The sequence below is a fragment of the Bicyclus anynana genome, chromosome 11 (assembly GCF_947172395.1).
Source record: "Bicyclus anynana chromosome 11, ilBicAnyn1.1, whole genome shotgun sequence".
Lineage (NCBI taxonomy): Eukaryota > Metazoa > Arthropoda > Insecta > Lepidoptera > Nymphalidae > Bicyclus > Bicyclus anynana.
The window spans coordinates 3411704-3555882 of NC_069093.1; the positions used below are offsets into that span (position 1 = coordinate 3411704).

Below are 144179 nucleotides of genomic sequence, written 5' to 3' on the forward strand. Positions count from 1 at the left end.
CAATACCGTCAAATTGCATTCGGCTCATTAAGAAATATCACCGCTATCATGTTTCATGGAAGCGTGACTGGAACGCGGTGAAGATATCTACTTGTATTTTAAGTAAACTACAGAGCGGATAAATCTCGGTTTAAATAGGTGAATAGGCTTTTCCATGAGAGTGAATATAGAGCTGGATCCGCGAACTCAGTCGTCGTATAACTCGGTACTTTTTTAATTCATTATATTTTTTACATAATTTATGTTCTCATTCATTTAACTTGTGCCGTAATTTTACGGATAACCCATAAACCTAGGAAGATAACGTTATTTTTTCATAGTACGAAAAAAATAAACAAACGCATAAGAGGTCTGAACTTCAACGAATTGTTTGACTTTTATAAAACACAAACTAAATAATATTAATTAGGTAGGTAGGTATGTATGTTTTTCTGACAAATAAATTACAAATAAATCAAGTCCAAAACAAGTAAAAAATCAAATGCCATAGAATCAAAACTGGGGTATTTAACGAATTGCAGAAGTAGTTGTCTTTGTTAGTGATGAACGAAGACGGTGTTGATTTGGATATACAAGTTTGTAAAAACATTTATATCATTCATCTCAGAAGCGCCCGCGAAGCGCTTCGTTATAAGTTATGTTTCTAGGATTATTGAAGTGACAACTTTCTACAGGAGTGTAAACCGCTTGGTAACGTAACGCGTTACAGTACCACACTGCCTGGCTTACGCTCGCGACAAAACAACTTAGTTTAGTTATCACTTAAGTCGAGCGTCCCAAGACGCGTATGTTTTTTTTATATTTAGTATTGAGGTATTTTGTCCCTTATTCTTAATGTCCTTTCTATCCAATTGTAACGTGTGAATATATCTGATGTCGTAATTCCGGCACTCGGTAATTTATTCTGTATTTATTGGTGTTCATTGAAAAGTGACACGTCATCTTCCTCGGAAGGTCTTAATTGTTGTCAATTTCCACATCCATCCATCGAGATAATGTTATAGCTAGCATAGGGTGACAAAAATAGCTTGTAGTAGGGGAGCCCATCTGCCGCGTTCAAATGAATTCCAAAATACCCTCGATTTTGAAATTTACTGAGGGATTATTTTAGGGGTCCAATAAGGGTTGGCGGGCATAGGGGGTTAGTGTTTGGATTGAATTATAGCAATAGCTGTCTATAACTATTATAATGATTGTAATCAGGATCGAGACAGGGCTATGATAGCCCAGTGGATACGACCTCTGCATCCGATTCTAAAATTCTAAAGGCGTAGGTTCGAATCCGCTTCGAGTCATGCACTTTCAGTACTGTGCATTTAAAAAAACTAAATCCTCACACAGTTTGAGATACGTGATGTATCTCAAACTGTGAAGGATCATCATGAGGAAACCTGCATAGCTGAGAAATTTCTTAATACCTAATTTACTCGTCTGAAGTCTGCCAATTCGCATAGGACTTGCCTTACCTCATTCTGAGAAGCCTCATGCTTAACAGTGAACCGAATATGATCGGGATTATTGATGATGAATAGTCATCAAGCCAATAATCCAGTTTATTGGCTCTGTGAAGAGTCACTGACTTCGCAACTATTGAACATTTCATTATATATTTCATATCCTTACTCAGGCATCGAACCTACGAACCTCATGATTCACAACCGCACAGGCTATGGATGATCTATGTGTGATACCCCATTTCTTAGACCAATTAATGTACATGACCTGTCTCTCTAGACGTTACTTTTCTGTCAAAGTATATGATCAACGATCTAATGCAATTATAAATACTGTCTCTATAGTATCGATGTTTCGTAGTTGTAATCGTATTCGTCGGTTAAAGAGCAACATAAATATGATATTTTTTTGGTGTTGAATGGTGTAAAAAACGCTCGACAATTTCTGGTTTAAGTAAGCTCGTTTTCCTCAGAAAATGACAGACAATTTTGTTCGTGCGATACTGGTCCTTCTAAAATTGGTCTGAGTATCACTTTATACATACAAACGCACTTGCTCTGTTATCGTACCACTACATCCAAACCCAAAGAGTCTTCCCAGAATAGATTTACTATACCGAATCTACCAACAAGTTAGCTGAAGTCTTTAACATAGATCAAATTCGCTAGACTCAATTGAAGCGAGTTAATAGCGAATTTTTGCTTGTATAACTGTTAAGGTGTTTCGTCGAAGCACATTCGAGTGTTGTAATTAGCAATTACGGGCACACAGGCGAGCCGCTCTGTACCGCGAACCGTCATAATTACAAGTACGCAGAAATATGATGTATCTACCCGCGTCACACAAAAAAACTGGCCAAGCGTGAGTCGAACTCGTCCGCCGGTGGTTCCGCGAGAATAGATTATATTTTTTACGATTTCATTACAAATAATACATTTGTAATAAAATCATGTTTTGTGATGATTCCCTTTTATTTAAGGGCAGTACTGCTTCTGAAATTCCATAGTTCTAGATCAATAAGTACCCTATAAAAATTCCAATAAGTAATGCTGGCTACTCATGCTCAAGTACGCAGCGTTGTCTGCAACCCGCATAGGGATGTAAAAAATATATCGAAATATGGTTTTTGAGGTGGTTTTGATTGTATTTTTCGTGTGCTTGGAGTAAGAGTGATGAAATATACTTACTTTATTTGAGACACAAACTTAGAAGTTTTTATAAACTTAAAAGTTTATTTTTTTACAGCATCAAGGGACTGTAGACCTGAGTAATTTTTATTTAAATTTGATTCCTCCACGCGTTTTCGAGATAAAGGATCTTGACTAGACACACAAACGGACAGATGGTTAACAAAGCAATTCTACTAGGTTCCAATTTTCCCTTTTGATGTACAGAACCCTAAAAACGGTTTTACAACATGTTTAATGTTTTATACGTACCTGTAAATTTCCTTTTATGTCTGCGAGTACGCCGAACGGCAACAATTTATAAATCGTAATTGTTTTTGCGTTGTGTTATAGCATTGTTTGTGGTTGTTTTATGTAATTTAGAAACTTAATGTCGTTATTATGTGTTCGGATAATCTGACAAATGTTGTATTGTTTGAGCTGTTCTGCGAAGACCCAAATACGTAAAAACTAAATACATCTTTATCTAATAGCGAGGGCATTATTTCGCGTGGAATTTCTATTCTAATTCTAAAAAAAAACACATACAGCCGAACGTAGAACCTCCTCCTTTTTGGAAGTCGGGTAAAAACTGACAACAATCTTCTGGCAACATAAACAACCTCTGCAAAGCAGTGCCGGATTAAGATACCTAACTATATGCTCTAACAGCGGCGTAGCGTGCATTGGATTGGTGCCCTGTATGAAAATTAGTTACACCCCCAAATAAACACACATAAGGGGCCCCTATAGTCCGGGGGGCCCGTATCATTGACACAGCTGATACGGCAGAGCTTCTACACTTACCCTAATCGCCAAGTAACGCTTTTTGAGCTCCATATCAGTCCATAGGAGCCTAAGAAAAATCTTAGGCTTAGTTCCAACAACAAACTCAGCCAGGGTTTATACTTTGGTAAACCTTAGGTAAGGTAAGGTTCGATAAGGTCTCGCATTTGCCTTGCACATGCACATTACTTTTTAGTAGGTATCCTAATACTTATTTAAGGTCTGTTCACTCTTGCTTTAAAGGTGACATCGTCACACGTGACAGAAAGCACGCATACCGGAAGGCATTCCACCTTAGCTATTCGGATCTTAACTTTTATGCAGTAGATACGTTTCGGTCAAATTATGGTTAACCACATAGGGAAATGTACTTATTATGTACCTAGCTGCTTTTATCGTAATATGTATGCAGAACGCTTCGTGAGGGTCGAATTAATGTTAACCACATAGGGAAATGTATAATGTAGTCGAAAGCTACTGTCCTTAACTTGCTGCCTTCAGAAAATTATTGTTTTATTTAAAAAAAAATATTGTTGAAAAATTAAATTTATTTTTTAAAAGTGTTCCTATACATTTACAAAATAATAAACTATTTAAGTGTGACTGTTTACAAAAATATTCGCCTGTAGAAGGTATGTATGCGCCATCTAATTTGTCATCCCTTTTTTTTTTTTGCTATTTACCACCCTACCGACTAAGACGTATCGGCAAGCGATTTAGCGTTCCGGTACGATGTCGTGTAAAAACTGAAAGGGGTGTGGATTTTCATCCTCCTCCTAACAAGTTAGCCCTTCTTATTATCTTATATTGTATCATCACTGACCATCAGGTTAGATTATAGTCAAGGGTTAACTTGTACAGAATTAAAAATAAAAAAAAGATGGGTGGGAGTCCCAATGTGCTGCAATAGCGACTCCTAGAAAGCGCGGTGTTCGGTACGGTTACACTTACCGGTACGGAGTCGCCATTCCAGCACCTTGAGATCCATACGCACTTCAGCTCTTCTAACTATGAACCACTTTAGCTTCGCGACTCGTTGCGCTATGACTTTGGTTCTTCTGCGGATCTTCTCATTATTTTTTTTTTAATTATTTAGTACCAATATTAGTCACACACCAAAGTAAAAAGAAATTTTTGATGCTAACACGCAAGGAAACTCCAATCATAAACTCGCTCCATCACCCGCTGAGTGACATTGAGCCTTCCAACATTAGTTTGGATGAATTTCTTTCGTTCGCGTCACTGTTCGCTTCCAAAATCTCACCCCGTGTGTATGATGCTTCGATTTTTATAATAACCTATCATTATTTACAATTGAGCCGAAGCTGGTTAGCTGGTTGGAGGAGGGATAATTTTGTTTAATGCACTTTTAATCACCGGGTAATTACCGTGATTGGGGACAGGCGCTGAGTGGCGACTGCGGGAAACGGTGGAACCATTTCACAGAACACTTGTAATGTAATGTAATGATACCTCGTTGTAATAAAAGTGGGTATGTTGTGGCGCAAGCGGTTTCTAGAAAACATTAGAAATATTGCGTATTTTGTTTACTTAAGTGATATTCTTTGGTCCAGTGATGAGCGAGTGGGTTGGATCACGAGGTCCTTGGTTTGGCTTTGAGATACTTTCATTTTTCTTTCTTATAAGAAACTGGCTGACATCGCGCGGTTTTACCCGCGTGGTTCCCGTTCCCGTAAGAATATGGGGATAATATATAGGCCTATAGCCTTCCTCGATAAATGGGCTATCTAACACAAAGAATTTTTCAAATCGGACCAGTAGTTCCTGAGATTAGCGCGTTCAATGAATCAAAGAAACAAACTCTTCAGCTTTATAATATTAGTATTGATTTTTTTTACCTAAATGATACTCTTTGGTCCAGTGATTAGCGAGTGAGTTGGATCACGAAGTCCTGGGATGGGTTTTGAGATATTATATCTTTTCTTTCTTATAAGAAATTTTCAGTGCAAATTTCAGCCCAGATTTTTGAAGTTGGTGGTGTTACACCCCATGTCTCGTAGAAGCACGTCAGGCCTGGTCATTACTTAATAACATAGATAGTGACCGTTAAAGATTTAAACATTATCATTAACTATTGGAGCAGGTAGTTTCCATTAAGACCATGAGTCTATTACATCATCTAAATATATATAACTCAAAGGTGGCTGACTGACTGACATAGCGATCTATCAACACACAGCCCAAACCACTGGACGGATCGGTAGATGTTATGACGTAGGCATCCGCTAATAAAGGAATTTGATCAATTATACCCCCAAGGGGATAAAATAGGGAATGAAAGTTTGTATGAAACTTTGTCAATTTAAAACCGATCGAGCTGAGACTTTGCCCACATAAAGCTTCTATGACGTAGGAATCATTCTGGAAAGGATTTTGATAAATTCTACTCCCAAGGGGATGAAATAGGGGATGAAAGTATATTGTATAAATCTAATTAGATTTTCGACTGATTGAAGTGAAATTAAAGATTGGAGCTACTATGATGAAGATGTACCTTGTACTTGTACGTACCTTGGAACAAAACATAGGGTACTTTTGACCATAAAATAAAAATAGAAGTGTGTGTAGATGAAATAGGGGTTGAAAGTTTGTTTAGATAATCCTTCATTTTTTGAGTTACAGTTTTAAAAATTTGTTCATAAATCATGAAAAAAATACGAAATATAATTTAATTCAAGAATTTTTAAAAATCAACCAATCATAAAATTAATGGTGAAATAGGGGTTGAAAGTATACACAGATTTTCACGCGGACGAAATCGCGGGCTTCCGCTAGTTATATACGTATAAAACCTTCATCGCATCGCAGAACGAGTAAGTTGCATTCAACGCGCAACAAGATTACAGATAAGATAAAATTAATGTTTTTTGTGATAATTAACAATCAGTTTGTATGCTAGTCGCGAAACGTTCACAGATAAATACGAGTTATAATATGATAGATAGGACAAAAGTAAATTTATTAACAGTATTGTTTCATCACTAAATTCCAGTTTAATGGTACTTGGTTATGACTCAATGAAAAAATTGGATAGAAGCAGGCGTTACTTTGCGGAAGTTCATCATGATTATATAATGATTTATTTATTTTGCTATCATCCGCGAAAATTCGGCGAACCCATGCGACAACGTCACCCAGGTCCGACAAAATACTCTCTACGTACGTTTCACCCCGAAACCGGAGCATCCTCAGGAGATGTTGACTCTACAACGTGCAATTGCAAAATTTTTTGCAATTGCACGTTGTAGAGTCAACATTTCAGTCAACATTGACTCTACAACGTGCAATTGCAAAATTTTTTGCAATTGCACGTTGTAGAGTCAACATCTCCTGAGGATGCTCCGGTTTCGGGGTGAAACGTACGTAGAGAGTATTTTGTCGGACCTGGGTGACGTTGTCGCATGGGTTCGCCGAATTTTCGCGGATGATAGCAAAATAAATAAATCATTATATAATCAATGAAAAAATGTATTTTGTGATTTTACAGGCATTTACATTTTTATTTTTAATACTACCAGATGCAACGTGGTCTCATTCGTTAGTTATCGTAGGAATATGGAGATAAATTATAACTTATAGTACCCAGGGATAGAGTACCTTCCCAACAGTGATAGAATGTTTGAAATCGGTTCAGTAGTTTCGGAGCCTATTCAATGCAAACAAAGTAGCAAACAATGTAATCTTTTCTCTTTATACGAACAATATTAGTAGGTATACATAGATCAGGGGTCACCAAATGGCGGACCGCGGTCCTCATCCGGATCGTCGACCCATCGTGTGCGGACCGAAAAAATATATCCCTCGCAGTATAAATTTCGATCTCGAATGAACATCTCTAAGATTTAATGTTAATAGCTTGCACCAATTCCAAACTTCGGACAGATTATCTGTCAACAACAAAAAAATAACACTTTTCTCATTGATACGTAAATAAAAACCTTTTTGATTTCAGTAATTATCTTTGTTTAATAAACATTTTTTATTAAACAAAGATAATTATGTGGACGCCGACGGTCATTTTAAAATGGACTTCTTAAAATGGACCCCGAGCGAAACTAATTGATGACCCCTGGTATATGATTATTTGTTTACGTACACAAATGTATCTCTTTCTATTTTTTGCATTAGCCATCGAATGACCCGCAAATATTGACCTCTTATTTATTGTAAGAGTATCAGTCAGTCGGCTTTTCCATATAGATTAAACTAAGATTTGAAAAGGCCTACTACTCCTTATTTCTTTAAAATCTGACGGAAGGAAAAAGGTGATCTAAAAAACCAAAATATCAGGATGTAATTCAATTTTTTGTTTAACTGATAACTTTTTATGGGAGGGTAAACCGCTTGGTAACGTAACGCGTTACGGCTAAATTTGGCACGTTTGACACTTGCACTTGACAGAGCGAATTTCAGACTGATTTTTCAACCAGAGACTATTTTAAAATTTCTATGTTGTTGCTGTCAAAATGTTCTTTACACCTCTCCGACAATAGAGGATTATTAATTAAATTCAATAATTAATTAAATTAAATTAATTAAAGCAACTAGTTTAAGTTATAATTTTTGTCGAGCGTCCCAAAACGCACACGTTTTTTTTATTATTTTAATACTAATGCTTCGAGATGTACAAGTATTCAGAGTGTAGAAACGCCAACTATCAACTGCGTTGCACTCTGAAGTTATCGCGCATTCATTTTGAATGTTAGGAGTCAGCAATTAGCCGTTCTACGTTTCAGTTAAATGTCTTCAGCCTCGTGCAATAAACTTAATAGGGCATTTCTGGGAAACGCGGAGACAACGTTTACGGTGAATAGAAGCAAATCTTGGAAATGTAACAAACAAATTACTTTATGGAGGTCAGCTTACATTGCAACAAAACAAACCTATCAAGTATCAGGGACAATTTAAACCTGCAAATAACGATTTGTTTACGTACTACGAAGTGCAATTGATATTGTTTTTGTATTTGAAAGATTAATTCATTGACGACCTATTGGTACAGTGGGTAGTGATTGACTACTAAATACAAGCACGCGGGTTCGATTACAATAACTGCAGAATATGACGGCCGCGTGGCGCAGTGGGTAGTGAACCTGCTTTCTGCATCCACGGCCGTGGGTTCGATTCCCACAACTGGAAAATATTTATGTGATGAGCATGAGTGTTTTCCAGTGTCTGTGTGTATTTATACATTATATAAGTATTTATGTGTAGTATATAATTGTATATTAATATTATAATATCAACTATCTTAGCACCCATAACACCAGCTACTCTGTATGCTTATTTTGGGGCTAGATAGTGATGTGTATTGTTTAAGTATATATTTATTTATTTATTTGTGTGATGACCAAAGATGTTTTCCCGTGGTTGGGTGGTTTATACATCATCATTATTAATTCTCGCTCACTGTTGACCACGATTCTTCTCTCAAAATGAGATGGGTTAGACTTAGGCGATGTTTTCCTTCATCGTTTCAGACATGATATTTATTTTCAAAATTCAAACTTCATTTATTTCAAGTAGGCTCAGTTTACAAGCACTTTTGAAACGTCAGTTGACTATTTGTAAAGATTCTACCACCGGTTTGAAAGGCAGATTCTGCTGAGAAGAACCGGCAAGAAATTCAACAGTTGCTCTTTAAAAACAAAACCTACAGTATTATAATTTACAATTATTACATTACAATTTCTTATAGTTTTCACTTCCTGCGTGAAGGTGGAAGCTGATCCAATGGCCTCCAAGCACCTCTATCATTAAGGAACTCAATGGTTTAGTAACCACGACTAAGTAAATGTTTTTTAACTCTTCTCTCAGAATGAGATCTCAGAATGATGTTTATCTTAGGCGATGTTTTCCTTCATCGTTTCAGACACGTGATATTTATTTTATTTCATTTAATGCATCCCCTGTTAGCTCAATGGATATGACCTCTGTCTCCAATTTGGAGAGGCGAATCTAGTTTTTCCATAAAACATCTCAATTCTGGAATCAGGAAGTTAATGGTATTCCCGTGTGATAATTATAGCATGTAGGTATCAAACGCTCAGATTCGTTTCATCGGTGTAACAAAATTAGATTTTTCCTAGTAGTGGTGTATTCAAGGAGCGGATTATTTGAGGATTAGTACGTCGGTGACACGTGTAGCCGAGTCGTTGGAAGGTGTCCAGGTGAACTGGGTCAGGGTCAAGAGTATAGTACTTTCCAGTAAAACAAGTTTTAGTAGCAGGTAGTTTTATGTGCAACAGGTATACCTAAGGGACGTAAAAAACCAATAAAATCTAGACTTAATTATGATACAGAGAAACCAAGTGTATGTACCTACTATCTGAAAACCAGGTATGATCAAGACTAAGAAGACAAGAAATTAAAACCAACCTATTTTTTATTATTTACAAGTTAGCTCTTGACTAAAATCTCACCTGATGGTAAGTGATGATGCAATCTAGAAGATGGAAGCGGGCTAACTTGTTAGGAGGAGGATAAAATCCCTATCGGATTCTACATGCCATCGTATCGGAACGCTAAATCGCTTGGCGGTACGTCTTTATCGGCAGGGTGGAAATTAACCACTGCCGAAGCCTCCCACCAGTTAGACCTGGACCAATTAACGAACACAGGACCTCAATCTTGTAAATCCACCACGCATACCACTGCGCCATTCAACCAACAATAATTTTCAAAATATCTTCATTGTACAAAATGTACAGAAGTCGTATTATAAGTATAGATTATAGATGGCGCTGGCTTCCTTTATGCCACGCTAACGTTTGTTGTTACAAATGGTATAGGTAAGTAAAATCTCAAATTGCGAACAAATTTATAGAAATCGAATGTATAGAAATCGACCAGTTTTATTATAATTATGTATGTATTATGTATAGATAGACAGAAGATAGACAGATGTAGATAAAAGTACCCTACGTTTTATCAAACTCGGTTCAGTAGTTTACCCGAAAAAAGTTAATTTTACACATTTAGAATAACTCCGTTACCCATGCGAAGCCAGGTCGTGTTGCTAACTTGCTAGTAAAACATAAATTATAATAAATGATGATTGGTTCGGTCAGATACTTGAATAATTTTCCACGAATAACATGAAATCAGGTTTCTTTATGCGATATTCAAGTCCCATTAGCTAGTTTAATCAAGTTATTGAAGCAGGTTACGATATCAGGATGTACGAGTATATGTATGCCTATAAAATGAGATATCTTTTGTTTTTTTTTTTATTAAAATACCTTGTGTAGGAAATTTCTAATCCGAGATGGATATAACGTCGCTCGATTTCGTGTTGGCTCGTGCCAACGCTAGGTGGCGCGACTTGTTTCCGTAAAGAGTAGGGAGTTAGAGAGGGGTAGCGATCGGTTGGCGGGAACGAATTGCGATATAAGGCGCTCGTAGCTTCAGAATGCTCGTGGCGTTCGAGCCGTTCACATTTCTTGTTGTGTAATTCTTTATACTTGGGATAGGCGAGGAGAATGACTTGAGTGGAAAAGGGCAGTGTTTATTAACTGTCAAAGGCGCCTTTGATAGTTAACAAACACTCCTAAAAGTAACTAGCAACGGCCGAAGTCTCCTACCCAGACTTGGATCACTTAAGAAAACCTCAATCAGCCCAGCCTGGGGATTGAACCTAGGACCTTCGTCTTGATAGTCCTCCGCGCATACCACTGGGGCCACGGGGGCCGTCAAAGTAAGCCAAATTTGTTTTTGCATTTTGAATACAGCAGAAAGTGACTTACTCATAAAAATGGCATCTGTAGATGAAAAACAAGATAGTAAAACGTTCTTTCCACTTACTACAGTTTTTATTTGTTTACTTTAAAATTCATTTTAAACGTAAAAAATTGTTTTTCTGCCATTCATCAGATTCCACTAAAATCTAACAAAAGATAAAAACAAATAAAACGAACGTTCACCGAACTAAAATAAAACGGTTTTGCAAATACCGCGGAAGCTGTGCGTAACAGAGATATTGTAATGATATATCTACCAATGATTTTACTATAAAATCATTGAATCGTCAAAAGTTTAAAGAAATAGGTATACTAACAGTAGCCTGTCAATATATATATAACAGTATAGTATATGTAAGACAAAATATTAATTTGTACAAACGAAAAGGAGATTTAAACCCACGTCTTACTAGACACGGGCATAAGTTAGTTATTTCTGCATATCGTCTCCAAAGAGTAAAAAAATCTTTTGTAGGTTTGGGTGTACTCTTCTATAATAAGATCCCCAAGACTGTGATGGACCTGCCAATGCATAGCTTTAAGCAATGTGTTAAAAAACATCTACTTAGTCGAGGGTACTACAACATTGATGAGTTCCTTAATGATAAAGATGCTTGGAGGTCGTTGGATCAGCTTCCACCTTCACACAGAAAGTAAAACTATAAAAAATGTAAACAGTAATTGTTATTAATTGTAAATTATAATACTGTATGACTTTTTCAAAAGAGCAACTGTTGAGTTTCTTGCCGGTATCTTCTCAGCAGAACCTGCCTTCCGAACCGGTGGTAGAATCTTTACAAATAGTCAACTGACGTGTCAAAAGTGCTTGTAAACTGAGCCTACTTGAAATAAATGATTTTTGATTTGATTTGATTTGATTTCTACTGGTACGAATACTTAGGTACTTCGCAATAGAATTCTATTTGTCAGAGCTCGTAGAGGGAACTTTGTTTTTTTGACGTGACAACGTCTTATAATTAGACAGATTCCGGCTGCACACTCGAAAAAAAATGACGTCATGCGTCGTTCCCTTGCTCTAGGGTTGCCAACTTTTTACAAGAAACAAAGTATATTCTGGTCTATGAAGATTATTTAACAGTATTTTAGAAAAAGTAACGTTTTCATTTGAAAAGAAAAGTATTTTCTTATGACGTTGTCACGTTAAACGATCGTCAGTAAACCAACTTTACAGACAACCATTTTTTTTTCTTTAGGTACAAGTTAGCCCTTGATTGCAATCTCACCTGATGGTTAGTGATGATTTAGTCTAAGATGGAAGCGGGCTAACTTGTTTTTCGCAGGATGAAAATCCACACTTATTTCTGTTTATGCACGACATCGTAACGGAACGCTAAATAACTTGGCAGTACGTTTTTTGCCGGTAGGGTGGTAACTAGCCTCGACCAAAGCTTTCCACCAGCCAGACCTGGACCAATTAAGAAAACCTCTATCGGCCTAGCCGGGGATCGAACCCAGGACCTCCGTCTTGTAATTGCACCGCGCATTCCACTGCGCCACGGATGCCGACAACAATACAACGCTAAAAATGTATCATGAAAGAGTACTCCTAAAGCCGCTCTATCCGCCTATATCGTGAATATCATTGACGGTAGCTAACAAAAAGTAGGATAGTCTTGCAGAATTCAAGGAAAAGATACTATTAGCTGTCTAATCCATTACCCCGCGATGGATGCGGGTCGGGGCCAACACTATTTATTATAACTGTACGCAATTCGGCGAAGCGTACGTCTATTGCACGTCAGAGATTCATCAACTTTATCGAGTGCATTCTCCTATTTGTATGATTAGTTTATAGTTCTTTGAATATACTCGTTAGTCATTTGCTAAATTAATGTTCTACTGCCCAGTATAGTCTCATCTATCATGATCATCCACACGGACATTAACGAGTAACTTCATGGACTTCAGGATAAACGACTTAGTCGCCAGTCTGCAGAATATGCATATAGGAAGAAAAGACACCGATACACGCTATGCTTAGATGCAGAATAAGGATTCATTTACACGACCGGCAACGCTACCGACGACCACAGTCGACTGCAGTCAGCGACGTCTCGACGGCAGCCAACGGCAGTCAACTGCAGTCGCTGACTGCACTCGTCGGTAGCAGCTGCAGCTCGTGTAAATGAACACTTAAGTGTATCACTGGCTTCCTAGTAACACTTTAGCGTACGGCGACCACCTGTGTGGTCTGCTAAGATTTTGTAAGCGAGCTTCGCTGACTAGAGGGTCTCCAGCAGGGACCTGCAGTAAGTGACCCATGCGAAACGGTAAACATTGTAGCCAAATGGGGCCTATATAAAATCATCATTACCAGACATCATTAATCATCATTATCGGCCTACTACAGGGCCAGATTTTTCTCCTTATAGGAGAGGGGATATAGGGAGGGGGAGGGGATATGTGGATCACCACGCTGCTCTAATACAAATTGGCGGGATAAGGGCGATAATGATATATAAATGAACGGGACCAACGGCTTACCGTGCTCTCAGAGGCACCCCTTACCACCAAGTCCGGACTGAGTACTTTTGCTAAAAATTTCTTAGAAAAATGAAAAACTCAGTAGGTATTCCATGACCTGACTCTAGATTCAAACCCAGGACCTCATGATGCGAAACTCTGGACCAACGAGGGAGTTACAATGCTTACTGTCATACGCTCTCACACACAATCTGTCAGTTCACTATATGTAACCCGGGCTAGAGACCTTCAGTTCAGTTTTTACTGTCCAGTTTTATCTAATCGAAATTTCAATCGAAATCATTAGAAAAAATTGTACAGATAAAACTGACGGATAATACATACAGACGATTTAAGTGAACAGTTCAAATGTACAGTTAAAACGGCACACATAAAACGGCATAGTTAAAACTGCACAGTGAAAACTGCATAGTAAAAACTGTAGGTTTGAGCCGCAAAAACTTCGTTTCAATATTTTTTTTGGGCCGTTGTACAAAACAATGAGTAATGTGTATATTTATTTCAACATCAGCAAGTTCCGTGGGCCGGTGAAGCTCGTGGAAGTCTAAAGATAAACTGGATTCTTCAGCGAAAAGTTCCGCTTGTTTACGCGATGCGATCCGATTCATACTAACGATTTTCTTTTAGATTCTTCTCGCAGTTCTGAATAATTTACAACAAAAATAGTTGCTTTGTTTTTTTTTTGCGCATTCTTGTTAACTCATCATTTTTTTCAGTAATAGTTTAGTTTTATCTTTAAACATGACAAATGTTTAAAGATACAGTCGTATCGTAGTCGTCTTTAAAATACCAAATGATGTAGATAAATAGGTTTTTTTCATAATTTCATAAAAGTATCTAATTGTCTTTCTTTTTGATAAACTTAAAGAATTTTTTTTTTAAAGCCAAGTAGGTATAGACCTCGCCCTGTAACTTGAGGCGGTCATTTGCGAGGGTAAAAATTATAAAACAAGTGGTTGCTCCGTGGTTTCCCAGTACATTACGCTAGCCACTCACCATCAGATAAGCCCACATGCTTGCAGCGCTAACGACTCGGTATCTTGGACTAGCACGATCGCGATCAAAATACGATCAGTTTAATCGGCTGTTAGCTTCCTTGATCGTCAGTGGCTGACATTAAATATATCAAAAAAAAATTAAATTTCGTACGCTATTGTAATGTCGTCAAGGTGTTGTTATCTATGGTTTCTACTCGGTATTTTTTTTGTATGTCGCTTACATCCGAAATATATTTATGCGCGCCAACTTATAGGCCGTGTACTATACCCAGTGCCAGTAGATACCCACTCACGGTCGGAAAATATTTAATAAAAATATAAAAAAACATATTTGTTTCAATATTTAAAAAAAAAGAAATAAAATAAGTATCTTAAAAGTAATTGCCATTATTTTATAATTAAAAAAAGAAAATATCATTTAAAAAGCCAAGTACCCAGTCACGAACGGAAACTGGTTAATTAAAAAAAATATATTATTAGTTCAAAGAATCGCTAATGTGTACATGTTTCCAGTAAAACAATCGCGTACTTAGAATCGTCTTGTATAGTATTATTATTGTAATTTTCCAACCGATCACATAACCATAAACAAAATGATTCACGGGGTAATGAAAAACGATGATTTCTCTAAATTTACTTTTCTGGGTCTGGTATTATCACGTACAGTAAAATGCTAGTGTATTTTATTTTGCTATCTAGTGCTATTTGTAGATTATAACTAAGGCTGTTCTCAATCAAAAAGATATTCAAAAGTAACGTGACTGAGACGAGACCTCCAATTCTATACTGCAGTGGCAGTTTGATACTGTTACTATCGCGTTGACGTACACGCGAATTTCTAAGGAATTGAAACAGCGCCATCTAGTGGCACTACTGCACAACTGTTTCAATTTCATATAAATTCGCGTTTACGTCAACGCGATAGTCACAGTATGAAAATATTGAAAATTCCCACTAGGCACACAGAAAACATTATGTACAAGTACCTATACCATCGACAATGCACGAGTTAAGGGGCCTCGAAACCTTGCCAGAAAATCGCAAACGAACTGAACTTCAAAAATTTCGAAAACGAAAAAGAGCTATATAGATAAAGTAGCATTTTTATGTATTTGTATACGTATATTTAATACTAGCTGACGCCACGCGATTTTACCCGCGTGGTTCCCGTTCCCGTAGGAAAACGGGGATAATTCATAGCCTTCCTCGATAAAAGGGCTATCTAACACTGAAAGAATTTTTCAAATCAGACAAGTAGTTCCTGAGATTAGCGCGTTCAATCAAACAAACAAACAAACAAACAAACGAACTCTTCAGCTTTATATTAGGTATTAGTATAGATTTTTACTTGCTAAAACCAGTTTAGATAGTAGTGAGGCCCATTTTTTATTTGCACCAGAGCCCTTGGTTACATAACTACGTCACTGACCACCGCCACATGACCACAGAACATAAAGCATTTCAGCTAGTGGGTATGACTCTACTCATAGATTTGCAAAGACAAAGGTTGCAACCCCACAAACTTGGATTTAGCTTTACAGTTTACACCCCCTCTCCATAAGCGTCCTGTAAAGTAACAATTGAAAAAAAGACATCATTATTTTGAGTGTTTTGACGTACAAAGTATATAATGAATTTATTGTTTATTATTTTAACATACCCTTTGTCTTTGTTCTAGATATAACGACGTTGAACTATCCACAAACAACAGTGTTTATTTTTTTTTTCAAAGAGAAAAGGTCCGACGGTTACGTAACATGGCGCCAAATCATAACGAGCGCTGGGCAACAGCCGACGACTCTACTTTATTATTGGAGAGTCATTATTGTCGAAATATGGCGTCGTACACATGTGGACGCCATCTGTCCCTGTGGACCTTCGCACACTAAAGTGCTAACCTCGATATTTTAACACGTTCGCTGCGGTACGAGGTCAATTGACCTCGTAAGTCTAGCCCCTTCAAGAGTTACGAGGTCGACGGACCTCGTACCACACCACATAAAGTTTTAGTATGAGGTCAAAAAACCTCGTAACGCACCTGAGTAAAGTACAGAAAAATCAGTGAATCAGAAAGCGAACGTGTTAAGGCTAGTATCACATGGCATTGTCCCGCATATAGATACGTCTTAACGAATAAATAGTGGCAAATACATTATTTATATAACTGTTCACACGACGTTAATACTCCAAAAAACGTATACCCAACCCGTATAATATGTTATACATAATATGTATTAGTAACTTTGTATAGGCCAGCAATATGATGACAATGTGCGATGAACTTAGCTAATCCCTGTATGTACATAACATTTCAACCATATTGGTGAAAGTTTAACTAAAACTGGTTTTAATCGTTTGAAATAACGTTTTTTTCGGATTACCTTTTTTACCTAATAATATAACTTAATTTATAATAACAAAATAGAGTTGAAATCAAAAGTATCATTATATTATTATCTAGAAATTGGACCAAATTTTAAATTTGATAAAGATAGTTTTAGATTCAATAGTTTTAGAATTTATCCCGACAAAATCTCGTTTAAATATTCTCTAAAAAATATAATCTAATATATCTCCAATATTTCGCTCAATATAGAAGAAAGATGTACAAATAAGTAATACGGAAGGCGTTTTCACCGCGTCTGTACGTACTACGTATAAAGAAATACAATTTCGAGGAAGCGTGGCGCATGTCACACGCGTGGTCGTTCGTGGAATCTCGATTATCTGCTCTTATTGATTGTGTCCGCTCCTGGAGATCGCCGCCATTGTTGACGTCTCCCTGAAGATCCATTGTGATATTATTACGTATAACCTTGTACTAAACTATTGCCTCGATAGCTCAACGCTAAGAGCGGTCGGACTCGTCACTGAGGGGTGATGGTTCGATCTCCGCCCCTTTGGTCAGTACCCACTCCTAATACAGTCTTTCCAGACTAGTTGAGGAGGAATGGGAATGTATATTTATTTAGAAAGGAAAACTTACAGCTAAATACAAATATAATAAAAACAACAACATAGAAAACAGATTATAGCCCATAAGAAGCAACGCCCGGTCCGGAGCAACTCCAACTTTTCAGTTATGTGCATGTTAAAAAATTTAATATTATGGATCTCAAACGGTGAAAACACTCGAAAATTGAGCATAACCATAACTACACTATAGACAAATCATCAATTTTGACCCCTCTCATTCTGAGAGGAGACCTCTCAGAATAAGAGGGGTCAAAATAATCCACCACGCACGGCCCAATGCGGATTGGTAGACTTTACACACTCAGCGAATTAAGAAAATTCTCTGGCACGCAGGTTTCCTCTCGATGTTTTTTCTTCACCGTTTAAGACACGTGATATTTAATTTCTTAAAATGTACATAAACTGAGAAGTTGGAGGTGCATGCCCCGGACCGGATCCACAGCCTCCAGAAACGGAGGCAGAGGTCATATCCACTGAGCTATCACGGCTCTAAAATATAACAGCTTAAATATACATACTATTCTAAAGATAGCTCATTAATTTGGTTATTCTAGTAAGGTAAATAACGTGGTGTGGTTTTACAGACCGCAGCATAAAATAGACGAAGTGAATGAACTTGCCGATGCCGGCTCATGCCTCATAACTATCGCGGCATCGGAAGGCGGGTGAGGTACTATGATTGATGTCGGCAATTAATGCCTCATACAGATTGTCTTTTATTTTTGGATTGTGTATCTACTTCATTGATATAGTACATGCGGCTTAAGATTATAAGGGACTAGCTGACGCCGTGCGTTTTCACCCGCGAGGTTCTCGTTCCCGTAGGAGTACGGGGATAATATATATATAGCCTTCCTCGATAAATGAGCTATCTAACACTGAAAGAATTTTTCAAATCGGACCAGTAGTTCCTGAGAATAGCGCGTTCAATCAATCAAACAAACAAAAATCTCTTGTGCTTTATATATTAGTCTTAGATTAGTATAGATTTCTAGACTTGATCGGGCTGTGAGGAGGTCCGCAGAAGAACCAAAGTCATCGAGATGGCTCAACGAATCGCGAAGCTGAAGTGGCAATGGGCGGGGCAGATAGTTCTTTAACCATATTCCTTATATCCGTATCTTTGATTTTAAGTTTTTTGAGTTTAATTTGTCAAGTCATAACTTATCTTGACGATGAAAAGTGCTTCTAACTAAGCCTAATTTAAATAATTGAAATAAATAGTCTTTCTCAATCAAAAAAAAATGATTTGAACACATATGGGGTCCTTAGCCATGAGCTTGTTCATGCAACCCGTTGTACACCAAACAATGTGAAGCCTTTTATGTCGTTCATGATACTCGAAAGAAAATTAATTCTAGTATACTTCGTTAGCGTGAATGTACTAAAGTAATCTATTCTATTCCGCAATAGCCTGCAGCTGTTTGTTTGTTTGTTTCATACTAGCGGACGACCGCGACTTCGTATGTCTAATTGGAATCAGTCCATGCCCGTCCTGTCCTATACCAAAATTCAGAAAATCTTTTTTTAGGTCTCCGTCAATGATATTAAATACTGAGTATGATAGTAGATAGACAGCTGATGAAAAATGCGGCGCCCAAAAGAGGAAATTTATAGTCAATGTTAGCTGTGGTCAACAATGAACGTTATTTAAACAAATAATACCTAAATATCGTCTACAATGTCTTTGTTTTTAGGAAGTGTAATATCTATATTATATACCTACATAAATATTTAATGGAATATAAGACAAAATTGTGCTAGTGTGCACTCAGTGTTGTAGCCTATTATTCGGATCACTAGTTGCGGTGATTTTGTAGGGACGTAACCGATCTCTAGTATAAAATTATCATTGTTCTCAGTAATATAGCTAGTAAATAAATAAATATTAGGTACTTTTGAACATATATTTTGCTACTGCCATTTCGTAATCGACTCATTACCTACCTATAACCTCAACCTTAAATAGTTCTAAGGCATTGGCTATTCAAAATCTAACCACGACAAGCCACGCCAATACCGTAAATATCGTACCGATATCGTAAATATCATTAAAATAATGATAAATTATTGTAAATCATATTAAAATAATGACCTCTATAAAACGAAGCAGGTTTTATTCGTAAATAGAATCATCATAGGTGGGTACGAGTACATACTCGTAATATTATGTAAGGCCCTGAATAATTGCTAAAAATTTGAAATTGGAACGAAATGCACCGTTCTTGTCTGTGGAATGCGTATTTTTTTTGTTTGTTTTTTATTGAGTAGTGAGCTGCGTCTGCAAAAAGAATTTTATCATTCAATACTGTACTGATTTTTTTTTCTCGCAATCGTAGTAAAAAGTATAGTGTAAGGAGGCTAAATCCATTTTAAACTCGGTTTCTATTTCTAAAAAGTACTATACACGGTACCAAAACAAGAAACATACACGATTCGTTAACGATTTTAACCGATCGCGATTTTGTCCGCGTGGAATCCCTTTTACAGATGCTGTCGCGGACTTTTTTTAGAACTTTTGAAGGGGACCAATTCCGTCATACACGGTTTTAGTAAAAACCGTAACGTACGTTTAAAAAGTTGCGTAAAAACTTACGCAACTTTAACCGTTTACGCAGCGCGCGCAACGGAAGCTCTCAAATGGAATGTTTATTTCCGTTTTAGTCAAATTTTTCGTTGATGCTGCGTTTCTATTGGTCGTAGCGTGATGTTGTATAGCCTATAGCGTTCCTCGATAAATGGCCTATCCATTCAACCAAACAAACAAACAAACTTTCCAGCTTTATAATATTGATATACACATTTACTCTAAGGAATATACATTAATGACAATGCCTTGAGTTGGTTCCGAGAAACGCCAAGGTTGGTGGTTCTGGGAAGTGCGGGCGCAGAGTACGTGTGGACGGCGAGCGAGCGTGCGCCCGTATATTTACGACGCGAGTTGCGTGCCACTCGGCCTTATAGAGAGCTAGGGCTGCCCGTGTGTTTACAACATAGATCGCACATCAGTCTGCCTTTCAGAGCTTCTTTAAAACTATCGTTAGACATTCTCAGCCCTAACTTGAGAAGGAGGTAGTGTTATACCCCCGCGCTTCAGAGATCATGTGAAGCTGTCGGCGCTAGACAAGATCTATAGTGGCGTGCACTTCATAGATGCTAAAATACACTGCTTACCCTGATGACTTACAATTTATACGAATAATGCATTATAAACATTGTAAACCTAAACCCGCAAACTCTCATTGGAGTGCACACTATCTTACACACAGTTGGGCTGGCATTTATTTGTCCCGTGTGCTTACATCGCGGGTTACATGGCACTGCATTCGGCCATATCTAATTACAATTAGGGGCAGCATATATTTGTCCCCTGTATTTACAACACGGGTTACATGTCAAAGTCAAAATTCATTTATTTCAAATAGGCTTAGTTTACAAGCTCTTTCGAAACGTCAGGTAATAATATTAAAGTTAAGTCAATGGTGATAATAATTATTCGAAAATTTAAAATTAAAGTTACGAGGGTTCCAACGGGACGCCTTGGTCCGAGAAGAGCCCACAACAAAATCAGCCAGATTTATCCATGGCACTGCATTTGCCCATAATCAGAGTTAGGGGCAGCATACATATATATTTGTCCCGTGTGTTTACAACGCGAGTTGCATGCCAGTCGTCCGTATTCACAGCCAGTGCCGGCATTACATAAATTGTCTCTATATTTCGAGCGACACGAAATTTTATTTTAGTCGGCCTTATTCAGAGTTAATGGTGGCATATATTTGTCCCGTGTGTTTACAACGCTAGTGGCACGCTAGTTGGCTATATTCATAGGGCTGGCAGATATGTGTGACGACGTGAACTTTATGCCAGTCAGTCTTATTCTGAGCAAGGGCTGCCATATATTCATCCCGTGTTTTTACAGTGCGAGTGACTAGGCGTCCGTTTTCAGAGTTTTCGTGCTGTATTATAATTATCCGACTGCCAAGAAGGGTTATGTTTTTGTATGTTAAAACTAATCTAGATTGTTTAATGGGTCCCGACTGTTTTCTAACTGCTTTCAACACTACTGGTTAGAATTTATTTTTTTCTTTTTATTATTGTACTTTATGCAGTCGGGTGGTATTTTTGATTAATTTATTGTCTGTTTGTGTGTTAGTGAATGGCACGAGTTTTACGTTAGGCCATATTTAGAGCCTGTTTTGATTTGTATGAATTTTTGTGTGATAAATGGCTCCTTGGAGTAGTGCATAGGCTTCTTGTTACTACTTTTTATCCCGGAAAAACCCCATGATTCCCGCTGGACTGGTAAAAAACAGAATTCCAAGCGAACGAAATCGCGAGCGTCCGCTACTATATTTAAAAAAATATATCATTGCCTTATTTTTTGTTTTAATATGGCTTCGTTATACATTAAGCCAGACTTGTAAGTAAGATTTGTAAGTAATAATTTTTATCAAATATTTTGGCCTACTAAGGGCGAAAATGGTCAAATATAGTAAATTCGTCGTTGGCTGTCAGTCAGTTGAGTCAAGGCAAAGTTACTAAAACTTGTGATAGTCTACCGAAAAAAGCTACTTAATCACTTGAAACACTCTTGTTCAACCTCCACTTCACTTGTGGACCTATATTACAGCGCTATATTGAAAAAATTGCATTCTTAAATTCGTACTTTAAGCAATAAAGCTAAGCAATGAAAATCAAACGAGAGCTACATATGATTTCTACGATTTTTCCGCTAAATTCTTTTACAATGCTTTGCATTATGTCCCAGGGTTGTCAAATCAAAATATGCTCTTGCTCATACGACATACTGTGTAATGGGGATGATGACAGGTTTTGATATATTGATTTTTACGAAACATTCGGGTAAATAAGGTCAATATTAACCAATTAATACGTAAAAATCAAAGATTAGCTGGATGTTTGCAAACATTTTTAGCTTCCTTACATTAAACGTGACATTTTTCATTACATGAACTATAAACATAAACGCACAAATAACAAAGATATTTGTAATTTTGTTTGAACGTCCATACAAATCTAACGATCATTATGATCAACGACGTCATTAATTCGTGCCATTTTGTATGGAGCGTTTTTAAGGGAGCGTGACTGTGCCGCAAATAATCCCTGTAGCTCTGAAAGTACTTAATGATCGTAGATATCCTGTTACGTTTACAAAATTGCTTTACTATTAACATACTTTTAATTTATATACAACTAGTGACGCGTAGTTCCCATTCCCGTAGAAATACGGGAATAAAATAACACTGAAAGAATTTTTCAAATCGACCATTCTTGAGATTAGCGCGTTCAAACCAAGAAATAAACTCTTCAGCTTTCTAATATTCGTATAGAATGAAAAAACTGTCATAACCCCTGTTGACAACCCTAATTCTTCGCCAACGCTATCGCAGGCGACTGGCGAGAGAGTTGTCGGCGGTCGGTACTCGGTCGCCGGTCGGCCAGTCAGTAATCGTGCATGACACGGAGTCTACGTCGCGACGGGCGATACGCGAACTTTCTCCTTCGCGACATCGCACTCGCAACTGTGATACACGATCCGAACCGGCCAGTGAAATTGAATGTGCGTTTTCTCGGAAGAGGTTTTCTGCCACGGCCGCCGTTTCTGCAAATTAATTTCTTCGCTTCCACGAAACCTGGCCATAAAGAGTTTTACATGGAACCGGCGATAAAGTGGTTTTGAGGAAATTATAACTCCAATTATTTAAACTTGTGCTGTGTTTCTGTGATCGTGCGTGCAGGCGTCTACATTGGATCCCAACCACCCGGGCGCACCTCCAATGGTGGTTAAATTACCAGGTGAGGGGCTTTGTCTTGTACCATCTGCTAATACTAATATTTTATTTCAGTATGATATCTGCCGGGTAGGAAAGGCAAGGATTTTTAGGACCACTTAATAATGCATTTCTAAAACATATTATCTGTTATTAAATAGCGCTTAATACACGCATAATAAATAGGTAGACCTAATAAGAAGGCTTAAATTCGAGGTCACGTGATTGTACGATTTGTTTTCATGGTGACAATAACTATAAATAAAAAAAAAACGTATTTTTTATGAATCTTATTTGATAAGAGCTGAGTTACAGCAATGATGTTGTATTTGGTAGTTTACTCAAATTATGAAAGTAAGATGTAACCTGGAAAATAGTAGACTATAGGTACGAAATTAGGAAATATTTTCGAATCGAAAATAAATCGAAATATTAACGAATCATCTTGCTTTCCGCGAGAGATTATAAAAAGTTACGATCGTGCTTAGCAGTTCGGCTAAGGGCCGGACAATCTAGTTTTTACTAAAATTCAAAAATTTCAAAATTTCAAATTCATTTATTTCAAGTAGGCTCACTTTACAAGCTCCTTGGAGACTATATTTATGTACAGCTCGTGTGGATTAACTTGACACTTGACTCGAAAGATGTTTGTAATGGGTTTGTTTGGTTGTGTGTGGTGTCAAGTTAATGCACACGAGTTGTACCTACCTATTTGACTGATTACCGTAAACTACCACATCAGTTGATTCAGTAAAGCGGTCCTGGGTCAAGCTATGAAATATTGAGCTATTCTTTCTTCGTAATAAAACTTATTTTTTTGGTATTTTGTAATAAATCAACATCAATAAATGCGCGGATTTTGAAATTGCCTGAACTTTTTAATCGACTTCAAAAAGGAAGAGGTTCTCAAGTTGATTGGGATGTTTTTTTTTGGTTGTTTATTTTTTTTCTCGATTGTTTCTGGTGCCTCCTTAGACGGGATGAATCTAGGGCTGTAGCCTGTAGGCAACTGGCTCCCTTATGGACTGCATGGAATAACTCACCCTTACGACGGCCTCCGTGGCGCAGTGGTATGCATGGTGGATTTACAAGACGGAGGTCATGGGTTCGATCCCCCGCTGGGCCAATTGAGGTTTTCTTAATTGGTCCAGGTCTGGCAGGTCTGGATGTCTTCGGCCACCACCTTACCGGCACAGACGTACCGCCAAGCGATTTAGCGTTCCGGTACGATGTCGTGTAGGAACCGAAAGGGGTTTGGATATTCATCGTTCTCCTAACAACTTAGCCCGCTTCTTACATTGCATCATTACTTACCATCAGGTGAAATTGTAGTCAATGATTAACTTGTAAAGAATAAAAAAAACCTTCACAATCAAATATGTGTATAGCAAGGTGCGGGTGACAGTTGCCTTAAGTCGTAATACGTACTGTTATCATTGTAATATTGAGTTTGTTGTGGGCTGTTCTCGGACCAAGGCGCGTTTGGAACCCTCGTAACTTTAATTTTAAGTTTTCGTCTATTATTACCACCATTACATTAAATTAAATTTTGACATATACCTGACCTTTCAAAAGTGCTTGTAAACTAAGCCTAATTGAAATAAAAGAAATTTGAATTTCGAATTTATAAAAATCGCGACAAACTTTCAAGAGTGAGGTACAGGTGACAGTTGCATTATGACTTGAGTAAAATGAACTGTCACCCGCACCATCTTACAGCGCACGATATAGGTATAGATATCGCATATACAGTATCGTACGTATTGCTGTGTGTCATATGAAAGTCACGTATAAAATGGAGCACAAACACAAACACAAGTAAAGGCGGCGCCACACGATATCTGCGAGGTGTAGGGTCAGCTTTTATGTGCATCGTTATCCGCTGTCACTAAGCGCGCATCTTTACTTGCACTTTATATCTTCTTAGCTACGGTTTCAGTCTTGTAGTTCCCGTTCCCGTGGGAATACAGAGATAAAACATAACCTGTGATATTCGCTGATAATGTGGCTTTAAAATGGTGATTTTTTTAAATATTCATTTAGTGGTTTAAGCTTGAAAGCGTAACAAATACTCACTTTTACATTTATAATTAGGATTTTGGTGTATCTTTTAACTTCTCTATTATTTCCTACATTAACATTCCTCATTTAAGACTTGTTTTTCATGTTAAAGTTGCGGGTTACATTCGAAGACATAAAATGAATTAATTAAAGGTAATCATCGATTACGCAGGGGCTCGGCGGCAGGGTATCACCCCACCCAGGGTGCGGGGGACACTCGCATCTTATTTCGTATATACCAGGGTTTCTCAAACTCTCAGCTTTACGAACCCCTGGTAAAATTTCCAAGTGACAACGAACCCCTTACTAATTACTGGGAACCACCCCCCCAAGAAAAAAATAAGGTTTTTTATTTGAATAAAAGGTAACACATAAAGTACCAAAACAAACGTCTTTGTAATATTAATGTGATGTGTATGCTTGTTTCTTGTCGCAAATGGATTCAATGATATGAGTAATTTTGGACAATTTTAACCTTAATTCTGACCCGGTATCAGTTATCAAGCCACAGTTAGTAAATCTTGTCGTGAATGGCGAACCCCTAGGGGTTCGCGTACCCCACATTGAGAAACCCTGGTATATACAATAAAGATTGCATCCGATTTTATGTATATTGTGGACACATACATTGTGTCTTGTGGACACAATGTATGTAGACGATTTCAAATGTTTGCATGCAGTTGGAAGGTGTGAATGTCACGGAAATCGCATGAGAACTCGTCACTAATTATAATGTACGATAAGGTTAGGTAAATATACCTACATTTGTGTACAATTACGTCATAAGTAAATATTGTAGTAGTAGAAATATCTTGTCATGACGACATGATTTTTCAATAATCATTGCTACGACATTTTAAATCATTGTCATATTACAGCTAATTTATTGAAAACTAGCGGACGCTCGCGGCTTCGTCCGCCTTTAGACAGCCAGTCCTTACAGTAGTATCTCCCGTTTTCCCAACATTTCCCTTCTCTGCTCTTCTCCTATTGATCGTAGCGTGATGAAAAGTATACCTACTATAACCTGCCCAGGAGTATGAAGAATAATTGTACCAAATTTTGTTAACATCTGTCGAGTAGTTTTTGTTTCTATAACGAACTTACAGACAGACAGACAAAAAGTTTGCTCATTGCATTTTTGGCATCAGTATCGATTCCTAATCACCCCCTGATAGTTATTTTGGAAATATATTTCATGTACAGAATTGATCTCTCTACAGAGTTATTATAAATACTCGTTTAGATTATCACTATGTAGATAAAATCATCATCATCATTATGAACCAGCTTAATGACGTCAGTCCACCCAGAGGGTTGACCAAGTCTCCGATCCGATCCACAGAAGAATCAAAGTCACTGACATAGCTCAACGAGTCGTAAAGCTAAGTGCTCATTTACACAGCAGCAACTGCTACCGACGACTGCAGTCGACTGCAGTCGTCGACATCTCGGCGGCAGTCGACAGCAGTCGTAGTTAATGAATACTAAAGTGGAAATTGGAGGAGCACAAACTTCTAGGAGCCGATGTACGTTTAGGGGTCTCAAAATCTCGCACCAAATATGGCTTTGTTTTTTATTGACCGATTGAGGTTTTCTTAATTGGTCTGGCTGGTGGGAGGCTTCGGCCGTGGCTAGTTACCACCCTACCGGCAAAGACATACCGCCAAGCGATTTAGAGTTCCGGTACGATGTCGTGTAGAAACGGAAAGGGGTGTGGATTTTCATCCTCCTCCAGACCGTTTCCATCTTAGACTGCATCATAACTTACCATCAGGTGAGATAGTAGTCAAGGGCTACTTGTAAAAGAATAAAAAAAACAAATATAGTTTTATTTAATTTTAATTTTCACTAAGTGCTATACAACATAGATGTTTATTAGTTATGCAGATTTTAAAAAATGCTCTGGCATTGTTTAATCAAATAGCCTTTTGCCTTTTGCATACATCGTGAAATTAAAAAAGAAAAGCTGTTTGAAATTCTCGTCGACTTGTTTAAACGCGGCAAAAAAAGAGGATTTCACTGAAAGCTCGCCGTGTAGCCTGTATTTATATTAAAATATTAAAAGTGCAATATAAAAGCAGTGTAAGTTGCGAGAAAGCTGCCTGTTGCTTTAATTAAATAGAATTGAATTACGAGCTTTATTTATCTTAGTGTTCATTCACACGAGCAGCAAATGCTACCGACGACTGCAGTCGGTGACGTCTCGGCGGCAGTCGACGGCAGTCGCCGACTACAGTCTACGGCAGTCAACTGCAGTCGCCGACGTATCGGCGGCAGTCTACGACAGTCAACGGCAGTCAACTGCAGTCGCCGACGTCTCGGCGGCAGTCGACGACTGTCAACGGCAGTTGCCTGCAGTCGCCAACTCCTCCGACTCCCAAAATGAGTGGTTATAGTCCTAGTCCCAAAATGAGTGGTTATACTCTAGCCCAATATATATATATACGTTATAGTATACTTTTCATCACGCTACGATCAATAGGAGCAGAGCAGTGAAGGGAAATGTTTGGAAAACGGGAGAAGTTACTCCATTTTTACACCGATACTGCTGTAAGGGCTGGATGAATAAGATCTTAGGGCGGACGAAGTCGCGGGCGTCCGCTAGTTATATACTTACTAAGAGCGAAAGGGAACACCAGCCGTATGTTTCACGCAATTATACTTCTTTCAATCTCATTAGCATGCTAATCTAAGGAATGTTTAATGAGATTATACTTACACGCGCCGTAGCTACGTAACCGTTGCGAATCGGTTTAATACAGCGAAATAGTTCACGCTCGAATAATGGCAAACGTTTTTTTTTAATTATCTGAGTGCCTGTGTTAGTCAGACATACTCATTACTCGTAACACATTAGAGAGGCTGAAAGTTTGTCATCTCTCGCTTGTAGTAATAATCTGTGGCTCCTTCCATAGATAATAGAGAGTATTCAGAGTAACTGTCGTTATACACTCCGCGCCACGAAACAAGTGCCGTAGATGCGGCGCTTAATGTTGTTTGGTAATGGCGGTGTTAACTCTTATTGTCATTTTATTTATGTATCCAGCTAATTTGGTGGTAAAAAAAAAAATTATGTGGTGGAAATCACCCGGCATATTACAAGGGATGCAGTGTATATAAACATGCCTGCATCGTGAACTAAAAATTAAAACTATAAAGACAGAAGTTGCACACTCAATGAAAACATACCAAAAGAGTATTCGTAAACATCTAAATCAACTTGCAAGGAACCTAATGATGAAGAAACCTGGTACAACTTTCAAAAGGCTCTAGAGACGAGCACCACAAGATGTCATGAAATAGACACTACATTATTATATTTGGGCAAATCCAAACACGCCTTAATTCAAATACTTAAAATCCCGCTGAATGTTTCACGACAGATTGCAGGAATAATGGGACTAAATAAAAAAAAATATATTTATGTAAGGCCCTGTAAATTTCAAGTTCAGGTTTTAGTTTGTTTTTTATCCAATAAAAGGTGTTCACGAATCGTACGTCACGACAACAATGAGTTAGTCGCATAGATAGCCAGCATTCAGCCTTCCACTACTCCCCACCTAACTCACGGAACACTTCTTACTATCTCGTCTCGTGACGACACAAGCAGACCGATCTAATGACTCACGCAGACAGTTACGATATATTGTATTGTTTTAGTTTAAAACATTTTTTACTACATAAGGATGTTTCTCTCTTAAATGCACAGCATCGTCGCCGTGGCTTTTGGCATGAAAAGCTTTATTGTTATCGTAATCGTATCGCACTCTCATGTGCGAATCTTACTAAGTCTATAGTGTCCACGTCCAAGGGATGTTAGAATTCGGAGATTATTCTCTGGAGCTGAATAATTAAGAGAAATATAAAGGAGTTAGTGTTAAAAAACTTAATACAATTGCCTTACCTTGTTGCTGAGTCAAGAATGTGTGTATTCTATGAAATGCCATCATCCTCGTAATTACAATAAAGATTGTAACAATACCAACTGATTTACATACAAACAAAAGGTTACAACATTCCTTTAATGATGCGAGTACGTTTAAACAGTTAGCTGATTGTTTGTATTATTATTTTGTTTAAATTCAAGGAATATTCTATGGGTTCATATTATCAAACAAAACTCGAAGACGACTGAAAAGATTTTCGTGGGGTTTTCACCATTAGATAGAGTAATTTAGCGTCATACGTACATATCGGTGGTATCGGCACCATATCGTCTCGGTTCGTGAGGCGAAGCGATAACGTTACGATTTGTGTGCTGTACAGTATGGAGTTTCATACAATATTGTTGTTACGGTGACAATCCCTTTACGAGTTAATAAGTGTGACATGACCCTTATGCGGAAGATTTCGGGATCCCTATATGGAAGGTTGCGGTATATAATTTGTCAAGTTTGTGTGTAAACTATTTTACAATACGAATGTAATATGACGTTATCAATTAATTGGAAGTGTCGGAAAAAGTCAAGCCGCCTGGAAGTTTTTACTAAAACCATTTTCTAATTTCATAAAATGGTGTGGTATCCCCTTTGCAAATTTTTAGTCCCTTTGGTTAGATCTGTAAGTCAGATAGTTATCATTTTATATACATAGATCACTCGTACATCTACATATAAATACCCAAGAATCCTGAACTATGCTACAATAAAAAAAAAGTTACCGAAAAAAAAAACAAAAACATTCCATAGACATAGAGCGTTGCCAATAACGCAAACAGCAGATGTGTGTCGTCAAGCGGTCGCAACAAAGCGCTAATAGGCGCTACAAAAAACAACATTCTTAGAATTTTCAACTAATTATCGTATTATACGATCGTTGATCGTGACTATAAACAATTTAAAACGCAATTCCAGTAAAGAAACGAATTGGTAATCGCGAAATGTGCTTGAATTTGTAATACCTACTGAATTTCCTGAGAAACAGAATAAATGAATGTAAATTAGGTTGAATGGAGTAAATAAGTGATAAAAAGATATAGTTTTCCTTTTCGTGATAACGTTAATTAGGTTAGGTATGATAGTCATTAAAAATTGAATTATTATGTATTTTTGTTTATCACGTTATAATTCTTATTGTATATTTGTTATTATATTATTGTTTATAGTTTATTTGTTAGCACTACTATTATTACTACTTTTTACTATTCTTGTACCCTCAAACTGAAATGTACGTACTAGCCTGTAAGTTTCACATAAGTGAATGAGTTAATTCTTAGTGAAATAATAAATATTTTAAACCCAAGTATTCTGTAATATGTAACAAATAAATTGAGAGATTGTTAATTAATATCCAATCACCGTATCGCATGCTTATTAGAATACTAACCTAAGTCAAAAAAGACGATTTTTGGGAAATCGTGAAATAAGATTTTGCTATGAGGACTTATTCTACATATTTACGCTTAAATTAAAACTAATTTATTAATAATATGGCGTACTACCACCCTACGAGTATCCGAATTCCGAATGGCAACTGGTATACGCGGCCTTACCGCGAACAATCGTGCATTGTTACATTTACCGGGAACGAAGGCGAACCGACTACCGGGAACCAGTATTTGTTCCACTACAAGACACAATGGCGTTTTTTTTTTTCATCAGCTATTTTTAAGCTTCTAAGAGCCTCTCGACTCATTCTATTGTTATCCTTTATTACTTCTATGTCTTGGTATAGTACGCGCGTTAACAACTGAGTCTTAGGGCCATAAATCATTTCTCTATATCTATCTCGCTTGCACTTATGGGTCTTATGGAGCCGTCTAGTGAAGGGTGTAACAATGAAAGACATATTATCGATAAGTAAAGTTTATTATCGTATCTTGTTCACAAAATTAAAAAAATTAACAATATTTGATTTAATATAATACATATTTCATATTATATAATTATTAACTAAATAAAATTAATCTTCATCTGAGTCTTCATCATCAGAATCTTCGTCTTCTGCCAAATTTATTATAAGCGGCGCGTGATCTCTAATTAGAGCTTTTTGTAAATCTTTGTTTTGAAGTTCTTCGGCATGCCTAACACATTTGGCCCAGTCTTCTCGTGTGACATTTTCTATGGCTCGGTGGAGGTGATTTTCGACATCTGCTATCTTGAAGGTATTATTATTCTTCGCAACTTCTCCCTTTACTTGTGCCCAAATTAATTCTATTGGGTTATATTGACAGTGATATGGAGGGAGCCTTATTACTTCATGACCTCGTTCATTTGCCAGATGGTCTAAAGCGTAGACCTTCTGCGGGTTACTGGCTTTTACTTTTCTTATTAATTCTTCAATAATTTCGTTGCTGGAATATGGAATCTTTTTCTTTGTCAACCATTCTTGAATTTCAGCTTTCCTCGTGTTTCTTGTGGGTATCTTTTCCAACTGTATCGAATGATAGCTTGCGTTATCGACAATTATAACTGAGGGCTCTTCAAGTAGATTCAGGAATTCGGAAAACCATGCCATATATGTTTCGCCATCCATTTCTGTGTGGTAATCAGCATCCTTTGATTTCACCGCTTTAAATATTAGCTTCGCATCTGGAACGAAGCCAGTCCTTGCAGAACCCGCATGGCAAACTATTAATCTTTGGCCTTTTCCCACAGGCTGATTCTTGAAACCTCCTTCATCGTTGCTTCCAAGCCACATCCTCTTTCTTGCATGGTTTTGATTAATCCATGTTTCGTCTAGATAGAAACGTGGTCGCTGATCGTTAGTTCTTCTAAGTAAATCCAATTTCCTTAAAAAGTCCATTCTAGCACAAACAATATCAGTTCTTTCCATTAAATATTTACGTCCTTCGCTATTTTTCTTATACTGGAACCCAACCTCCTTCAGTAGTATTCTCATTGAAGTGTTGCCGCATTTAAAATCGGGTAATTGTTCACGGAATTTTTCTAAAATTTTCGCCACGGATGGATACTCTCCATTCTCATAAAATGAAGCTACAGTTCGCTTCAACACACTTTTATCAAAATCGTCAATATTAGTGACGGTTTGTGGTTTCTTAAAATTTGTTCTTGGTATACAGGTACTGCCTGATTGTGATACTTCCGTCTTGATTCGGTCCACTGTCGCTCTGCTCACACCACAAACAAATGCGGCCATTTCACGTGGTTTGTTGAAATTTAGAGAAGCCACTTTATTCGGATCACTTTTCAATTCATTGAGAAACAGGAATACGTTGTGAATCAGTGTTCGAGCTTGAGGGCTAATATCGCCATGTAATTTCTTCAGATCAACGTTAGAAAATAAAGTATCCATAGTGCGCAACGAGTAACACATGAATGTATTTATTTAATTGCAGTAAACACATTTATAGCAAAAAAAATACGCAATGCAATTACATTAGAAACCGACCAATCAGAATCGTCCAAATCATTATTGACTCATCATTAGCACGTGCGCAGGTAGCCGTTTATCGATAATTAGGGTGCGCAGGTAGGCGCGCTGCACATTCCTATCTTTTTTGACTTTTATGACCGGACGACTCAGATGATAACGCGCATACTCTAGTATTTGTTTCTGCGAACCAATAATTTTTCTTTTAATTGTGCCGAGGAAATTGGTTCTGAAAATTTTATTACAGTTCAATTATAGGAAGGAAAGTATTTTTTAATAGTATTGAAAAAAAAGATAATAATGAAGTTATGAATTTATGATGAGTAGTAAGTAGAAATGACAGTTATTATACAACGTGTCATAATCATTGTTATGAAGTCATGACAAGCAAAAATACGAATAGATATGGATATAACTGTCATATAATTATAATTACTTTATGATTATTGTTCTTATGATATTTATAATTATTATATAATTTGTGAAATTATGGTTTATGTATTAGTGTGTAGTTATTTGTATGTATGTATATGTACATTATTATTACGTACACACCACCTACAGTTGTCCTAATAAGTTCCTAAGCCTAAGGTTGCCTGGAAGAGATCGCTACTAAGCGATAAGGCCGCCTTTTGTATTCTACTTTTTCTTGTGTTTCTGTTTTGCTTGTTTTCTTTTATTTTTTGTGGTGTACAAATAAAGAGTATTAAATAAAATAAATAAATAAATAAGATTACTAACTATTGTTTCTGTAAAAAAAAACTAAGTGGGTACACATTATATTTAGTTAAAGTAACAAAATAAGTTTTTAAAACTATCATAGACATCTGTTAAATCTTGTTAACAGATTGCTGCAAAACAGAATATTTTATTGGCCAAAGAAAATTCGTTGTGAAATTTTTAATTTACTAAGTAAGTAAACATTTCAGAACGTATCACTTAATTATTTTTTAATTGTCACACCACACACGTGTTGTACACAATTCTAATTATAAATGCTAAACCTGTTTCGTTCTTTTGACGTATTTTTAATTGTGTTTATAATGGGGTCCTTATATTAAGCACCTCGCTCGTAAATTCTTAGGAATGTATTGCATTCAGTGTTAAGTTTGTTTTTATGTGCACATTATAATGGCGACTCATCATTGTCAACCCATATTCGGCTCACTGCTAAGCTCGAGTCTCCTCTCAGAACGAGATGGGTTAGGTTAGTCCACCACGCTGGCCCAATAGGATTGGCAGACCACACACGCAGAGAATTAAAAAAAATCTCTGGTATGCAGGTTTTCTCACGATGTTTTTCCTTCACCGTTTGAGACACGTAATATTTAATTCCTTAAAATGCACACATCTAAAAAGTTGGATGTGCATGCCCCGGACCGGATTCGAACCAACACCCTCCGGAATTGGAGGCAGAGGTCATATTTACTGGGCTATCACGGCTCTAAAATGGCGACTAATAAAGGCCAAAACACACTAATAACACATATACATAAATGTATAAGCCACTCAGACAATGGAAAATGTGTATGGTCACACAAGCATTTTCCAGTTCTGGAAATCGAACCGAAAACCCCTGGATACAGTCGGCAGGGTCAGTAACCACTGCACTGATCGTTTGTCAAATTAATAGTCAACCAGTGCTCTATTTCAAGGTTTCTCAAAGTGGGGTACGCATTTGTCGTTAGTGGGTTCGCGACAAGATTTACGTAATGGCTTGATAACTGATACCAAGTCAGAATTAAGGTTAAAATTGTCCAAAATTACTCCTAACATTGAATCCATTTGCGACAAGAAACAAGCACACCCATCACATTATACTTATGCTATCTTTTATTTAAATAAAAACCTTATTTTCTTCAACAGTCAAATTAGTTTTTTCATTATTTAGGGGAGGAGGGAGGGGGGGATTCATTAGTTAGAAAGGGGTTCGCTGTCAATTGAAAATTTTACCAGTGGTTCGTGGAGGCGAAAGATTCAGAAAACCTGCTGTATTTAAAACGCTCGCGTTGTATTAAATTTAATTTTAAAGCGGTTCAAATTATGGCTTGAATTTTATGAAAAACTAACAAATTGCTGCGGGTTTTCTCGAAGTATGACCACTGAATAGTTGTTATTTTAGGTTCTATTTTCAGTGTAAGTAAAGGAAAAATGTTAAAATGCGGTTTATTCTGCGCTTTTATGAGGTTTTCTCATAAAGCACATAATTATTACAGATCGGCGCGTCTCAAAGAAACTTCAAAGGAAGGAGTTTGCGGTGTAACAAAGGAAACATAAAAGAAACCTAAAAATCATAGCTTTGTTACAAATACAATCTTATAGCTGAGTATTAAGGTATACTTGCATGAGTCTGCTAAGACAGGCGTTCGACTATCGCAACTATATTTGATAATGTTAAAAATATTTTATTTCTCGACTTTGTTTACATTTTAATATACATACTCATGCTAATTTACTAGTAGTAATAGTCTAAACCGCGGACAGACAGACGGACATGGTGAAACTATAAGGGTTTCTTGTGGACCTTAAAACCACTTCCATATTTAAAATCTACCTCTGTTCACCTTTTCATTATGATTTCTTGTAAAACTTTGATCTCAGATAAAGATTCCATTAAAGTTTTTGAGAAAATACACATAACAAGTGATTATTATTATTAATTGGTTAACGGTGAAGAAAACCTAAATGACGTCTGAATATTCGTTAGGGCCTAATTTATCATCCTGAGATAATCGTGGTAAGTTTAAACCAATGAGGTATTAAGTAATCATTTGAAAGCGCCGTTTCTTTTTTTTCTTACATTAAAAGTCGTATAAAAATCGGTATTTCATAATCTTACGTGTTGACCTATTGCTAAGATAAGATAAGACTTTATATTGGTAATGATATCACATTTCCCTGATCTCTTGCATCACCGGACATACGTTGCAACAGCTGGTAACATGATGCATTACTGTGGCACTCATCGCACTAAAATTTCTCGACACCATGTCATCATCATCATCATCATCATATCAGCCGATGGACGTCCACTGCAGGACATAGGCCTTTTGTAGGGACTTCGAAACATACTGAGCTACCTGCATCCAGCGAATCTCTGCAACACGCTTAGTGTCGTCAGTCCACCTGGTGGGGGGTCGACCAACACTGCGTTTACTAGTGCGGGGTTACCATTCCAGCACTTTGTGCTGTTAATGATGATGCACAAGTGCTGGAATTTTCAGCCGAGTCTCAGAGAAGATCTCTTAGAGATGTTTGGTACCTCTCCTTTCTTTGAGCCTTTAGCAGCCCTGCGCAATTCTAGATCTCTGGGTGACTCTACAGCGAAATCAGTTTTACTCTAGAAGAATAGTAGCGGACGCCTCGTTGTTTCACTCTCGTAGTCCTTAGGAATACGGGACCAAAAAAAAAATAATATAACCTATGTTACTCGCTGATAATTTAGCTTTCCATTGGTAATAGAAGCCGCCTAAGCCACCGCCTTCAAAAATTGAAATCTACTTTGTGGTTTAGGCGTAAAAGCTTAATAAACAAACTAACATTAACATTTTAAATTTAAGTCCGGATGTCGCGTCGCAACCACGATATACATCAATGCTCACGACTCACGAAACAGTACCTTAACTGTCGGTGATTCTAATAAAACGCCGTGTATTCGTCATACCTCCATGCCGCCGTGCTTTTATGGCATCCGCGCTTGCATAATGTAGGCAACTCTTCCCAGAACTGTTATCGACATAGCCTCGCTATGAATGCTACTATGGGTTTATCTCGGCACCAGCCAATGGGCGCTTATTGCCTATGCACGAACCACTGAGCATTTCCAGGATTTTGCTTAAGCCACTACATTGTCATACAGATACAGTCACGGACTTGCATTCAACTAGACGCCGATTGTGCATCATTAACAACCCATATTCGGCTCACTGTTGAGCACGAATCTTCTGTCAGAATGAGAAGGATTAGGCTACGTCCAACACGCTGGCCCAATGTGGATTGGCAGACTTCACACGAAGTCAAACTCAAAACTCAATAATATACTTAATGGCAATCCAAAAGGTTAATGAGGAAATTTGCACGGAAGGAAAATATACATATAAATATCAAATGTAATCATTAATTATTAACAAATTACTCACAAATGCATAATTTCCGTGTGTAATCCTAAATTACTTATCATTAAAGGAAACATACAACACACCTACATACTAGACGATTTATAAGGTGTTGAATATTCAACCCTTAAGAGATAAATGGGTTGAAAACTTGAAACTGCGGATGAAGTCGCGGGTTCATACCAATGAGTAGAATAGGTCGGCAAAACTAAATATTTTTCTATTGAATCAGGGTTAGGTACAGAACAGATGAATAACCGTGATGAATATAATATTTTTATTTATTTTGCTATTGTAGAGTTACCAAAGGTGGTACAACCACAAAATTACTGAAAGAAGCAAAGAAAATAAAACAATATTATTCACTTGATCTTTTCACTTTTAACAGCCTATGGCCAATTATGTATGTTTACGTTTAGTCCCATTTAACAAATTATAGTCAATTATTAACCGACTCCAATAAAGGGAGGAGATTCTCAATTCGGAGCGTATGTTTTTTTAATGTTGTTTACCTCATAACTTCGTCATTTACTAACCATAAAAATCGATTTACAGTGGAATTCATAGACGTTGAAGCGTACCCCCAGGAGATCATTCAGCCGCTGAGTGTCAAATTCTCAAACAAATAGAGGTTAAATTCGACACTCAGCGGCTGAATAATCCCCTGGGGGTGTCCCTACAAAGTCTATGAATTCCACTGTTAGTAATCTTGTGTTAAAATCAAAATAACTGAAACACGAGTACGTCTTTGAAGTCGGTTCCATTTTTATGTTAATAAAGATTATTTATATTTCACTTTTACTGTGACGGACATTTCTAAGACATCATGTAAAATGAAAAAAAAATACCGTCTTTCTAAATATGTACGAGCACAACAAAATAAAATCATAGCAAAGAATACGAAAAGACATTCGCTAGAAGTGCAGCCACTAGGAAAATGTGCGTCGGATCGAAACGGAGTTGCGTAGGCTCACCATATCTTGGAAAGTACGAAATGGGACTAAAGAATTTATTAATTTAAACAAAATATATAAAAATATATATCTTTACAATTGAATATTGTGGAGTCGCTTAAAGAGCGAGCAAAATAGCATATGGCTCAGCTGATGTTAAATGATTACCTACCTGTCATTTACCCCAACATAATATGTATTCTGTCCCCCAAAGATTTTATAATAGAAATATGTGACTAGCGCGTCAAAACTGAGGCGAAGTTTACAGTAATAACGTCATATTTCATTTGTACATTAGCGTAAGTACAAGGGGTCCTGATCTACTAAAGTCTAGGGTTTGATGATACAATGTCATCGTAATTTCAACTAGTTAAAATTTATAGAATTTTGATGGCTATTTATGGCCAGTACAGGGGCGCCGATAAAGTGATTGCCTAGGGCGTTCTGGACCTTTAATCCGCCACTGGACAGATTGAAAGATATTTGTCGCAATTCGCTTATGTCAACTATTATTATAAAAAAAGTAGATTGAACATATGGGAAAATCCTGCTAAAAGCGAAAGGTATAGTGGGCTTAGCGAGGCGGGGCGGCTGCGCGGGCGCAGGTACGACTGTTCTGAGAACCCACCGTCGGTTTTTGCTTCTTTTTCGATTCGAGTTTACCAAGAACCGAGTGGCCCGGTGGCGGTGCTACTCGGAACGCGTAATTAATCCTTGGAAACCTTCCGAGGGTTGTTTGTAAGAAATCAGATTTTTTTTTATCCTGTCCCGGGACAAAAGAATTGAATTGTAACGTTCGCCTTTGACCTTTTGTGTTTTGTGATATGGTTTGTTCCTCGCTATTTAGAGATAAGATATCGAAAAGTCTGTGTTAAGGGCCCGCCTAGCGTTAGTTGAACTTTGTAAGCCGACTTCAAAAAAATAGATTGTGTATTCGATATGTTTTGACGGCCTCAGTGGCGCAGTGGTATGTGCGGTGGATTTACAATACGGAGGTCCTGGGTTCAATCCCCAGCTGGGCAGATTGAGATTTTCTAAATTGGTCCAGGTCTGGCTGGTGGGAGGCTTCGGCCGTGGCTAGTTACCACCCTACCGGTAAAGACGTACCGGCGATCGAGCTATTTAGCGTTCCGGTACGATATCGTGTAGAAACTGAAAGGAATGTGGATTCATCACACACACACACACACACACACATTGGCACAGTTATAAATTACAGTCTGGAAGCACATGCGCTACTTTTTTCTTCGAAATTCATACGGGAACTTGACGGGACAAAACAAGCGGGGCACAGCTAATATTTTAAAAGTAAAATATTTTCCTTTTCTAAATTTCCCCGAGGAACTCTGTTTACTTGCTCAATACACTATTTGCAATCCGGGCAATTCAATTTTATTGGTTATATTTACAAGCAGTCGAAGCAGCACGAATAGCGTTTTAATAAAATATTTAGTTTTTAATTTTTCTGTTGAGTTAGATACATTAAGTAAAAAGATCATTAGGTACATTATATAGAATATTAAAATATCTCCGTTTTTTCTTCAACTGTTGAATGAATATAGTTTAGATTCTATTTTTTTTTTATTTCCCGGTGAAATGTGTATACCTACCTTAAATCAATTTGGACTATTTATGAACTCTCTCTTTATATCTATTTAATAACAAAATACTAATTAATTGACCTTACTTATTTAAAGTAAATCAATGTGGCATTTCTTGAATAAAAGTGACCATTGAAATACTTGCGTTTTTTTGATGTTACCCCAAGTTTCAAAGCGGGTGGCTTAGAAACTTGGGGTACCCTACGAAGTCAATTTGTCAAAAAATGTAGGTATTACGCAAATCGATCAAGCCAGTTTTTTTCAGATTCCATAAAGAGATTTTGAAATATGAATAAAGATACCTTCCTTAGTGAAGTGAGGACAGGCCCTTAATTATTTTTTATGTTACAATTTCAGATACAGAATTGACCTTCTCATCCTATCAGCCTGTTCTTGGAATATGCGTGTAACTATTCGGTGGAAACCTTATAGAGATTTGTTTAAGGAAATCAATTTTGTAATTTGATAGGAATGACTAATGATTTTGTTTTTACAAACTCTTGTTTGACTTGCCATGTTGGTGATACCTCTAAAATCTTACAACTAATTTCAAGATAGTTATCCCCAACCTAAGTGATGTCATTCTAAATCCAATCATCATCATCTCCTTGTCCCTTATCCCTGAAGTGGAGTTGAATATTCGTGAACTGATTACTAAACGTCGATTTGTACTGTCAAACAAGATTTGACTAACGCAAACGTGAGCTTAAATAACTATAGCGCCATCTAGCGACAAACTAGTGTAAACGACGCGAACAGAGGTCGGCAAAATATGTCAATCTCTTCCATTTGTATCTATCATTGTGTATATGTCCACTGCAGGACATAGGCCTTTTGTAGGGACTTCCAAACATCACGATACTGAGCCACCTGCATCCAGCAAATCCCTGCGACTCGCTTGATATCGTCAGTCCACCTGATGGGGGGTCTACCAACACTGCGCTTTGTAAATTCCATCGCCATTCCAACACCTTGGGACCCCGACGTCCATGGACTCTTCAAACTATGTGCCCCGCTCATTGCCACTTCAGCTTCGCGACTCGTTGAGCTATGTCGGTGACTTTGAAAAAGAATAAGATAGAGAATAATAAAATAAAAAAAATATTTTTAACTGAGTATTTTACGCTGACTGCCTTTTATAGTCAAATGCAGATGACATAAGCTAAAATAATACGCTATTATTACTCAGTTTCCTGTGACCTACTGGCAACACACTTATGCAACTTTATTGAGAAATCGACGTTGCATGAAGGCTTACTTACTACTTACTACTTACTAGAATATCGCATTAGTGTTATGGAGCCATAATTGCTAGCGGCTTATTCTACTAGGAAGTAGCTGTTGTAACTCAAGATAATTTATTGTAAGCTAAGCATGTCTATATACACGGCTATGCATGATAAAGTAGCTTTTTCTGCGCACTTGGATATTTATTTCCACAGAACATGCGATTTTAGAACTTTTTGCAAATAAAATTAAATTGTTACATTTTTAATACTATCAACAGATATACTCGTTTAAATAGCATTTTAAATAAGCACTGAAGAATTTACGCGCACAATTAGTGTGGAAGATAGTCACCCAGACTTTTTAACACGTTCGGTGCAGTACGAGGTCAATTGACCTCGTACGTCCAGCGTCTTCAAGGGTTACGAGGTCGATGGACCTCGTACCGCACCAGAGAAAAGTACAGAAAAATCAGTGCCACTGCGAACGTGTTAACACATGGCAAGGGACCAAGGGCCAAAACGGTTTCGGCCATGAATATCTATATTTTAATTGTTTCATGACGTCACGATAACACTAAAGTGTTTGACAAAATTAGTTAATAGTTTGACGTTCATTCCATTACCACAAAACGGACGATAATAAATACATGATATTTAAATTAAGTTTTCTATAAAATCCTCCGTCGTCATCAACCCATATTCGGCTCACTGCTGAGCTCGAGTCTCATCTCAGAAAGAGAGGGGTAAGGCCAGTCCACCACGCTGGCCCAATGCGAATTGGCAGACTTCACACACGCAGAGAATTAAGATAATTCTCTGGTATGCAGGTTTCCTCACGATGTTTTCCTTCACCGATTGAGACACGTGATATTTCTTAAAATGCACACAACTGAAAAGTTGGAGGTGCATGCCCCGGACCGGATTCGAACCCACACCCTCCGGAATCGGAGGCAGAGGTCATATCCACTGGGCTATCACGGCTCTTGATATGTAATCTTTAACTTTTATTAATTGTTATCGATATTATATCGGACCCTTATTACATGAACTATAATTAATAATGTATAATTTTTTTATATGAGTCAACTACCCTATTGATCTTTTAAAACCTACTGCCAACGCCTTATTTATAATAGGAATAGCTGACAAACTGACTGGTTTTCGAAATATCCTTAATAGCATCCTGATAGCTATCACTGAAATAAGGTTAATTGGCAATTCTCAAAACTCATCGCAGAGAACTTCCGGCAAAATGTCAAACCTACCAGGCACTAATTAAACAGCCTTCCAACTAGACATTATATGTAACGCTAACGACTCGTTATGTACAGTGTTACGAATATCCGAGCAATTTCCTGTGACACTTCCGCTATTAAGCCTTAATGATGACCAAATTAACTGAAAACATATTCTATTAGTTGCTAATTAAACAATTTCCTTACAAGGTTTTGTTACTCTGAAGCTATTTCAATATAAATACTTACGGCAGTTTTTTTAGATCAAAGTCTGCATTAGCCAGACCTCATTTTTCTTTATCGCAGGCTCTTCACAAGGTTTTGTTCTCTGAAACTATTTCAATAGAAATACTTACGACTGTTTTCTTTGGAACATGTTATAGAAAGAAAGCCTGCAATAGCCAGATAATCTTTATCATCGTAGGCTCCCAATCATTTATTGATGATCATATTAACTGAAAATGTATTCTATTAGTTGTTATTTAAAGAATTTCCTCACAAGGTTTTGTTACTCTGACTATTTCAATATAAATACTTATGTCTGTTTTCTTTGGAACACGCTATAGAAAGAAAGCCTGCATTAGCCAGACCTCATTCTTCATCATCGCAGGCTCCCAATTTTTTAATTTTCACAAAATTAACTGAAAATAATTTTCTTACAAGAAATTTTGTTCTCTGAAACTTTTAATGTAAACACTTAAGACTGTTTTCTTTGGAACAAGGTATAGAACGAAAGCCAGACAGACATTCCTTATTCTTCATTATCGCAGGCTCCCAATCCTTTAATGATGAACATTGAACAAACGAACTGAAAATGCTATTAGATAATAAACAATTTCCTTACAAGATTTTGTTATTCTGAAACTACGTCAATATAAATACGACAGTTTTCTTTGTAACACGGTAATGTCACGAATTGCTCTTTTCGTCAAATTGGCCGATGGGTCATATTTTATCATATAAAATGGAAACATAATTATGGTGGATTTGAAATATATTAAACGTTTTTTAATCAAAAAGCTTATTCCCGTTAAAAAAATAACATTTTAAAAAACAAGAAATATAGTCTGGATAAAACAAAAATAGAAAAAAAAACAAGGAGAGGGCGGGCACGTTTTAAAAAGACTGCAGACTCCAGTAATTACCTATTATAATGATTACCGTTTATGTAATTTTCCATGGAAAAATTCCTTGCAAATTGAGGTACAAAATATAGCAACGATGGTCGATGGGGATATTTTGGTTAATTTTAACCATGCAATTTTTGACAAATATGTTCATCCTGTATTTATAACCGATTTAAAAAAAGATTACTATACCTAGGTATGTAAACTTTTCGCGTTATATAGGTACCGTACCATTTATAACAAGAATAGCTAAACCGATTTTTATGACTTTTGATTAGTCTACGATAAGTACGTGTCAGATTTACTAATGAAATAAAATTTTAAATATAAGTTTAATTTAGAGACGCGATAGCCCAGTGGATATGACCTCTACCTACGATTCCGAGGGCATAGGTTTGAATCCGGTCCGGGGCATGCACCTCCAACTTTTAAGTTAAGTATGTGCATTTTAACAAATTAAATATCACGTGTCTCAAACGGTGAGGGAAATCATTGTCAGGAAACTTGCCTACCTGCGATAATTCTCATAATTCAACGTACGTGAATTCTGCCAATCCGCATTTGGCCAGCGTGGTGGACTAAAGCCTAACCCCTCTCATTCTGAGAAGAGACTCGTGCTCATCAGTGAGCCGAATATGGGTTGATAATGATGAAGTATAATTCTATGGATGATTGCCTTTTTTTAGAAGACTGAACTTTCATTATTTTCTATCAAATCAGCGAACTCGAGAAGAAACAAAAATCGTGTCAACAAAATGTATTTTTTGTCTCCTCATTCAAATATAATTATTACTGTTTATTTGTACAATGAGATAAAAACTGCAAAAAGTTTCCTTTAAAAAATTAATGTCGCTTTCAATGTTACAGAATTTTCGAATCAGTAATATACTCAGAGGCACAATTATCCGCCCATTGTGCCTCTGAGTATAGTTTTAAAGTAACACTACGCTTCGCCAGACGTGCATGAGCCCTTAGTTTCGCAGTGTTGCACTTAGTACATTGCTTCAGCAACAAATGGCCACGGCAGGGTCGTGACCTGAATCCACCGACTATCAGATAAGAATGGCTATAAAAAGTCATGTATAGTGCGCCTCGGTACGAAATCGGCAATAAACGCTCCGTTCCAATGTTACTCGGACTATTGGAAAAGTATAGAAGAAACCGTTGATATTCTATTAAGGATGAGTCGTACCACGTAGATACATTCCTAATAATGCAATGTCCAGCCGTTGAACCTTCGCGCGTTTCCTTTATCTAACCGATCAGTTACTAGTTCGGTATCCATAAATGTTTGTGTTAGATGTGAGCGGTGTGTCAGATACAACACACGCTCTAGATGAGAAAAATACCCAAAGTATTTGAATACCATAGCACCCTCAATAGAAAGCGTAAATTGACCCACCAGGTGGACTGACGACTTCATCAGAGTCACAGGACATCGCTGGAGACAGATCACGATTGTAGTGTTTGGCTTTCGTCCCACTGTTTACATCCATCGGCTGATGTGATTCAACATCATCATGAATCATCATCAACATGATTATGAAATCGGAAATCGATTTTGCATACCTGCGAGTAGTAGACCACGCGGTCCTCAAATCGCATGACAATGCTCCGTCGATGTTTTTTTCATCGTCAGTGTGCGGAGTTCAGCCAAGCAACCTTCGCGCGTTCCCAGAACCCCGCCGACCGGTTGCTAGTTCGACGTTGCCGTGTTTCTCGGAACGCACTCGTGGCCGATTCGATTTTTAAAATAAACGCGTTCCGTTAGGCCAGCGTCGCACTTTCAACGTGTTTTCGCGCGAATTCCACTATTGTGTACGTATTATACTACAAAAAAAAAATGTTTTGTTTGAAATATAAGTTAAATGAAGACTAATATTATAAACTAGCGGATCGCGACTTTGTACTCGTGAAGTCAGTTTTTCACAAATCCCGCGGGAGCCATGTATTTTTCATAGCTCGCCCCGATACTCGCATTCGTAATAAACCTTATCCAAATCTCTCCATCCTACTGGGACGATACCACAGACACAAAGAACAGCACATTTCGGATTCGATTGCGGATTTGTCGCGGAAAACAGCAGATTTCAGATCCGATTCCGGATTAATCGGAAAAAGCGGATTCCGGATTAATCGGAAAAAAGCGGATTCCGGATTTATCAGCGATCGTTCGATCAATTATGAGACTGTAATCTGTAAAACAGTCTATTTTTACCCGACGTTTCCGAGTGAAAGGGATTTCCTGCAGACGACTCGCACAACTGGTTATCGGGTTACCAATTTGCTTCCATTCAAGGGTTTTATTTTACTCGCAATCTACAGTTAATTACTGATAGATCCTTTTATCCATTTAATTGATCCTACTTAAATTTCACGCTGGCTTGCTTTAAGAATGTATAGAGAAGAAAGCAAACTAATATATTTAAACTATTGTTATTAAGAATAAAATAATAAAATTATAATAATAATAAAAACTGACGACTATTTGGCGCAGTGGGTGGACCCTGCCTTGTACATCGAAGGCCGTGAGTTCAATTAATTAATATAAGTATAATATTTAATATTTTTGTAATGATGATAAAATTTTCCAATGTTAGGGTGATTTATACTTTATACACATACCAGCGGACGCCCGCGACTTCGTCTGCGAATAATTAGTGTAAGATTACATCTATCCCTTTCGACCCTTTAGAGGTTGAATTTTGAAAATTCTTGAATCACATAAAATTTCATATTTCGTACATGATATATACACATTTTTTTATAATTGTAACTCCCAAAATAAAGGACTTTCCATACAAACTTTCAAACTTCTTCCCTTTTTATTTTAGGAACAAAAAGTAACCTATGTTCTGCTCCACGATCCCATTTATCATAATACCAAAATTCATCTTGGTCGGTTCAGCCCTTTAGCCGTAAAAAGGTAACAGACAGAAAGGTAAGTATAAATATGTATAGATGAGTATTTATCACTTATCAACATAACCTGACCGAAAAGTGTGTGTAAAATTCAAATAGGCTTGAAATACAGAAATAAATGTTGACTTTGACTTAGGTATAAAACTAAAGAATGTCTTTAAAAGTGACTGCCCCAACGATTACCTACAATCGTCATTCGTTACCGATATGAGATAATGCTTAGTAAATAAATAGATACCGCGAAGGTCAGGTAGGTATTAGATCACCTGGCAGACTGTCTGCCCGGTGGCGTCTGGCCGTGACGTCACTCACTGTCAGAGGTAGCAAACCCACATGATGTCCTCATAACTAAATCATCACTACTAGCTAGTGCAGACAACGGCGTGTACTTTTTTACGAAGCACTTACTTTAGTACGAAGTTTTTAAAATGAAGAGTTCCTTCTTCAACATAGGTTCGTAATGAGTGATAGAGCCGTGATAGTGCTGAGCTGGATTCTCATTTAAGAATACTTAAAGTCCTTTTCATGAAAGTCCCCCAGACGCGGCGCTAATGTCGCTCATTGTCACAAAATATTCTTCCCGCGAATACTGGCTGGGCGCGGCCCGTGTCAGTCAACGTCTGCGCGGCCGCGTTACAGTCGATATAAATACGTTAAAACACTGTACAGAAGAATATTATTTTGTCTGCCACGGCACGTGTCTGGCACGCTAAATGTCTGTAGATATAAACGGACCTTAAATCGTTCGTTTGCGTCGCCGCCACACATATTTGTAGACGCGTCACTTTTGCAATTTTTTACTTGACGGTTTACGGTAAATTTTGATTTCTTTGGAAAATGAAATACAAATAAACCTTTCAGAAAAAAATACGTCTGTCTGTAAAGTCGGTTTACTGACGATAGTTGAACGTGACAACGCCATAAAAGTTTTTCTAAAATACTATTTAATAATCTTCATACACCAGAATATACTTTATTTCTTGTAAAAAAAGTTGGCAACTCTAGAGGGAGGGAACGACGCCTTCATCGAATTACAAGACGTTACGTCAAATTATATTATTTTTATGTATAGCGGTGGTAAATAATTAAAATACAACTATATCAAATTGAATTACCCACTAAAAGACTGTCTACTGGTTACTTTACCCTATCACGAGTATAAAAGAGACACGAGTGACTCGTAATTTTTATAAGAAAGACTTTTGCCCTATTAAAAAGCAAATGCAAACTTAACTGTCCCCGTTTCCTATGCAATCTATAACTCTTGGAAACAACTAACTAACTAAGGGATATTTAAAACGGGTTTCAAGAGGAAAATCGGCGTTGGAACAAAAGAGTTTCAAAAAGATGTCCAACGGTCCGTTGAATAAGGATTATTTTAGCGAAATATTCAGATCAAAGCTGTATTTCAATCAGCTCGTTAGGCGAAACCGAGCGACTTCGCAGTACGACGCTATAGAAATTCAAACTAGACCGGTTTTCTGGGAAGCGGCGTTATCTTGCATCCATCCGTTGTATCCGTCCTAGGGCAATGTGTTTGTTGCCGTGACGGAAATTATCAGGAATTCTTTTTACGTCTTTGATTTACCTGCTCAGTGCTCGGTTAGTTGGGTTGTTGGTGGTTTGGAAGACCACCATGCCAATTGAGTCAAGACTTTTTAAGCCTCCTAAAAAGGAGCTTTCCCTTAACTGTGGGATCAAGGGTCGGATACAGAAGGTAGGGAGACGGCGCGTATTGTGAGGAGGTTCCTCACTCTGGAGCCCTGACCACCGGTTACTTAGGTACTCAAATGACAACGGCAAGACCGGGTCTCTCCTTTAGGAATGACTATTATGTAGGTTCTAAACTGGACATGCACCTCTAACTTTTCAGTTATGTGCATTATAAGAAACACCTGTGTCAAACGGTGAAGGAAAACATCGTGAGGCAACCTGCATACCTGAGAAATTTCTTAATTATCTAGGAGTGTGTAGTCTGCCAATCCGCAGCCGGACGCATTGGCAGCGTGGTGGACTATTTGGCCTAACCCCTCTCATTCTGAGAGGAGACTCGTGCTCAACAGTGAGCCAAATATGGGCTTCTAATGATGATGATGATGATTATTCGTTTATTGTCTTTAATTTATATTAGGTAGCAGAGCTTCAGTTCTACTACTACCGTTAAAAAACAAATGTATGCAATTGGGCAAATTGGCTAATATCTTAACCTACTTTAATTTTTACCTGTACAACAGTTTAATTCAAGACATTTAGATTTTTGAAATGAAAAAATATATATTTCTAATTTTTGTAATATTAAAGTCGCATTAATTGAAAAAATCACGTCAAATTGAGTGACGTCTTTAAAAGGCCCATGCCCATTAATATAAAGAAAAAACGAAGTTCAACCTTCAGACCCACCACGTTGTGTTTAAGTTATCGAAATAATATATTATTTAACTGTAAAAAGTGCCGAAAAGTAAATCAGTATAAATTGAAATAAAAAAGGGACGGGACTATCTTTTGTCCATGGCTACAAAATGGCGTGACCAATTGTTGGAAATAGTGCCGCGATTCAAAAGGCAATTGTTTATTTCGTAAACGATGCCGTAAAGCCGTGCGGAATTGTTAATTAGCTTAATTGCATTGGTGGGTAGAGATTTCGTGAAAGTTATTAAAATAACACTAAAATGTTTTCGTTATTAAGTTAAGCGTTCACCGGAAACGGAAAATAAAAGAATAAAGTGATATTTTTTTTCCTTTATGCTTTTCTCTCGGGAGAAGGTGAATACTATATTATTATTAGCAATAAGGCCGCGTTTGCATTTATTTTTGTGTGCAATAAAGTATTTCTCCATCTAGTATTATTATTAATTAATATCTACCATATTAGTAATACCAACTATTAAATAAGTATTAAAATAACACTAAAATGTTTTCGTTATTAAGTTAAGCGTTTATCGGAAACGGAAAATAAAAAGAATAAAGTGATTTTTTTTCCTTTATGCTTTCCTCTCGGGAGAAGGTGAATACTATATTCTTAGCAATAAGGCCGCCTTTGCATGCAAATTCTTAGTTTAAATTATTCACTTTTAATGTTTTTCATTTATTTTTATGTGCAGTATTTTCAGTATTTATTCATCTAGTATTATTATTACATAAAAAGAATAAAGTAATTTTTTTTTTCTTTATGCTTTCCTCTCGGGAGAAGGTGAATATTACATTATTATTAGCAATAAGGCCGCCTTTGCATGCTAATTCTTAGTTTAAATTATTCATTTTTAATTTTTTTCATTTATTTTTGTGTGCAATAAATTATTTCTTCTTATTCTTCTTATATTATTTAATACCCACCATATTAGTAATAGCAACTATTAATTATGTATTAAGATAACACTAAATTGTTACCTATTTTAATTGATTATGAAACACGGTTAAAACTCACGTTTCGCAATCAATTAATATGAATAGTTTAAATTCTAAATTGATATTTTATAAAAGGATTTTTTTTGCATTATGCTTTCCCTTTGGAAGATAGCGAATACCATTTTATAGCAATAAGGTCACCTTTGCGTGATAATTATTAGTTTAAAGTATTAACTTTTAATGTTTTTTGTTTATTTTTATATTTTTCTTTGTAATATAGTCCTTATTTGTTATTATTACTTAATACCAATTAGTATTACTATCTATTAATTGTATTATGTGGTATTGCATCGTACAGACAATTATTAAACGGCTAAATTATCATTTTCTTAATTTTTCTTTTTTATACAGGTAAAGATCTGTGACCAGTCATCCTATTCGGTACTTACAACCTGCTAACTCAAGTTAGAAGAAATCGTCTGGTAAATATAAATATTATACCTATTTTACTGTTTTTTTTTGCATTTTTCGTCGACGCCAGAAATTATATGCCGTCGGGAAATGGAAGAAATTGCTTTTTTTTCCGCAATAAGGCAGTTTTAAAATACTATACTAATAGCATTAACAACTGAGTCTTAGGGCCATAAATCATTTCTCTATATCTATCTCGCTTGCACTTATGGGTCTTATGGAGCCGTCTAGTGAAGGGTGTAACAATGAAAGACATATTATCGATAAGTAAAGTTTATTATCGTATCTTGTTCACAAAATTAAAAAAATTAACAATATTTGATTTAATATAATACATATTTCATATTATATAATTATTAACTAAATAAAATTAATCTTCATCTGAGTCTTCATCATCAGAATCTTCGTCTTCTGCCAAATTTATTATATATTAGTATCCATAGTGCGCAACGAGTAACACATGAATGTATTTATTTAATTGCAGTAAACACATTTATAGCAAAAAAAATACGCAATGCAATTACATTAGAAACCGACCAATCAGAATCGTCCAAATCATTATTGACTCATCATTAGCACGTGCGCAGGTAGCCGTTTATCGATAATTAGGGTGCGCAGGTAGGCGCGCTGCACATTCCTATCTTTTTTGACTTTTATGACCGGACGACTCAGATGATAATGCGCATACTATACTTACATACGCCTTAGTTTATTTAATCATCATAAATGACTTGTATATAAAGCATTTACTACATTTATTTTTGTATAATTTTCAACGAAAAATATATTTAATCGTTAATACAAATAGCTTATAGACCAGGCGCTGTGAGGTATTGCGTGTACTTACTATTATTTTATACTTATTTTGTATTTTTTTTTATGATTTATAAACAAATTTTTAAAACTGTAACTCTAAAATGAAGGATTTTCCATATAAACTTTCACCCCCTTATTATTTTATTTTCGCAATAAAAAGTATCCTATAACCTTTTCCGTATTATGGTCTTAAACCGTGCCAAGTTTCATTTGAATTTATTCAGTAGTTTCAGCGTGATGCCCGAAAAACAAAAAAACACGTACACACAGACAAACAGTCGAAAAAAAATATTTCTAGCTTCAGTATCGATTATATAATGTACAGAATGTTATTATAATTATAAGTATAGAAGAAACGTTTTGTATTGGAATCCTTAACATGTATAGAACAATTCGATTCCAAGTTTTATTCCAATCGACGTAGTTATCTCGAGAACATGAGCGGGAGATATTGTGCGGTTTCCAGGAAGTTTATGCCCGCTATTTATATGCAGAGTTCAGAGTTATTTTCATTTCTAAGGTGATAGGCATGTGGAACGTGTGTGGCTGAGGTTTTGCTTTGGTGTAGCTATCTGTTTGTTATACTCACAGAGTAAATCATACAGTGGGAGTCTTTACAAGCAGCGTAGTGAAGCCGCTGAAACAAACGTCACGCGTCACATGTACAAACGTATACAAACTTTTTTCATATTTTGTATTTCAAAATTTAACACTAACAACAACTGCGTAAATTAATATAGTTACCAATAAAAAAATACTCCACCTTATTTCTTTAGATTTTGTGAACAATTTTTAAAATATTTAAAACCATAAGACGCCATTTTTCTGCGACGCTTCGTGTCGTACTGACTCGAGAATGTATTCGTTTTTGAAATTTTGTATTTGTGACGGGTACGACACCGAAATTCCCGTTCTCGTGAAACTACGGGGAGAAGATAGCCTAGTGGTATAATAATTTTCGAAATCGGTTCAAAACACTAAGTGCCTTAGGCCACATCTGCACCTGCACTTTTACACTTACTAACTGCAGTGTTATCTATACTAATATTATAAAGCTAAAGAGTTTGTTTGTTTGAACACGTTAATCTCAGGAACTACTGGTCCGATTTGAAAAATTATTTCAGTGTTATATAGCCCATTTATCAAGGAAGGTTTTAACTATATATTATTCCCGTATTCCTACGGGAACAGGAACCACGTGGGTGAAAGAAAGATAAACTCATTATTTGAGTGGTACACCGAAATACATTGTGGAATTCATCCTTCCTTGTGGAATTCGATTTCTGCGTAATATTTTATACCTCTTCATTTTCAATGAAACAAGGCTAAATGATGTCCTTTTACCGGTGAAAACAGCATGAATATCGGTTTAGTAGTTTCAAAAATTAACATTAAATAACGTGATATCAGACAAATAAATAAATAAATAAATGAAAGTTCTTATTAATCATTTTAAATGTTTCCAAACAGGTTAAAAGCTCCAAAAGCAGATTTCAATAAAATTAATCGGATACCATTTCAATTGAATTTCGAATATCCAATTTAATCGTAGGTATGGCCAATTATCTCCAATCAGCTTTCCATGAGTATGATATATGCTTTTGAAATAATTTGTAATTAATCCTTTGCAATAATCGCCCTAATTATTGTCGGAATGGCTCATATTTATTAATTGGCGATTTCACGTGAAATTCGCTGTTTTTAACCGACTGCAAAAAATAGTGGAGGTTTACAATTCAACGCGTATTTTTTTTAATGTTTGTTACCTTCGCTGCGGTACGAGGTCAATTGACCTCGTACGTCTAGCGTATTCAAGAGTTAGGCGGTCAATTGACCTCGTACGTCTAGCGTATTCAGGAGTTAGGAGGTCGAAGGACCTCGTACCGGACCACATAAAGTTCTAGTATGAGGTCAAAAAACCTCGCACCGCACCAGAGGAAAGTACAGAAAAATCAATGCCGCAGCAAACGTGTTAACTGATTTTTTTTGTTTGAAAGAGTATACTTCCATATTGGTCCCATTTAATTTTCATGAAAATCGGTTCAGTAATTTTGTGTTAAAATGAAAATAACGAAATTGCTACACATACTATGCTAGGACATACTAAAAACAAAAAATTTAACCGACTCCAAAATCACAAAATTAAACTAAAAAGCAAAAAATAACATCTTAAGTGCTACCTTCTTTCTTGAGCACTTTGAAGGCTGTGCCAACACAGTGACGCATTAACTAAAGCCGTTTAATCATCGAAAATCATAAAGTTTTAGGTCTTTCAGAAACGGCTAAATTTTTCATGTATTTAATTTACAAATTTAATTACTTAAAACAATTAAAGTGCTGATTTGGCTTCATACGTCTTAATTTTTTTTTTTCATATTAAAGGCAAAGATCGTAACCGCAACTTATTCAGTCACACTACCGCCAATCAAGCATTGAATTTTAAATTAACCTGGTTAATACCGAGGTGCCTATCCACATACCAACATATGTTTATTATTAATTTATTAGTAACATTTATAGAACAATGAACCGGTTCTGAAAATTCTACATTATTAATGTGATAACGGCTGGCGTTATGCAACAAATAACTCAACAATAATAATATCAAACTGGGTTATCAGTGTTTTAAAATAAATTACACACTGCATAATTATAATGACTTGAAGTAAATACCTGATCGTATTATGTATTCCAAGAAATTGTTATTCCAACATCTATATGATAATAAATTAAGTCAGTATGTATTTACTTAATACATATTTCCAATATGTGGATACAAGTGTTTTGTAGTTCGTACTAAACAACAAACAAATGTGACTAACCAATTACCAATACCTTTACACCAACTATATTCATAACACACACACGTTACGTAAATACCTAAATATTCAATGAAGGCATTTGTTTAATTAGTTATTTTTTTTTTAAAGAATATTCGCCATATCTTTAAAATATGACCAATATTCCCATTCCCCTCCAACTAGACGGGAAAGACTGTATTAGGAGTGGGTACGACAATAGTCTAACGGGGCGGGATCGAACCACCACCTCTGCGTGATTAGTTCGGTCGCTCTTACCGTTGAGCTATTGAGGCTATTAGATGGTGTATTTATTTACCATATTTGCGTTTTATCCATTAATTACGGGATACCCTGTATTATGTAAGTAAATACAAAATTGTAGCTAAATTCGGATTCGGATGCGTTGATTTTGTAGGCACGTAACATATCTACAATATAAAATATCATTGACTGTACATAATATTGAGAAAGTTTCTTTGCAACGATCGCTTTACGAACACAGTGACTCGTGAATTTTATAACGTAAAGACTATAAATAATGTGACGAAGAAAGACGAAAAATAACATACTATAAGATTATAAAGAAAGTGTCTCAGGAAGCGAAAGTTCTGTTATATTACGTAATTTTGACTGCAGTCTGCAACTCTCTGTCTAGACGCTAGACGCACGTAATACTAAGGCTGTGTTCATAAGGCAATTCTAACACGCGTGATTTTGTTGTATGAGTTTCCAGTTAGCTCGCTTCCATCTTAGATTACATAATCACTTACCATCAGGTGAGATTGTAGTCAAGGGCTAACTTGTAAAGAAAAACAAGAGTAGAAAAGAAACATTCAACATTGGTTTTACAATCAAGTTATTAAACAAGCGGGTGGCCCAACTGTCACGCAACAGAAATAAGCTTAATAGTAATTTCCCGGATAAGTATTTTACAACATTAATAATATTATGAAGGCGAAAGTTTGTGTGTATTTGTTACTCCTTCCCGCCACAACAACTAAGCCGATTTGGCTGAAATTTGACATGGAGGAGACTATTATTAGTACTGTTGAATTACTTAGACAAAAATAATATACGGGATCTAAATGCTACATTACTTCTGCAACCCTGGTACTTTCTTTTGGCGCTTTGGTATGCTATGCATCAAAGCATCAAATTATCTATTGCATAACTATTTTTCTTAATGCGCATTGCATGCTAATTTTTCCAGGTTTACTGTTTTTTCTTACTAGTGCATCCTTTTTTTTTTTTTGATCATGACCCTGATCGACAACATTGTCACTGCTGCCAGTTCAGTGTACCGTAAATTGCGTAAAAGAACTTCGTTCTCAAATTATTTTTGTGAACCGAGCCTTACAGTATACAGTACATGCCGAGATAAAAGCCGTTCAAACGCGCCTTTCGCGTGTGGTCGTTTCTCTCCCGTTTCCGACACTCTCTTTGAGCCGCGCTCGGCGGGTGTTGAAGTGAAAAACGACTTGTTTTTGTGGCGGGAAACGTCGCTTTCGCTGTTTCGCGCTACGATAATATTACGTTGGACTAGATTTATTGTGTTTAAATTTGGAACCCACATTTTATCTGTAAATAGCGTTGCTTTCTTTTTTTTTTTATTATTGCGTAATTTCCTTTCTTTTAAATTTTTCAAATATAGTATCAAAATCATCATCATTAACCCATAAACGGCTCACTGTTGAGCTCGTGTATCCTCTCAGACTGAGAGGGGTTAGGTTGGGGTTAGGCTAATATTTCACCATAATTGGCAGACTTCACACACTCTATTATAGATAATATAGATAGCCTTGTAGCAGGAGTTGCGATTAGAAAATTTCAAATTAATTGATTATGAAACACGGCTAAAACTCATGTGATATAATAAGGTCGGAGTTTAGAACCCATAGGGCCCTTAGTCATGAGTTGGTTTTTGCAACGCAGCACGATCCAAACTGTTTTGTCGTGTTTCATAATTAATTAATTTAACTTAATAACACTCATGATAGTTTAAATTTTAAAATTCAAATTCAAATTCGTAAATAATTAGTTTACAAGCACTTTAAAAAGGTTAAGTTTGACTATTTGTAAGCTAAGACAACTCATGACGTAGAATAATTGTTTTGTTTTTTGCTTTTGAAACTTCGCGATAAACCGACGTCAATTTCAAAATATATATCTTCAATGTACAGAAAGGGATCTGTATCATTTTATTATACAAATAGCCATCGCACCACCCATGTTGTTCGCGTCCCCGTGAGAATATGAGGAATAAATATACTATATAGCTTAAAACACTCACAATTAACGTTGCTTTCTAGCAGTGAAAGAATTTTTGAAATCGGTTCAGTAGATCCATAGATTGCCCCTAAAACACCACAAACTTTACCTGTTCATAGTATTAGTATCTTTGACAATCTATGTACCTAAGATTATTATAACGTACATATAGACTATAGATAGTTCAAGAAGCCATTATATTCCAACATGTGAACCATAAACAATCACTATCCACCACCTGTCACATGACCTCCCACCACCCACACGTGTCCACCCTTGTCTTTTGACCCATATAGGAAATGGCAGTTATTTTCCGCTCACTGGCTCTAGCAACAGTTACAATATACCTATCTCTATTTATAGAGATAAGTATATTCAAAAACATTCAAATAGTCGAAAAGAGTCTACGACTGATTGGATTAATTTTTGTTTGGTTATCATACTAAAGCCAAAAAATCTTACTCGCAGCGCCGGCCCGAAGTAAATTTTATTAAAATGGAGCGAGATCCAATTATGGCGCCTCTGCTGCTTGCTCCTAATAATATGCAAATACCTATACCAAATGATGAGTATAAAGTAAGAATGGAACGCTAAGATCTTGACCATACTCTGGGATGAGCAAAATTATATTGCTTTTTAAGCAAAGGTGTTCTACTCAGGAGCGTAGCTACCGCTATATTAGCAGTATCATACTTACGTGTGAAAGCGAAAATTAGTAAATAAAAAAAATCACATTCTCACTGATTTTGCTGCTTCACGAAAAAAAATATAAAAAACTACTTACAGACTATTTTCACTTTAGAAATGACAAAAGTAAAAAAAGAGCGATATCATTTTTTCCTGGGTTATGCGTGCGCGGTGCGCTCACTAGTGCAATAGTTGCAAACATCCGACGAGGTACATACGAGGTTGTTAGTTCACTTTCATATTTATTTTAAGCAAACCTAATTATTTGTATCTTTTTGAGAATTTTTTACCCTTCTATTGGGGCCCTCCTGCTAATTTTGATACAGGGCCCCAGGTCATGCTACGCCACTGGTTCTACTGTCAGATATGTTTTTGCCTACTAAATTACCGCAAAAAGTGTTCCAAATTTAGCTACTGAGCACATTTACATACACAATTTTGTGTATACTTATATCCCATAAGCAAAAAGTTATCACTTCAAAAATAATAGTCTCTTTATCTAAAATTAAGTTATCAATGTTATGTCAATGAATTAATCATGCTAGATAATTGCAATAACGAAATATAAAATATCACTGCGACTTAATGGAGCATTTGATTCATCATCATCATTATTATCAACCCATATTCAGCTCACTGCTGAGCTCGAGTCTTGTCTCAGAATGAGTGGGGTTAGGCCAATTGTTCATAACGCTGGCCCAATGCGGATTGGGCCTTTGCATTTGATTATTATTATACTAACTACCCTACAGGACCTAATGATGCGATAGAACAAATCCAGGAAATAGACCACTTACATCGTAAACAACTCGTATAAAACAACTTCCTAACGATATTAACCATACCTAAGAGGACTAAATACTAAACTATCATCAATACTGAACTCTATTATGATAGTGTTGGAGTTCAATTTCAATAAAAACATTATAAAACACACGAGTGAAGTGGATGCAAATATTTGAGAAAGTTATTTCGAGACCTATTAGCATTTAACATCGGTGACCTACAATGTAATGTTTATGTTATTTATAACACGGTATATCATTTGCCTTATAAGTATCTACTCCCTTTAGTAATTTTCTTTCCATGGAAAAAACAACTTTATATTGTAATTTTCTTTTTTTTTAGCGAAATTATGTCTGGGCATCACAGGCTATTTGTTACTTTAAAAAGCTTGAAATATAAAATAACCCTTAGGATTGTGTTCAGTGTGCTTGATTTCCAAGACGTAAGTACTATATCCACAACATGGATACTGTGATGGACTTGCCAATGCACAACTTTAAGCAATGTGTTAAAAAACATTTACTTAGTCGAGGTTACTACACTATTGATGAGTTCCTTAACGACAAAGGTGCTTGGAGGCCATTGGATCAGCTTCCACCTTCACACAGGAAATAAAACTATAAGAAATTGTAATTTAATTGTTATCAAATGTAAATTGTAATACCTTTTCAAAAGAGCAACTGTTGAGTTTCTTGCCGGTATCTTCTCAGCAGAACCTGCCTTCCGAACCGGTGGTAGAATCTTTACAAATAGTCAACTGACGTGTCAAAAGTGCTTGTAAACTGAGCCTACTTGAAATAAATGAATTTTGAACAATAATAATTAATTTATTATTATAGGCTGATTTTCATTTTATTTGTCACTCACACATAATACTCTCACATAAACAGAACGCTTTCCATTGTTGAAGGAATTTTTGAAATCGGTCGTTTAGTCTCAGAGTGTTACGAGTTCCTCGAGTACGGGTGGTATCAACATTCATTATTTATATTATTATAAAAAGGAGAAATTTGTATGAAGTTGTTATAACAATGATGCTATAAATAAGGGGGTATTTGATGATTTTAGTTCAATTCTTTGTTAGGTAGTGTGTACACCGTCACGCTACCAGTCGCGAATTTGTGCAATAATGTAACTATAATATTAATTTAGAATCTTAGTTTAACAAACATTTTAAATTTTGAAAAACCCTCGATGGTCATGAAATTATTAATCACACTTTCGATCAAGTCATCAAAATATTTTCAGACACTCGGTGTGTTTTTGTACGCACTCGAGTATATTTGCAGACATACGGTTATTCTTCCCCACTTTCACATCCCACAACTTTTAAACGGCTCAACCAATTTTCATCAAACATGTATAAAAACACTCGCACAAGTCACCTTTAATACAAAAAAAAAACTAAATTGAAATCGCTTCATCCGTTCGGGAGCTATGGTGCTTACAGAGAGACACGTCAATCTTATACTACCCTCTTTTTGCATCGGGGTTAAAAACCGTCTAGTTATCGACACACGAATTAGTGGCGTCCAATATAAAAATAATTAGTCAGGTATAACATCGTATTTTATGTATCCAATCGATTCCGGCAACTAATTAGGTTTTATTGAGAGACGCTCAAAATTTTATTAGGCGTCCTTCCAAGAAGTATCCTGTACCGGTCAATATAAAAACGCCTTTTTATAACGCAACCAGTTGCAAGATGGCTCCGATGTGATTATTCGCGGAACATCTGAATTTGCTTCTACGAATAATCGATGTTGTTTCGAAACCGTACTCCGAAACCCGATTACTGGTCTGATTCTTGATAATTCTAATAAGGATTTCATTATTCAAAATGGCTCTTCGCCAAATTTCATAATTTGTTTATGAAATAAAGAAGGCTTTAGTTTACAACAGTGGCGTAGACACAGGGGCTAGACGGTTCGAAACCTTAAAAGAAAATCTCAATCGAAATGAACTTTCGAAAATTTCTGCCATTATCAAAATAAATACGTTGCAATCCAACTTTAATCATGGCAACTCTGTTGAGATAAATTTGAAAGTTGTACTTTCTAATTCCCATGGGAAGTATTTGTACAAATGTTATTTTTGATGGATAAAACCTAACTTGTTTTAAGCTCAGAGGCCCTCGAAACCTTAACAAAAAGTCAAAATCGAAGTGAACTTTGAAATTATCAAAATAAATAGGTATGACAGGTTACAATCCGACTTTAAACATGGCGATTCTGTTGATACATTCTAATTTTCTATGGGAAGTATTTGTATATATATTATTTTAATGGATAAAACCTAACCAGATTTAATAGTACATAGTGGGGCCAATTTTTGTTTTGCACCAGGGCCCTTGGTTACCTAACTACGCTACTGGTTATCAAGCACTTAAAATGACAAGTTTGACTATTTGTATAGTATGTCGAACTACCAGAGGAAAATTCTGCAGAGAAGAGCCGGCAAGTCGCTGTTTTAAAATCATCATTCTTTATAAAATTAATGAAAATGAAATTAAACCGCTGTGTGTATCTACCGTTATAATAATAGGTGATTATGAAACTCTCTACACATTTCATTAATAATGATATCATTGGCCTTTGAGTTTCTATTATAACTATCGACCATTAAAAATTTATAACCCCTATATCTATTAGGTACGGAATTCGTTATACCGTTTGGTACCACTAAAGCTAATCAATAAAATTGAAGTGTCTGATGTCGAAATAGCTAGTCCCGCGGTAAACTTCTATACTAATATAATAAAATGTTTTTCATAGGCTCTGGAACTACTGAACCGATTTAAAAAAATCTTTCACTGTTGGGAAGCTATCCCTGAGTGCTATAGGCTATATTTTATCCGCGTACGCGAACGGGAACCACGATGGTAAAATCTCGCGGCGTCTGCTAGCATTTGGATAAAATATACCATGTGTTACTCGCTGATAACGTAGCTTTTTAAATTTTTTTCATCTTTTTAGTAGCTTGGCTTACAGTACATATTTTGCAGCGCCGAGATATGGGCACGCCTTCTCAATAATCCTGTATACTATAAATAACTTTGATCGGCGGCTGACCTTCGGCAAAGGACGTCATGTGGACAAAGAAGACCGAACGACGTATTTTTTTGTGAAGGGAAAGTAAAAGTTTACTTATATCTTCATACTAAGTAGGTACAGTACCTAGCGACTTTTTAAAACTCAACGAGAAGCTTGCTTGCTTATCGCGGGAAGTTCTGTAAAATTTAACGCTTATTCGCGGGAAGTTCTGTAAATGTATCTATTTTCCCCTGTCTAACACCATATACAAAGAGATATATAATTATATAGACGCATTATTATTACGTGGTAGGACGTTTTATTAATCGACTAGCGGACACCCGCGACTTCGTCCGCGTGGAAACAATGTAAACCAAGCCCTATTTCATCACTTTAGGGGTTGAATATTAAAACACTTGAAACATTATATTTCGTATTTTTTTATGGTTTATGAACGAAAACTGTAACTCTAAAACTTAAGGAGTTTCCATATAAACTTTCAACCCCTAAATACGTGAAATCACCTTCTTATTTTATTTTCGCAATAAAAAGTATCCTTCTTCGTAATATGGTCATAAACCGTGCTAAGTTTAATTTGAATTCATTCAGCAATTTCAGCGTGATGCCGGGTGAACAAAATCACAGACAGACAGACAAGAATTCAAAAAAAATATTTTTGGCTTCAGTATCGATTATATACCCCAAATAAAATTTTCAGAATATCTTCAATGTACAGAATTTGACCTGTTACAGTTTTATTATAAGTATAGATAGTGTGAGATTTGAGTCTGGAATTCGTCTAGGTATACATACTCTCTGTCTTTACACTGTACTTTCCATAGAGAAAGATACCGCCGAATTCGAAATTCAAACTGTTGAGTTATAAAACCATCGATAAAAAATAGAACAGTAGTATGTTAACTCTACGATTGTGTATTACTTTTTATATAAAGTTCGTGTACCCCTTATATTACAAGCGTCAATAAAAATAAACAAAGGCCATGCTTGCCTTTGCCCTGTGGTGAGTCAGGTTTAAGTATAAAGCGGTAGAACGGCACTTCATGAGAAGCGATAACCGGCGCGTTCCTTCCTAGTATTGTCACAATAATTAATACAATCATGTACCTAAACTAGCCAATGATAATTTTATACTTTAGATCGGTTACGTCCCTATAAAATCAGCACAAAAAGTGATCTGAATAATAGGCTACAACACTGAGCGCATACATGCACAATTTTGTCTTTAATTTCATTACATATTTACTAGCTGGCGCCGCGCGGTTTCACGCGCGTAGTTCCCGTTCTAGTAAAAATACGGGGATATATAGCCTATAGCCTTCCTTGATAAATGAGCTATCTAACACTGAAAGAATCGGTCCAGTAGTTCCTGAGATTAGCGCGTTCAAACAAACAAACAAAGAAACTCTCCAGCTTTATAATATTAGTATAGATGTGCTTATATATAGTTTTTACACTTCCTGAACACACAACTCTACAATGTAGATGATATGTAGATTTGTTTAAATAGCGTTCATTGTTGACCACAACTAACATTGAGTTGGCTATAAATTTCCTCTTTTGAGTGCCTCATTTTTCATGCGCTAGTAACACATCTGACAGTATTTAATATCATTGCCTACAGCTTCTTAACAAATTGATGTGAGTGAAATGATGAATAGGCTGCATTCCTTCCTTGTAAGGCACTTATGGCTATCAAAAGTAGTTGATTATGTTGAAGTGATAACTTATGGGAGGGTAAACCGCTTGGATGGTACAAGTCATCGTTTTTGAGATATTGTGACGTGACAGTTAGCAGCTACAGCGATTGTACCATTATTTTATGGTAGAGGAAACACCTCGAGCAGGTCCCAGGACTTGTGACCTTGGGAGTAGGTTTAAGTGATCCCTTCCGACTAGCCAACACTCACCTTCCCTGCCCGACATGTTCTCCATGCCCATACAAAACAATTTATGATAAAACAATATTTACAACACAAAACACTATTGCGCAAAATCACTAACGCGACTGGCAGCGTGACGGTGTCTACGCTGCCTCACAAACAACTGAGCTTAAGTCATCAAATACCCTCTTATTTATGCCAACACTGATACCTCCCCTATACAATAACATAAATAATGAATGTTAACACCTTTTCTTGAGGAACTTGTAACAATATTAAAACTATTCAAAAAAGTTGTAATGGTCAAAATATGCATGATAACGCCACATATATACCATACATTATATAAGTATTTATATGTAGTATATAAATGTATATGAATATTATAATATCAACTATCTTAGTACCCATAACACAAGCTACTCTGTATGCTTACTTTGGGCACAGTAGATATAACAAGCTTTGGGGCTAGATAGTGATGTGTATTGTTTAAGTATATTTATATTTATTTATAAGTATATCTCTATTACCTATATATCTACGAGGAAGATTTCTGGAAGACTTCCCCGAATATATTTGTAAGATTTTATACTCTTTCAAATAAAAAGAGTGCAACCCAAATCGGTTCAGATTTGATGGAGATACGGAGTGAACTTCACCAGAAAAAATCACGTCGAATTGATTGAGCATTCTTTCTGCGAACCGATTGCAAAGAGTGCTGACTGTTAATCTCCGCACAATTTATACGGAATTTGAATGAGTTAAAGTGATTAAACATGTAGGAAATGTTTCAGAAATGAGTTTACTAAGAATTTGAAATACCTATTGACGATGATTTTATACTATAAATACGTTCGTCGTCGTCATCAACCCATATTCGGCTCACTGCTGAGCTCGAGTCAGAATGAGAGGGGTTAGGCAGGTTAGTTAGGTTAGTCCACTACGCTGGCCCAATGCGGATTGGCAGACTTCACACACACAGAGAATTAAGAAATTCTCTGGTGTGCAGGTTTCCTCACGATGTTTTTCCTTCACCGTTTGAGACACGTGATATTTAATTTCTTAAAATGCACACAACTGAAAAGTTGGAGGTGCATGCCCCGGACCGGATTCGAACCCACACTCTCCGGAATCGGAAGCAGAGGTCATATCCACTTGACTGGGCTATCACGGCTCTCACGTTACGTTACTAACACTTTTTGCAGTGATTTTGTGGGCACGTCTATAAGTTCACTGTAAAATATGTTCCAAACTCAGCTAAGCCACTGGGACTTTCTAAGTTCACACACACACACACACACACAGACAGACAGACAGGCAGAGGACAGGCAGACGAACATGACGAAACTATAAGGATTCCTTGTGGACTACGGAACGCTAAAAACAGCTATATTTTTTAAGCTTAGATTTTTTGTATCAATATTCCTGTTTCCCTCCAACAAGTCGTAAATACTGTGTTAGGAGAGTATATGATAAAAAAAACAAGATTCCGACGAATTAAGAACCTCCTCCTTTTTTGAAGTCGGTTAAATAGTCCAGCGGACGGAGATCGAGATCATGACCTATCTATCTATGATTATTAGTTTGAAATATTAAGGCTTATTTTTCACAAAAAGTATGTATTTAACACGACCTCTAGATTAGTTTAACCTATTAAGGCTTAAGTACATTTACAAAAAGTATGTATTTAATAATAAAGATTCATGTTCAAGACCTAATTAGATCAATAGAGGCTTCTTTTATCTTTCACCTTGTGTAAAAGATAAATAGCAAGGCTTTAAGTAAGTGGCACTTCTGCAAATACTTTACATCTTCATTTATTTAATATTATGTATCGAACAATCTTCTTACGGAAAACAGGTCTTGAAATAACCTTTAATGATATTTTATTTCTTCAAGACTAATATACTAATGCATAGTTACCGAATTACAAAATGCCATAGACTAATGCATAGGTACCAAATTACGAATTGCCACAGACTAATATGTAATATCGAGCCACCTCGGTATACCAGTCCTTAATCATGGCTTAACGATCCATGATTACGCCGTCTCTATTTGGAATGCAGTTGAGCGTTCACGCGGAATATTAATCATGATTAAGCTTAAGGTCCATTATATTAATCATTGGCCATTGCGAGTGATTATTGATGAGGAAATCCGATCTCCTTGACCGTAACACGTGATTTCGTGATTATTATCATAATTAATGGATAGCAAAACCGCATTACTTCAATAAACGTAATGCAGTTTATTGTACGATTACTATTACCAGTCAGTAAGATGACAAGTGCAACTGTCACTGAAATGTCAACTGTCAATGTCATTTTACTGACTGGAATTAATAATCGTAAAAGATAGCCCAGTGGATATGACCTCTATCCCCGACTCCGGACGGTGTGTCGAATCCGGTCCGGGGCATGCACCTCCAACTTTTCAGTTGTGTGCATTTTAAGAAATTATATATCACGTGTCTCAAACGGTGAAGAAAAAACATAGTAAAGAAACCTGCATATCAACGAATTTTCTCAATTCACTGTGTCTGAAATCTACCAATCCGCCACTATACATTGGGCCACCGGGCCTTACCTCTCTCATTCTGAGAGGAGACTCGAGCTCAGCAGTGAGCCGAATATAATATGGGTTGCTGATGAATGCAGCTAGACTCTTGGGTAGGTAATTTCGTGAATTCCGAATCTCGTAGACTTACAGCGTCTTACAATCTGCCTTCCGAATCAGTGTACCTAATCAGTTGTGGGTTAGTGAGTCATTGCAGTGTAATGACTTATTGTTTTTTTAATTTTATCAATTGGTAATTTTATTTTATTTACGCATTGTAACAGCGTGGTGAGTTTAAGTTACATGTCTTCTCTCCTATTAAGAGTCCGGCCTGGCCTGGTAGCAGATAAAATACGTCTCCGTAAGAACTCCGTTACAAAAACCTTTATCACTATTTCATGCCTACCTACCTATCTACCTACTATCATTTCTACGGATTCAAGATTACCCTAATCTAACCCAAGAAAACTCAACAATATTTTGCGCCGGGATACAAAGAGAATCGAAGGTTTATCTTTAAACGAGTACCTACGGTACTTGATTTGATTTGATCAACACATAATCGGCTCACTGCTGAGCTCGAGTCTCCTCTCAGAATGAGAGGGGTTAGGCCAATAGTCCACCACGCTGGCCCAATGCTGATTGGCAGACTTCACATACACAGAGAATTACGAAAATTCTTTTGAGAAAACGCAGGTTTCCTCACGATGTTTTTCCTTCACCGTTAGAAACACGTGATATTTAATTTCTTAAAATGCACACAACTGAAAAGTTGGAGGTGCATGCCCCGGACCAGATTCGAACCCACACCCTCCGGAATCGCAGGCAGAGGTCGTATTCACTGGGCTATCACGGCTTTTAAATGTCTTAACTACAACAATTCGTCCAGTTAACCTACAATAATACAGTTTGAGAGCACTTGTCCCAGTTTTGTAAAGCCTTTTAAATCCTGTTAGAACGCATGGAAAAACAAAAAGTTGGAAAAATCTATACGGCCCGCGCAACTGTAAATTAAAACTACGTGCTTGTGAAGCGATGCATTTTATTTTTAACTTTTTAATTTTCCGACTGCAGAGAGGTTTTCGATTGGCAATTAAAAACTTTTTGTATGTTTTCATCTTGTTTCAGTATTGGAAATGTTTGCTTGTTGTTTTTGTATTTGACATTTGAACTATATATGCACGAGAAGTTAAACTTTTATTCTGAACTAGTGAACGCCCGCAACTTCGTCCGCCCTTAGACCCTTACAGTAGTATCGCTGAAAAAATGAAGTAATTTCTCCCGTTTTCCCAACATTTCTCTTCACTGCTCTGCTCCTATTGATCGTAGCGTGATGAAAAGTATACTATAACCTGCTCAGTAGTATTAAGAATAATTGTACCAAGTTTCGTAAAAATCCGTCGAGTACTTTTTGTTTCTATAACGAACATACTGACAGACAAAAAGTTTACTGATTGCATTTTTGGCATCAGTATCGTTCACTAATCCCTGATAGTTATTTTGGAAATATATTTCATGTATAGAATTGACCTCTCTACAGATTTATTATAAGTATAGATATGTATGCAGCTATCACATTGATTCGATGCCAATACAGTCTTGCCTAAGTTCCTAACTCCGATCATCATTATCAACCCATATTCGGCCCACTGCTGAGCTCAAGTCTCCACTCAAGATGAGAGGGGTTAGGCCAATAGTCCACCACGCTGAACCCAATGCGGATTGGCACTTCACGCACGTAGAGAATTAAGAAAATTATCTGGTATGCAGGTTTCTCACGATGTTTTCCTTCACCATTTGAGACACGTGATATTTAATTTCTTAAAATGCAATCAACTGAAAAGTTGGAGGCACATGCCCCTGACCGGATTCGAACTCACACCCTCCGTGAATATGAGTTAGAGGCAGAGGTCATATACAATGGGCTATCACGACTCTTACCTAACTCTGATACTTCTATAAATAATATAATATTAAGTACGTTCACTACGAACAGTAAAATATTTATGACAGCAATTCATATTTGTCAAAGTTCATTACACTTTAATCTAAACATCGTAAACAAAACAAGGCATTAAAAATGTGTTCCATTTAGTTAACTGTCATGTCGTAACAATTGATTTATGTGTAGGTAGGTAGGTATAACCGCCACACCCACATTGTCAACTTTAGCAACGTCCAAAGCTCTTTTGTCCCCAAGATGTTTTCTTGAAAGTGTCGAGTGACGATATCTTTCTAAGAATACCTTTGTTGCTAGGTATTTGCTTTCTTACAACCGGAGAACGGATAAAGTGGTATGGAGGTGTTAATTTTACGCACTCGACTACGGGGAAATATGATTAATATTTTTGTTGGGTAGGCGTGACAAACGACGGTCCCGAGAATTGACAGACTTTATTTGGTTACGTGTAACGAACTTTGTAGTTGCGAAATCTTCGAAGTCATTTTCGTCAACTATGAACTATGTGGCATATTGTTTTCCATAGTACATTAGGGATTCAAGGTATTGATGAATGGGCTAGGCGGTTTTTAGAAACATTAAACTTACGGGAAAAACAGCTTTCAGTTCCGGTTAAATTTTTCGAAATTAAAAAGAACAGTACCTAACTTATTCTCATTTATGTACTAAGTTATTTAAGACTATTCTGTACTTCTTCATTTCTTTCCAAGGAGGAAGAAAATCTCTGATGGACTTCTGCCGATTGAGTCCACAACTATTTGGACTAGACAGAGACCTTTCCAAAATCAGCTCATATCACCAACCCCGATTTTCTTTATTCATATAACCATTTAACTTCCCAATATATTATAACAACTTCAGTGTATATTGTAACAACTAGTTACGAGTTTAGGTACATGTATCTATTTAAGTTCCACTGTAACGCCTAAACTACTGCATTGATGCATAGTTCCTAGTGACAAAGACTATTTGGACAGTAGTATTAACAGAATGGACTAAAGGTACATAAATAAATACCACCTTAAATTATGCTGCCTACAAATTGTCATAAATGTTACCATACAATAAAAAATACAAAACAATTTGATCATATTATACTCGTCCAGCGAGCTATGGAGAGGGGTTATGTTAGGAGTATCTCTGAAGGGCAAAATCCGGAACCAGGAAACCCGTAGGAGAACGAAATGAACCAACGTAGCCCAAAGGATTAACAAACTGAAGTGGCAGTGGGCGAGCCATATTTTTATTTGTCCCAGAAAAGATGGCCGCTGGAGCAGACGTGTTCTGGAGTGGAGACCGCGTACCAGCAAGCGCAGTGTAGGATGCTTCCCAGATATGACGGTAGTGGGAAGTGGCTGGATCAGAAAGGCTGTTTGCAGAAAGGCATCTGTGATGGACCTGCCAATGCATAGCTTTTAGCAAGGTGTCAAAAAACATTTACTTAGTCGAAAAACATTTAATTTACGAGATTACTACACCATTGATGAGTTCCTCAATAATAAAGATGCTTGGAGGCAATTGGATTAGCTTCACACAGGAAGTAAAACTATAAGAAATTGTAATGTTGTCATCAATTGTAAATTATAAATGTAATAATAAAATTGTAAATTATAATATGTATGATTTTTTTAAAAGACCACTTGTTGAGTTTCTTGCCGGTTTCTTCTCAGCAGAACCAGCCTTCCGAACCGGTGGTAGATTCTTTACAAATAGTCAACTGACGTATCAGAAGTGCTTATAAAGTGAGCCTGCTTGAAATAAATGAATTTTGAATTTTTTTGAAAAGCGCAAGATCGTGGTGGCGCGCTCTCGGAAAAGCCTTTGTCCAGCAGTGGACGGATACAGGCTGATGACGAAATCGATGACTAATATGGGCTAGTTAATATCTCGCATGACCTAATCAAGCGAAAACTTATATATTGCCAATTATGTCAATATATTCATAATATGACATCATTTCTGTTATTAAATGAATAAGATAATAGAAATCTTTTAAATCTTATCATGGTGAAATTATATATTCATCGTTTTTCATTCGTCATCATTTAATGTCTCCTACAGATAAGAAGGTAAACATGTACCTACTTGAATATTATATTCGGTTCTAGCCTATCCGAACTTGTCTTTCTTACTGAATTCCAAACATTACACAAACAAAATAAGTGATGAAAAGAAATTGCATTTGGTTTTCTAAAATTTAATAATGAGATGACAAATAGCTTTCTTCATTATAACATTCTTATTTCAGTCAAATAAATCTTGAAAAATACAATGTTTTTTGAAAATAAATGTTGATTTTTTGCTTATTCTATAAAATATATTTTATTTAAGCGTACTATATTTTTATAGCTAAATCTGAAAAGTACTATATTTTCCTGAACATTTTTGGCAACCCTATGTATGACGCAATAAGTTCTCCTAGTTGTGCTCAAAAAAAGTTCGCCATAGTATAATAATTATGTTTCTGTTAAGGTTGGCTCACTATCAACCAGTATAGTAAATCGGACAATGTCGCGGGCTTCCGCTTGTAAATCTATAATAAGCGTAATACAAAATTACCTAACCACAATAATTAGATAGGAAAAATATTTACGTTAATTATACAAGTATATTATTGTGTGTAATATTTTATTCTCGGAATAATGGTAATTATCGGTTTACATTTCCCAAACTAAAAAATAACAGGATATACCTAGCTAACGAGTATAATTATACAATTAATTATGTATAATAAACAAAACATGATTATTGTGATAACTTAGTAAGTACCAAATGGCTACGAGGCAACCACTTTTGAATGTTTGACTTTTTTTGGATACTTATTTAAAAAATTAAACAAAAAAAACCAACTGACTTCAAAATATAAACACAATGAAAACATAAGTAGGTAATTCATGCATCGTTTTGATTAAAGCTTACCTATCCCTTCAAAACTAAAAATGATTAACTTAATTTATTATTACATCAATGAGCAAAGCGCGTGAAAAATCGGTTCAGTATTTTGTCTATTTCTCTTCACTTGGTTACATATTAGCACTTCGGTATTTCCGACTTCACCGCCATTGGTTGACATTTGTCTATTTCTCTTCACGAGATATCTCGTTGGTCATAATTATGTTAGCGCCACAGAAATATTTAAAAAACCTTGATAGGCTAGTTGACACTTTTTTTAATTGTCTTAAATAGTTCATTATCGTTATACTAGACTAAAAAAAAAATCATATTTTATTTGAAACATTCATGAAAATTTTAGTTGAATGCAAAGAAACTATGTTTTTACAAAAAAAAAATGTCTTGCCATTATAAGGGTTAACATAAAAATGAAATTATCAAATATTTTGATTTTAACACTCAGCGTTTGACAAAAATTTACCGTTACCGTATTAGTTACAGTTTATTACATCAAGTAACATTGTGACATCACAAACTGGAGGACAGCATTTTTGATGTTTGGAAAATTTGAAATTGGAATATGTGATTTGTAAATTAAGTGTTAAAAAAGTCCTTAACTTTTATTAGGTAAGTAATTAATATCGATATATTTCGGACCCCTATTCCATGTACTATGCGAAATAAATTTTGTATAAATTAAATTTGATATGAGTCAACTATCCTATTGGTGATGTGAAAGTGTCAATTAACCTACGATAGTATAAAGTATACGATATAGTATATATTAGTATAGTATATAGTGCTTAGTGTATCCATAACTATAGGTACCAACATCAGCAATTACACAATTATTATCGGCAGCAGTGAAGCCATGCTATATGTTTGTGTTTGCCGACCGGTTCAAGAACCTCGCCGCAGGAGCCGAGTTCTGAGAACGAGTCATTATGGCGCGAAACCTTGGTTGACTCGGACACTATGGAATATCTATGAGTTTATATTGTATCAAAGCTAACAATTAATTGAATACACATGATTAATTATTCATAAATACATACATACAAGTGTCTGTTTGTGATTTAAAGATAGCTCTATTTTCTCAAGCGCTTATAGCGGTGTAAGATCCCGTATGTAAGACCTGTCTTCTTAACCCATATTCGGCTCACTGTTGAGCTCGAGTCTCGTCTCAGTCTGAGAGGGATAATAATCCACCACGCTGGCGCAATGCCGATTGGCTGACTTCACACACTAAAAGCTTTGATAAAATTCTCAGTTATGAGGAAACTTTCCTGACAATGTTTTTCCTTCACCGTTTGAGACACGTGATATTTAATTTCTTAAAATGTACGAAACTGAAAAGATGGAGATGCATTCGGACAGGATTTGAATTTACGTCCTCCGAATCGAAGGCAGAGTTCATATCCACAGGGACATTGGACACGGTGGTATACGAAAAATCTAGGATTCATTTTTCAAACGGACATCATCTTATTCATATCGTGGACTTAATTTTTCTTAGTCGAGCCATTTATTGACATATTTAATTTATACCAAACCAGTAGACAGGTCGGCGAAGGTCGGCTTTTGTTAAATATTTTCGATGTGTCCCCTTCAAAAAACGACAGATAATTTTATTGGTGAACTACCGGGCGCTCGCAACTTCGTCCGCGTGGAATTCAGTTATTCACAAATCCCGCGGGAACCATGAATTTTCCGGGATGAAAAGTAGCTTTTGTTTAGCCAAACACAAAAATTTACAAAGTTTCATACAAACTTTCATCCCCTATTTTATCCCTTTAGGGGTAGAATTCATCACAATCCTTTCTTAGCGGATGCCTACGTCATAACACCTACCTACATGTCAAGTTTCAGCCCGATCTGTCCAGTGGTTTGGGCTATGCGTTGATAGATCACTATGTCAGTCACCATTGAGTTTTAATTAGTTAGATTTGAGTGCCATACAAGTCCAAAGGTAATTGGTCTGAGGGACGACTGACTGCGACGATAGTTCCAGTTTTGGCCACTGGGTCAGATAAGTTTGTGGCACTATGCGCGAATTTCACCAACTTCCTTACCGCTCGGCCACGCTGTATAACACATTTAGGAGGTCACCGCGGTTCACAGAACTCGGCACACTCCGATTCCAATTTCTCGGAGGATACCGTTGTTCTCGGTATGTGGTTCTTTATTTAACCGAGAGAGTTGACGATGAGTATACACTACATGATGTTCCGAGAAGCCATTCCGATAATGGTTTCTAAGTCCGCATCGAGTCGAGACTCGAGACGGATCTGAATGCTATATTGCGCGCTTTTGTTCTAGGTATTAACTGAGTTATGAAACTGTTTTTTTGCTTATCTGTACCTACTAAAATTCTATTGGAAAATATTAATTACATATTGTAAAAATGATGATTTTAAAAGAACAACTACTGAGTTTCTGCCCATAATCTTTGGAACTACATACCTACCAATCGGATTGTGAAAAACTATTTTACTCGTGTTGAACCAGACCGATGAGGAGTGACCATACATTCTCTATGGGAGTCTCTCTCTACTCTATGGGAGTGACGTAGGTTTACTTTAGAGATGGGGAGAAGGGTGATGAAGAGAACTGAACTTTGTTAGAAAATCTGTACTTTAATATTCGAATAATATCAGATAGGTATGAGTAAATATAATATTTACGAGATAGCTTTCATTTTACCTACAACGTTTGGCAACATTATGAATGGAAATATTTATCTATATTTCTATAAATAATTCACTTAACAAAACACTTACAAGACCAATTCGAATATCATAAAACATAATTTGCTATACGTATTAAAACACCATTTTACTTTTTTGTAATAAAATGAATAGTTTGATAAGAACTATAAATATTTAATTCAAAATTTGGGCTCCTCAACTATACGCAGTTTTTTTTTACCTTATCCCTAGACGTTTATAAGCCAGGAGCTAGCGAAGGAGTAAACGAAGGTCAGCCAGATTTAAATATGTATTTGTCGTCCTTTGATATAGCGTAGGTAGGTATCTCACAATAGAAACAAAATAACAATTTGTATGCTATTGTTTAGATTGCGTTTACATCTTTTTATTTACTTTTAATCGACTTCAAAAAAGGAGGAGGTTTTATAAACTGCTAAATGTATACATAAAATGTAACAGGTCAAATTCTGTACCTACATTGAAGATATATATTTTGAAAAATTTTTCGAGGGCATTCTACAATCGATACTGAAGCCTTTTTGTATGTCTGTCCATGTTTTTTGTTGACCGTTCATCACTCTGAAACTACTGAATGAATTAATTGAATGAAAGTTGGCACGATTTGGGATCATAATACGAAGAATAGGGTACTTTTCTGTTATGATAGAAAAAATTTCTGGCATAAGTCTTAATTCTATTTTATAGTTGATTTCATGACCTTCGGCGGGTTATTCAAAATTTCATGTTAAAGGTATAGACAATAAACAAAAGTCGCCTCTATAGGTAATAATATGTTTAATGCTATCACGATAGCTAATCAAAGTTTCCACGATTATTGAAATAGAAGATAAACTTTTTAGTTAGTATTAATCTTATCAACAGTTCTACGAATCATCCAATCTATGAATTGAGTTTAAATGAATGAGTAATATTTCGTAAAATGGCTATCTCAATAAATCTTCGATAAAAAATACCTATTCGCTATATAGATCTACCTATCAAATTGTATCTTCTCAGAAACTAAATATATATTATGTAATCCGTACTTTAAAAAAACGAAAGATTTTCTCCATCGCCTCGAACATTTTCAGAGCATGTAATACAAGTGCTTGCTCCGTGGTTCATTCAAACCACGTGTTTTTTTTATTAAAGTAAGTAGATTATTTACTACAAATTTTAATTTAATTCAAATCTGGTCTATCTTTTTATTCCGATTATTCTCAGAAACGGCTAGACTGATTTTGTCGCAACTTTTACTGGGAGACAGCTAGGAGTATTCGTAGTAACTCAAAGTACCTACTTTTTTCAATATTTCTACATAAATACCCTACGTGGGTAAAACCACAAGGCACAACTAGTATACAAATTTACCACGGTTACTTTTCAAAATAAGGAGATATTGTGATATTTTAGTCATGACGCAATGTGACGTATTGTTTGTAGGAGTAATCCTGTGTGTTGGTCTAAGGTGTAGACTGTAGATATTATCAAATACCATTCAATCCTCTCAGCAACTGCCCACTACGCTCATCTAACTGACCTTAAAGTAACGCAGTGTTGCCAACTCTCGAAAATATTTATCCCTAAAGTTTGTGTCAAAAACCCCTAAAATCGCCTTAATTATTGAGTTGTCCCCCTAATAAATATAAATTCATAATAATTTAGAAATAATATGCTGTTTAATACAGACAAAATCCTACGTCTTTATCTGAAGATTCAGATTTTTTGAAATCATACATGTTGACAATGAATAAATTTACCATTTTTTTATATTCGATGAAAATCGCCGCCAGTTGCCTCAGAGTAGTTGTAGAATAACGTATATGTCGTTATAAGTCGCTAGGCCAAGAAAGAAATATTAAAATCATCATCAATTTCGAAATAGTGATGTGCCTTTATTGCAAACGTTAAAGAACTTTTACTCTATCGGTAACCGGTTCAATAAATAGTCACAGATTAATAGGTACGATAAACAGTTTTAGTCACTTCAAGTCCTATTGAGTAGTTTATAACATGTATTTTCTATAAATCTTTCTATAAGATTGTAAAAGAGAAACGCATGGTACGAATGTTATAAATGACGAATTACTTAGGTACAAATAATAATGTCGTGTCCATATGAATAGAATATCAAATGTGGTATACCTTTGTGATGAGAAGTTAAATTGTAATAATAATATAAATCTTTGTAAAGACTCTGCAGCTGTGTACCAATATGTCCAACTGCGCAAGCAGCTGGCACATGGCTGTGAAAGCAACGCAGGTAGGGGATTCCGAGAACGCCAAATATAATCGAGTTACGAGAAACTCGCTCTCTATGGCACGTTTAAATTTTGAATGCGCATCGAACACCTGCCTGCGAATGAATTTTACTTACTTATTTATGTATGTGATTACTTTTAAATCAAATTATATGATTGTTTTCTCTTGAAATTTCAAAAAAAATGATTTAATGAACTACTTTAATTTGGCTGTATAAAACTGTTAACTTTATCTTTTAAACCTACAATAAAAAAATATTATTATCATAAAAATTACAGCGTTTCATAGAAGTATTCGTGACTGGAGGTGCACGCAACACGTTTACAGTGGAGTGAACTTAGTAACCAGGTCACGCATTACTTAACGTTTTTCGGTCAGAGTAACTCTTTTTATAGACAAGTTTTGTACCTTAAAAACAGTTTTGAATTTAATATGTAAGTATGTACTTTTTATTTTAAAATAGTTTGACTACTGAAAACTTTGTATTTTACTGTCATGCTAGATATATGTATATGTAAGTAAGTAGCTACATTTATAAACATATACTCCCTAATGAATAATATGAAACTATTAATTTTCTCTTTCGTGCTATTGCCATTATTCATTATTTACTAGAATGGATTGAGTAGAATAGACATGAATGTAAGATTACGCAGAATCGTGCGCTACGTACAAATAATACAATGGAATGAAGATAGCAAGCAAACGACTAGATAACTGGATAATTGTTGTTGGTTGGTGAATGAATTCTCGGAAGTAGTGAACGTTCGAGTTTCGTATCACTCGGTTGTCGCTCGGCAACGTCCTCCAACGTTGATCCCCACTTTTCGTTCGTACGAGTCAGAGAACAGAGTCAGTTTGTAGCGAGTATTCATCAAATTGACTGCATACAGAGCGTCGGCGCGATCGGTCAGCGGTGGACGTTTCAGTGTTCCAATAGTTTTTATTCGATTTAATTTATAGTCTTTACTATTTTGTCTTTGGTATTGTGAAAGTGCCCAACACTACTGTCATTATTTTATGAAGTTGTAGTTGATTTAATTACCATTTGTCATTGTCGCGTCGCCTCGTCGCCTGCCTGTGCCTGTGCCTTCCAAGAATTTCGCTTACGGACGCGTTATTGTGTTTTAACAATTTTGTGTTGTGAAAAAAGAAATAGTGCATAAAAGTTCAACAAAACTTATCGGACATTACCGAGTGAATAACAGTTTTTATGATTCCAAAGTGCCTATGTGAATTAATACAATGTCGGATCGTCATTGACTTGGAATTTGCGTTGCTGTTTTTAGTGAATTAATCAAACCGTGGCCTCCGGAGACGAGGCGGGTGGTACACGTAAAAGTCCACCAAAAAGTGAACACCAAATGTGCCTGATTGAGCGGCGGGAAACAAAACTGTCACCTCTAAACATGACTATAGCAGCGAGGTTACCTCTACAATCTTCAAGTGAGTTCGAGGAACTATTGTTCTTAACTGTAGGACATACAATAGGTATTTTAGTTTAGGTTATTGTATTAAACATAAAAAGAGTTTAAAACTTTCACAGCGCAGAATTTTAGGTTATATTATAAGTAGAATTCTTATCATTTTAGCTATAGTGACAATGCGTTTTGACTGTTGGAAAGTTTTGTTTTAAACTCTCTGATGCTCTCGACTTCGTCCGACGAATTTAGGGTTCTAATATGCTGCAGTGTTCTTTAGATAAAAATGATTTTCAAGTAAGGTTGTAACAACAACTTTATGTATCATTTAAAAACATAGTTCTAAGTACTTACGTGTATTGCTTTGAAGTAAGCATGTAGGTCTAGACAAACTAAATTAATCATATCAGTATGAAACGAGGAAGTATTCTCATAAAATTGTAGGTACAAGTCATTTTATTGAACAAACATTAAAACATTTAAATAGTAAGTACCTGGTTTAAAACTTATGAGGGAACTGATTATTACCTATATTCATTCTTGTATTGCTAAAAATCTTTTACTCTATGTAGTCAGGTAAAAATAAAAAAAACCTGTCTACTGTAATTACTTATCAATGTTAGAAAAGTCTTGATAAAAAGTATGGAACATCATTGAAAAATATAACAAAGTTGCCTGGCATATCCTTGAGCTAGTTTTGTTTATCCATTATTGATACACATATGCATGCATTTGGTCTAAGGTCCATTAGAAATATATATCCTCATCTGTTATTCATTAGTGATAAGAAATAAATGAGAGATAATGTTCACAGAGACAAATTGCAAATAACTTGCCTAAAGAAATTGCAGCCAAACACATTTTTCATACAAAATCTAGGAAAACAATGAACTAAATCAAAGGAAACCTTAACACAGTTAAATTAGCTTCTTTCATTTGACATATTAGACAACTAAATAACTGATGAGGGTATATAAATAACATTACTTGAATGTTTATATCTGGCAACCCCACAGTTGCAGCAGAAAGCTAGCAACCTTTACTTTTTCAATTCTTTTGGGTATGGGTAACTAGTGTACAATTATTTTTAATTGACCAATTAAAGAAGGAGATTAAATAAATTAAAAGAAAAATCACTTAATACTTACTATTCAGCTGAAATTTAACTAGGCAACCTATGTGCAATGTGTCCTAATCCTAATGAAATAACAGATAAGTGTATATATTTATTATGATGGATTTCATACTAATTAGTCTGCTACTATAGCGATAAAATTACTTTTTCTGTCACTGTGAACTTTCTCTGAAATATCAATAAAAATGTTCCCGCATTTAATCATTACCTAGTTTTTCTTGAAGAGATCTTTTTCAGCGTAAAGGCCATCTTTTGTGCAAGGCTTATTGTTTGTTTTTTACTTGCCTCTGTGAATATTTTTACTGCTCAGTAAAAAGTGTTGAGTATTGTTATGTAAAACTCCTTCTTTAGTCTGTATCATGAATTGTGTCTAACTAGGAATTATTTTACACTAACCAATGCCCCACGGTTCTTCCCATGTATTTCTTGATGTTTTGGGATTATATGAATAAAATATAGCCTGTGATACCCACAAATAATGTGGCTGTCTGTCTGTCATTGGTATAAGAAGTTTCATTATCAGCTTATTTAAACAACCCACTAAAGGCAACCCCTTTTTTTTATTCTTTACAAGTTAGCCCTTGACTACAATCTCACCTGATGGTAAGTGATGATGCAGTCCAAGATGGAAGCGGGCTAACTTGTTAGGAGGAGGATGAAAATCCACACTACTTTCTAGACAGCATCGTACCGGAACTCTAAATCGCTTGGCGGTACGTCTTTGCCAGTAGGGTGGTAACTAGCCACGGCCGAAGCCTCCCACCAGCCAGACCTGGACAAACTAAGAAAATCTCAATCTGCCCAGCCGGGGATCGAACCCAGGACCTCCGTTTTGTAATACCACTGTGCCACGGAGGCCCTCCTTATAGTTATAGGATATCTTCTATGATTATGGAACTTAGACCTACCACACTACTCTAAAGGGGGTTGGTGGGATTGAAGGTTATGGTTGCTGATCAAATTACAAGCACATAATATCTATGCCTGAACTATGCAAGACATCAACGTAGAATGTGATCCTTACATACTTTGCTGCAGTTCATTTCATGTAGGATGGTGTGGATGACAGTTCGTTTCACTGTTGAAAGTTTGCTGTGATTCACGATAATATTACATATTATAAACGTCATATAGGCGACTGTCACTGTACCCATGCTATCTGAAAAACACTTTAGGGAGGGTCATCTGAATTATGAAACATAAAAAAAAATATTTGTTTGTCCACAGATGCGTGTATGGAAGTGGGTGTACCTCTAAACAACTGGTCCTCAGGCGTCGCTTGCTGTCCGAACTGCAGGCATGAGCTCAGGGTATCGCTGGCCTGTGCGAAGGCCCACTCTCACTCTATGACCCCCGCGACACCACCGTTCAGCCTGCAGCCTGCATACTTGCCTCACTCTCCGTACACCATTCCTTCGTCACCTGTATTACCAGCGCCATACAACGATGAACTGAGGAGGTTAGCGGACACGTTACGAGCGTTGAGGCTATCCGGCTGGTACTATGGGAATTTGGATTGGCAGGTTTGTGCATTTCTTGGTTTCATTTTAGATTTAATGTTAAATGAACTAGAAACATAACTTGGAAGGCTAGAAAAAGTTTTTTGGTCTCTTATTGCATGTGTTATTAACTAAGTTCTTAGGATGGATTCCTACATCTAGTCAATTGAGGAATTTATACTTTTTAAATTGGCTCTGGTCTAAGGTCGCGCGTAACTATATACGTACCATTGTTTTAAACATTCTACTTTCAATGCCGCTTTTACTCTTATTAATGCAATTCATATTTAATGTCATATTTTTTTTTGTGCTTTTTATAATCTTTCATGCATAGTTGGAATCTGCCTCATGCATCCTAGTAGAGTCAAATCACTTAACCTCTATAAGTTACGAGTAGTAAGATGGCGAATTCGTACGTAACACTCTCGATGGTCCACGGGGGGCTGGTGGCGGGTAGCGATGACAGATTTCCTACCCCGTCGCCCACATATCATGGGAGTGTTATCAAAAACTTTACCAAGCTATAACTTCTAACACTTCAGTATAAAAATAATACATTCCATATAATGATGACGATGTTCAAAACTTGCTACGTAATGCTATTTCAACTGCGTAGGCGTTTAGCACATACTGTGTGTACCTCCTGACCTATATTTAGCTCAATATCGCATACAGTCAAACCAAGCGTGTGCGAAATATTCGTGCATCTTTTGACTAACATACCTTTAAAATTCAAACCCTCAGAAATGTAAAAAAATGTAATTTAAGCACTTACAATCTTAGGATACTATAACTTTTAATATTCGTTGACGAGTATTGTATCCAAAGATTGTCCAAAAATAAAACATAATCTGCTCCGTAGATAGAGAATTGATAGACAACTAATCGACGAGCTGTTGTAAAAGTCAAGTCAAGACATAAGATTTCGACATACACTACACTGAACTAGTTTTTCAGCAATATATTATTTGGTGGTTATTTAAAACTACACAGCCCTCGGTTTCACATGCATAGTTCCCGATCCCGCGTAAATAAAAGCCTATGACACTCGCAAATAACGTGGCTTTATAGTGGTAAAAAAATTCGAAAATCGGTTCTGTAGATACAGAAATTCCCCCTACAGTACCACAAACTTTACCTCTTTTAATGTTAGTATAGATTACTCATTTCATTATTATCGCAATGTGATGAATTCTATCTATCTATTAACTTCTCTATCTACGGTCTGTTCCTTAAAGTCATTGGACTTGACTCGATAGACGTCACAGTTGGCGATATTACGTCACATAATGTTTGTAAAGCTTGCCGTATCTTATTTGTCTATGTCATCGCATTGCAGGGTGCACGGAGTTTACTCAAGGAGACTAAAGTGGGCGCCTACGTGATCAGAGACTCTGGCGACAGGAACTTCATATTCTCACTGTCAGTGCAAACTGACAAGGGCCCCACGTCTGTGAGACTACACTATGAACAGGGATTCTTTAGGTGAGGCATTTTTTTTAAATTTATTTTTACTAACGGCAAAGACCTCCCGTCGAGCGATTTAGCGTTCTGGTACGAGCTCGTGTTGAAACCGAAGAGGGTTGTGGATTTTCATCCTCCTCCTAACAAGTTAGCCCGCTTCCATCTTAGACTGCATCATCACTTACTATAAACAGGCCTAAAACTTGAATAAATCCCTACAAGTGACCGTGACAGAGAACGATCCAAGATGACGTCATTTCGGTGGAAGATCTATGTTACATGATCGCAAAAACGAAAAATCGCTGCAATTTGTTGTCGTGACTGTGATTTTAAAGCATTCACCGAGTTACATAATGGCCCTGCAGGTGAGGAGACTGTAGTCAAGGGCTAACTTGTAAAGAATAAATTAAAAAAAACCCACATAGTTCCCGTTACCGTGGGAGTACAGGGATAATATAATATAGTTTATGTTACTCCTTATTACAGCAACTGGCAGATCAGTGAGTCCCGTCAAAATCGGTCTAGTCGTTTCAGAGATTAGCCGGAACAAACAGATAACAAACATTTTAATTTGACAAACAGGAGGGCTACTATCAACTTTATCCTAGCGATCCAAATCCGACGCTATTCAACTTCGGTGCCTATATTGAATCGTTTTTAATTCGTACCATGACATCTCCTAAACTGAATAGCATTTGAATCGTCTATATTGAATGAATGATCGACATTTGTCTCTGATCTGCGGTTGAATAGCAATATGTTTGAGAGAGACAACGCTACAAAAAGTTAAAAGAAAAGCGCGAACTTTGAATTTATTTTGGTTTTAACTTTAAATTGTTAGTTTATCTTAAATATTATAGTTAAATTACTTAACAAACAATGTATGCTGTTAGTATAATATTAGTTACGATTTATTACGCAGTGTAGGTGGACAAACATAAGTACCTACCTACCACTTCAATACAAGAATTTTAAGTGGTATTTTTTTTAGAGAAACACGAGACTTAGAGGTAGTTCGCAACATCTATGTTTACACTTCTCAAGCCAGAACATTTGGCTTCAAATGACCCTAATATTTTGTCAAAAAGTTGTTTAAATATATTATTTTATGAAACTTTTGTCTGGCACAGAAAGCACAATGTACCTATTTTTTATTAATACACTGCACTTACCTGCTGCACGCATTGCATTTTAATTACTTTACTAAATACACTGCATCACATTACGCACTTTTTTGTTTACGCATATACGGCATATAAAATTAGCACCATTTCTATAGACATCCACTTTAAATCAAACAAAGGATCCTTTTGTTCCCAAATAAAGCGTCGTCTTTGTTTACGCGTACTTACTATTTATTTCACTATCGTTTTTCATAAAATCGAAAAGTATTATTTATCAAACATCACTACAAGCTTCCAGAAATTATTTATGTACTAATACTAATACTATTTTTTTAATTTTTAATCAATTATAAGTAAAATACGTGAAAACGATTCAGTTCCAGCCACAATATAAGTAACTTTATTTGGTCGGCTCAGTTTGACAGCTTAACGATTCAGTTTAGGTTACAAGATGACTTCATAGTACGAGAAGGCGTATGAATGGATTCCGTTAGCGACTCAGTTTAGGTTATTTTTCGGTACAGCGTCAATTGGTCGGATATAGGACTTCGTGGTACGAAAAATCGAAGCAGTTCAGTTTAGGTCTGCAGTTGAGTCGCTATTATAGTTGATGGTAGGTATGCAGACACTTCAACTTTATTTATTTGCATAGATCAAGTGATAGTCTTCATTATGTAACTATTATAATAGGTATAAAAAAGATTATATCCTGTAAATACCTATGTATAATAAATAAAAAATCGCAACTTTCAGGTTACTGTTTTTATATCTCAAAAATTTGGATGTCATTCATAAAAATAGATCAAAATTCATTTATTTCAATTAAGTTAAGTTTTAGGCTTATTATATGTACCTATATGTATATATATTATGTACCTATTCTCAAAATGACATAACATCATATACGAGTATTATGTGTTAGTCATTTAGTAAGTAGGTATGTGATTCACTTTAGTCGCGCGTATTGGGACAGTCACATGTTCTGTGACGTCACATTGTGACGTTTAACTTAGTACCACTTATTCACATGTGATTGTTATACAATCCAGTGACGTAGTGATTAGGGCAAATTTTCAGACAGCTTCCTACTAACTCACACTTCGCCAATAAAGCATTCCTTACTACATTCACTTCACTTAATTAGAGATATATTAGGACAGTGTATAGTCTGGCAAGCTCGTTGATGACACTCCCATGATATGCGCGCGACGGGAGGAAAGACTGCGCGGGTGTGAAATTTTGCGTGCGCGGAAGTGAGGTGCATCAGTCGTGGGTTTTTCATTCATCGCTACACGCCCCCATTGGACCATTGGAAGTGTTACGAACGAAGTTGCCAAGCTATACAAACACTTCACTTTATCTATACTAATATAATAAAGTTAAAGAGTTTGTTTGATTGAACGCGCTAATGAACTACTCTAGGTCCGATTTGACATAGCGGTCAAATTGAGAACCTCCTCCTTTTTGAAGTCGGTTTAAAAATAAATAAAAAACTACGAACTTGTCTATTAAATAGCAGCTACAATACCAAAAATAGATTCACATGGTACCTATGCCTACAGCTAACCACGTTTCTTTTCTTCAGGCTGTATTGTTATACTAGCAGACGGCGCGTGGTTTCACCCGCGTGGTTCTCGTTCCCGCAGGAATACGGGGATAAAATATAGCCTATAGCACTCGGAAATAGTGTAACTTCCCAATAGTGAAAGAATTTTTCAAATCGGTCTCCAGAGCCTATTCAAAACATACAAACAATCAATCAAATTTTTCCTCTTTATAGTATGAGTATAGAAAAGCATTGGTATGGGTCGAAGCTCTATATTTTCCTCATTTATCAGGAATAAGGTATTGTAGCCATGAATTATCCTGAGGTGACGTAATAATTGTTCATGAATAAATTGCCTAACACTATTCACTGTAACTCCAAGAATCAGTTCAGTTACTACTTCTATGAATTTGTAAGCGTTGAATTATATTATTAAAAAAGCCGAGTTTTTATAATTTATTTCTTGAAATCATTTAAATATTAGTTTTAGGCAGAATGAGAATACTATTAGCAGGATAAATAATCCAAGAGATAACTAGATAATTTTGTCTAAATGGCGTTCTCTCATTACGATGGGATGTACCTAATTGAGTACAATAGGGGCCTACAGGTCTGATCACGGAGTCGGAAATGGAATTACTAAACAAAACAAGATAAACCCATCTTTTTTTTGACTAGAGTTTGACCAACGAAAGTAGAGACTGAAATCGCCCTTTTTCTTTATTCTTTTCAGTAGGGAAAAGGCAAAGGTATTACACCGTACAGCTTTTCAGTCTCTACTTTCACTAGCCAAACACCTCAACTTAATAAACCAATGAGTTATAAAAATACAGATCCCGGAATACGATTGATACACAAGTTATATTTCGAATAGAGACGAATCGTTCGAAATTTGAATTAAGGTTTTAGTATCGTGGCATTTGTATGTTTCGTCTATAATTCAATTTAAAAAAAAAAGAAGTTAAACCTGTTTCGTCATAAAGACTATATAAAAAGTTCCTGTATGCGGATAATACTAGTTTTTTTTTTAAATATAATTTAGTGTGCGTTCGTTATCCATATAAGCAGCTATCTTTTGTAGAGTTATTTACATTTTTGTTATCTTATCGCGCGGGTTATAATACTCCTCGCGTAGATAAACAATCTTGGCGCCCTCCAATTTATTCCCGCTACTGTTTAGTAACGAGCCGTGATAGCCCAGTGGATATGACCCCTGCCTCCGAATCCGGAGGGTGTGGGTTCGAATCCGGTCCGGGGGATGCACCTCCAACTTTTCAGTTGTGTGCATTTTAAGAAATTAAATATCACGTGTCTCAATCGGTGAAGGAAAACATCGTGAGGAAACCTGCATACCAGAGAATTATCTTAATTCTCTGCGTGTGTGAAGTCTGCCAATCCGCATTGGGCTAGCGTGGTGGACTATTGGCCTAACCCCTCTCTTTCTGAGAGGAGACTCGAGCTCAGCAGTGAGCCGAATATGGGTTGATGACGACGACTGTTTAGCATCGCAAGGAAAACCACTCAAAAAGGAAAAAATAACTCATAAAGGAAAAGATAACTCAAAAAGGAAAAGATTACTCAAAAAGGAAAAGATAACTCAACAAAAAGGAAAATATTTTCATTGGAGATATCTAAGCTTGGAGAAAATTTGCATTTGTGTCATTGTTTTTTTTTTTTAATTTGTAGGTTATAAAATCAAAATTCACTTATTTCAAGTATGCTTACTTTAGTAACGTTAAATTTGTTTGTAGTGTTTAGTAGTAAGTAGTTACTTAAGTAAAGAGTAAAGTTGTATCCATGACCTTATATTTAGTTTTCCGTAGTTAGTACCTATTGCGTTACTTATTCATTCTTCTTCTGGAGATGATATCGGATCATCTCTTGTCCAAATACCTTGTTAAGTGTATTTTGGAGTTTGATCACTCCATAGCTTTATGACTTTACTTAAAGTCATTATTTTATAGTACAAAGTAATAACTATAAAAAAACATTTATTGTCGATTCAAAATTAACTATCATGTTTTCCCCTCTAATGTTAATACTGCGAGTTTGTTTTTTTTTTTTTTTTTTTTTTTATTTTTTACAAGTTGGCCCTTGACTACAATCTCAGCTGGTAAGTGATGATGCAGTCTAAGATGGAAGCGGGCTAACTTGTTAGGAGGATGAAAATCCACACCCCTTTCGGTTTCTACACGGCATCGTACCGGAACGCTAAATCGCTTGGCGGTTCGTCTTTGCCGGTAGGGTGGTAACTAGCCACGGCCGAAGCCTCCCACCAGCCAGAACTGGACAAATTAAGAAAATCTCAATCTGCCCAGCCGGGGATCGAACCCAGGACCTCCGTCTTGTAAATCCACCGCGCATACCACTGCGCCACGGAGGTCGTCAATTGTTTGCCTGTATGTTAATTTTTCGCGCTGAAACTCCTATATTGCTTTGACTGAAATATGGAAATGGAGATATATATACCCTGGATTAACAAATAGGCTACTTAATGGAAACGATATATTTTTATTTGTCTTTAAATACATGTCACTTCAAATCTCCTGATAATATGTGTAATCGCAAAGGAAATCCCAATTCTATACCTATACCATTATCTTATTTTGGAAAGTCCATAGTGCATACTTACGAGTACTTAAGTCTGGTGTAATACTATGGTTTTACCGATTAGGAGATTCTATGTAACAAATGTCATCCGGTGCTTACTAGTGGATATCATACAGTAGGTAGATGTCAATTGATTTGATGTTTATTTTAATAAGGTTGATAATAAAGACCAAAATAGTGAATAGGCCAACTGGTTAGGTTTTAAAACTGAACGTGTGTACCATAGTAATGATTACGTAAAACATGCTATAGCTTGGCAAATTCGTTCGTAACACTCCCTATGGTCCGCGGGGGCCGGGAGTGGGGTAACGATGCCCCGCGCGTCCTTCCCCTCCCGTCGCCCGCATATCATGAGAGTGTCATCAGTAAACTTGTCAAGCTACAGTTCTTATGCACTGAATGTAGACGGAGGCGTGTCACCCTTCCTAGTAGTGTGGTTTTCCTGCGCTAAATTACTTGGTACAACATAACCGCAACACATGTACTGTATTGTATCATGTTTTGAAGTTTAGGTTTTATAAGAAAACGCTTGTGGTTTTACTGCATAACATTTATTTTAGTTCTGGACTGGTATAGATTCGCATAATTCCATGCCATAATAATCTTAGCTTTTGGCTGGTGGGTGGCTTCGGCTCTGGCTAGTTACCACCCCTACCGGCAAGATGTCGTGTAGAAACCGGAAGGGGTGTTGATATCTTAGATTGCATCATCACTTACCATTAGGTGAGATTGTAAAGAAAAAAAAGTTTCACTATTCCAAGTGCTGGGCAGTTGCCTCAAACCCCAGTCTTTTCATCCATGCGTATTGTATCACTGTATCCACTTTTACTAAAGGTTTTTAGTTGGAAGAGAAGGAAGGATATTAAATCTTGTTTTGAAAAAAAATTGTGTTGCCAAAAACATTCAATTTCCTTTTCAATGTAGTTTTGTTAGTGTAGTTTTGTTTCCTTATTTATGGTTATCATCAGATTTGTAAATTGACGATCGACTTTTACAATGCCTCAATTTATTATTATCAGATACATAATCTGAAAATTCTCATAATATTTTCCATGTGTGCGTATGATTATTATTTTTCAAATATTTTCCTTAACGTGTTATTTACCGAACATTTTATTTGTACGTATATGGAATATTATGTACTTTTTTCGGTAAAAAAAAAGTACCTACATAATATATTTTAGGCATATGTGTGTGTTTCTAAAGTTTGAATTAATTGCAGACAGTTTTTTAGGGGTTACAGTATTGTATGATTTTTTCAGAAAATCAACTGTTGAGTTTCTTGCCGGCTCTTCTCCGGTGGTAGAGTCTTTACGTTTCAAAAGTAAACTAAGCCTAATTGAAATAAATGAATTTTGAATGGTTCCGCACATATGTACTGTACGTATAAAACGCAGCCCTTATTTAATCATTATATCAGAGAGATTATCATCTGTCATCTGAATAAGGATTAGGTTTTTCGAGTATTCGAAAGGCATTGGGCGTATTTTTTTTTGATTTTCGTGTTAGTTTATAGTCTTTAATGACTTTTAGTTATTTTAATTCATCATTATCAAACCACAGTCGGCTCACTGTTGAGCTCGATTCTCCTCTCAGAATGAGAGGGGTTAGGCCAAGGATTGGCAGACTTCACACACGCAGAGAATTAAGAAAATTCCCTGATATGCAGGTTTCCTCACGATGTTTTCCTTCACCGTTTGAGACACGTGATATTTAATTTCTTAAAATGCACACAACTGCAAAGTTGGAGGTGCATGCCCCGGACTGGATTTGAACCCACACCCTCCGGAATCGGAGGCAGAGGTCACATCCACTGAGCTATCACGGCTCTCGGCATTAATATTTTAATTATTAGTTGTTAACAGAACAAATTGTAACGGTCGTTTTCTTTCTTTCCAGGTTAGACTGTGATCGACCGCTCGCGAGGTATATGCCACGCTTCCGATGCGTGGTAGAGCTAGTCCAGCATTACACCCGGGTGGGTGAGCGCGGGCCTGCTGGAACTGTCTGGGTCGACCGGGAAGGATGTCCTCACTCCCCCGTCCTCCTCAGGAATCCGTTGAGGCAATCTCCACCTACCCTCATGCACATGGCTCGCCTGGCGGTCCACCGGGCTCTGGACTCCAACCCCCTGACCCCCAAGCTGTGGTGTGCCCCCAAACATAGGTTACTGCCCCTACCCCCAACGCTTGTAGACTATCTCGGAGAGTACCCCTACTCGATCTAACATGAGGATCTGTATTTTAGTCCGCTAATGTAGTTCAATTGTGTCTTAGGAACTAAATATTTAGACATTGAAATTGAGCAGAATATTGAGACAGAGCAGCGTTAAAACATAGTGTAATTAAAAAAAAAACATGACTGAATAAAATGTTACACATGATGCTAAAGATTTAGAAAAAAAATATGCATAAAATTTTTTTGACAGTAACACTACTGTTATTATAATTACACAATTATAATATAATTAGACAAAAATGATATTTGACAGTTTCATCTTGTGTACATATGTAGTAAAATTAATGTTTTTACATTCTTGTAATTTTTCTGCTTCAGTGTCTCGTCTTCAAGATAGACAGCTGTATAAGCACATAGTGAAGATATTAGGGTATTAGACAAAATATTTAGCCCCTCTATATACCATTGTACGGAATTAGACAATTGGCTTAAGACAAACAAAACATTTAGAGTGCTGGTGTCTTCACAGTATAGGGTGTGACCACACATGTACGGTTTTGCAAAATGATAAAACATGTCAAAGAGTTACTGTTACTGGGCATTAAAAAACAAATTTAAAGGAGATGGTCCAAAATTGTATGGAGCCCAGGATCAGTCATTGTACCGTAGCGGAAATAAAAAACCTTTTAAACTATTTTCGATTATATAAATCTTTACTTTAATTCTTTCGAAATAATATTCATTCTCTCCCAAGAAATGCAACAATAATATGGGTAATAATGGCGGATTGTTGACGTTTTCAATGCAATAGTCGACTTGACGTTTGCTGACAATTGTCATGCCATAGTTGCTATATGGGCGCCATCTTGATTTATCTTGAAAACCTGGGTTTTAATTTTAATTATTTCTTTTTATTTAGTTATTTATTTATATTTTAATAAAATCCTTGTATTTTTTAAATTTTATTGATACGAGGTACAAGAGTGGACCTGAAATGGACCATCTTCTTTCTCATTCAATATATTTGCTGACCGATATGTGTGTTTGCACCCTTATGTGTAGTACAAAAAATTTCGTGTACTTTTTTTTTATTTATAACTGTAAACTAGTACGGGATGCTAGGATTGTAAAGGGCAGGCCCTTATTTTATTAAGTTACTAACAATCGTTTAATTTGTAATAGTTAAATTATAACCACTGTATTATTTATAAGTATTGAATATGGGACTCAACTATTATGGTATTTAGTAAAATGTTTGAAAGCTTTTTCTGTTTTTGGTTAAGTGTGAACACACTGTCTGTATATATAGAAAAGGGATGTATCTAATGCAAGACTGAATTCCTTAAAGAGTGTAATGTGACCGCAGAATCATAGACAAAAGAATATTGTTTGTGGCATTGATGTTATTTGCATAGGTGGAAGGAGGTTGGTTGAGAAATGAGGTTTGACATATCTGGCCAGTACCTTTAAATCTTTATTCCTATTAAAAAAATATTTGTTTGAAGCTATTAATCAATTCCTTATATTATTTATTTACAAATCATTATGTTACCTATTGTATTTTTGACCAGCAAAAAATAAAAGCTTATTTATATAAATAGGCTACAGTAATAAATTCATTTAAGTTTAAATTCACGATTGTCGGCCAGACCATAGACTACTTCGTAATCCTCTTTATTTACATCTTGTTTTAAATATAACATCATTGTCGGTATATGTAAAAATATTTATCAATCTATTCCAGAAAGTCTGTTTGTCTTTGCATGCAGTGGTATATACTTTATAGACTGCGTTTATTTTCATAAAAATGGTTTAAGTTGTTACAAAATGAACTATTAGACTACTTTTCAAATAATCTTCCTTAAGCCGAGTGAATGTCACTGATCATCGAGTCTCTGTACCTTATGTATTATGTACTCAGACCAATTACCTTCTTATTGGACTCATATCGCACTTAAATTCACCAACAAAATTGTCTACTGTTTTTGAGGTGGATGAGGTAAAATAACACATCGAAAATATTTAACACCAATAAATGTGTTTTATTGTATTAAAATTACACACTAGTGTAATTTTAATACAATAAAACAATGATTCTTTAGATGCAATTTGTATATACTCGATAGATCATGATCATGTACTTTTGACAGAGGGGTAAAGCTTAGCGAGGCAAGTCCTACGGTAATTGGTCTGAGGTACACCTCCATAGTCTAACAGACTTCCTGAAGTAGACAAACTGTACTATAAAACTGTATAATTTTTTTTTATATGTGACAAAATATAAAATATGTTGTACAATTTGTATTACACTGTTCGTTTCGTAAATGCCCAATCTTGTCCATTATAGTTAAGGAAGACATCACACTATTTTGTATAGAGCTATATTTTATTTATTTCTCAACTAATATAAATAAATAGGCTTAACATACACAATATTATTTTATTTTGTTCCTATCTAAAGAAAGTCATGCGGGAAAACATTTAAAAACTAGCGGACGCCCGCGACATTGTCCGCGTGAAACTCGATATAAACTTTCAACTACCCCTACCCTATCCCTACCTCTTTTTATTTTTTTTTCTGTCATAAGAATCTTCTGACAATATCAAACACATCAAAAAAATAGATGGAATTTTTGACTTTTGAGATAAAAAATTATTAAAAAATTAGTCTTCTATTTCCAATATTCTGTTGTTTAAAAATAATTGAAGACTATATATCTATACTAATATTATAAAGCTGAAGAGTTTTGTTTGTTTGATTGATTGATTGAACGCGTTAATCTCAGAAACTACTGGTCCGATTTAAAAAAATCTTTCAGTGTTGGATAGCCCATTTATCAAGAAAGGCTACAGGCTATGTATTATCCCCATATTCCTACGGGAACGGGAACCACGCGGGTGAAACCGCGCGGCGTCGGCTAGTTCTAATATAAGGATACATAGTGGTACTAACTTGAGAGTTACTCTAACCAAGGATATCTGAGGAAGCTTTTAATATCGATTTTTTAATAGCTTTAGTAATGAATATACGTACACATTATCAATTTTATTTTGGCTATAAAATCAAAAATGGATAGTACTGATAAAATGTGCCATCAACATTGAAGAAGACTATCCAATTGGTGAATTGAGACTGGGTCAAGGTAATTGGACTGTGGATTGTGGCCTTAAGTACACTTGATATACAAACCAATTCATACGTCTTAATTCACCGTTTATCAAATTGGGCGGTAAATTGCGAGGATTGAATCGTTTGAAAGGTGAAGATGCGTCCAGCTGGGTTATTCGTTAACTTAGATGTCTTTAGGAGGATGAGTCATAATAAGCCTGTGAGCCTACATTCGCATGAGAGATTTTTTAACGGACGGCTAATGGTCAGACTATCGTATTTTTATAAAAGCTGATATCACTACGTTGTAAAAGCTACGGTTTGCCTTCGACCAGCTGGCCTATAAACTAATTTGGTCAATCTACGTTTTGACTTAAGTGCTCTAAGCACTTCTTTCCTATCCCTACCTTACCTTAGTCCTACCCCTAACCCTATACTACGTAGGTAATTTATATTAAAAAGAAATATATAATTTCAGTCTGAATTATTGTTTCATTCAACCATTATAATTAGGGGGATCCCATGAATACCTTATAATAATTATTTATAATAATTATTATTTATAATTATTATTTATAGCCCTGACCACCGGTTGCTTGGACACTCAAATGTCCCGCAGCGGGAGGGTGAATTTTTTTTTTATAAATTTTTAATAATGTTTTGTATTTTATACTTATATTGTTAAAAATTAAAAAAAAAAAGAAGTAATTTTTATTTATAATAATTATTATTTGACGGCCTCCGTGGCGGTGGATTTACAAGACGGAGGTCCTGGGTTCGATCCCCGGCTGGGCAGATTGAGATTTTCTTAATTTGTCCAGGTCTGGCTGGTGGGAGGCTTCGGCCGTGGCTAGTTACCACCCTACCGGCAAAGACGTACCGCCAAGCGATTTAGCGTTCCGGTACGATGCCGTGTAGAAACCGAAAGGGGTGTGGATTTTCATCCTCCTCCTAACAAGTTAGCCCGCTTCCATCTTAGACTGCATCATCACTTACCATCAGGTGAGATTGTAGTCAAGGGCTAACTTGTAAAGAATAAAAAAAAAAAAACCTATTTAAAAACATACCTGAACCAAACCTGAACACATGAAAAATAAATTAAATTAAAATAAACTTAATTTAGTTGGCCAAAATATGAACGTAGAGCACTGGAGACTGAAATCACCAATTCAGAGGGTATTCTCAAAATGATCAAATATTTTTTTTATATAGGTAGTAATGTTTTCACTTTCACTAAAAGCGTTTTTTAACAAACATTATTAGACATTTTTTTTAATTTGCCGGGTGATTTTCTGTCTCAGCCAGACAGACAGAAAAAGGTTTATCTATGCCATAGAGTTCTTAATTGCCTCAAGTTGGTATTTAATCTGTAATGAAATATGGTGGACGGCACAAACGGCTAAAAAGATAGTGGACGGTGATATACTGTCAACTGTCAGTCCTGTCAACTGTCAAGCTCAACGTTCAAAGTCACGTGTCATTGTCAATGTCAAATAAAATAAACTCTAAGAGCGGTCGGCGGCGCATTATTGATTTTATTATTAGTTTCTCATAATCCTAACAACTGAAATAAAAGAAATGTAAGGTGCTAAATCAAATAATATAGCCCAAGTCATGTCAGCAAATGGTAACGGCGGTAACTATGCACCTCTTAAACAAATACTATCGGACTCTGAATCCGAGGACGACAACAAACTAGAAAATGATCTGCACATCAAGGTTTCCGACAGTTGTAACAATTTGGACTACAACAGCGGGCTGCAGTCTTCGAAGAACTACAGCATGAGTGATATGGATGACTATAACACCAACGAGAAAACAGTAGAAAGCACGATGGACAACGTTAGTTTTCTTCAGTCCGATGTCTCGAACAAGATGTCGTTTCCGCGCCGTTGTGCTTTCATAGCATCGATATTCGTGTGTGTTTTTACTGTTATCATATTTCTTTGGGGCGTACCTTGCTCGGATGTCGGCGGGTGTGCCAACAACGACTGGCAAGACAAAACGACGAACTGGGAAATGCCTTACAATGAAATCGAGTTGTCAGGAGCAGTCCAGATAGTCGACGGCGCTATACCGAACACAAAGAACCTCATATTCATATACCGCGGCAATCACATGAAAGAAGAGAAAAATAGCAATGACAATGTGAATGGAGTGCTTTTAATTGTTGGTAACACAGGAAAAGTTGGCTGGTACACAAGAGAGACTAGAATTCCAACTGAAATCAACTGTCACCTCATTGATGTCAATAGAGACAAGCAAAAAGATTGCATTGTATCAGGTTCAGAAGGTTTGTTAGCCGCGTTGAACCCTCTATCTGGCACATACTATTGGTACATTCACAAACAAGGAAAGATTTTTAGTAACATTGCTGCTATAGACTTTCCAATAGTAATGAAGGATATGGACAAAGATAAGGTCAATGACCTCCTCACAGTGGCAACTGTGTACCCAAATAATAATCACAACTCATTGCTTATTATATCCGGAGCTACAGGCAATATAATTGGTGATCCAATGACATTAGATTGTAGCTCTGTGAAACTTTTGACAACAGAATCAGATGAGATTCCATACATTTGTAAGAATGGAACTTCAGAGGCAGTGAGGCAGATATCGTACAACGATTTGTACAGGAAGCTGCTGAAATTGGACCCATCTGTGAATCACTCTGCTCCCATATCTACAGTATCGAAGAGGGTAAACTTAAGTTTGAGAAAGAATATTGGTAACACAAGGGAAATATTTACAAATGGCCCTGGGAAACTAATTGTGGAGAATTTTGGAGAGTGCCCAAACTCTTGCAGAGTTAATTTGAAATTATTACTTGAAAGGAATGGCACTACTAATGTCAGTTGGGAGTATTCTGCTGACTATGTATATGCGATGAGTCCGAGCTCGTTTGCTTTTGCAAACTCTATAAGAGGCTTTGTCTTGAAATTATGACAGTGGAACAGTGCACACCTGGCGAAGGGTGCACTGAAAATTGACGAAGTGAGATACAATATACAAAACCAGAGCCCTAAGAACATGTACGACATCTTCTACTATCAACCGACAATTAATGTTGCTTCAATATCATCATTTATCAAGTATCCGAACTTCACCGCTCACGACATATCAGAAAGGATAGTTCTGGTTTCATTTGATAACATACAAACTTATGTCCATGTTAATGTAAGTCAGACGGACATTGTTCAGATATGTGCGAGAGGTACAGACGAGTCGGCACCTTTGCCTACATGCCAACCAGACTTGAGCTACCAAGAACGGTCGTTGATGATTGCAGACTTGGACGGAGACCAGTCGCATGAACTAATATCCTACTACAGCACATTTCTTCCACCGGAACCTGTGAAGCAGTCAAATCCTTACGACAACTGGCATTTGACGTCTATTGTGAGAGTTATTAGACTTGAATCAGAATTGCCAAAGTTATTTGTCGCTGATAATTAAATTGTAATGATTTGAAATTATCTAAATGTTTTTAGTTTTTAAGCTATATTTGTATTATGCCAAAATGTATGCTTGCTGTATGTAGCTTATCAGTATAGCGAAACCCAGCAGAGCTGTGAACATGACTGCTTGATTGACTAGAAAACTAGAAAAATGGATAGGAATAACAGATTTTGACCACATGACCTGTCCATAGCAAATGCCATTCCCATACATTTTTCTAGTTTTCGAAGCGTTAGCGATTGTGAAAGAGAATCGACATGCCTCTTGGCTAGGGGGCAGACTATCTTCATTGAGCTACTTATAATATTATCATAATCATAACTATGAATAAAACAGCTATGCTGGGCATATTACTAGCTACATTTAACATATCTAGTCATCCAATTTGTCTATTCAAGCATTAAGATGCACAAAAAGTGTATATAAGCTATTTTGTACCCACATCCATCCTATATCATCCATATTAATTGTGTGTAACATTAAGTATTCATATTCTATTTACTATATAATCAATGTACTGTTTTTTTAATCTTATAACTTGTCTGTTAAATATTGCTACTAGTAATAGTTTCATCTATGTTCAAATGTTGATATCATAAATTAAAATCTAATATATTTACTATGAATTAGTTGAATCTCTGTACGTCTTTGTTGTTAAACAGGAAATTTCACTAAAAAAATTATCAATAAAGATTTTTATGCTCGATAACTTGGAATCTGCTTCTAACTTTGTTGATATTATAGAGTTTGACAAGTATGGATCTCTGTTAAAGATTATTATTATTATTATCAAAAATATTTATAAATTGTATTGAAATTGATATATAGAAATTTTTAAACAAATCAATTCTGCAATTCAATGAGATTATTAATATATTTATTTATTTTTTAAAATTTAAAGCATCGTAAATTTTAAAATTAACTTTTTTATCTATTAGCAAATATATTGCTGAGGCTTTTATAAATTCAATAAGGTTAGATGTGCCTTATGGGGGCTGAGTGTTTGTTTTTTTGTAGATATTTTAAATTGAATGTATTCAACTACCATTGTATCCATTTATATAACAAATAAAATATAAATAATGGGAGAAAATAGTTTATCAATATTTATATACCTACCGATTGTAATTTGTATGTCTCTTGAGCCAACCTTGAGTTCAGATCTGGAGCATTTGCCTGGATCCGAATTGAACGAACTCCAACAAATTGTAGGTAGGTATTTGTTGTGTTACACAGCAGGCGATGGAGCGAGCTATGCTTGGGGTTTCTCTGCGTGATCGAATCAGAAATGAGGAGATCCGCAGAAGAACCAAAGTCACTGATATAGCGAGTCGCGAAGCTGAAGTGGCAATGTGCAGGCCACATAGTTCAAAGAGCCGATGGACGTTGGGGTCCCAAGGTGCTGCGCACCGGAAAGCACAGTGTTGGTCGACCCCCCACTAGGTGGACCGAAGACATCAAGCGGGTTGCAGGGAGCCGCTGGATGCTGGCGGCTCGAGACCGTTTCGTTTGGAAGTCCATGCAAGAGGCCTATGTCCAGCCGTGGACGTCCATCGGCTGATAATGATTATCCCGGTACCCACGGAGTTTGTGAAAAACAGAAGTTCACGCAAAGAGAGTTGCGGGCTGTTCACTTATCCTAATAATATTATAAACGCGAAAGTTTATATGGATGTTTGTTACTCTTTCTACAAAATTATTATTTATTATATATCTAAATCAATTTAGCTGAGATTTGAAATTGAAATAGATTTTACTCTGGATTAACACAGGCTACTTTTCATCCCGGAAAATCCCCTCATCATCCCATGGTTCCCGAGGGATTTGTCATTTGTGAAAAACTAAAAGTCCGCTCGTATTTTATAACATTCAGTTTCAATTTAGCACAAAAACCGAAAATGAAATTTTCACACGCTGTGTGCTTTCAAATGACCGGAGTGAGAGGAGCATGCATACCTATACACATCGATCGTAGATCGTTAGATCTCAAAGCGTCGCGGAATTGTCATTGGCTTCGCACATTGAATACGTCATCACTCGTAACACATTTCTCTCTATTCATGTTGTGGGTCGTGTTTTTACTTCTTCTTTTACTACTTCCAAAATGAACACGAAGGCATCATTAAAGGATTAAAACAAAAAATAAAACAGTAAATATTTTTTTAAGTCCACGTCCACTCACAGCATGCGCTTGTTACGTACTAAGATAAGATGTGCGTGCACGTCTTTGAGTATCAGTTATGACATAAAATTGTGCGATCTTTAGTATGACCCATCCAACGATTTATATCGATGCCTATAGGTACACAAGAGAAAACTCAGGGTCTTACAAGAAAATAAAAAGAAATAAAATTGGACGAATTTATTAACACCTATAAACATATTTTATTCGTAATGACTTTTATAACCTTTAGGTTCACTTATATTTTTTTAAATAATAGCTAAAGTAAAGCCAGGCGGGCTAATTAATAGGTAAATAATAAGACTAATACGTAAACAACACTTAATAGTAAGTAACAATGACGTCATTATGTTACTATTATCCGTCGATTACTGCCTCATTGGTCCGGTGGTTAGCTAGTTCAGCTACGAACAATGAGGTCCAGGGTTCGAATCCCGGGTCAGGCCAACAAAAACAAATTGGGATTTTTCTTACAAGGAAAATCTTAATAGCAGCCTGAAGTTGGGAAGTTGGCGGTGTTAGTACACCCCCGTGCTTCGGAGAGCACGTAAAGCCGTCGGTCCTGCGCCTGATCTCTCACCGGACGTGTCGGTCTGCCGTCCCATCGGATTTCGAGAGTGAGGGAAGAGAGAGTGCACCTGTGCTTGCGCATACACTTGTGCACTATAATATCTCCTGCGTACATGGCTAATCTCACCATGAGATTAGCCGCCGTGACCGAAAAAAAAAAAAGTCGGTCGGGAGCATATTATTATTATTATTATTATTATTATCCGTCGAATATGGAATTTACAGGCGATAATAATAATTAATTACGTAACAAAAACTATAGCACTTTAAAAATCATACCTACTTAATTTAACAAGTCTTTAAGAATATCGATTAAAAAAATAGCTATAATTTTTTTTGAGCGATACAAACATAAATTCGGTTAATCTATTTCCTAAACACGTGAATATGATTCATTGTTACTTTATGTTTACGTTATCACAGGCGTCGAGGGGCGCTACAATAACTTTTTACATTGCATCACTTGCTTGTAGAAATTACTAATTAAAGTGTTTTTCAGATAGCATGGGTACGGTGCATAGCTGGGCACCGTTAATCAAATAGTTAACTTCGTTAATCGTTAATCCGCTACAAAAAAAGTTAGCTTCGTTAAACGTTAAAGCGTTACATTCCGGAAAAATTAACGCAAGTTAACGTTAATCGTTAATCCGTTAATATGACTGTGTAATATTACATTTTTATATCATTGTGTGAGATCACCATTGGAAAAATAATGATGAGCACTGGGGAAAAGTGTAATTTGTTTTTGTTGATTTTATCTATATTTAACATAAATATAGCAATTTGTTGATTTCTTTGAAAAAAATATCATTCATCATTTCTTACTTCTCTGAACCTGTTTTTCGCGTCGCGCGGTAAATAGTAGGCATTGGATTAACAATTAACGGACTTCTGCATATTAACGGAAACATTTTTAAAAGTTAACTAACCGTTAACATTTATAAAAGTTAACTTAAAAGTTAATCCGTTAATCAAAATGTTAACTTCGTTAATTAACGATTAACGTATTAACGAGTTAATGCCCAGCTATGGTACGGTGACAGTCGCCTGTATTACGTTTATAATACGTACTATTATCGTGAATAGCGGCAAACTTTCAAGAGTGAAACGACCCGTCACCCGCACCATCCTACATGAAACGAACTGTAGCCCTATACATTTTTCATGCAACATGTCTTCTGACGGCAGAACAGGAAAATTGCTATAAATAATTTTGAAAAACTTAATATGAATAATATAAAAGTAAAATCAAGTGTTCTGTTGCGAATATAGTTTTACCCATAATTTGTTTACAAATAAAAATTAGTAAACCATGTTAAAAATCGGTTAATCTATTTTCCTGATCTGTGAATCACATGTGAATCATATTTGCTATATCTACTGTTGAATATAAATTATTAATTAATTTAATAATATACATTAATATAAGAGGAGTATAAAAAATATCTTAATGTGACTCGTTTTAACTTTTTTTCACAAAACCATTTTTGTTTTTATATTTGGCCAATTAAGGAAATTCCGATACTAAATTGAAATATCAATAGACCTAAGTATTATTAAGCCAGAACTTGATTTTATCTAATATAATATAGGAACTAAACGATAAGTTAGCATTTAATGTTAAGTAACAATGCAGTAGGTATGTGGTTACTGACCAGGACTTCTAGCCATGTGGCACGGCGATTCTCTTTCTACAAACGCTAACGCTTCGAAAACTAACAAAATGTCTATGAATGACAGATCCGACAACTAGATCACGTGAGCTGTCGATAGCAAATATAATTCCGATACAATTTTTAATTTTCGAAGCGTTAGCGTTTGTAGTAAGAGAATCGACGTGCTACATGGCTAGAGGACCAGTGTTTATAGCTGCAACTCGTTTATTCGACATTGTTAAATAATACACTAGCTTGGCAAATTTTATTAAAGTTCGTTCCCGATAGTCCGCGCGGGCCGGGGGGCGTGTAGCGATGAATGAAAAACCCACGACTGATGCACCTCACTTCCCCGCACGCACGATTTAACACCCGCGCAGTCTTTCCCCCCGTCGCCCGCATATCATGGGAGTGTCATCAATGAACTTGCCAAGCTGTAAACTACGTCAATTGGTACTGGTGACGTCATTTACTCTACGAAAAAAAGTTGAACTAACAAAATATGAATAAAAATATATAATCTACTATAGATATAGAGAGACCCTTCGATAAAATATAATATGTTTATACTAAAACAATATATTTTTTTATAATATTATTGTAGCAAAAATAATATATAGAAATATAATTTCAAGAAAAAATTACATTTTCGTTATTTTATTATGGTAATTAAAAATATATATTTTTTTTAATTACTTTCAACATATCCATTTCTTGATAATGTTGTCATTGTAATTTAAGTAAGTAATAATGTAGTGTTTTTCAGATAGCATGGTGACACTTTGACAGTTGCCTTATGACGTCCATAATACGTACTACTATCGCGAAACGCGTCCAACTTTCAAGAGTAAAACAAACTGTCACCCGCACCATGCTATACGAAACTAACTGTAGCAGAATATCAATGGACAAATAAATTAAGCCATTTAAAGCAAATTTATAACTTTTAGCTTCTTGAATCACAACATGTTTGTGGTCATCGGGAAGTTGAAAATTATTACGTCTATGTCACTCGTATACGTAACTTGTGGCGTGCACAGTCACACACATTCAGGTAGGGTAAGCAGGAGATAATAATTCTTAAGGACTAACATCTATGAATAATACACTGAATACAACAATAATATCAACAACTGACATATAAAGCAGTCACATCTTTATAATCTTTTGCATAAATATATGGTTCTACCCACAGATTAAGAATAATAGGCAGATGGAGCGTACGGAACACTTAGACCTTGACTACAATCTCACCTGATGGTAAGTGATGATGCAGTCTAAGATGAAAGTGGGCTTGTTAGGAGGAGGATGAAAATCCAAACTACTGTTCGGTTTCTACACGACATCGTACAGGAACGCTAAATCGCTTGGCAGTACGTTTTTGTCGGTAGGGTGGTAACTAGCCACGGCCGAAGCCTCCTACCAGACAGACCTGGACCAATTAAGAAAATCTCAATCGACCCAGCCGGGGATCGAACCCAGGACCTCCGCTTTGTAAATCCACCGCGCATACCACTGCGCCACGGAGGCCGTCAAATCAACGTATCGAACACGACGGTGTCGTAGCCGCTCCAAATACACAATTCAAAAACGAATACATTCTTTCTATTCTTTTTTTTTTCTATTCTTTACAAGTTAGCCCTTGACTGCAATCTCACCTGATGGTAAGTGATGATGCAGTCTAAGATGAAAGTGGGCTAACTTGTTAGGAGGAGGATGAAAATCCAAACTCCTATTCGGTTTCTACACGACATCGTACCGGAACGCTAAATCGCTTGGCAGTACGTCTTTGTCGGTAGGGTGGTAACTAGCCACGGCCGAAGCCTCCCACCAGACAGACCTTGACCAATTAAGAAAATCTCAATCGACCCAGCCGGGGATCGAACCCAAGACCTCCGCTTTGTAAATCCACCGCGCATACCACTGCGCCACGGAGGCCGTCAAATCAACGTATCGAATCGTAATGTATCGAACACGATGGTGTCGTAGCCGCTCCAAATACAAAATTCAAAAACGAATACATTCTCGAGTCAGTACGTCACGAAGCGTCGCATCAGTAATTTTTAATATTATTCAAGAAAAAGTCTATTTTGTTAATTATTATAAAAAATGTTCACAAAAGGTAAAGAAATAGGATGGAGTATTTTTTTTATTGGTATTGATTATTATATTAATTTACGTAACAGTTGTTAGTTTTTAATTTTGAAATACAAATTATGAAAAAAGTTTGTATATGGGTTTGACCGGCTTCACTATGCTGCTTGTAAATACTCACTCTGTATCATCGTTACTCTGTGGTTCTATCAAATTTTTATGCAAAAAATTGCTACAAATTTTATCTCACAGTTAATTAAATATTCTAACGATTTAGGGTAATTTATAATTACTATTATAAATAAAATAGACAGTAAATCATACTTTCTATAATTGTTTAGTATATGTCATAGCCAACCGCCTCGTCGCAGTATGCTCGACTAGTTTCTAATCCACATGGCACGCCGTTACATAAACACACTCATGACTAAGAGTCTCGTATGGGTTTGAAACTAGTAGGGTATAGACAATAATTATTACGTGAGTTTTAAGGCCGGTTTCATCACCTTGATAATCGTCGGTTAGTCTAACCGTAAGTTTAATCACTTTCTTTCCTTTATTACTAAATAGTGAACTCTCGCGAATTCGTCTGCGTGAAACTCTACCCTTTCCCTATCCTATCCCTGCCCTAAATATTCTATGTCCATCTCCTGGTTTTAAGCTACCTCTCCACCAATTTTCAGCTAAATCGGTCCAGTCGTTCTTGAGTTATAAGTATGAGGAATATGGGGATAAAATATAGCCTATAGCACTCGGGGATAGTGTAGCTTCCCAACAGTGAAAGAATTTTTAAATCGGTTCAGTAGTTTCAGCGTCTATCCAATGCAAAGAAACAAACGATGGAATAATTAGAATAGATCATTGGTTCCTAAAGTGGTCTAGGTGGACCTCCAAGGGTCCACGGGATACTCAACAGGAGTCTACGCTATCGTAACAAAAAAAATGGCGGTTCACGGTTTGTAAGCGGGGGTCTATGAAATTTTATTTAGTTTCATACTGAATGGGGCGTTTTCTAAATAAAACAAGTGAGATTTTTTCGATTCCTTGTGCTGTAGTACCTAAATGATAAATGTAAAGTTTTTTGATTGGCCAACTTTGCTTTTATATATCCACTCACAATAATATATAATACATAAATAAATTAATTCAGCAATCAATTCTCACTTTTATTCGGAAACTAATAATTTTGTTATTAATTTGATAGGAACTGAGCCGCAATGCAAATTTCCATTGTTAGATAGATCTATATATTTGTCTTTTGTTTGGGTCTACCGGAAGCAGCTAGACTTCGAAAGTGGTCTATGAGAAAAAAAAATTAGAGAACCTCTGGTATAGATGACAAGACATGTTAATAGCCCATGTGGTGGAACCGACCCTAAGTAGTGTTTAATATTTATTATTACATATCATACATGTATGTGACTATTTGTTTAGAGAGAGTGAATTAAGTAAAAAAAAATATATCTTCTTCCAAAAAAATATATACACAAACAAAATAATAAACGCACTTATTACAAAGTGATTGAGTAGAATTAAATGAATGATTAAGTCTCAGGGCAGTGCTCTTTACTTTATATTTTGAGTATTTGTCAGTTGAATTAATTTTTGAATTTTTTTTTTGCAAACAGGTAAAATAAGTTGCAAATAAATTGCAAAAAAATATTTTTTTAATAAAGGAGACCACCATTACAGAAAACAAATAATGGAAGTTAAACATCTTATTTTATAATAAATCAAAATCACCAAAATTAATTTGAATTAACAGTTGTTAATATTTTATGAAATGTGTGTTTTTGTTGAAAACGTGCATTTTATAATGTAGGTACTTATGCTGATGTATTGATTATGCAACTTTCAATGAAACTGAAATTAAAACAAGTTGAAACTGATATTATTATTTAATTATTGACGCAAATTTGGACATTGTAAAGTAACATTTATTAAATCTAGACCCAGCAATGAATAAAAAACGGTCGGTCTTCTTTCAATAATATATGTTGGTGAAAACGGGATGATTTTACTCTGACCCCCATATTCATAAACACGTAATTAAAAATCAATTTTCTTTAACGTAAACTGAACTTAATCACTACTGTTTAAAGTTCACTTTACTTTGTTCTCAGTCACGGCTTTATTTACAAATTTGTATTAGGAATGTAATTTTGGTTGACATTTATATTGTTGTATTTACGGTACGACAACTTGAACAGAGGCGCTGTTGTCGTAAACCACCTCGGGTTTGTTGTACTGGAGGACATCGGGCATGGCGACGACGAGCTGCTCGCCGATGCTGAAGCCCTGGTTGTCCAGCAGGTCGATGTTTATTTCGTCAAACACTCGCTCCCTGTAAACAACACAAACAAATCTTAATATACAGGGTGCTCGCGAGTATTTCCCATAACTACAAGGTGTTGAGGAGTCCACTTACAAGAGCTGCATAGCTTTTTTTTTCTAGCTAAAAGCTACCTTTTTATGTTTTCATTCAAAGTAATTCAAATAATTCCGACTAACACACGCCTTTAGGTAAAATGATGATAGTACTAGACTACTAGATAGTTGCAACTGGCGTTAGCTACATCGTGATGTTTATCAATGAATAAGTTTCGCTACGTCGTATATGGGACACATTTTAAGATCTATTTACAAAAGAAATATTATTTACTCCGAAAATATTCAATTTAGAGCGCTTACATTCCTTGGAGATATTTAATTAATTTCTACTACTGCCTGCAGACAAAGGTAATGCCACCGTTATTGTGGATACGGATGCTTATGAAAATAAGATTAACCATTTGTTATCGGATACCACTACATATAAAAAACTAAATGTTCCGCTGGATGCTGGCGGCTCGAGACAGTTTTGTTTGGAAGTCCATGCAAGAGGCCTATGTCCGGTTAATGATGATACTGATGATTTACATGAAATGCATCGATCTAGTGTACTTACATGATGCGCGCATCAAACACTTTCTCGAGGATCATCTTGGTGAGCAGCTCCTTGACGGCGAGCCACTGGTGCGAGTCGCCGGTCTTGGCGCCCACGCCGGCGAGCGTGCAGCGGACGGCCTGCGCCGGCAGACGACAGAACCGGGGCTCCAGCTCGCGCACCTCGTCCTCTCGCACGCACATCACATTGCCGAAGTCAATGTACACCACCTTCAAAATTCATTTATATTCAAGTAGGCTCAGTTTACAAGCATTTTTGACACGTCAGTTGACTATTTGTAAAGATTCTACCACCGGATCGCAAGGCAGATTCTGCTGAAAAGAAACTGGCAACAAATTCAACAGTTGCTCTTTTAAAAAAATCATACAATTTTATAATATACAATTGATTGCCGAAGTCAATGTACACCACCTTCAAAATTCATTTATTTCAAGTAGGCTCAGTTTACAAGCACTTTTGACACGTCAGTTGACTATTTGTAAAGATTCTACCAACGGTTCGGAAGTCAGATTTTGCTGAGAAGAAACTGGCAAGAAACTCAACAGTTGCTCTTTTAAAAAAAATCATACAATTTTATAATAACATTACAATTTCTTATAGTTTTACTTCCTGTGTGAAGGTGGAAGCTGATCTAACGGCCTCCAAGCATCTTTATCATTAAGGAACTCGTCAATAGTGTAGTAACCTCGACTAAGCAAATGTTTTTTAAACACATTGCTTAAAGCTATGCATTGGCAGGTTCATCACAGTCTTGGGGATCTTATTTTACTTACATGATGCGCGCAAGCTCTGAGCGGCGACAGGGTGTTTAACACATACCTGTTTGCAATAGGGAAATCTCCTACCGAAAAATGATATTTCTGTGGACTTCCTCTCCACAGAAATATCATTTTTCGATAGGAGATTTCCCGACACTCAGCGACATGCCTTATTCGACCTGAGAATGGTGGGGCACAGGGAGAGTAGTAAGTATAGAGTATAGCCACGTGGACTGATAGGCTACTCGCCTGCTGTACAAAACTAAGAAGATTTTTTGCATATAGGTAGTTTAGATGCCTTGAAACTCTAATCACATTCTTATTTGTGAAAATAATCTCAGAATTGTAATATTATTATAAAACAAAATTGTATTTTTATCACGTCACTGCAAACGCCAATCATAAACTGTAACGTCGTTCGCTACAAGGCATCGGTTTGTGATTGGCGCTTGCGGTGACGTGATATAATCACATTTTGTAATCACATCACTGCAAACGCCAATCACGCTGTTATCTCTATGAATGACGTCACTTGCTAATGTGTTGTGTTTCGGCGGCAGAAATTTTATGTAGATATTTTTTCATTTATATTCAATTTATTATTTACTGGTTATTATTGACGGGACTAAATAAAATATAGCTTATAATACTTCCATAATTCATTTTAAACACTGTTTCTAAAAGAGCAAGTAGCCTATTGCACGTATGCTGTCCAGCGAAGTCGAGTGGCAGCTATACGGACGAATGCTCCGAAATATAATGATGAGAAGGGAAAAAAGGGAAAAAGGAAGATAAAAAGAAAAGATAAATTCAGAGGCAGTTGGCACGATGTAATGCCACGCAGTTCCGTGCTAACTCTGAAGATTAATTAAAAAAAATAAAATCCCCATTCTGTTGGCTATGGTAGTGTAGTTACTATGTGCGCTGTGTTGGGCAAGCTGGCTAGGGTTTAGAAACTCCTTGATAATCAATTAACACTCCCCTTATCCATACGTGTTGTAACTCTTTGCCTAGCTAAAGATGTCCGAAATTGGGCCCACATTTCATAAAGATACAGAAATGAAAAACATACTAAAAATCTTGTACAGTTTACTAGATTACTCCGTTAGAATCTTAGCCAAAATAATATTCGCTAACATGGGAATAATTGTGATTTCATTATTTTCACACCAATCGTAGTGATTTGTATCCTGTGTGATATGAGGGGTCAGCTGGGTGTGACAGTTCAAACGAAAACTTTAATGTATTTATAACATTTACATCCAATTTGAATATCACTTACAAAGAAAGATAAAACCACATCAGTTTTACACAAATCCCGCGGGAACCATAATTTTTTCCAGGATGAAAGTAGCCTATGTGTTAATCCAGAGTAAAATCTATTTCCATTCCCAATTTTAGCCAAATCGCTTCAGAAGCTGCAGCGTAAAAGAGGAACAAACATACTTACACACACACAAACTTTCGCCTTTATAATATTAGTGTGATAGTGTGATGTGATGTGATAGTGTGATGTGTGTGGATACGTACTCTTACCTCAAGATCGTGGTCAGGAATGCTGCAGGAACGAACCTTGGCCCGGTACCACTGGTTGTCCGGGGGGTACAGGGCTGCTACCAGCTCGCCAGGCGCCGGGTACGTCTTGTATAACAAAATGCACGATTCATTATTGTCTCCAAAGAGGAAAAAATCTTTTTAATTGTGATCTTACAACGTACAACTTCAATTTTTTTTTTTAAGTTTTTAATAGTGTTTTGTATATTTTGTATGTACCTATAACATTAATAAAAATTAAAAAAAAAGAAGAAATGAATAAATGTGAGTTAATAAAACTTTAATTACAATAACTGCTTCAATTTATTATATGACAGCACCGCTGAGGCTGAGAGCTTTTGTCAAATCCGTGAGTCAAAAATAGTGTGATTTTGGTTAAACAGGTATTTTTCATACACAATTAAGCGTGCCGTGCAATGTGTCAACTTGTCTGTGTTGCATATTAATATTTGCGGAGGTAAAGAACCTCCGCAAATATTAATATGAGGAGATAGAAAAGGATATCTGGTTATTTGCACTTACTTGGTCACCACATTAAAATCAAATTAAGTTTTAGAATTATTAAAATATAGCGATAGCTAGCGAATTAGGTTGTATCTGTAAGGCTAGCTTTAAGTTAATATAATAAAAAAATAAATATAATCATGTAAATGTTATGAAAACGGCTTAAGGCTGCCTGTCCACCGGAGCGGAGTTGCAGACTATGTTAAATAAACAAATGTTAGATTTATTTAACCCCGCTCCGTTTTTCCGCTCCCATTACCGGTTTTATATGAATTTTTAAACTAGCTCGCAAGTCTTAATAGGTGCTGTCCACTTAAGAGGAGCGGAGATTTTGTGTAATCTTATTGGTTAATATTTCTCCGTTTCTCGGCTCCGCTGCCTCGCTCCGCTTTGGTGGACTGGCAGGCTAATGTTGTGAAAAACAGCGGTTAATACCCTGAGAGGTTTGTATGACGTCCGGGCGGATTGGCTGTTCATGGCCAATATGAGATCTTTCAATGTCGTCGGCGGTAGAAGGACACCGAATTGCGGTTTGGGCTCGTTTTCTGGAAGAAAAGTACAACAAAGTTTTTTTATGCTGCTAACATTAAGATCTTTATAATATTAGTATAGACAGATAACCTCCAACCCTACCTGACACAAGCACTCAGCAAATCGAGCAGCGATACACCAGAGAGGGGGGGAGGGGGGGGGGTCCATATAATTTCCACTAGCATTTGGGTTCCTAGCAGTGCACTATACGAGTTAAGATACTCACTGTTAATGTTGTTGTCGGGGAACTGCACGTAGAAGGACTTGTAGTGCACGACGCACACGACGAGGACTCTGCAAATGGTGCCGGGCTCCGGCAGCGAGAGGGGGGCGCAGTTACGCCCTGTCACAGGTATTCGATCTAAAGTCCAGCCATCTATTAATATATAACGACAAAACAAATAAATTAACAAAAAAAAATCAAATCAATGTACTCGTAGGATCAATATATTTGGGGCGTTTTTCAGGGATCTGTGGCAGTGTCGCAAATATGCCTATCTATATATAAGTAATATATAAATAAAATATATATATATAAGTAATGATCGCAGATACACCGTTACTTTTAGAAAATTGCTTTACTATTAGCATACTCTTAATTTATATACAAAAGGGATGATGACAGTTTTTTAAAACTATACTAATATTATAAAGAGGTAAAGTTTGTAAGTTTGTAAGTTTGTCACATTTTTCAAATGGGGTAATCTTCGGAACTACTGGTCCGATTTTAAAAATTCTTTCACCAGTAGAATGCTACATTATCGAGGAGTGCTATAGGCTATATTTTATATTGGTATCATATATATTAGCCGAATTATCACAGTTTTTGTCATACAGGTCGGACTGAAAATCCTCTTAAACAGACTTATTCGCATGCGCTGCCTTAACTATTGTGTAAAATTGAAATTAATGTATGGAGACTTTATGTATCTTTAAAAGTTCTACAAAAAAGTCCGCGACACCATATATCTATCTTCTATATATTAGCAGATATAGTACCTTTTGTGTTTTAAAAATTATTAATTTTATATACTTAGGTTTACGTCATTATTTATACACCTAAACTTTAATCCTTATTAAAATAAATTATTTAATAATCACAAGGATATTATGGAGATAAGATTTGCCCTTTACAGTATGTTAATTACTTAAATAGTTTCGGAGATAATACAAAATTTCTAAAACACGCAGAAATTCCGCTATATGACGCCCCGCGCTTTCATTTATGTAGTTCCCGTTCCCGTGTGAATATGGGGATCAAACATAGCCTATGACACTTGCAAATAACGTAGCTTTCTATTGGTAAAACAATTTTCCAAATCGGTCCAGTAGATCCAGAGATTACCTCCTACAACCACACAAACTTTACCTCTTTATATTATTAGCATAGAAGTCTCTATTTCCCTTGGTCATACCACCACTCTCGAAGGACTGGACCGATTTTGTTAAGAGAAGGAGTAAGATAGAGAAGTTATAGAGTAGGGTACGGGTACGGGTAGGGAAGCGTAGGGGTAGGGTAGGGGTAGGGCTGGGGTAGGGTAGGGGTAGAGGTAGGGTAGGGGTAGGGTAGAGGTACGGGTAGGTTTAGGGCCGGGTTTAGGGTAGTGGTAGGGTAGGGGTAGAGGTAGGGTAGGGGTAGAGGTAGGGTAGGGGTAGAGATAGGGTAGTGGTAGAGTAGAGGTACGGGTAGGATAGGGAAATGGTAGGGTAGGGGTAGGATAGGCGTGAGATAGGGGTACGGGTGGGATAGGGGTAGGAAAGGGATAGGGTACGGGGAGGGTAGAGGTAGGATGGGGGTAGGGTGTAGGTAAGGTAGAGGTAGGTTTGGGGTAGGGTAGGGGTAGGGTAGATGTAGGTTTAGGGTAGGGTAGGGTTGGGGTAGTGTTAGGGTAGGGTAGGGGTAGGGTAGGGGTAGGGTAGGGGTAGTAGTAAAGTTGACATCGAAATTTACGCGGACGAAGTCGCGGGGGTCCGCTAGTTGTATACATATAAATTAAGAGTATGCTAATAGTAAAGCAATCTTGTAAAAGTAACAGGGTATCTGCGATCATTACTTTCATCATTCATGTCATTTGCAGCACAGCCAAGGATCCCTGAAAAATGCCCCATACAAAATGATACGAATGAATGACATCGTAGGTACATAATGATCGTTAGATTTCATTGCCAACAGCTTCACAGAACAAAAAAAAAGATTTGTTTGATTTGGGCGTTTAAACAAAATTACTAATATCTTTGTTATTTGTGAATTTACGTTTATTTATGTAAGGAAGCTAAAACTGTACGAATTTTCATTTTATAATCTTCTTTATTTTGCAAATATCCAGACAATCTTCGCATAAATTAGTTAACATTGACCTTATTTACCCGAATCATAAAAATCAATATATTGAAACCTAGTCATCATCCCCATTAAAAAAAACTGTCATCATCCCTAAAACAACTCATTTACAAAATATTAATTTGCTTAATCTGCTGCTCGACCGAGTATTTACTTACCAGGATGCATCATGACATGTCTTTTTTTACAGCGCGCACCTTTGAAGCAGGTTTTCTCCGGCCCGCCCTTGTAATGTTTGCAGATGTCCTTTTCGTCGCGGTTGTGGTAGCCCTTATAAATAAGAAAAATAAGTGTCATTGATTTTAATGACGACGAAGTCGCGGGCGTCTGCTAGTCAACATCATTATCATAATCATCATCGTCGTAATCATTATCATCTTTAGCCGATATACACTAAAAAAAAAAAAACATAGGCCTCTTGTATAGATTTCTATGACGATATTGAAATTGGTGAAATAAGAGACCCTTTACGAGCATAAATTTAAATTTAATAAACATTTCATAAGAGTTTATATCTAGCAACTCTACAGTTGCATTCTGAAAGCATGCAACATTTAATATTTCAATTATTTTAGGTATATTATATTAACTAGTGTACGTTTTTTTTAATTAACCAATAGGAGACACGGAAAGAAGATTAAATTAAATAAAAAAATAATAATTTAATACTGTTCAGCCGCCATTTAACTAGTCAACCTATTTACAATGTGTCACTGTGATCATTTATTTCATAGCACCAATGAATAACAGATGAAGGTATATACAGGATGTCCCGTAATTAATGAATAAAACGCAAACGATAGATACACCACCTAATTATCTGAAACTAATTTGAATAGTTTTCCAAAAATCCCTAGGATGACCAAGTTATATTTTTTGGCGGATTTTTCAATTTTTTTTCTTGAATAAGTTTTATCAATGCTGTAGCTGCTGTAATTATGATTTTAAAGAACTGATTTTTGTTAAATAATACCTACGAAATAAATTATCAACGTCCTTTAATACTATTTTTATAAATAATATTTTATTTGTTTTGTAGAAGAAGCTGTGAGTGCAATAATTATTTTTCTTTCATTAAGATGATACGTTTAAAAAAAATGTCCTGTAAAAAAATGTATGGGACTGAAGTGTACCATCATTTTAAAAACTTGTACACTTATCTAGAGATTTTAGGAAAACAATTCAAATTAGTTTTAGATAATTAGGTGGTGTATCTACCATTTGTGTTTTATCCATTAACTTCGGGACACCCTGTATTTTTACTGCAGGATCTTAGACTATAATAAAAGTATTTTTTTTTAAATAATAATGTTGTATCTACCGCAACAGCGAGCAGCGGGTCGGTGTACTCTGGGTTGTCCTCGTCCTCGATCGGGTTCGGTTCGGTCCGCTTCGGGTTGTCCTCGACGTGGTTCTCTCGAGTTGGTTCATTCAACGTCACACTTTTCTTCGTCTTCGGTTTCTCTTTCTCCTTGTGTTTGTCCACTACAAAATGACAATGCAAGAATTTTAGAATTGGAATTTCTGACGGCCTCCGTGGCCCAGTGGTATGTGTGGTGGATTTGCGAGACGGAGGTCCTGTGTTCGATACCCGGCTGGGCCGATAGAGGTCTCCTTAATTGTTCCTGGTCTGGCTGGTTGGAGGCTTCGGCTGAGGTTAGTTACCACGCTATCGACAAAGACGTTCCGAGAAGCGATTTAGCGTTCCGGTATGATGTCGTGTAGAAACTGAAAGGGGTGTGGATTTTCATCCTCCTCCTAACAAGTTAGCCCGCTTCCATCTAATATTGCACCATCACTTACCATCAGGTGAGATTGTAGTGAAGAATAAAAAAAAATCGACAGATATTTTTTTATATTTATAATTATCGGACCAAGCAAATTGCCCACTAGCACGCCTAGCATGCGTTAATGACATATTGTGTCATATGGGAGACGTAATATACATAAATAATATAAATAAATAACTTTAATTAGTTAATAATAAAAAAGCACGCTTTTAGCACGCACTAAAAATTACAAATAAATAAAAAGTCACGTGAACATTTTTTTCGTATTCCTGACATCAAACCCTTTCATTTGATATCCACATCACTGAGTTGGATTTCAAACAGCCAGTCCACTATCTTGGGGAGGCCGCCATATTGGATTTGTAATGACGTTTTTTAGCTAGTCATGTGTTATCGTCAGAACTCAGAGCGTGTGCGAAATTTCATATTAATCGAGGACAGAGAAGTGGGTCAAATTAAGATTCCAATTTATATAAACCGCTGTCTTGTAATAAGGGTCACTGTAGTACGAGTTGTTCTATACATTTATGTGCAATGAGACGAAGCCGAATGCTACAAAGGCTAATTACGTGCAGTGGCATACAATACTTTTTCCACTACCCTGATAAAAGAAATAAAAGAATTAACAAAATGTAGTAGAAAAATATACTTATACACTGCAGTGTATAATACACTTTATGTGTTTTATGTGTCTTAGTACCCATAAAACAAGCTATGGTTACTTTGGGGTTAAAGTATTTTTCAGATAGCATGGGTACGGTGACAGTCGCCTGTATGACGTTCATAATACGTACTATTATCGTGAATCGGCAAACTTTCTAGAGTGAAACGAACTGTCACCCGCACCATCCTACATGAAACGAACTGTAGATAGTGATGTATGTATTATTTACAGATATTATATGTAGATTTAAGTATATTAAAATTGTGTTGGCTTAGAAGTTTGATTTTTCCATAGATCTAAGGGACAGTTCATTTGAGTATTTGATATGAATTTCAGCTTGATACCTACACGCATTTCTGTGAAATATGGTTTTCACAGACAGACAGACAGACAGACAACGAAGTGATCCTATAAAGGATTTTTCTGTTTTTTTTTCCTTTTAAGGTTTGGAAAGTTAAAAACGAAATGTGCCTTTGATTTTGAAGACTTACACACAATATAAATAAATAATTTTAAATACCTAAACCTACACGCGTTTCTGAGAAATAGGGTTTTCACAGACAGACAGACAACAAAGTGATCCTATAAGGGTTTTTTCCGTTTTTTTTTTCCTTTTAAGGTTCGGAAATTTAAAAACGAAATGCCCTTGATTTTGAAGACTTACACAAACGCACATATCCAAATAGCGCCATAATATCGCTGAGCAACTCTCCCGATGCCAAAATTACGTAAGCACTCATTGATTCCGATGAACTGAAACAATATTTTGAATTTAAGTCACAGATTAAACAATAATAGGCAGATGGAGCGTACGGAACACGACAGTGTCGTAGCCGCTGCAAATACAAAATTAAAAAAAAATAAATAATAATATAGTCTCCGGGAAGGTTTTGAGGACCCAATAAATTAATTTTATCTATTTTTTTTTCTATATTATATTTCTCACTGAAAACTACAATAATTAACTACATAATTATTAAGGTATATATATATATATATATATATATATATATAATTATTAATTATGTTCTTAATATTAATTATTATTTAGTAACACTTCTTCTTGTTGTTTCCGCCCGCGTCAAGGAGACATGTGACATTTGTTTTTTTTAATGGGTTTCACCGGCTTCAGTACCTACGTTGCTTGTAAAGATATTTTTTTTTCAATCTAGTACAAAGATAATGATCAATTTAAGACCATTAAAAAAAAAGTGTCAACTAGCCTATTTTAGGGGTCTGCTACGAAATATATTAATGTGACTTACTTATCCTCTATTTTTATTTTGCACGGAACGTTGACAAAATCGTCCAGGAAAGAGTCCAAAGGTCCACTATCGCAACCCTGTATGTCTACCTGTGAATTAAATGTCACAAATTTAACAAAAGAAACAAATAAAGATCTCAAATATGTTTATTTTGAGTCAGCTATCTTCGTAGCATAACTAAAGTCAGAGGCCCGAGGCAAATTTATTTGACAGAAAAATTGTCACCGAGTAATTAATTTTATGGACTAAAAGCCATTTTTAATAACTATGGACGAGCGGTCTCACAGACTCATGTATATGAAGAAAATTTTTGGTTTTTTATGTTTGATATCCATTAAATTAAAGGATAATACCCAGTGTTAATTTTTTAATTGTATTGTAATTAAAATAATAACTTTTTAATTAGTACATATTTCCTAACTAGCTCCGCGACTTCGTCTGCGTGGAATTTAGTTTTTCACAAATCCATCGGGAACCATGGATTTTTCCGGGATAAAAAGTAGCCTATGTTATCCATGCATGTATGTTAATTCATGCTATAATATATCTCAATACCAAATTTCAGCTAATTCGGTTAAGTAGTCGAGGCGTGAAAGAGTAACAAACATTCATATCATTAAAATCATCAGTTTTCCCAAATCTCGGGAAACCATGGAATTTTTTCGGGATAAAAAGTAGCCTATGTGTTAATCCAGAGTAAAATCCATTTCCATTCCAAATTTTAGCAAAATCGCTTCAGTAGTATCGGCGTCAAAGAGTCAAACATCCCAACATCCATACAAACTTTCGCGTTTATAATATTAGTAGGATGAATTTGACCTTGAACGATAGCGAACGTTGAACGGTCCGCCAGACCGCGCATCCACGAGAGTGTTATAAAAAAAATAACGTCCATACTAAGGTTAATGAAGGCTAAAAGATTGAAAAAAGCCAAAGATACACCTATATTTACTTACCCCAGCGAAATGGCAGGTTCTTGCGAAGGGTGGTTTGCTACAGAACCTTGGCTCTAAAGGCTGTATATTACTCACAGAAGCGCTGCACTTCTCACCAACATCCACCAGATAAACATTGACGACAGTCACGTCGCTCTGTCAACAAGTTTTTTTTTTTAAATATTGACACTCAATTTAACATTGATATCACTCTTGACTTATTCAGCTACCATCATCATTAACAACCTCAGATCAATTATCTTTGGACTTGTCTCACACTCAAATTCACAAATAAAATTGTATAAACACGATAGATCGTGATCAATGATCATATACACCGTCAACCGCCGCCGAGAGCCGACTGCTGTCGGCGACGCCGTCGCCTGCCGCCGAGACGTCGCCGACTCCAGTCGACTGCGGCCATCGGTAGAGTTGCCGCTCGTGTAAATGAACCCTTAGAGTGTCTGTCTACCAGAGCGGAGTGAGTGAGCGTAGCAGAGAAACGGACTAATGCCGAGCGGAGTTCTGTACTGTGTCTGTCCACCGGAGAGGAGCTGCGGAGCGAAGTGAGAAGTAATGCGGAGCCGAGTTGCAGACGTGACTCCTCGCTCCGCTTACCGGTTTTATATGAATTTTTAAAATAGCTCGCAAGTCCCTGTCCACCTAAGAGGAGCGGAGATTTGTGCAATCCTATTGGTTAATATTTTTCCGTTTCTCGGCTTCGCTGCCCTGCTCCGCTTCTGTGTTCTTCAGCCTTAATGGGATAACGTGAAAGATATGATGATGATGATGATGACTCTTACCTCTGACAGTTGGATGATAAATGCTCTAAAATAGCATTGGTTCACTTGTGAATAGACAGCACAGTAAGGCATCGACATCAATTCATGCAGATTCAGCGCCTTCCGATTCTTACTGTAGTACTCATTCATTTCTGAAATCATCCTAAAAAAAAATTTTTTTAATGAATATTTTCCATACTTTTTTTAAATATGAGCAATATTCCCGTTCTCCTCAAATGAGTCATTTTCCTCTAAAGGTATTTTATTCCTCTAAGGGGAGATACAAATCGACCTAAGATCGTCAAACTAAAGTAAAAAAAAATATTATTGTTGTTTGCGATACAATCTACAGCCTCTTTTGATGAGTACTGTTTACCAACAAACAAATTAAAAGTGAGGGTATAAATCACTAGTCATTTCACACCTAATAATAAATATAATTAACTTGTTCTTAAATTAATGAAAATAAATAATAAGCTTAGAACAATTAGATATGAATAATATATTTTATAAAACATTTTATAAACAATCAATACATCATTTAAAATAAATAAGTTATGAAATGACATGCATTTTCTACCTTCATGTCTAATTTATTTGTTGGTAAACAGTATTCATCATGAAAGTATAGTTGTTATTTTTTATCGTAAGCGACATCACAAACGCCCAAAAAACGTAATAAAATTCCCTGAATAATTAAGACATAAATTATTGTAATGAAATAATCAAATTCCCAGTTCTATGTTAAGTTTCAATGTAATAACACTAAAAAACCTTACTTAGAAGATTCCAAAGAGACCTTACAGAGTTATGAACAAGGGCATATAAATAACAATATTGAGATACTTACTGGTGTGCATCGTTAAAGTCCTCTTCAATAATAACCCAGAAGCTAAGTCCGTCCATGTGCGTGATATTTGCCTTGTATGTACAGTCTTCTTGCAGCAGAGTTTGAGCCGGCAATTGACATTCTTGGATTGGTTGTGTCGGCTCTGGTATATTGTTTTTGGTTATGGCTGTAAATATAAATATTGTACTTTGAGAAAAGTGTAAATTAAGCAATATACACAGTGTCCTGTAATTAATGGATAAAACACAAATAGTAACCTAATTATCTAAAATTAATTTGAATAGTTTTATCCCTAGGGTGGTCAAGATCTATCTTTCTTTCAGATATCTCAAAATTTTCCATCTTAAATCAGTTTTTTTAATGCTGTATTTGTGGTGGGTCCAAATCTCCTCTCCTTCAAGGATTGTCTCCTTGTTCACCATTTAAATATGCTGATAACGATTATGACGAATTTATTTTGTAAAATGCTCTATTTCAAATTTTAAAGATCCCTGTATAATGAATTAAAATCCAGCAAGACCCTTCATGAAGTGAAAAGAAATATATATATTTCCAATAGCATAACAATAATATACGTATAACTATATAGTATATAGTCTGAATAGTAATTATCCATTTTATAGAATGCAAATTTATAAAAATCAAATAAATACTATAAGGACCTCATATGTAATTTGTAATATTTCATATTTTAAAAAGATACATATATTAATAACACATAAATTTTCATATTTGCCAAGATAGTAAAAATTACTATTGAGTAGACAAAAGAAACTTTTTCAAACAAGTGAGATGAAAAATATATTACCTCTGCCAATTACTTGTTCCGTTTCAGCTTTTGTGATTTTTATTGCCTCAAACTGTGATTTCGCGATATCTATTTTCTGGGCCTCTTCATATACACTTTCAGTTGAGCAAGAAGAACTCGAGAATGCAATCAAGGTGTTATCTTTAAGTATCTTCTTTTTCTTGGTTTTCTCTGCAGGAGCACCGTTGATGCAGGCCTTGGATGTTGATGGCTTCGGGTCTACAGGTGTATCCATTAGGTACACTGGTGTAGGAGTTAGAGGTGTTGATAGCTTGTGTGTCTTGTCAGAGGTTGGTGTTATAGATGTACTGACAGCATCTGTAGCGTCTGTTGAAAAAAAACAGCATGTCTGAGACTAGCTGACACGGCGCGGTTTCACCTGTCCTGTTTCCATAGGAATACAGTGTTAATATATAGCCTATAGCCTTCCTCGATAACTGGGCTATCTAACATTGAAAGAATTTTTAAATACAACCAGTAGTTCCTGAGATTAACATATTCAAACAAACAAACTCTTCAATTTTATAATATTAGTATTAAAAAAAAACTGTTTATTTCAGGCCATTGACCCATATAGTGTTAGTAATTATTAGCTTATTATCTATGTTAGTGCGAAATATAAAATACTAATACTAAAGCTAAAATTAATTTAAATATCTACCTCGCCTTACTGATGCACCGGGTACACATATGTATATGAGTGTGTACCCAGTGCCTCAATATGGGGCAGTTGAAATTGTCACATATTAAAATTAAGAGTATAAATCGCTAGTCATTTCACACTTAATAATAATTATTATAATTACAATGTTCTTCAATTAATGAAAATAAATTTGTTGAATAAGCTTAGAACCGTTAGATATAGTTATTATATTTTGAATAACATTTTATAAGCCAACAATACATAATCTATACTAATAAATCTGTAGAGAGGTCAATTCTGTACATGAAATATATTTCCTTATTAATATCTATATTATTTATATAGTTATCGATACTGATGCCAAAAATGCAATCAGTATAATTTTTGTCTGTCTGCCTGTTCTGTATAGAAACAAAAAGTACTCGAAAGATTTTAAAGGAACTTGGTACAATTATTCTTCACACTCCTGGGAAAGTTAAAGTATAATTTTCATCACGCTACAATCAATAGGAGCAAAGCAGTGAAGGGACATGTTGGGAAAACGGGAGAAGTTACTGAATTTCTTCAGCAATACTACTGTAAGGGCTGGATTAAAAGGTCTAAGGGCAGACGAAGTAGCGGGCGTCCGCTAGTTTAAAATAAATAAGTTAAGAAATGACATGCATTTTCTATATATTTTACATGCATTTTTTATATATTTTATGTCATAATCATTGAATCATAAAATGATAAATTGTATAAGCTATTACATGTTTTCTTTTTATCTGTTTGCTTGTAAATTAGGATTATACATAGTTTATTTAAATTTTTCATACACCAAATCATTATGGTAGAAAGTATCAGGGTCTAATTATATTTAAGCTATCTTTGTAAACCTGCTTTCTGATGATAAATAAATTATTAATATTACCTTCATATCTAATTTGTTTGTTGGTAAACAGTATGCATATGACTGCAGTATAGTCAGAAAAGTAAGAGTGGGTACTTTCAATGCCTCAGCAGGGAGAGACGAACCACAACCTCCTGGTGATAAGTTCCCTCTAATGACTGCAGCTTCATTGAATCCTTACCTATATTGTTCAGCGCAAGGTGGAAATCTGTCATAAGGTAGTTGTATTCAACCAACTGTTTCATACAGCTCACAAATTTGTCCTTCAGCTCTGATGGGTCACAATTCAACTGGTCTAGGAAACTTCGAGCCTGTAATAAAAGAGAATGTAACTCCCACAACTCCTTCTATCATTAAAAATAATGTAGCATATTCTTTTTTTAAAGTTTAATGTGTGTATTGTTGGCCTGCTTTTATATAAATCAAAATGAAAAATATAGAACGTTGAGATTTTCTTAATCTAAGTAGAATGAGAAGCATTGATATGATGCTTGAAATAAGTTTCCTACAAACATCAAACATGCTACAAAGCATCTTTAACTTTATGTTTTGACGGCCTCTGTGGCGCAGTGTTATGTGTGGTGGATTTACAAGACAGAGGTCCTAGGTTCGATCCCCGGCTGGGCCTATTGAGGTTTCTTAATTGGTCAGGTGGGAGGCTTCGGCCGTGGCTAGTTACCACCCTACCTGCAAAGACGTACCGCCAAGCGATTTAGCGTTCCGGTACTATGCCGTGTAGAAACCGAAAGGAGTGTGGGTTTTCATCCTCCTCCTGACAAGTTAGCCTGCTTCCGTCTTAGATTGCATCATCATTTGCCATCAGGTGAGATTGTAGTCAAGGGCTAACTTGTAAAGAATTAAAAAAAAAAGTATCGATCACTTACCTGTTGCTTTAATTTTTCTATGTCGAAAATAACATTATCACATTTTTCGTAAAATGCATTGAGGCAGCCCTCCATTTCCTGTCTTCGATGCATTGCCAAAGTGGCAAGATTTAAAAAACTCCTGAAACAGCGCAAAATTTTCACAATTACCTATTTGATGTCGTTTGTTTATGTCTACCAAACAATTTCATTTTTATTTCTCACATGGTATTCGTTTTATGATGCTTTATTGGCTCCAAATTATGGTGATAATGTTTTGTACACCATCTAGAGGGTAACTCATTACGTTAAAATGCCTTGGAACTTTTGAATAAGCTAAAGTTATATTCTTGATTTTATAACACACTTTTACCCAAAACCACCGCCTTTTGAAAACTTTGGTTTGATTTGAAGTACTGTCACTTGTCAGTACTGTCCAGTGTCAATGTCAAATTGTCAAGCTTGTCACATCGATAATTGCTTTGCCAACATCTATTCTCATATTCCCCCAAAATGCAAAGCGAAATTCCTTTATTCGGAAAGAAAATATCCCAAATCCACACTTTTATAAACAAAGGATAAACGTAAAATTGATTCTGTTTATATTTTATATTTATAAAGGCTTTTGCCATGATTATTATCTTACAATTCAAGATTTTTATGAATAATAATAATAATAATAAATAAATATAAACAAATATACTTAAACAATACACATCACTATCTAGCCCCAAAGTAAGCATACATAGTAGCTTGTGTTATGGGTGCTAAGATAGTTGATATTAAAATATTAATATACATATAAATACTTATATAATGTATAAATACAGACACTGGAAAACACTCATGCTCATCACATGGTTTTAATGATTTTACGAGTAAAAATACTCAACTATAAATACTTGAGTCTAATAATATTCATTGTGGTGTAAATTTTTTATCCGACTGCTACTTAAAACAGACCAGAAACACTAAATGTTTCTGGTCTGTTTTAAACCTTTAAATCTGTGTAGCTCCAAAAGTAATAATCGGGATACCCTGTTATTTCTACAAAATTGCTTTACTATACTCTTAATTTATATACAATTTAAAAACTGTCATCATAATTTATAAAAGTAATTAAAAAAAATCCCCATATTTTCCTCGCATGGATCCACAACATCAAGCAATCCACAACATTTCCCAATCGAGTTGAATTTCCCAGCGATTTGCTGCAATGGCAATGGCGTTGACAACACATTCATAAGTTTTTTTCTAATTAGCTTGAGGATTCAGCCTCGGACTCTGGGGTCCCAGTCCAGAAATAAGTTCTAATGAGTTTAATAGATTAATTTTATTTAATTAATGTATATATTTTCACAATAAAATATTTTAGTAACGGTAGTTAAATACCTAGCCTACTAAAATATTGCAATGTAAAAATATGAAATATATTATTTCAGTATCAAAAAAATAAAAAAATAAAAATTTTAATAAAAAAAATTCAACCGACTTCCAACTCAAAAAATAACTTTAACTAAAAAGCAAAAAATAACATCCTACCTATGTGCTACCTTCTGATCAGTTGGAAGGCGGTGCCAAGCCAGTGATGTTTTAATTAAATACGTTTAAACTACAAAGTTTCTGTTGTTATTCCAGAAACAGCTTTAATTAAAACACGACAATGGCTTGGCACCGCCTTCAAACTGATCAGAAGGTAGCACATAGGTAGGATGTTATTTTTTGCTTTTTAGTTAAAGTTATTTTTTGAGTTGGAAGTCGGTTGAATTTTTTTTATTAAAATTTTTATTTTTTTATTTTTAGTGTTAGTGCCATACCCATTGCGTGTGTACAGTCACAACCTATCTAAGTGGAAAGTTCTTATCAATACAAAATTATCAAGTCCAAACACAAGGTAGCTACTGTGAGCCGTCGAGGAGTTCTCTTCACTGTGCTTCGTCTTCATTACCAGCCCCTAATACAGTCGCAATCCATCTAGGTGGAAAGTTCTCATCAATACAAATTTATCAAGTCCAAACACAAGGTAGCTACTGTAAACCGTCGAGGAGTTCTCTTTACTGTCCCTCGTCTCCATCACCAGACCCTTAATACAGTCACAATCCGTCTAGGTGGTAAGTTCTCATCAATACAAATTTATCAAGTCCAAACACAAGGTAGCTACTGTGAACCGTCGAGGAGTTCTCTTCACTGTCCCTCGTCTTCATCACCAGACCCTTAATACAGTCACAATCCTTCTAGGTGGAAAGTTCTCATCAATACAAATTTATCAAGTCTAAACACAAGGTAGCTACTGTGAACCGTCGAGGAGTTCTCTTCACTGTCCCTCGTCTTCATCACCAGACCCTTAATACAGTCACAACCCATATAGGTGGAAAGTACTCATGAATACAAATTAATCAAGCCCAAACAAAAGGTGACTGCTGTAAATCCTTGACGAGTTCCATCGTCTGTGTTCCGGCTCCATCATCAGACCAACTCCAAACCTTCATAAAGTTGTAGTGGTTTAAAATACCTTATGGAAACACTAACAAACGTACTAGCCGTCTCTACAACTTTCGAAAGTTCCCCTCAATTTCTCCAGGATGCCATCATTAGATCCTGACATGAAAAAAATGGGACCACCCTGGAAGTAAACCCTACAAAACAAAAAAAGAATTTTCAAAATCGGTCCATAATTGACGGAATTATCGCTGGACATACATAAAAAAAAAAAAAAAAAACATACATACAGCCGAACGTAGAACCTCCTCCTTTTTGGAAGTCGGTTAAAAACTTAGTTCAACTAGTCATCACTAGATTTCGCTTATAAATTGTATGTTATAGTTACTCGGCAATAGATGGCGCTAGCTGAACAAAATTGATCAACAACACGAGATGATATTAGTTTACTAAAATTAATAACGTATCACTTATTAAAAACCAGTAAGAAACATGTCAACTTACGTAGGCACCTAACAGTTATTGTAGATTAATTATTATGAGTCTTACTTTTATAAAAGCGCGCCTAAGCACAACGTGGATCTCAACGATATTTTGTACTAGATATACTAGATATGTCACTAGTGCTTCAAAATTAAGGCGCACAAAAGTGGTGAGTAAGACAATTGTCTTACTTACATTACATTTATTCGCATTCTAAACAACGAAAGTTATATAAACAAATCTAAATATAAATAACTCAAAAGTGACTGACATAGTGATCTATCAACGCACATTTTATACCACTAAACGGATCGGGCTGAAATTAGGCATGCAGGTAGATGTTAAGACGTTATCATTCGCAAATAGAAGGGGATAGGGGATGAAAGTATGTATGAAACTTTGTCAATTTTAAACCGATCGGGCTGAAACTTCTCATGCTTATAGCTACTATGACGTAGTACATAGACTAGACAACATGTCCTAAGGGGATAAAGTAGGGGATAATTTTTTTGAAAAATTTGTATGGAAAGTCCTTCATTTTTAGAGTTACAATTTTAATATTTTGCTCATAAATCATACAAAGAACACTAAATATAATGTGATACAAGAATTTTTGAAATTCAACCCCTAGAGTGGTGAAATAGGGGTTGAAAGTTTCCATTGATTTCCACGCGGACAAAGTCCGCTAGTAATACATTTAATTATTTAAAACAATCTTGAGTTGTGTGTTCAGGAATTGTATAAACTATATATGTATATAGGTACTTACATAAATATATAATGTAAGTAAACACAAAGTTGTACATGTGTGCTCAGTAGAGTACCTACCTACCTAGCTTAATTCGTATCACTTTTTGCGGTGATTTTGTAGGTACTTAACATATTTAATAATATAAAATCTTTTTTTTTTAAAGGTACCTACCTACTCATTAGGGCAACTGAGTACAGACAACTACTACGTTTCAATTAAAGCAGCCAGCAAACTAAACAAGAGCCGCATAATAAATTCAGGGAGGCCTGTTTCGCGCGTTTCTAATTGGATTTGGAGGCCAGAGCAACCAATTAGTGAGGGACCGGTAATAATATTTTGTTGTTAGCGAGCCTTAAACTGCAACACACATTCTATTTGTGTTTACATACATTGATGTGTGTATTTATTTTAAAATTAAAGGTTAATGGTGTTGTATATTATTGTCTATCCTATGTTGTCTACGTATTATCTATGGTAATGACTGATAATATAAAGTGTACTTGCTTGCAACCCCAAGTCCTTCTTCCACCCGTCTTATGGCGAAATACAATGGTTATAAGAACTAATATTACGTCTTTTATTAAAACACCACAAAATAAAATGAACTTTTCTTTATCGTTTTTTTTAACACGTGCTATTTAATTTCATAAAATGCACATAAGCTTGACGTCCGCTAAAACTGTGTGCCTTTTATGAGTTTTTAATATATTCATACTGTTACTGTCGCGTTGACGTAAACGCAAATTTATATGGAATTGGAACAGTTGTGCAGTAGTGCCACTAGATGGCGTTGTTTCAATTCCTTAGAAATTTGCGTTTACGCTAACGCGATAGTAACAGTATCAAACTGCCACTAGGCCCTCTGATCGTGTGTTGGTCGCCTGCCGTTAGCGCTGCAGGCATGTGAGATTACTTGATCATCAGTGGCTGACTAACTAAACAGGTAGAGGTGATGCCCGGGGCGGATTTGAAGCTACGCCCCCCCGAATCTAAGGTCGGTCATATCCACTGGGCCATGTAACTTTTAGGATGCCGTGATAGCCCAGTGGATATGACCTCTGCCTCCGATTCCGGAGGGTGTGGGTTCGAATCCGGTGCGGGGTATGCACCTCCAACTTTTCAGTTGTGTGCATTTTAAGAAATTAAATATCACGTGTTTCAAACGGTGAAGGAAAACATCGTGAGAAAACCTGCATACCAGAGAATTTTCTTAATTCTCTGCGTGTGTGAAGTCTGCCAATCCGCATTGGGCCAGCGTGGTGGACTATATCCTAACCTAACCCCTCTCATTCTGAGAGGAGACTCGAGCTCAGCAGTGAGCCGAATATGGGTTGATAATGAATGATGAATTTATTTTTTAAGCAACGTCCGTCGTGTTTTAAGATCTCGTCACATCTCAATGCGGCTATTTTTATCATTCCCGCGTTTCGCCCTCGCGGCGTCCCTCCGCTATCATTACGAGGCCGCGTTTAACTCAATTTAAGATAATTCCTCGGACATATACTTCAAGTTGATCGATGCTAATAGCTTTTATTGATATAGGCTAGTTATACTTTACTAGCTGTAGTAGTTAGGGATCGTAAATTGCTTTAATATCTCTATTTCACGCGCCCGTGGGATCCTTAAATTGCCGGTTGTTGCTGTTTTGAGTTATCTGATAATTCATGGCCATTTACCGTAGAGGAGTCACGCGTAATGATATATTTTTGCGTGAAACGTAACTCGCGGTCGTGCGTTTACCGCGTTGTGTGAGTGCGATATTAATTCATATCTTGTTATGCAGCCCACGCTGGTTTGTAGTTTTCTATGTGTAATTTATTTCATCATCATCACCATTATCAGCCGATGGACTGCCTCTTGCATGGACTTCCAAACAAAACGGTCTCGAGCCGCCAGCATCCAGCGGCTCCCTGCAACCCGCTTGATGTCTTCGGTCCATCTAGTGGGGGTCGACAAACACTGCGCTTTCCGGTGCGGGGTCGCCATTTCAGCAACTTAGGACCCCAACACCCATCGGCTCTTCGAACTATGTAACCTGCCCATTGCCACTTCAGCTTCGCGACTCGCTGAGTTATATCAGTGACTTTAGTTCGTCTGCGGATCTCCTCATTTCTGATTCGATCACGCAAGGTAATTTATTTATTTACTATTTTTTTAATTTTTAACAATGCTTATTAAATACAAAATTCAATACAGCTAACCTAGCTAACCCGGCAAACGTTCTGCCATATTAATTTATTTTAAAGGTAGGTACTTATTTACCTATGCAGACCAACTTCGGAACACCAAAAATGTAACCACAATATGTGCTATTGATCGTTTTTAAAGCGGTACCAAGCCCGTGTATACCTACCTATATTTGAAAACTTTTGAAGACCATGTATTTTTTGCTGTGGTTCTTTTTTAATTTAAATAAAAAAATAAATATCCTGGCATTATCTTATATAACAAAAATAATATAGGAACAGTAAGAAACTAGTATCTTTAACAAGAAACCCTGGCTGTCAAACACAACCAAACAAACACAGTACAAACATCATTCGAGCCAGGTGTCAAGTCAATCCGCACGAGATGTAGTAATAGGATAAAACGTTTTCATCATACATTATTTTCTATTAATCAAAAGGAGATCATTACAAGAAAACTAATTCGTCGACTAATTACTGTTCCATTGGCAAAAAAATCGTATGCCTTAGTACTGAGGCGTCAATCCGCCTAAGCAGCGTTTACACGAGCTAGTGTACTTGCATTTGCATTGATAATCGTAAGTAGATACGCATTATCATCAGCCTTTATCCAAGTACATCATTATTCAGGGCTTTCTCATCATTATTTTCTGCAACAAACATTTAAAATACGTGTATCTGACATATTTTAAGTATTAAAAACATAATTTTAACGCGCAATTTTATCATTTTTCAGAATACGGTTCTTTACTTTATAGCTTTGTTTGAAGACAACGAGATAAGTCGCCAAGAAAAGGAACAGCCTTGTTCAAAACGTGACAAATGGCCAGTTTAGGTAGGTATGTACATTGTACATCCTCGTGTATTAAACTGGCTTTATTTCATTTAGTAGTATTTTTGTAGGCATTTTTATGCAAAACTATAATACCTACTGAATTACAGCGCAGAAAGTTGCAGAAGTTTTATAAAATATGTAACATTGGTGTTGTTTTACAATTAAATACTTTACAACAATTTGTGTTCATAATATTTTTCCTATAATTAAAAACATTTTGTGATAAGCAAGGATAATTTCACACCTACAATTTCCATGTTAAGCACAGCACAGTCGGTTTTAAGCTATAATTACCAGCCACGTTCACCTGGCGTTCCCGTGGCTTATAATTAAAATATAGTTAAGAGCTCCGAGGCGCGCGATTGATGTCTTAATAGAAATGTAACACTTGATTACGTTAATAAGGAGGCGCTCTTTCTCTTTAAACACACCTTTATTTAAAGAAAGAAACAGGAATATTATGCTAAGATAGACGTCATTATCATTAGCGTTTTTATCAAGGACTATTATATTATTTAATCGATAGAAATATAAACTGATATGTTGCAAAGCTTTCATCAAAGCATGGTTGTAAGATGAAAGTACCAGCCTTCTACAGTGTGTGTCCTATTTGTTTTTAGTTAACGACCCTTATTTTTAGTTTATTATAATTTCATATATCCTTCTTTTTACTTGACGTTTTGTAAGTACCTATATAATAATTAGTTATCCCGATAATATGTGTGTATAAAGCTATGTTTGACGAGTCTGTCGGTGTTGTATCTACTTGTGGGTGAAAAATTAATATAAAATTCAATTAAATATTGAGGATGTAAACGAAGCATATCAATCTAAATTCTTATTGGATACAGCGACTGGTAAAATGTGTACCGGGATTTATTTTCATATATTTAAGTACTATATTATTATCTCATTAGGTAATTAATTTAATAATAAACCTACCAATTTTTTTATTGTGAAGTATCTAAAATTTCGTAATGCACTGTTTAACGTAAGAGATTATAGTCGGTAGGCAAAGTGGGGACGACCATCACATGGATGTCGTAGGTAAAATGTAAAATAGTGGTTTTGAAATATTTTTTTTATCAATAGGAGCAGCAATCCCACCAACCTCGCGGTGATAGGGGTTGAATTTCTTACAACTGCTATTGTTAACTTTCTGCCGCCTTTTATCATCAACAACAACCCATATTTTGTTCACTGTTGAGCACGAGTATCTTCTCCTCCGCCTTTTATACTCCTTATACAAATTATCATTGTCCTTTTGTATACACTCTCCTCCTTCTGGGATCGAAATCTTCGCAGTAGGTATAACACGATTGATTCCCATCCTTCGTAGCCCCATCGAGCGTCATCACACACCGAGAGCTTCCAGCCAATGTCACTGTTGCCTGAAGTCCTGTCAGAGGAATGTAAAAAAAAATACAGTATTGATAATACCATTTTAGTGTTATTCTTGTACATATGTAATATAAATACATATGTACAAGAATAACACTAAAATGTGTAAGAGGAACAATGTAGAAGACACATTCGAGTTTAAATCTGGAACATTGTTATTCTTTCTGGTGACTGGTATGATGTAAACAGGGAACTATCCTACTATTGCTCCTGTCTGTAGGTAATTATTGTCTACAGGATGTAGTTGACTGTACTGCCTGTAAAACAGTACACAGTAGGTAAGTATCTAAATCTGCATTTACTCGTAAGTAGGAATAATATAAATGACATATTCTAACATTACCTATAACCATGTATTTCTATAAACCGACTACCCACCACATCCCATGAACCGTTGAATCTTATGGACCGAATCTAGGGAGAGCGAACCCGGTAGGTAGGTAAGTGCTCTATCGCGCGTTACCGGGACGTCTTCTTGACTCCCTACAAGTTGTTTCTCTTTTCAGCTCCTTGTCCCTTGATGTTCACTCTCCCTCTTGTGCCACCAATGAGCGAACTTGTCGAAGTTGACTCCCGAGCTAACGAGATCCTGATCTTATCTCATTTCTAATGTCTCCTTCCAAAATCGCACTTATCTCTATAAACCGACTAATAAAATGTATACCAGGACTTATTCTCGTATCTGTTTGGTGTAAACGCGGCCCAGTCGGGCGGGAGTCTGTAATTATTGTCCACAGCCGACTGTACCGCCGTCGGCCTGTAATTAAAACATAGTTAGAGCTCGGACGCCGAGAGTAATGTCTTAATAGAAATGTAACACTTGATTACATTAATAAAGAACAACGCATTATCGCGTTTTTAAACTACTCGCTTGATGGATCGCGTCGTTCGTTTGTAGTGTGACCATACTGGCAAACTGACTGACAAATTATTTTACTTTTTTACGACACACAACTCACAGTGTCTTCAGTGATAATAGGGTAGGGTAGTTTACTCATATCAAAAAGGAAAAACCCATCCCTGGCCTCGGCCTATCCTAACCACCCGGCAATTTTTTTTATATCAAAATAAATTTTGATAACTTTATTTTAATAATAAAATCATAACTTTATCAAAAAAGTTTGTTACAACGTTTTACGACATTTTTAATCCACCTTTATTTTGTCCCCAAAGGGGACAGTTCAGTAGTCCACTACACACACAATGCGAGTTGGTAGACTTGACGCGTAGAGAATTATGATAATTCGTTGGTTTGCAGGTTTTCTCACGATGTTTTTCCCTCACCATTTGAGACGCGTTATATTTAATTTTTTAAATGCACATAACTGAAAATTTTAAGGTGCATGACCGGATTCAAACCTACGCTCAATGAATCAAAGGCAGAGGTCATATCCACTGGGTTATCAGTTATAAGATTACGTACAATGTTTTATTTGGAACAATTTTAAAACAGGATACATAAACAAAATATGAAAACGGTTATCACGGCTCTAGAAAAATGTCTAATTAATTATTAAAAAAAATATCCTTAATTAAAAAAAATATTTAATGATACTGATTTAATGATTTCTTACGATTATATTATAAGTGGGCCTACATCTCGTAGATATTGAAGAAGTTGGTCACCCTGCTGGTGAGTATATTTTGATTACTTGCCCTGTATTCAATGGCGCATTGTATAACGGTCCCAAATTAATCGTAATCTAGTAATCAATCACATTGTGGTAGAAAGTGTTTAAATATTATCATTTTATTAGCGGTTGCCCGTGCGTTCGTTTAATAATACTATTTTTCTGTTCCTGTTGTATCTTGCTCGAGATAAACATAATTTGATTCACAAAAACAAACTCTATCTACTATCCTTTTTCCTACACTCTTTAGAAACACCATAAACAAAGCCATCTGAAACTCATCGATGTTGTCATAAACAAGAGGACGGCATTTAAACTAACGCGTTGGCAAAAACCATTGTTTTAGCTCTCTGCTTTGTGTAGATCTCAGAATATAGAAAACTCCAGATATGTATTCAATGAAGCTATTGAAACTACTCTTTTTTGGTGTAATTTCACGAACAAGGGATTAGTCACTTTGTGTATGCCGTGATGTGTGGCGTACAATATTTGGACACAGTGCGTGCTTTATAATGACGGCTGAATGTAGTTTCTGGAGTTATTTTTGTTATATATAGTTCATTGGATAAATATTTTATTCAATGTCAACACGTAATTTTTTTTTATTGGATAATAATATCCGCCAGTCGCCACAGAGTGTTTGTAGAATTAGGTAATAAATGTCGTTATAAGTCGCTAGGGCAAGAAAGAAATATTAATATCATCAATTTAAAGAGTCCAAAAATCCCTGAAAATATCCCTATAAATAGTAGATCCCTAAAAATGCCATCTCACTTATTAACCCCCTAAATCTGGGGGGGAAACCCCTAAGTTGGGAACACTGTGCAAAAGCTAGTTATCTCCCGTATTGGGCGATACCTAATCTGTAGGCAAAAATTATTCGTAGGAGTAGAAGGAGCTTGAGTGTATTCCTGAGTAATTTTACAGTCTATGCTATGAATTTCTCACCTTGTGTAACATAAACATAACAACATAAACTTCCTCAGTATCCAAACGTTTGCCTACATGATACACACTTTGTAGGAACGTCATATACAAAACCATCTATAATTCACCGATGTTACCATAGACAATAGGCTCTACACAAAAGATTTCATATGTTGAGCCGTGAAACCGATGTAGCACACGTTAATGTGTTCGAAAATATTGCGTAGGACTCCTGCTTTTAGTTTCCCTGAATAATGTTATAGTCTATGCTACAAGCTTTTCACCTTGTGTAACATAAAGCTGTAACAACATAAACTTCTCGCAATGTTGGCAGTATCGTATTTGCCAACACCAAGCCTACACACTTTAGAAGAGCCATAAACAAAGCCATCGATGTTGCCATAGACAAGGCGCTGCACAAAAGCAAGTGAACCTTTGTTGGTTGGAACCGGTCCACCCGTGTCATGTTTATGCTCGCCAATGACATGTTAATAAACGCAAACGCCACGCCCCGTCTGCTCTCCCGTTTGCGGTTTCTTTGACGCGTCACAGGTTCGTGGTCACGAAACGCACGCACGGGGCTGGTTTAGGCCTTGCAGATTTACGAGATTTATTTGTGAGTGTGCTCGGGAACTTATTTAGTTCCTCCAAGGATATTTATATATCAAGAGACATGATAGCTCAGTGGATAAGACCTCTGCCTTTGATTCGGAGGGCGTGTGTTAGAATTTAGTCCAGGGTCGCACTTCCAACTTTTCAGTTATGTACATTTTAAAGTCCACGTGTCTCAAACGGTGAAGGAAAAACGTCGTGAGGAAACCTGCACACCAGAGAATTTCTTAATCTCTGCGTGTGTGAAGTCTGCCAATCCGCATTGGGCCAGCGTGGTGGACTATTGGCCTAACCCCTCTCATTCTGAGAGTAGACTCAGCAGTGAGCCGTATATGGGTTGATAACGACAATATATCAAAAGAGACGTGATAGCTCAGTGGATATGAACCTCTGCCTTTGATTCGGAGGGCGTAGATTCGAATTTGGTCCAGGGCCTGCACTTCGAACTTTTCAGTTATGTACATTTTAAGGTCCACGTGTCTCAAACGGTGGAGGAAAAACGTCGTGAGTAAACCTGCATACCTGAGATTTTTTTAATTATCTACGTGTGTGAAGTCTGCCAATCCACATAGGGCTAGCGTGGTGGACTAAGCCCTGACCCTTCCCATTCTAAGAGGAGGGTAAAAAGTTGTAATAATTAAGTTAGTCCGCCAACCCGTATTGGAGAAGCGTGGTAGGTATTAGCTTCATACAGATAGAGACCCTGTGGTGGTAAAATGGGCTGAAAATGAATATATGTGTACAAAACACGAGAACAATGTAATACAATTTGAATAAAAATAATATGGACTCTTTTTTGTTTATTGTAGGTTACTAACCTACTTGAAAATTCCAGAACTTACTGGGTAATTTAACAATGCTAGTTGTTAAAAGTATTTTTATGAAAATACTTTAAACAACTAGCATTAATAAAAGCTTCATTACAGAAACATGTTAGTATTTATGGGCTTTGGCCGTGGCTTGCCTAATATTAACGAGTTTTCTACTGCCATGTGATTTACTATTCCGTGTTTGGTATTGATTCACTAGTACACATAAATAATTTTACACAGGTCTGTGATCTCCACACTAGGATTCCCTGTATTGTGGTAATCTACCTTCCACAGTAGTGTAACAAGAATAGAACTGTGTGCCTAGTGGGAGTTTTCAATATTTTCATACTGTTACTATCACGTTGACGTTTACGCTTTATATGGAATGGAAACAGTTGTGCAGTAGTGCCACTAGATGGCGCTGTTTCAATTTTTTAGAAATTCGCGTTTACGTTACGTGACAGTAACAGTATCAAACTGCCACTAGGCCCTCAGTTTATGAAGTGTGTGACAAACAAGTTAAATCAGGTAATAAAGATAAGTTAGGTGGTAAGTTCTTAATGCTAAGTTTATATAATTCAAAAGAATTACAATATATATTATGTGAATATGCGTGTATGGTGGTGGATTTGTATGTGTGTGTGTGTGTGTTTGTGGTGTGTGTGGGGGAGTGTGTGAGTGTGTGTATGTTAATAAATTAATCCATGTGTGTAGAAAATGTATTTTTGTGTCTCTTCGTCAAGTCAGCCCTCTACCAATTTACACTGCGCCGTCACTTAACCAACGACGTCCGGTGTCTTTGTTTCCTACTAAAACCGTACCGTAAAAAACATAACCCTTCTTGCAATCGTGTAAAAAAATGTCAGGTGAGATCGCGTTCAAGGGTTAACTGTCGTTAACTAAAAAAATCAAGATGTTCGTTTTAATTTGGTAAAAAAAAAATCATCTAAACTTTTTGTCGGTTATAATATTAAAAAAAAAATACAAAATCCTTATTGGCAAGTTTTTATAAATTTCATTGTTGGAACCTTCTTTTGAGCATAATGGTGCCTGTGACAGAAGGCTTTACTCTTCCATAGCCAATTATGTATGACTGTATGTCTGCATGTAGATGGGTGAGTGTGTTTGTGTGTGTGTGAGCGTGCGTGTGTTTGTCTGTGCGTGTGTGTGTGTGTTTCACTTCGTAATTAGAAGTAGTTCTTCAACCTTTTCATAGTTTAAATTCTTAAGCCACGCGGGCAGGTAAACCTTAACGAACTACAAAAATATTATTTTGTAGTTCAATAATGTTAATATTGAAGTGATTTCACTTAAACACAACGACTCTAGCGTTATACCGTAATGAAGTCGTAAAATGGCTGTAAAGCGAGTCAATTTCGGCGTCCATTGTCGAGTGACAAACAAATTGTCGGCCCATTACAACTTGTCAGTGGAGTCAGGAACACGAAATTAATATGGGAACTTGGTACCGATTGACATTCAGAAGAATATCTGTAGGGCGACCACGCTGTACCATTTGTACCTATTAATTTGTTTACTCCATTTAAAGTGCTTTGAAATTCTACATAAGCTTCTCAAAATACTTTTTTTTAATAAATTCAAAACCATAGTTAGCTAACTATGGGCCTTATTAGAAGGCTCAAAGTCACTCAGCGGGCGATGGAGCGAGCTATGCTTGGGGTTTCTCTGCTTAGTTGGAGGGAAAATTGTTCATGTTTGAAATACTGGAAAACCATAGGTAATCATTGTCTGTACAAATGTTATGAATATTTTGTATATTAAACAAAATGTTCAACGAAAATTACTTTTTCACTACTCTTGCCCAAAAACACTGTCATAGCATCTCCCATAATATCCAAAATTGTGGACTTCATACATTTAATTTTCAATTAAAATAAATCATGGAATATTGTACTAAACTATTTTATTTTCTCGCAATCGTAGTGAAAAGCAGAGTGTAACACGTGGGGCTAAACCCATTATAAACTCGGTTTCTATTTAGGCGGCCCTCGCCTTCGTCTCGGGTCCTAAAAATACCTCGTATATAATGGGTCTTTTTAGCCCCTTGTATAACAATCTACTATTAAACAACGCAAACGTTTTTTTAATTTTAGTTGAGTGTAATTTTTAAACTATTATTAGTTTTAATTATTAGAAACCGTAATAAGCGGGTGCGTTTGTAAAACTACGACTTAATAGAAAACTAAAAAGACGAGCACAATGAACACGCTAATTTGATACAAATATGCAAATTGCTACTGTGTGTGTTATTAGCGCTAAACTATATTTTATAGGTCATTCAACGGGCCCGCGGACCACTTACGTGCAAATTGCTGCAATAAATTGCTGCAATAAATTAATAGTCATTATGTCGTCAGCCGCGACACGGCAAGAGGAGAGGCAAAGGCGCTAACAATCCTAAATAAAGACGAATTTTTGCACACCCTATCATAAAGACGTGCGCATATGAAGTACCGACGGGAGTCGTGTCGTGTTTGGAAATCGTTTTGTGTTTGGAAACCGTTAACTTTAAAGTTAGTATATTTTTAGTAATTCATTATTATTAATATTATCTATTTTTTCACGAAAGCCAATCCAAAGATGTAAGTACTTTACATTACGATAAAAGGAATTACGTACTGACACAAAAGTACCTAGTCTCGAAATACTACCTCAACGGTTAAATTTTTGCTGTTGTTATATTTCATCTATACAAATATTATAAAGCTAAAGAGTTTGTTTGCTTAAACGCGCTAATCTCAGGAATTACTGGCCCGATTTGAAAAACTCTTTCATTGCAAGATAGCCCATTTATCGAGGAACACTACAAACTATACATTATTCCCGTATTACTACGAGAACGTGAACCACGCGGATAAAACCGCGCGGCGTTAGCTAGTTTAATGATATACCCGTAATACATTTTGTATATTGTATAGACGGTTTTGGCAACCACATAAGTAACGATAATAATGTCAATACGGAGACTTTGGTTGTCTGTTGGTTCAAGAGTCGGTACAGGTAATCAGTAATCAATGAAACGGCGCATATTGTGAGGATTTTTCTCACTACACAACCACCCTAGAACGCACAAGCTCATGTGGAACTTTGTTCATAAATTTTCAAGTGTTTATTATGTTTTTCATTAACTTAATAAAATGTAAGCAACCGAAAGAGAAACTAATAAACCAATACGATAAATCGTGACAGGTACCCGGTTGCCCTAATATACACACACCTTTATAGCTCGTGAGTGAACGAGTGAACGAGTGGATGTTCTCACGAACTCACCTTTAATTCAACTTTAATGAGTCGCTCGCGTGAATGAAATTGATTTGACGTCTGTTTTGACTCTCCAGGTATAAATGACTCTATATAAGACGCTGATGACACCTCGTCTTATTTATGCTTATTGCTTTATTAGCATCATTAGGGCACGGACTATCGAAATTATAGACAGGCAGAAGATTGACTAAAGAAAAGTTAAATTTATCCTGCGTATAAAAATGTATCACTTATTTCTCGCACGACAAATATTTATATTAGGTAGTTAATAACTATTATAGAATAAGTATGAAATACTTTAATGAGCCTGGATATAGTTAAGGTATCATTAAAAAAGGTCGGAGAATTTTTTTTTTTAATTCAAAACATCGGATAGTACTTACTGAAGGAGGAATTTGCTTCTTGTGACAGAGCTAGTTCGGGAAATTAATAACGCTGTGCTTACTTCTGCAGCCAAAATAGTATTGACTAGATTTGGCGTAAGGAGCATTGTCATTTCTGGTTTCAAGAGTATGGTTGCCAGTTTAAATACAGGCGACGCTTTATAATTTATTTTTTTAAAGTGCAAAGTTACTTTATAAGCAGTGATTTTCTAATTACCATCTCATTGTCTTATCGCTCATCCGAACTTATATAGGTATACTTTACATTATACTTGAGTAAAATAATTTCGTCTATTTTATTCTTTAACTCCTTGTAATAGGTATCAAATTGTGAAACTTTAGAACGTGATGTGACCTAATGAACATTTTGTTTCATAGATGTCACTGGTGAAATTAATGAACATTTTTGTAACAAACCATTTGTTATTACAATGATTGTAATTAATATGCATTGTTATAGTTTTGGTTTGGAATGAAGGCGATCTTTGAATGTAGGTCAATTACCACACTTGTATACGAATACGGACGAAAATACGTTCAGTAATTAATAGTTAATCTACCTGTTGTAACCATAATTGCGTTATGTAGTTTGTTTTACCTACGCCGCATTAGAACAAAATTATGATTATGAAAATTTTATAGTTTCGAAGTTAGCTGAGTAATTCCGTATCCTCTAATCTTATATCTCACTAATATTGGGAATATCTATTAAGAAAAACTTCTGTGAATTTATTAACCCTAATAGAATCATTTCCTGTAATCTGTAAATTCTGTAACTATTCGATTGTAAGTCTCGAAATCTTCTTTATCACTCTTCTTCTGTCTAACGCGATACTATAGATAAAGACAGATAGAAGCGAATTGACAATAATTCACGTGTCGAGTTGTACAAATAAGTATCGTAACAGGACTGCTGGTTATTAATTTCTTGACTAACTGTAACAAAGATCTGACTAAAATACACTTTGGCGTATTATAAAATTCTATTTACATTGGAACCATTCAACTGTATTCCTAACAATTGGATAATAAAATTAGAATAAAGCCATTGATTCGAATGCTAGGTTTAAATTTTCAAATTTGGAACGGGCGCGGCCATCTTCCAAATGGCCGCCATAAACGCGATAATTGGATAATCTCATTGGCCGGTAGCTAACTGAAACCAATTTCACTAGCTATATTGTTTTGTATTTTTTATCGGTACATTTTATTAAGTCGACTTTTTTGGTGTTTCTAAACGTTTATCGTCAATGCTATACTTAGTTAGGTAACATATAATGTACTTATTATTAAGTTATGTATTGATTTTCTAGTTATTCTTATTACCTAATCGTTTTACTTTATTGGTTCGTTGGTACATATGTAGTATAAACTTTAATGTGTTAAGTACACATCATAGACAGTAAACTACAACGACAGTAATAAACGCAGCAGTTTGTGAAATTCAAAAGAATAATAATATGAACTAATTAAAATGTATACCTAGATTTACAAAACGAAAATATCTTTATCGCAGTTTTATTCTATTTAACTTTTTAATCACTAAACCTCGAGGTGACGCATAAACAAATCTTTTCTGTCACAGTAATAAATTATAAACACTGGCAACACAGCTCATTTCAACCTGTATAAAAGGCGGGCGTTCGAAAAAAATGAAGCGTTCGAAATTTAATTTATTCAAAATTGAAACGTCACGGCGCACAAAGGCGCGGGCCACAATGGCCGCCGCTCGGCGAGTGTTAACACGAAAATTAAATGCTGATATCACAATTAATCAAGGGCCCATATTAATAATTGGCTATTCAGTACGCCGCGAGGTGTCAAATTATATAGCTCAATTAACCGCCCGTGGAATAGAGCGGGGCGTGCTGTGTAGCTGTTTATAAACACTGAACTTTGAGCCAGCTTTTGTTTATCTACTTTCCTATATCGATTTTTCAGAGTAGATAGATAGTTATGCTTCTTTTGTTATAAAGGATATGGTAAATTTACGGCCACAAGGATTGGTGAACGCAAGATATCACATTCTTGTTCCTCTCATGGTAAAGTGTTTTTTGTATTCTGAGGTAAAGTGTTACTCTGTTAGAGACTTCAGGCCACCACGTACTGAATGTGAAACCCATTAAAAAAAAATCTGTCACGCGTCTCCTTGTCAACCGCATATACAAACTTTTTTCATAATTTGTATTTCAAAATTTAACAACCAATAACAATTACGTAAATTAATATGATAATCAATAATTATTAATAACAAAATACTCCATCTTATTTCTTTACTTTTTGTGAACAGTTTTTAAAATATTTAAAAACATAAGACGCCATTTTTCTTGAATAATATTGAAATTTACTGATGCGACGGTTCGTGTCGTACTGACTCGAGAATGTATTACTTTTTGAATTTCGTATTTGGAGCGGCTACGACACCGTCGTGTTCCGTACGCTACGTATTATTGATTAATCTGTGCCTTAAGCACTTGTGATACTTGAATTATTTCATGAAACGTCAAAAATTAAATGTGGAACTTCTTGGACAAGTCTAAAGATTACAACCTCAGTGAATTTAGACTTCAGAGGATATTCTTAGAGTGAAAATAAAGATAGCATTTCACATAATATAAAACATCAAGGTATATGTATCTATATGAACGTCTGAAGTCGTAGAAAACAATTAAAATAACGCCATAATAATAAACATAGACGGAACATTCCATCACACTTTCTGTATTAAAATAAATTGAAAAGGGCGTCGGGCAACCAGAGAATAACACTAATTGAGACATAAAACCGTTTAACGCTCAAGAAGTACGAGAAAGTTTTTCGACACGAAAAAAGGAACAAAAATTTTAATAACAACTAATACTTTATTAACTATACGTATTTTAATCTACACAAATGTCTTTAATTCAGTCGATGTTCTCAGCTCTATGTTGAATAGTGATGTACTCACGTAAGTTCAACAGTCGATAATACGCTATATTATATAAAATCGATAACATTTATTTTAAGTCGTTAGCACGAAAGTGTAAATTTAAGCGCAGTTTTAAGAAGTTACCTTTTTAAAATAATTAGCTGTACCTATTGATTAATCGTAAATATAAGTTTACTTAACCATTAAAAGTTTTGTTTGATCCAACGGCTAGGTATACTATTAACTTTACAGTCATCATTTTAAATGTTAAAATTGCCTAATATTAAGTTATTACATTTATGTAGATCTCTCTGTTAATAGTGACTGTTACTATTACTTACCAAGATTTAATAACTTAGCTAATTTTAATAAATAATTAATGATTGATTTTTTTTGTCTTCTGGGCCGATTTTGAATTTTTTTTACCACTTGAAAGCCTCGTTATTTTTGAGTGTCGAAGGCTATATCTTATTCCCGTATTCTCATGTGAACTACGCGGGTGAAACCGCGGGGCGTCGGCTAGTGCGGCTATAAAACGTTACGATGCCAACGGATATAAAATTATTATATCGACAATATCGACAAAAATGCCGATTATTTGGGCCACCACTATTTCGCTGGCTACGTTTGGACAGACGGCAATACAAGTGATTATTTATTGGGCGATATATTTTTAGGATTAGTGAGAAAATTATTTCACTTCGGGATCGCATTAAGGCAAGGTGAGTCGGGCTGACAGGATATTAATTTTATATCTTCTTTTAACAATAAAAGCTACTGTTCATGTTGTCCTGCCATTTGGGTCCTTAATGTTAAGGGATATAATAAAATTTGGTATTTGTCTTTTAGCTAATTTAATAATAAATTAGCATTTGCCCGCGTAATATTCACACATGCTGTATTGTTAACTTGAAAATAAGTATGTATGTAGGCCATCATCATCATTATCATAGGCCTCTTGCATGGACTTCTAAACACCACGGCCTCGAGCCGCCAACATCCCTTCAACCCGCTTGATATCCTCGGTTCACCTATAGGAGGGTCGACCAACACTTAGTTTTCGGGTGCGTGGTCCAGCACCTTAGGACCCCAACATCCGTCGGCTTTTCGAATTATATGGCCTGCACATTGTAAATTCAGCTTCGCGATTAGCTGAGTTATGTAAGTGTGACTTTGAAACTCTAAGAATAATTCGTTCAATCGCCAACCGAGTGACTTTGAGTCTTCTTATGAGGCCCATAGTTAGCGACCATGTCTCGGATCCATAGGTCATCCCTGGCAACATGCCCAGTTCGAAGACTTTCTTCTTCAGTAAGGAGGTATAGTTAACATATTATTTTCAAGATAAAATTAGCATCTTCATTCATTATTCTGCGTGATATTTAAGAGGTAATAATGTGACGGAGATGAAATTAGCCTCTCAATCAAATATATAACTTTAAAGAAACTGGAAAATAATCGTATGGAGATAAACGGTAAAGATAAAGATACCAAAAATTCTGAACTAAAAACTATACCTAATAAGAAAAACAATATAATTCTTGGAAAATAGAAACAATTTCACAACATTGCTAGAAAAATAAAATAAGGGAGAGTCCAGAATCTCTATTAGGATGAAAAACATTAAAGCCTCTTATTTATAGTAAGTACGAGTAGATATACCTGCCTACTTTTATATTTAAGTGATTCATATATATTTTTTTAATTTTAATAGCTTTGTAGTATATTATATTGGTATTGCTAAAAAAATAAAAAAAGGACAAATAAAGAAATGAGAAAATTTATTATTATTTAAACGAGTTAGAAAGAAAAGTAATAGACTCTTTATTGTTTCTATTATTACTGTAAATCTAATTCGAAATTTAAAATTAATATTTTAAAGGTCTATTTTCACCACTTTTTGATTTCTGAAATGTCACAGAAGTACTATAAGTGTCGAATAGTCACCACAAGTCAAGACACTTTCTTATTTTATGTCAAGTGACAAAAACAAAACTTTCTGACATTAAACAGATGGTGGTTAAATCGACCCTAATTATCTTTATTTCAAAGATTAAATTTTAGTAGAATAACTTTATGGAATTTCTAACAACGATTTACGTGCTTATTTTGAAAAAAAAAAAAATCACTCGTGCTAAAAAAACGTGAAACGTAATGTGATTATGAATTAATCGAATACTTTTGCGTTGGAACCTTTATTAAGTAATTCGTTCCAAAGCTAATAGGCAGGTAGCTATTATAGCATAAAAAATATAAGGTCATTATAATTAAATATTTATCGATTAACATTTTAAATACACATAAATTTGATTCTTGAATTATTTTCGTGACACCTTTGCGTGCTAGGTTGTCGTTTATTTTTGTTAGGAAAATTAACTTTTTGGCGTATATTATGAGGCCGGAGATTATCAATAAATTGATAGTGTAATAGGTTTTCTGGGTTAAGGGTAAGGTGGGATTTACTTTATCGACATCATCTAAGGTTTTTGACCATTTTGCTAGTGCAATAGTAGCGTAGATTCTAGTCTTCGGATCAGTTATTTATAACAAGCTGACGCCGCACGAGGATAGTATATAGCCTATAGATAATATATATCGTCGATAAAAGGCCTATATAACACTGAAAGAATTTTTCAAATCAGACCAGTAATTCCTGAGATTAACGCATTCAATCAAACAAACAAACAAACTCTTCAGCTTTATAATATTAGTATAGATATCTACGACTAAAGCCACTAACGATCAAGTAAGCTCACATGCCTGCAGCGCTAACGGCTTGACATCCGATAAAACTGTGTTGGTCCCGATCGGCTTGATATCATGCACATCACAACCAACACACGATCAGTTTTTATAATCGATAATATATCTTTATAAAGTAGCTTGGCAGCGATAGAAATATCATAAAGGTCCCATAATAGAACTCGTTGAGGGTTATTCTATAGACTGAACCAACTTCATCTTTAATCTCTGTATATATGAACCGATTTTAAAAATTCTTGTACCACTAGAAAGCCACGTTATTTGCGAGTGTCAAAGGCTAAGTTTTATCCCCATATTCTTACGGGAATGGAAACAACGCGAAGGAAACCGCGGGGCGTCACTAATTACATCATATTTTTAAAATTAGGCATATTATTAAAAATAGACTTCTCCTTAAAAAGGTGGTCGTTGTATGATATTATTTAAATTTTTCAATTAAGTCATAGAATTTTAATTGATTTGTATTGGACGTGCTAAGGTGTGTGAACGCGCTTTGCGGGTGAGATTTATGCGGAGAACATTTGAAGTCGCTCGTAAAAACTAAGATTATTACCTACCTTAACTACTAAAATTAAAATTATTACTTATAAACCTTACTTAAAATGAAGATACATATATCCATATTATGATAGTATTCTATACCATTTGTTTCCGTAAATATTAAAAAAATACAAAAAATTGGTTAAGAAATTACGAAGTAACAAACATTAAAAAAAAACATTTGCGTCGGATTGAGAACCTCCTCTTTTTTGTAAAGTCGGTTAAAAATCAGAAGAATTGGTACTTAAACTTTATAGACTTAACGTCTTCTTAGAGGCTGGGAATGCTCCGGTTTACGTACTTATGTTAGAGACTTTTCACTAGCTATTGCTTATTGCTTTGTCCGTGTGAATGTGGTGTACTTCATAGAAAAATATTATGTTATTTCTTGTTTATTTGGGCGGTACTCATTAGTTAAGCGGTTTTTACAAAGTAAAGACAGATCCTGCAGACATTCTGGGATAAAACGCAGCCTAACTTAATATATCCTCTATCTTTAACTGAAACTCACATTAACATCGATTCAACCGTTCCAGATATTAGCCCGGACAAACAAACAGACATACATAGTTATTTACGCCGGTAGGTACGAGCACCTACTAAAAGTATCCCGGGTGTGCTTATAGTCACTTTGAAATCAAAGACAGACATTTCAGTTTAATTTATATATGTCATATTGCACTTCTACAAAGTATAGCCTGCTACTATTCAATATTGCTACATTGTGCGATGTGCCTTACGACAGTCAATGTCCAGAAGTCTCAAACATTTGTATCTTAACTTTATTTTTTTAAAGAATATTTCCCATCATCATCATCATATCAGCCGATTGACGTCCACTGCAGGACAGGCCTTTTGTAGGGACTTCCAAACATCACGATCCTGAGCTGCCTGCATCCAGCGAATCCCTGCGACTCGCTTGACGTCATCAGTCCACCTGGTAAGGGGGAAACGAAGTGTTGCTCAAACACTTCGTTTTTCATATCTATACTAATATTATAAAGCTGAAGAGTTTGTTTGTTTGTTTGAATGCGCTTATCTCAGAAACTACTGGTCCGATTTGAAAAATTGTTTCAGTGTTAAATAGCCCATTTATCGAGGAAGGCTATAGGCTATATTTTATCCCCAGCGTCTGCAAGTATTTTTTATTTACCAATATTCTCGTTCCCCTACAAGTATTAGGAAATACTGTTAAGGAATGGTTGCGACAATAGACCAGCAAGTCAATATTCATTTATTTCAATCAGGCTTAGTTTACAAGCACTTTCGAAACGTCAGGTATTAATATTATAAGATTATGGTGATAATAAATAGTCGAAAACTTAAAATTAAGTCTACTAGAGTTAATATACCTACGCCAAAAAGCGTGCGGGGATCGAACCTGCAACCTCTTCGCGTGAGTCTGGCTTTACCGTGGCTAATTCATATTAACTTTCTACTGAGACATTAATAACAAAGTGTTTTTTTTCATCACAAAATCCTTGGATGATTGGCATAGTTAATGAACATTTAAATCGATGCTTACGAATGACAAATTTTTTCCTACTTCGAGTATTACTAAATCACACATAAAATACACGTTGTAGGATTTTAATTTTCTAAGCGTTTCACTAACGAAGACATATCGATATAACTTGAATCTCATTATCGAAGAGTTAAAATTCATAATGGGATTACTTATATCGAAATGTCGATTAATTATTAACTTTATCGACATCGGTTTATATTTTTTTCAACTTTGTAATAAATAAGGTCACATTATTTTTCATTAAGTACTTAGAACTTTTTTGTTAAACTTAAGATAAACTTTAAAGATTTTCCATTTAAGCGATAGGTTTTTTGTTTTGCGGTTTTCGATATTTCGTGATGAGTGACCTTTCGTTTTTTATCTATACTAATAGATAACTGCGGCAGCTGTGGTTAGTCTATATGGCTTCAGATCATGAAGTCCGGGGTTTGAGCCCTGGGTCGGTCCTTAAAATACTGAGACCTCTCCTAAGAATTGAATTTTTTGGGAAGTCGATGTTAAGCCCCCATGCCTCGTATAACCCGTTACACTGTCATTAAGAAACCCATATTCAGCCAACTGTTGACCACGAGTCTCCTCTCAGAATTATCAGGTTAAGCTAATAGTCCACCACCGATGTCCGGTTTGGCAGGCTTCACACACACATAATTAAGAAACTTCTCTGGTATGCAGGTTTGTATGCACGATGTTTTTCCATCTCCGTTTGAGACACATGACATTTATTTTCTTCCAGAGTAAAATCTATTTCCATTCCGAAATTCAGCCAAATCGCTTCAGTAGCCGCGGCGTTAAAAAGGGTTAAACATACTTACACACCTGCACACAAACTTTCGCCTTTATAATATTAGTGTGATAGTGTGATGAAGGCTTAATATGGAAGGTTGGTGCCTAGGCCCACCATCCTTCCATAAACCTTTACCTTACCTTAGCTAACTTACCAAGCAAACAAAGCCGCGGGTGTTCACTAGTATTATATATTTCATAACCTCCAAATTATTTTAATTATGCCTATTTGCCATGTACAAATTAATAGGCAAGATATACATTTTTTTGTGAATGTTTATCAAGATTAACGGCTACATTTCGTAACAATATCATGTCGTGGACTTGATTGCTTGGCAGCTTATTATTTTGTTTACAAGTTTTATAATTTCCGGACGCGTACTATGTTCTACCCATAGATGTAATAAATCAATAGACATGGCGTGTACACGATCTTGCCGCCGCAAACATATGACATGAATACTTTCAAAATTAAAGAGTTAGTATCCACAAGGGCTCATTTTGCTATTTTTTTTGTAAGTCACGGAACAATATGAGCAAGGTAGATTATATTAGTAGGTATGTCTTATGATTTATAATATCAACTTATGTTCGCAAAAGTTTTAAGCAATAAGTATGATAATGGCTAAAATTGAGATTTTGTTCTTTAGTTTTAGTTATTATTATTAGTTACTTTTAGTTATTATTAAAAGGCTTCAGAACTATTTTTTTTATTTAATTGTTAAAATAAGTACATTGTTTGGTATTAATTGTTAATATAAAAAAATAGTTTCTCGACAGAAGTGATAACTTAAACCTGCTGCCCTCTGCGTGACAGAAAGGGAAGCCAAACAGAGTAGCGCCGTAACACATTACTTTACCAAGTGGTGGATTACCCTCCCATAAAAAGTTATCACTTTAAAAACAAAATTCTATCTCGATCTACGAGTATTCTTAAATATATAAGTATCCGACTGAAATATTTGTCTCTATATCTTCGAATGGAGAATGCCAGTTCTACTACCTTGATATTTAGATTTCTATGGCTCCATTATATAAGTACATACTTTTTCGTAGCTGCATTGGTGATTGGCGTAATTAAACATGGTGATTTTCCTTATATTGTTTAAATAACTAATTGAAACGATTGTATTTTTTAATATTATATTAATATTAGATAGAAGGTGTTACTTTGCGAAAGATCATTTTAAATTGTGAATAATTTATTTATTTTGCTATCCGCGAAATAA

General features: G+C 35.9%; 3 protein-coding genes across 7 annotated transcripts; 2 read left to right on the forward strand and 1 right to left on the reverse strand.

Moving 5' to 3' along the window:
* The first annotated feature begins 23102 nt into the window (after positions 1 to 23102).
* Positions 23103 to 89920, forward strand: LOC112055340 (suppressor of cytokine signaling 2). 4 transcript variants are annotated; one of them, XM_052884159.1, is made up of 5 exons: positions 23103 to 23469; positions 49779 to 49849; positions 78294 to 78589; positions 79905 to 80050; positions 87209 to 89920. In XM_052884159.1, exons 3-5 carry the CDS (start codon positions 78302 to 78304, stop codon positions 87534 to 87536), a joined length of 762 nt encoding a protein of 253 aa, XP_052740119.1. In that variant the 5' UTR covers positions 23103 to 23469; positions 49779 to 49849; positions 78294 to 78301; the 3' UTR covers positions 87537 to 89920. The 4 variants fall into 4 exon arrangements, with proteins under 4 accessions (XP_052740119.1, XP_052740118.1, XP_052740120.1 ...); XM_052884160.1 differs by lacking the exon at positions 23103 to 23469 and adding an exon at positions 44872 to 44918; XM_052884158.1 differs by lacking the exon at positions 49779 to 49849.
* Positions 89921 to 92072: 2152 nt separating this feature from the next.
* Positions 92073 to 95150, forward strand: LOC112055341 (protein FAM234A). The gene is given in 1 exon segment (XM_024095408.2): positions 92073 to 95150. A coding segment is annotated over 1 exon segment (1845 nt). The 5' UTR covers positions 92073 to 92210; the 3' UTR covers positions 94056 to 95150.
* A 1255-nt stretch (positions 95151 to 96405) lies between these two features.
* Positions 96406 to 119087, reverse strand: LOC112055342 (uncharacterized). Of its 2 annotated transcripts, XM_024095409.2 has the most exons (17): positions 118909 to 119083; positions 118705 to 118825; positions 118002 to 118131; positions 116289 to 116615; positions 115481 to 115646; positions 114652 to 114793; positions 113870 to 114004; positions 112914 to 113002; positions 112313 to 112401; positions 110516 to 110679; positions 109353 to 109464; positions 107080 to 107229; positions 106758 to 106867; positions 105801 to 105905; positions 103507 to 103715; positions 100124 to 102903; positions 96406 to 99719 (listed from the first exon to the last, which is right to left on the reverse strand). In XM_024095409.2, coding segments are annotated over exons 1-16 (2208 nt in total). In that variant the 5' UTR covers positions 118911 to 119083; the 3' UTR covers positions 96406 to 99719; positions 100124 to 102746. The 2 variants fall into 2 exon arrangements, with proteins under 2 accessions (XP_023951177.2, XP_023951179.2); XM_024095411.2 differs by lacking the exons at positions 96406 to 99719; positions 100124 to 102903; positions 103507 to 103715 and adding an exon at positions 103725 to 103917 and having other exon boundaries at positions 118909 to 119087.
* Between the last annotated feature and the right edge of the window lie 25092 nt (positions 119088 to 144179).

Bases quoted from the DNA above. Each gene is read 5' to 3' on its own strand.
- LOC112055340 (XM_052884157.1), top strand. From the start codon at position 75,875: ATGTGCCTGATTGAGCGGCGGGAAACAAAACTGTCACCTCTAAACATG. The intron at 75,957-78,293 runs GTGAGTTCGAGG...GTTTGTCCACAG, and splicing joins GTTACCTCTACAATCTTCAA to ATGCGTGTATGGAAGTGGGT. The intron at 78,590-79,904 runs GTTTGTGCATTT...ATCGCATTGCAG, and splicing joins ATGGGAATTTGGATTGGCAG to GGTGCACGGAGTTTACTCAA.
- LOC112055342 (XM_024095409.2), bottom strand. The intron at 116,616-118,001 runs GTAAGGATTCAA...TTTTTTCAACAG, and splicing joins CCTTGCGCTGAACAATATAG to ACGCTACAGATGCTGTCAGT. The intron at 109,465-110,515 runs GTAGATACAACA...CTTATTTATAAG, and splicing joins ACCCGCTGCTCGCTGTTGCG to GGCTACCACAACCGCGACGA.